The sequence below is a fragment of the Apium graveolens genome, unplaced genomic scaffold (assembly GCF_009905375.1).
Source record: "Apium graveolens cultivar Ventura unplaced genomic scaffold, ASM990537v1 ctg6390, whole genome shotgun sequence".
Lineage (NCBI taxonomy): Eukaryota > Viridiplantae > Streptophyta > Magnoliopsida > Apiales > Apiaceae > Apium > Apium graveolens.
Window position 1 is genome coordinate 1 of NW_027419434.1, and position 117,240 is coordinate 117,240.

The 117,240-nt window shown below is 35.4% G+C and overlaps 4 protein-coding genes and 1 non-coding gene across 6 annotated transcripts; 2 read left to right on the forward strand and 3 right to left on the reverse strand.

Annotated features, from left to right (window-relative positions):
• Positions 1-3,652: 3,652 nt before the first annotated feature.
• Positions 3,653-4,500, reverse strand: LOC141703255 (pentatricopeptide repeat-containing protein At2g03880, mitochondrial-like). The gene is made up of 2 exons (XM_074506824.1): positions 4,071-4,500; positions 3,653-3,969 (listed from the first exon to the last, which is right to left on the reverse strand). The coding sequence occupies exons 1-2, from the start codon at positions 4,498-4,500 to the stop codon at positions 3,653-3,655; spliced, it is 747 nt and encodes a 248-aa protein (XP_074362925.1).
• Positions 4,501-42,600: 38,100 nt separating this feature from the next.
• On the forward strand, positions 42,601-49,036 carry LOC141703252 (SKP1-like protein 21). 2 transcript variants are annotated; one of them, XM_074506819.1, is made up of 9 exons: positions 42,601-42,750; positions 43,036-43,269; positions 43,414-43,605; positions 43,694-43,798; positions 43,923-44,007; positions 44,827-44,966; positions 45,121-45,266; positions 47,662-47,738; positions 48,626-49,036. In XM_074506819.1, exons 2-9 carry the CDS (start codon positions 43,219-43,221, stop codon positions 48,643-48,645), a joined length of 816 nt encoding a protein of 271 aa, XP_074362920.1. In that variant the 5' UTR covers positions 42,601-42,750; positions 43,036-43,218; the 3' UTR covers positions 48,646-49,036. The 2 variants fall into 2 exon arrangements, with proteins under 2 accessions (XP_074362920.1, XP_074362919.1); XM_074506818.1 differs by having other exon boundaries at positions 42,608-43,269.
• A 953-nt stretch (positions 49,037-49,989) lies between these two features.
• LOC141703253 (pentatricopeptide repeat-containing protein At2g03880, mitochondrial-like) lies at positions 49,990-50,837 on the reverse strand. Its single transcript, XM_074506820.1, has 2 exons — positions 50,408-50,837; positions 49,990-50,306 (listed from the first exon to the last, which is right to left on the reverse strand). The coding sequence occupies exons 1-2, from the start codon at positions 50,835-50,837 to the stop codon at positions 49,990-49,992; spliced, it is 747 nt and encodes a 248-aa protein (XP_074362921.1).
• A 22,041-nt stretch (positions 50,838-72,878) lies between these two features.
• LOC141703254 (uncharacterized) lies at positions 72,879-80,895 on the forward strand. Its single transcript, XM_074506823.1, has 10 exons — positions 72,879-73,053; positions 73,111-73,313; positions 74,057-74,144; positions 77,221-77,290; positions 77,460-77,466; positions 78,783-79,016; positions 79,161-79,352; positions 79,441-79,545; positions 79,670-79,754; positions 80,574-80,895. Exons 1-10 carry the CDS (start codon positions 72,879-72,881, stop codon positions 80,663-80,665), a joined length of 1,251 nt encoding a protein of 416 aa, XP_074362924.1. The 3' UTR covers positions 80,666-80,895.
• A 21,629-nt stretch (positions 80,896-102,524) lies between these two features.
• Positions 102,525-102,631, reverse strand: LOC141703256 (small nucleolar RNA R71). The gene has a single exon (XR_012567422.1). It is a non-coding gene; the product is annotated as a small nucleolar RNA R71 (small nucleolar RNA).
• Between the last annotated feature and the right edge of the window lie 14,609 nt (positions 102,632-117,240).

Below are 117,240 nucleotides of genomic sequence, written 5' to 3' on the forward strand. Positions count from 1 at the left end.
CAAGATTGCAATACATTTTCTGTTGTTTGCTTCCTATATTTTGCTCGATGAAGCAATGTGAATCTTATTTTTATGCATAGGCTATGTTACAATTTTGTAAAATTACATATTTTTAGAAAAGAATTATATTAATTAAGCAAGCAACTACATTAGAAAAAGAAAAGGTAGGGTGGGGGTGGGGTGGGGTCGGGGTGGGGATAAAGATACTTGAACATGACACAAATTTGATCGACTGCTCTTGCAAACCGATGCTTCTGTTTTGAAAGAGGATCTATTTACTTGGTTTTAGTCTCGACTATCAACAATGTTGATTTCTCAGAGGTTAGTTTTCATTCTTTAATTTATTAGTGTATCTCATTATACAAGATATATCATATAGTAGGTGATAGTATCATGAAATTACATGAAAGTGTTGGATTGATTGCTACTTAATTGCATGTTGCTTTTTGTTGCCGATGGATATTAGTCACACCGGTGTTTAGTTTTTGTACAACGTTGTAACAATTAATTAGTCCGGTGGCACCTACGGAAGCTAGTTTTATTCATTTGATTATTCTTAGAACTTGAATATCTGTAATTGATTTTGACATTTTGTTAAGTTAGTTTTTTCGCCCTTGTACTATAATGGTACATGGGCGGGGATATATTGGCCGTGTAAGTTAAATTTATTAAATATAAATAAAAAATGATTTCAAAGGCGTGTGCAAATTTTTATTCAAAACTTGTAAGCATATAATTCTTGTATGGCTAGCTAGATTCTAATATGAAATTATTGACATGCATGCTAGAACGCTACTGCCTTAATATTTAATGTATTAAACTGTCCTCGATACATGTGTGACATGTATGCGCATTGCGCTGTAAACTTAAGTGTGGCCTTCACACAGCCGCAACTCATTATTACCCACTTCGTCGTTTTTCTATATGATTTTGATTGTATAATTTTTACATGCATATGGCTGATGTTGCACACATGGAAAACAAACTCACATCCACAAACTTATTTTTGTAAGAGTTTTCTTGGTTTAGTTCTTCAAATAAGGTATATACTATTATTTAGTGTATCTTCTCAGATAAGATGTCATATGCCATAACAAAAATCATTTTGAAATGTTTGCGGTGATGTTGCAGTCTTCTGCTTTTGTGTGTGAAATAAGTAACAGTACTAGAATACTACATTCGATGAGAAGTATGTTATTGTTACTATTTTGCTCTCTACAAAGATATATTCCTTTTACCTTCTTTTCCTTTTATTCGCGGTTCCTTATTTGTCCTCTTCGTGTGCAGGGAAGTAGAGGATTTTGAAATAAGGCTGATGACGAATGCATTGCGTTTAGAAAGGAATGAAATTTTTCAAAGACTTGGTACAAATTTTTATTCCTTCTTTAGATTGTGCAAAAATGTTTACTAAATTTATACATGTGTATATATGTATATAATGATGCAATATTTTCTAAATTTCAAAGAGAGCTACAAATTTAGAACTGATGCATCATGCATCGTATTCATATATACATGAATTTTTGTTTCGTTGAAGTTATTATATTTCGACATGTAATGAAGCTAAAATACTTTAAATTAAATAGCGTTTATATATATATATTGTATTATGACAAAGGATTAAAGACCTAAGAATATGGTGAACTACATGATTTGTGTTGTTCATAATCTGTTCTTGTTCATTCTATCATTATCACAACTAAATATTTCCATTTAACCCTATTTATCTCGTCTTTTATGCACCACGGTTTTTGGTCAAGTTTTGTTATGTCAATAGTGCCATTTTATAGTCTTTGGCTGTGCATAGAAATGATAATTGAATAGTACAAGTTATGCTAATAGAATTACACTGAACAGTTTTTTTTATCATCGTAGCATTAAATTATATAACAATGAATTTTCTGCTGTATATATGATGAGAGAACGTCTCTCTACCAATTGTACAAGACTTTTTTTTACCTACGTGTTTAATTTGTTTTTTATTATGACTAGTTTTAGGGTCTAGCAGGATGGATTTGTATTAGTTGCCATAATTAGTTATCCTCCTTTGTCATAGTTATCCTCCTTTGTCATAGTTATCCTCCTTTGTCAGTTGTAACCTTTTAGTGTCTAGCAGGATGCACAAGTCTACTTTATATTCCTTGCTAATTCCCCTGTTAATTTGCTGTAATGATTGTATCTTTACTTTGATTATATAATTATTGACTTACTTGCTCCCTAGTAACTCATGGATGCTTTCACCCTTTGCACATATTTCACTTATATATGTATATGCTTGGATGGACAGGAATAGACTATGTTGCTTGATCGCAGTAATCTGTATGGTTCAAGACCTGCAGAGAATGGCTGATGTACATTGAATGCATGTTTTAGACTGCAGAGTTAGTGTCAGGTTGGGAATGGCTTATGGTGAAAGCTTTTAACAATAAAATGATGGGGATTGGTTGTGATATAGTCGTATATTTTCTTCTTTTCATGCGCCAAGTTTTGGTTGCTCTTCTATCTAGAATGGATGAAGGTCAGCATTACTGTTGAGAAAGAACTCATTGTGTTCAAGCCCTTATTCACTTTAACGAATGGTGTTTTTAGGTGCAATTCAGATATGTGAGTTTTTTAGCTTTACAGTACATTTCTTAAATATCTTAGATAAATTTAGGGGATTGTTGTTTATCTTATGCTATAACCATCTACGGTGCTCTTATAAATCAAATGTGCATAATCCAATGTTTCTAGACTCTCCTTATCCAATTTATAAAGGCCCTACCTCGCGGTATTTTTCCGAAAAAACAGTTTTTCCCCAACTTATCTGGCCAAAACTTGCATATGGTAACTGGTGGAGAAGTTTTGCACAGAAAATAAAAGCAACTTTCACGACCTATTAAAAATTGATATTAAATTTCTTTATTGTCAATTATCAGCATAATTATAAACTATGCTATTGTTATTCACTCAATAATATTTGCTATTCTTTTTTGAGCTTGGGAACCATCTTTATTTTCCTTTAGGTTTGCTTTCTTCTTTTTTATGATTGGTTAATATTTCATTATATGCCTCTGTAATCTATATAGATCAAACTTAGAGCTGGACCAGCTATACCACTGCAATTTCAGATTATACTATGTGTACTGCATTACTTCTATTAAAATGTGTCAAAGGTTTGTTTCAATTGATTATGAAGATAATCAAGTGCAGTAGCCACATCAATCGCCATGTTTATTTTGGTAGCAAGGTTTGTTCAATTGATTATATTTGAAGAAGTTGCGTTGCATAGTTGCATGTGTAATGCAGTTAGACAGTCACCCATCTTTGTTGGAAATATACCAATACCAAATGGTTTCAAAAACCCAGATTATATAAACGCCAGTTGCCAGTTTTTTTTTCTTTTTGAATAATTAGGTCTGTTCTAACAAATTGCATTACTTATAGCACTACGCAACCATTGCAACAGCATTACCACTAACCTTGTAAGATGTACGAGTGACTACACAAATGACTTTTGATAGTGCCCTTTGGAACTACCATACCCTTCTCAAGTAGTAGTATACAAATTAATGTTACAAGGAAGATTCGATTCCCGGGATCAAACCCAAGCTGTTGCATTTTGTTTTTTTTAGTCTCCATTTAGCTAATCCAGCAAGAGCCCGATCTCTTCTTAACATCCCGCTTTCCCATTAGTTCTCAGTGTTCCAACAGCATCCCAATTGCTCGTATCAGCGAAGGTGTTACTTAACAATACATAAGTTGAAGGGGTATGTCTGTCTAAATTTAAAGCATGATCTGCTGCACGAGTTGCAGTATCAATATCCCCATGAAGTCGACAGGCACCAAGTGGAGTCTGCCGAACTAGAACTCCTGGTTTCGATGGCATATTTAGGATTAAGGCCTCGGCTTCTTTTGTACGCCCAGCTAGGCCAAAGAGATTTACCATACATGCATAGTGACCGTCTCCAGGTGAGATGCCGTAGCCATCTGTCATGGAAGATAGATGTGTCCAAGCTTCATCAATATATATCCTCCCAGGCTACATGCATAAAGTACACATATGAACGTAATATAATTAGGTTCTGGACCTTCCACCCTCATATCACCGAAGATATTTAAAGCTTTTCTTGGATCCCCATTTTGTGCATACCCCATTATCATTGTCGTCCACGAAACAACTGTCCTGTCCTTCATTGATTGAAAAACGCTTAATGCTCTATCCATCAATCCACATTTTGCATACATATCCAACAAAGCATTATCCACACACACATCAACTTCATTATCAAGCTTAATCATCAAAGCATGAAATCTTTTTCCTTCCTCTAAAGAAGCTAAATTAGCACATGCATTAAGAGCTGTAACAAGAGTAAACTTGTTTGGTTTTACTCCTATCTCCCTCATCTCTTCTACAATTTCTAATGCTTTTCTCGGTTCACCACAATTTAAACATCCCTGCCACTTGAGTCCAAGTGTGCACATCTCTACAAGGCATTTCTTTAAAAGCTTTCCAACCATCGTCCAGTTTTTGGTTTTTCACGTACATATCAACCAAAGAATTCCCTACACACATCTCACATAAGCCTCAGCATCTCCACCGGTAGACTTACGAGCAGTCTGCTTGAATCTAACCATACTTGCTAGCTGAAATGACATAATTGAAAAGCAAGAAGTGAGTCAAGCGCTCAGCAAAGTGTGTCATAAAACAGAATTTACAACATAGCAATATATATCTGGGAACTGAGGTGTATGGCATCATTATTCTATTCAAAACTTTTGTAACCAAACATTTGCTCAAAAATATTTTATGACACTACGGATTGCAGCCGGTGATCAGCCGCGAAGCAATCTCGAACCTCGCTGGGTTCTTAACAATTTATTAGGATCCCTAGGCATATTTTAAGCCTAACATAATAAGTGTGAAAGGGACTTGCGTCTTAGTCCAATTCACCAATCTCAAGAAAACATTCTTTTATTTAAAGAGAAATTATCTTTTATAAAACTGATGTCAAGGAGAACTTTACAAAGATCTATACAAAGGGAATTTAATCATCAATCAAGGATTTCGAGTTAAGAAACTTTTATCAGAATGATGTGACTAGGGTTTTCAAGGATAATCAGCAATGAGTTGACAACCAAGGAAGAAAGTATTGAAAAAGAGTCATAACTTTGTTCCACAAGATAGAGGTTTACTATTTGAGGGTTATGAAAGGGATGTATCTAGTGACAAAATTGGGTATGATTGTAAGGGTTTATGTAAAGAGTCGGTAAATCGAAGGTGTAAGAGTACAAAGAATAGCCGTTAATCAAGAGAGGATACGTTATCCAAGCATATGAGGTTTTATAGTTTATAGGGATGTGATTTTTATTAGGGTCTGCATAGCATTTGCAAAATCTCAATCTAAAATCAGAATATTCGCAACAACATATCAGGGCGACAACAATATTAAAAAGATCAACATACGAGCATGCTATCATATTTCAAAGAAGTGGTTCGGTACATTTGCAATATATCTTATATCTTAAGGAAAACATTACTAGAACGATAAGTGAGGGCAAAAACGCTTGCATAATATCTCAAGAAAGGTTTACGACACTTGCAATACATAGAATTGACTAAGGGGAAAACTATTTGCAATATATCAAGGAAGTCCGTGAACACTTGCCTTAAGAAGGCTGGACTAACTCTCGTCTTGATGTGGAAGCAACCGGGAGCACTACTCGACTTTGACGGCAAGTTTACTACCTTCTTCTGAACCTACACAAAATATAAGGCCTCATCAAGATACACTCTCACAGGGACTCCAACCTAGTTAAAGGTTTCAAAACATATTGGCACTTAGGCCTAACTACACATTTGACTCTTTACTCATCACTTATTATGCTCAATAATTTAGGATCACATAACACATTTAATCACATAATATACAACTTGGATATAATGGTGCGCTATTGAGTTTTGAATGATCTCACTCAACCAACACGATTGACTCGAAGTGCTACCTAGTCTAGTGCAACCCAACTAGCTCTCCAAACTCGAAGCGCCTTTCCTAGAAAAAATCCATTTCACTTAGCCACACCTATGGCCTAACCTTCTTCTTTCCTCTTACTAACCATTAGACTTAATGGTCAACTCAGGCCTCACCTCTAAGGATGAGAAATCTAAGTGCAAGGACAATGTGCTCCCATTTGCATAAGAGACTGTCCCATTTGTCTTAACAGTTAGAATATTATTTTATCTATCGAGCCATCAAATTTCACACTTCACAGTCTAGACCTTGTAAGTCGTTGATGCTCCACCTCCCGGTGCTAAACTTAAACTCAGTCGTAAAAATCAGTTTTTGAAAGATGAGGTTTAGAAACCTCTTGCAGGTGACAACTTATCATATATATTACCAAAAAGATGTTTGCCTGTGTGTTGATACTTGGTAGAGTGGTTTCGAGTTCTTGGCTTACTCTAGGCTAGGGGTGTGCATTTGTTGCAACTATTAAAAATTTCGATCACAAAATAGATTCGGCTTGAAATTGGCAAATTGGCTACTTATTAGGCTAGAAAGAGTATCTACTAAAATATTTTCAGGAAAATTAATTAAAAAAATACTGTCATAAATTATTCTCACAAAAATCCATAAATTTTATTTTATATTACAAATAATGAATTGATTGATACTGAATTGACAAAACACATTATCTAGTGTATGATTATTCATCATTCACGTGTATATTTCTTCATTTTCACATTTATTCGTTAACCAACACCACCTGTTCGGTAAAATTCTCAAAAGAGTTGGCATTGTCGTAAAATCCTGCATAATTATTTTATTTTTCTGTCTGCAGACTATATTTGCAATACAGGCATTTCCAGGTAAGATGTGTCTTTGCCTTTTTTTATAATGTCCATTTATATGGAGAATATACCGAATGTTTCAGTGATAACATAAAAATTTAGATGCAGAATTTTAGTATGCTTGCTGATGTAGCACTTAACATTGTTAGCTTATCATTACGGTATTATCATTACGGTTTAATATACATTAATAGGCAGTAGCAAGCTTTTCAGGTCCATAGAAACTACAGCTATAGAATTAGAAACTGCAGTTAGTCTTTTAATGAGATTATCATGTATAATGCAAATCATTATTGGTGACTAAAGTCTATAAGTTCATGTCATCCTCGTAATGGTGTGGTAGCACATAGTTATCTTACTTAGAAGCTGTTTCTAATGGATTTCCTGCTCACATAATACGTCATGCATGTCTGGGCGATCCTTTGGCGATGGCTTGGAGCATGCAAGACCAATATTGAACATTCTACTTAGGCGTTTTTCTACTCTTTTTCCCTCCCTTCCAGATGTCATTACCTTCATGAGTGGGTCAGTAATTTCAATTACGTTGTCAGGCAAGGCCATCCAAACAAAGTTATGAAGGTTAAGACCTCTCCGGAACATACGACTGGTGGGCTTTTTACTTGTCAGCATTTCCAGTAATAAAATCCCAAAGCTGTATATGTCTCCCTTGGTTGTCATCTTGCATCCTAGACCATACTCTAATAATCAAAAAAAATAAATAATCAAAAGCTTTAGCTATAAATTGCAATATAGAGTACAATATACCAAAGACAAAATGGTAGCTTTAGGGGAACTCCCGCAATCATGCAGTGACTCTCACTCTCCATGCTTACTGCCATACATTGACAAATGTGCATACTACTATATACATGTATTCACCATTATATATGATATTTATAATAAAACCAAAAAGAAATTCTGTACATCCATCTTGTGATAACTTCAAAAAAAATGGGGCTTCAGTCATAAGGGTAATTTGGACAATGATCCAGATGCATTAATACTACTTGGTGATGTGAGTTCATGGCAGTGTGAAGTTCACTCACTGTCCCTGAACCTGAGAACAAAAAATGGTGTGTGACAAAAGGATTAAATATTGGAGTAAGCATTAAATTATTATATATGAGTGCAGAATTCAGAGCAGAGTATGCAAAGGATAATTGGGTGACTGCAGAGAAGTTTGTATTATCAAATGTATTAGCTGTATGTTAGCTGTTGTCCCTAATTAGATTGAGATATATTAGCCGTATTAACAGAATTGGTTACCTTCTACATTTAGAGTATAAAACTGTTGTAAAGGCTGAACTCAGCAAGTTAGCTCATTCCAGGATAGAATTCAGCTTTTATTATTGTTATATAATGAGGACTCTCCAGCAATGGGAGAGATACTTTTCCCTACCAATATTCTTGTCATGGTATTGGAGCTACAATTCTGATTTCCTCTTGTTTCTGATCAATTCTTTTTCATCGTTCTTGTGTCTTGATAAAGTTCCTTGTTCCTAGTCACTCTTGATCGTTCTATCAGAATCATGTCTTTAGACAATAATGGCATTCTCTCGGTTCGCCTTAATGGCAAAAATTATTCAACATGGGTATTTCACTTTTAGATCTTTGTCAAAGGGAAGGATTTACGGGGTTATGTTAGTGGCACCACTCTTGCGCCTGACAAAGAAAAATACAAGGCTGGATATGCTAAGTGGGAAATTAAAGATGAACAGATCATGGGATGGCTGCTAGGATCTGTCGATCCCAACATAATATTGAACTTACGGCCTTTTAAAACTTCAGCTGAGATGTGGGCTTATCTGAAGAAGATATATAGTCAGTAGAACACTGCTCGTTGCTTTTAACTATAACATGGCATAGGCAAACTTTAACAAGATAGCCTTTCAATTTCTGATTTTTATTCTTCATTTATGAATCTATGGGTTGAATACACAGATATTGTCTGTACCTCTGTACCGGCTGAAGGTCTTAAGTTAGTTCAAGATGTACATGAATGATGAAACAACTAAAAGAGATCAGTTTCTTATGAAATTGCGGTCTGAGTTTGAAGCTACTAGGTCAAACCTTATGAATCGAGATCATTTGCTTCAGGAGGAACAACGTCTTCTCACTCAATACACCTTGAAAGAAAGAATTCTGAGTTGGTTCATCTGGCATATGCAACGCAAGGTAAATCAAGAGGCAGGGAAATGCGTAATGTTCAATGTTTCTCTTGCAAAGGTTTTGGACATTATGCTTCAAACTGTTCCTAAAAAAATTGCAATTATTGTAAGAAAGATGGACATATAATCAAGGAATGTCCTATTCGTCCACCAAAGAAATCTGAGACAGCCTACACAGCCATTGTTGGATCCTCAAGTACCGGAGGTATGATGAATACTAGACATACGACACGGAATGACATCGCTCCTGTTCAACCCGGACACCTGAAATGATTCAACAATTTATCATTTCAGCATTTTCCACTCTAGGAATTTCTGGTAAATCTACTCTCGAATTACCTACTTGGTACTTTGATTCTGCAGCTTCTAATCATATGATAAATAATGCTGATTTTCTTACAAATATAAGTAAATATTGCAGAAATCTTGAAATCGGTACTGCAGATGGAAATCAATTACCTATCACAGCAACCGATGATATTTCTTCCTCTTTAACCGATGTCTTTGTCTCTCCTGCCCTTACCACTAACCTTATTTCTATCGGTCAATTGCAAAATGATATTTTCAAAATCTGGTTGTATTGTGCAGGATCAGCAGTCAGGGAGGGTGATCACGAGGGGGCCTAAAGTTGAGCGTCTCTTTCCTATACAATTTCCTTTACCATGTCATTCATTTTCTATTGTTTCTTGTAATTCTGCCCGTATTGATTACCATGGCATAAGCGTCTAGGACACCCTAATAATAACGTTCTTCGTGGTTTGCTGAAATCTGGTGTACTTGGGAATAAAATAAATATCTTTTCTTAGTTTTGTCCAATTCGATTGCAATTCTTGTAAATTTGGAAAAAGCAAAACTTTATCATTTCCCATTCATACTTCTGATGTAACTTAATGTTTTAATTTAATACATAGTGATGTTTGGGTTATGTCACTGGTTGTTTCTCATGCTAAGTATAAGTACTTTGTCACATTTATTGACGATTATAGTCATTTTACTTGGATATATTTGATTTGTTCTAAATCTGAAGTGCTCTCAGCCTTCAAGATTTTTCATGCATATATTCAAACTCAACTCGATACAAAAATTAAAATTCTTCGCTCAGATAATGGGGTGAATATATGTCTCATTTGTTTCAAGAGTATTTACAAGCCAATGGTATAATTTCTCAAAGGTCTTGTCCTTCAACTCCCCAACAAAATGGGATAGCTGAAAGAAAAAATCGTCAACTTCTCGATGTTGTACGTGCCTTTTTGTTGGAATCATTTTGCCCTCTAGGTTCTGGTGTGAAGCTCTCTCTATTGCAGTGTAGCTCATATATAGATTACCCTCACCATCCTTCAATCACATTTCACCTTTCACTCGGTTATTTGGTCGCACTCCAGATTAGTCAGGTCTTCGTAATTTTGGATGTGTATGTTATGCTCACCTTCCTGCACATGAACGCACAAAACTCACAGACCAGTCAACAAAATGTGGTTTCTTAGGATATGCTCTATACCAGAAAGGATTTTTCCGTTATGATCCTAATTTATCACGTACTCGAGTTTCAAGTAATGTAGTTTTTCTGGAAAACCAACCTTTTTTCTACTTACAATGATCATCATTCTCCATTATCTTCAGTTATACCTCTATTTACTAACTCTTATGCAGATTCTTTATCCATTCCAGTGTCATTTGAATCTGAACATCCATCTCCTAAACCACTTTTGGTGTATCAACGATGCACTAAAGTCATGCCAAACTAGAATACTATACCAGAAACTCCAAGCTAATCCACCTCCTCAAACTGATTCCTTTGTTGCTGATCATGTTCAAGCTTCTCCACCCCCTCAAAAATGATTCCCTTGTTGCTGATCCCGTTCAAGCCGTTACACTTGCCACTCGTAGATATCGCACTTGAGTGAGTCAGCCTCCAGATTGGTATGTTTTACTAATCCTGTATCATTGACAGCTACTGTATCAACCATTCCTATTCCTAAATCATATAAACAGGCAATGAAGCATGAATGTTAGAGGAATCTATTGAAACTGAGCTTCTTGCACTTGAAGAAAACCAAACATGGGATGTTGTAGCACGTCCCAAATCTGTGAAACCTCTTGGCAGCGAGTTTGTGTTCTCAGTAAAACTTCATCCAGTTGGTTCCGTTGAGAGGTATAAGGCTCGACTAGTAGTTCTTGGAAATAGACAAGAGTACGGCATAGATTACGAAGAGACGTTTGCACTGGTAGCTAAAATGACCACCATGCAAACCATACTAGCCCTTGATGCGTCTCAATTATGGAAATTGTCTCAAATGGATATGAAGATCGCTTTCTTACACGGTGACCCCAAGGAAGAAGTTTATATAACACTTCCCAACGATATGCCTATCTCACCTAATCATGTTTGCAAACTGAAGCGCTCTTAATATGGTTTAAAACAGGCACCTAAAATCTGGTTTGAAAAGTTCAAATCTACTTTACTTAGTTTTTCATATACACAAAGTAAATATGACTCTGCACTTTTTTTGAAAAAGATAAGTGTGGGTATAGTTATGCTTCTTGTCTACGTGAATGATATTCTTGTTACTGGTTCTGATATACAAACCATTGATTGTCTTAAAAAATCTGTTACATTCCACTTTCCAAATAAAAGATCTCGATCAGCTCCATTATTTCTTGGGATTAGAGGTACATTATCGACCACGAGGTATCTTCTTGAATCAACACAAGTATGTTCAAGATTTGGTTGAGTTATCCAGACTCAAGGGCTCTAATTCTGTTGACCCCAATGGAAATTAATGTCAAATATAACAAACAAGAAGGAGAGCTACTTTCTGATCCTACTTTATACCGGAAGCTAGTTGGCAGCCTTATATATCTTACCATTACTCGACCAGATATCTCTTACGTTGTACATATAGTAAGTAAGTTTATGCAATATCCTCGGCACTTCCACCTATCAGCTATCAAACGAATCATCTGGTATATCCTTGGAACTCCTAGCCGTGGCCTATTCTTCCCCGCTGGTTCTTCACTCAAGCTTTAAGCGTACAGTGATGCGGATTGGGCTGGAAGCCCCGATACTAGAAAATATATTACTGGTTGGTGTATGTTTCTTGGAGATGCTCTTATTTCATGGAAATGCAAAAAGCAGAATCGTGTATCGAAGTCGTCTACAGAAGCAGAATATTATACCATGTCTGCCGCTTGTTCTGAAAGTATTTGGCTATGTCGGCTCCTTGCAGAACTTGGATTTCTCTCAAGCCCAACCAACTCCATTGCATGCTGATAACACTAGCGCCATTCAGATTGCAACCAACCCTGTTTACCACGAACGTACAAAACACATCGAGGTTGACTGTCATTCTATTCTTGAGGCTTATGACCACCTGGTTATTACTCTCCCACATATCTCCACCAGTCTACAGATTCTGATATTTTTACCAAATTGATGCCACGTCAGTGCCACAACTTTCTTGTTGGCAAATAGATGCTTGAAAATTTTCCAGCAGCATCAATTTGAGGGAGGGTGTCAAATGTATTAGCTGTATGTTAGCTGTATTAGTTGTCCCTAATTAGATCGGGATATATTAGTTGTATTAACAGATTTGGTTATAAAGGCTGAAATCTGCAAATTAGCTGTATTTCAGGATAGAATTCAGCTTGTATTATTGTTATATAATGAGGACTCTCCAGCAATGGGAGAGATACTTTTCTCTACCAATATTCTTGTCATATATATGTTAGTGATAATATAAACAATTTAGCCAAAGGATGTAAACAGTTGAAGTTATGAGAGCAGTCATGACGATAAAGATGTCCATACTCTAATGTAGCATATACCTGTTTTAGAGGGAAGGATTGAAAGGCTGATATTGCATATAGTGGACTGTCCTTGAGATTAACAAAAATTTCAAATTTTCTGGCTCTCTAATCTCATATTCTTTCTTCTTAGTTTTTGAACCTAGTATGCACATCCTATGCTAAACTAGATCATCTAAATTCTTAAATTAGCCCCAATAGAATTTATATATTACATTTCAATTCTAAGTTTTATAGTAACTTTACATGGAGATATATATCTTGTGGTTCCTCGTATACCAGTTGGGCTGCTACATTGGTTCATATTTGGGGATTCAGGAAGAGAAATTGCCAATCCAAAATCTGCAATTCGTGCGAACATATCTGTGTCTATCAAAATGTTGCCCGGTTTTAGATCACAATGAATAATGCAATGCTTGCATTGCCGATGAAGATAATCGAGTGCACATGCTACATCAATTGCTATATTTATTCTTGCAAGAAGGCTCAATATTCGAGGTGTCACAGGGCTATCATGTTATGTTTTATTTGTTGGATGAAGCCACATCTCTAAACTCCCATGATCCATGAGTTCATAAAAAATATCTCGAAAATCATGACCTTCCTGATCTATACTTGTGCATGTAGTTATGATCTTTACAATATATTTGTGGTCAATCATTTTTAATGTTTGATACTCAGTATTGAAACTTCTCACTGCTCCTCTTCGTTGTAGGTTGAATACTTTGATTGCAACAGCCGTTCCAGTCCTAGTTTTTATCCCACTATGTTTTACGAGATGAAATTTTTCTTGATGAAAAATTCCCTTATAAACTGAGCCAAAACCACCTGCACCGACTAGGTTGAGGAGAATCCATTAGTTGCTTTATGGAGATCCATGTATGACACTATGACTGAATTTTGAGTTATATCGGGGGAAGGATTGATAGACTGTCTTGCTGTATGTATAGTCCGGTTGGCTCTACCAAAATTTTCTTCTTCACGCCTTCCAGAGGGCACTTTTAGAACTTCTGTCCTACACCATTTGGTCAAAATAATTGAAGGTATGATCGATAAATAAATAAATGTGTATTTATTTATATATGCATCTTAACTACGGGAATTATACCTGTTCCATAGCAGAGATTTCTTGTACCTCCGAGCCATCAAAACTGCATATTGAAAACTTCTTTCATCAAACGGTTGGATACCATCTTTACTGGCCTCAAGAAAAATATTTAATAATTTTTTAATGTATAAAAGTCTTTTAATGATATTATAAACATTAATCTTCAAATAATGGAAATTAAGCAGTTTAACAACCTTGAAGGTGATAATGATTTTACATTCAGCCCAGTACTTGATGTTGCGGTGTAATGCTAAAAATTCAAGAATTTTAGAAAGAAAGAGAGAGAACGTAGGTTTACTGAAAATAAAAAGAACATAGTTAGTTGTTAGTAGTTTTGAGAGTCCCTTGTGTAAAAACTGCTCTCTTCTCTCTCCTCCTTTCTTTTTTCTTCTTTTCATTTTCCTCTTCTATCTTTCAAAAATCAAGATCTGTTCTTGATTTTCTTTTGATTCGTTGCTTACCCAGCAAAGTTCGAAGCATTTGCTTCTTGTGTCTTGAGTTTTTTCTCACGTTTTCTTCATTTCTTAGCCTTTCATGAATAGCCTAAATTTGTTCTTGAAGTTTTAGTCCCGAGCCATGGATTTTCGTGGTTCAGGTCATGTTTGCAGATTGAAGCTTTGTTCTTAGCTTCGTTGCTGAGTTCATGGGTTCATCTTCTTCATGGCCGGATTGATTCTCAAGCTCAGATCTGCTCTTTAAGCTCTTTCTCATTTTTTACCATAAATGGTAACCCGCCCATTTGAAAATTTTCAAATTTTAAATTTCTTTCCTTTTTTGGAACCCACCCAATGAAATTTCAAATTTCATTTCCCCCTCTTTCATTTTAAATCCCCCTTCCATTTCAAACTTTCCCCCTTCCATTCCCTTCTTATTCCAGCCTGCCTCCAAGTATTTTCTTGCTGTTTTCAAACTTCAAACATAATTTGCTATTATGCTAGCAAATTCTTGGAGACTAGAGTTAATGCTGTTGTTGGGTTTGGTTTGTTCATTTGGATTCCTCTGTCTTGGTCGCTGAATAGATTTTCTGTGCTTTTCACCACCTGGCTTCTATGCTTATTTCAGGCCACCCCGGTTAGAACCTCTTGGAGGCATGGAAGAGTGATTGAATGCCTAATACTACTGTACCACTAGGCTAAAACTTGGAGGGCCTGTTGTTCGCTGTTTGTGTTAAGGTGGTGACGTAGCTTGGGGATCCTGCTATAAGATAGTTAGCATCAATTTCGCAATTCTTGGGTTGCTTACTTTAACAAAATCAGCTGGTTCCTGGGCAAATGCAAGCTTGAACAACTTGATTTCTTGGGAGGGGCTTGTGATGTTGTTTGTTGAGCTCTCTCATTCGGCTGTTGGTTGTGTTGTGCTATTTAAACATCATTTCTGCTTGGTTCTTAGATTCCCACCCCTTACAGTCGCCATGCTAAACTTAGTTCAAGCCTTGTCACCTTGTTTGAGTTAGCATAGATTGTGGGGCTGATGTTTCATTTTCTGGACAGTCTAAACTACTTGGGCTTGGTTGTTTCCTTGTTAATCTTTGTTGATTTCCATTGAAGAGTGCTTGGAGGCTTAGTATGTGGAAAATAACTGGATTTGGCTTGGGTCGTTGTGTTCACTTGGTTTTGGTTACGGATTGGATGGTTGTCATGGTTCCCCCTTAAGATCAGTTTGGCTACTTTGAATTTGAAATCTTAATAGTTTTTTTTATTGTGGCTATTATTGATGTGATGCTAGCACGGATAAGCTGCATACTAGGGAGACGCTCTAGTCTATGTCAAACTACATGCTTTTATGTTGAGCTCATTTTGATTAGCTGTGATCATAGTTTGTTGGATGGTTCAGGGGTTCTCCTACCCTTAGTGATCTTGGGTATCGATTTGTGAAGTGACTTCTAGGACTCATAAATCTAGTGTTAAAAGAGGTAGAAAAAGAAAACATGGAATAAACAAGGCTAACCATTATAAGTACATTCATGATGCTCCCAGAAAAGGTTGTTTTAACTGTGGTAATACTAATCATATTGTTATTGATTTCCCGAGTTTGATATTAGTGGTAGATCAATATTTTACAAACCACATAACCCTTGTTTTCATTATGGTAGCATTTAGCATTCTATTTACATATGTAAAGATTATCATAGCTTGTATCACAACAATTATGATTCTTTACCTAAATTCAATAAAATTTCTATTTCAAATAGAACTGTTAAACTGAGTGTGCATACATCTTATAGAATTAAAACCGTCAGGATAAATCTTGATGGAGCAATTCTTGATAGGTCAATTCCCGACAGGAAGTCTTCTAATGCAAAATACATAAGATGTCAGAACGGATCCAACAAGCGTGGGTTCTTAAAAATGCTAACTGATTTCCATATTTCTGATTACAGGAAAACAAGAAGAATGTGCTAGTACTGGATAGTGGATGTTCTGCATATATGACTGGAAATAAATCCCGGTTGTCAGAATATGAGGAGAAAGTTGGCCTAATGGTTTCCTATGGTGATGGTAATGTAGGAAAAACACTAGGATATGTCAATATAATCATTGGAAATATCATCATCTCAAACGTAGCTCTCAGAGGACTAAAACACAACCTGTTGAGCATCAGTCAAATTACTGATAGAGTGTATTATGTTATATTTTATGATACTCACTGTGAAGTAGTTCAGAAAGTCAGAAAGAAAGTGTTTTCAAAGGATATAGGAATGAAATCAACTATGAATCCAAACTTCATGCAAATACTGATGGACCTGAAACTTGTTTGATAAACAAAGCATTAGTAGATGAAAGTTAAAACTGGTATAAGAAGCTTTCTTATCTCAACTTGAATAATCTTAATGAACTGGAGAAGAAAGATTTGGTGAGAGGTCTACCAAACATGTTTTACTCTCTTGATGGTTTATGGGATGCATGTCAACAAGCCAAACAAAGAAGGACCTCATTTAAAAGCAAGTCAGGATCATCCATCAAAAAGCTATATGAATTGCTACATCTAGATCTCTTTGTCCCTGCCAATGTGATGTCAATCAACAAGAAAAGGTACACTCTAGTTGTTGTTGATGAATATACTAGATTTACATGGATTTTTTCTTGCACAGTAAGGACGAAACAACAAATGTTCTCCTGGATAATTTGAGACTTATTGAAAATGGCACAAAGTATAAAGTACAAATTCTATTAAGTTACAATGGGATTGAGTTCACAAATACCAAGATAGATGAGTTATGCTGATACAAGGAAATTTCTCAACAGTTTTCAGCTCCTGGTACACCTCAACAAAATGGAGTTGTGGAAAGGAAGAATATAACATGTTAGATATATTTGATAATGTCATGACTAATGTGATTTATGTTTAGTTTTCAGATCTTACTTAAACAGGACAAATCAGTACTTAACTGAAATCAGCACTTATACCAAGTCAGAACTTAAGTCATCAGTACTTAAGGTTCAAGAGATATTTATCAGAAGATAATATCAGGACTTAAAGGAAACGTTCAGATAAGGAAGGCAGTTGATTTACAGGAAGAGAAGATCGAGACAAACATAAGAAGAGATATGCATGAAGAAGGAATTCTATGAAGAATAGAATACTTGGAAGAAAAGATATCTTATTGATATATTTTAGGAAGCAGAATTATATTCCATATCAATTAGCGATTATCTTGTAACTGTGTAGTATATAAACACAGACATAGGGTTTACACTATAAGTGTTATCGTTATCGAGAAGATTATTAATTGTAACCCTTGCAGCTCTCATGATATTTGTTCATCACTGAGAGAGGACAGTTTCATACTGTAACAGAGTTTATTGTTTTGAATAAAGTTTGTTTCCTGTTACTTGAGTTATTAAAGTTCAATTTAATTGTGCTATACACTGTATTCAACCCCCTCTACAGTGTGTGTGACCTAACAAGTGGTATCAGAGCCTATCTGTTAACACACAAACAGTTCAAGATCCAAAAACAATCATGTCTGAAGTAGAAACTCCAACTAAGCCCACCAAAACTGAAGAACCTCCAAAGACACAAATTCAAAGCCGATACGAGACTATTAGAGTTCCCATATTGAGACCATCTGAATATCCCATATGGAAGGTGAGGATGACCATGTTTCTGGAAGCTACAGATCCAGAATATCTTGATAGAATCAAGGAAGGGCCTCACAAACTAACCAAGCTTGCTATTGCAGTTGCAGGTGAAGCAGCAAAGTCAGTACCAAAGGAGAAGAGTGACTACACTGTTGAAGATATCGCATCAATTGCTAAGGATGCTAAGGTACGACACTTACTGTATAGTGCCATTGATAATGTAATGTCAAACAGGGTAATAAACTGCAAGACTGCAAAGGAGATATGGGATGCCTTGGAAATAAGATGTCAGGGAACTGATACGATTAAGAAGAACAGGAAGACAATACTCACTCAAGAGTATGAACACTTTGACTCAAAGGCTAATGAGTCATTGACTGATTTATATGATAGATTTGTCAAACTCTTGAACGATTTGTCACTGGTTGATAAGGAGTATGATCTTGAAGATTCAAACCTTAAATTCTTGTTGGCTCTTCCTGAAAGCTGGGATTTGAAGGCAACAACAATAAGAGACAACTATAATCTTGATGAAACAACTCTTGATGAAATTTATGGGATGCTCAAGACTTATGAACTTGAGATGGAACAAAGAAGCAAGAGGAAAGGAGGAAAGTCAAGGACAGTTGCTCTTAAGGCTGAAGAAGAATCCCCCAAGGCAGCTACCTCAAGGAAAGGCAAGGGTAAAGCTCTCTTCACAAAGTCTGATACTGAGTCATCAAGTTCTAATAGTGATGATGACTCAGAATCTGAAAGCTTGCCTGAGACGGATGTTGATGAAGAGATCATGAAGCTGTGTGCCCTTATGGTGAAAGGAATCACAAAGATTGCATACAGGAAGTTCAGGAAGGGAAAGAAGTTTTCCAGGAAAGGTGCAAGTTCTGATAAGAAGAATTTCAGAAAATCTGAGGGCAAAGGAGGAAAGTCTGACAGAGGAGATTATACAAATATCAAATGCTACAACTGTGGTGAGAAAGACCACATATCTCCTGATTGCAAGAAAGTGAAGAGTGACAAAGGCAAGGCTCTTGTCACAAAGAACAAAAGCTGGACAGACACCTCAGAGTCTGAAAGTGAGGAGAATTATGCCTTGATAGCAAATGCTGATATGGCAAGTGCTGAAAGCAGTTCCGAAGCTGCTGAGTTAAAGGTACCTCAAACTACTTATGCCTTTCATAATGATGATATTAATGAGTTGAGAAGATATCTTAAAACTATGTTCATTAGCTATATAGATCAAACTTTAACATGTGAAAGATTAACTTCTGAAAATCTTGCTTGCAAAAAGAGGAATGATTATTTAGAAAAAGAAAGAGAGATTATCAGGACTTGGACTAACTCTGGCAGAACAACTCAGAATTTGTTAAGTAGTGAAAACTGGAAAGAGGGCTTAGGTTATGGAGATGATAAGAATGATAAAAGAACTGTAGATATTAAGCCTATAGTTGTTAAACAAAAGCCAAAGTTAAAACATGTTAAGTTTGTAGCTGTAAAATCTGATACTGAGAGATCAGAAGTTAAAAAGGAATTAACTTCTGACAAACTAAAACAGGAAAAGACAACTGAAGTAAATGTAGGCTTAATGACAAAGAAGCAGCTTAAGCATAAGCTGAAAGATGTTAAGAATGCCAACAAGGTAAAATCACCTAGGAAAAATAGGAATGGAAAGGAAGGTGTGAATAAAAGCAATGATTATAAGTCTGTTCCTGATGCTCCTAGAAAAACATGTCATACTGTGGAAGTTCTAACCATCTGGCTTCTTTTTGCAGGAAAAATAAGAACATAAACTCCTTACCTTCAAAGTCAGGAGTTAAGAGTCAGTCTGTTAGATATAAGCCACAAAATCCTTGTTTTCATTGTGGTAGTTTATGGTATTCCATTTATACTTGTAAGGAATATTATAGTCTTTACTATGATTATTATCAAATAAAACCTTCTTTAAAGAAAGTTAGCATTGTTCCTTCTAGTGTAAGTTCTGATTCAAAGTCTGATAGTGTAAATTCTGATAAGAAAAATGTTAACATAAATCTGATGCTAAATCCGCTGCAAATGTTAACAAACTTAATAAGTCCAAAGGATCCAAGCAAGTCTGGGTCCTTAAAACTAATCATTAGTGGTCTTTGTGATTGCAGGGCAACAGGAAAAACATCCTAGTTCTGGATAGTGGATGTTCAGGACATATGAATGGAAATAAAGCCCTGCTATCAGACTTTGTGAAGAAGGCTGGCCCAAGTGTTTCTTATGGAGATGGCAACATTGGAAAAACATTGGGATATGGCAATATCAATCTTGGGAATGTCATCATTAAAGAAGTAGCTCTGGTCTCAGGACTTAAACACAATCTGCTGAGTGTCAGTAAAATCTGCGACAAAGGTTATCATATGGATTTCTTTGAAGAAAACTGTGAAGTTGTAAGTAAATCTACAGGCAAAGTTGTTCTGCAAGGATACAGGCGTGGTAATATTTATGAAGCCAAGATTTCAACAAGTACTGATGGTTCTGCAATCTGTCTGATGAGTAGAGCATCAATTGAAGAAAGCTGAATTTGGCACAAGAAACTCTCTCATTTAAATTTCAATAATATAAATGAACTAGTCAAGAAAGATCTTGTGAGAGGACTGCCAAAGTCAGTATTTGCTCCTGATGGTCTCTGTGATTCTTGTCAGAAGGCTAAACAAAGGAAATCTTCATTCAAGAGCAAGACTGAATCATCAATTCTTGAGCCTTATCACCTACTGCATGTTGATCTATTTGGTCCAGTAAATGTCATGTCTGTTGCAAAGAAGAAATATGCTATGGTCATAGTGGATGAGTTCACCAGATACACATGGGTGTATTTCTTGAACACAAAAAGTGAAACTGCATCTATCTTGATTGATCATGTCAGGCAACTAGATAAATTGGTCAAAGATTATGTGAAGATAATTAGAAGTGATAATGGTACTGAGTTCAAGAATTTGATAATGGAAGAGTTCTGCAAAAACCATGGAATCAAGCAGGAATTTTCTGCCCCTGGAACTCCACAGCAAAATGGAGTTGTTAAAAGAAAGAATAGAACTCGCATTGAAGCTGCACGTACAATGCTTGATGAAGCAAAGCTTCCAACCTATTTCTGGGCTGAAGCTGTGCAGACTGCTTATTTTACTCAGAATGCAACACTAATTAACAAGCATGGAAAAACACCATATGAAATGGTGAAGAAAAAGAAGCCAAATCTGAAGTACTTTCACGTATTTGGATGCAAGTATTTTGTTCTTAAGACTCATCCTGAACAGCTATCCAAATTTGATCTAAAAGCTGATGAAGGAATCTTTGTTGGATATCCACTTTCCACAAAAGCCTTCAGAGTCTATAACTTGAGAACAAGAGTGATCATGGAATCTATCAATGTCTCTTTTGATTATAAGAAGATTACAGGACTTGAAGATTTTAATGATCATGGTCAGCTGAGATTTGAAAATGAAGACTTAAATTCTGATCCTGACAGACTAAATCCTGATACTGCAAACTCTGATGGATTAAACTCTGATGTTATTGAAACTGTGGTGACTACGCCAAAGGAAGATGCAGCTATGCAGGGGGAGCATACTGAAGATATAACCACATCTCAAGAAACATCAGAACATATATCTGGCTCTTCAAGTTCTGATTCGTCAAGTTCTGATAAGCCAAGTTCTGATAATTCTGAAAACTTAAATTCTGAAGAATCCAACTCAGGGAGCATAGTTTCAGGGGGAGCATCAGAAAATATTGATGAAGATAGCACGGATCGTGGAGGAGCATCCAGTTCTAGAGAAAACCTTCCATCTGCAAGGAAGTGGACTAAATCACATACACCTGAGTTAATAATTGGAAATCCTGATACCGGTGTCAGAACTAGAACAACTACTTCAAGTGAATGTTTTTACAATTCTTTTCTTTCTCAGACTGAACCAAATAAAGTGGAAGAAGCTCTTCAAGATGCTGATTGGGTGCAAGCAATGCAGGAAGAGTTAAATGAATTTGAAAGAAACAAAGTCTGGACCCTAGTGCCAAGACCAAAGAACAGATCTGTTGTTGGTACAAAGTGGGTATTCAGAAACAAAACTGATAGTGATGGCATAATTACAAGAAATAAGGCAAGGTTGGTTGGAAAAGGATATTCTCAACAGGAGGGAATTGACTATGATGAAACATTTGCACCAGTTGCTAGATTGGAAGCCATAAGGATATTTTTGGATTATAATGCTCACAAAAAGTTTACTGTCTTTCAAATGGATGTGAAAAGTACTTTTCTCAATGGAGAATTGGAGGAGGAAGTATATGTTGAACAACCTCCAGGCTTTGTAGATCCCAAATATCCTAATCATGTCTACAGGCTTGATAAAGCACTTTATGGCCTTAAGCAAGCTCCAAGAGCATGGTATGAGACTTTAGCTCAGTTTCTTCTGGAAAGTGGATTTAACAGAGGAACTATAGACAAAACTCTGTTCTACCTCAACCATGGAAAGGACTTAATTGGTTCAAATATATGTTGATGATATCATCTTTGGTTCTACAAATGACAGACTTTGCAAGAAGTTTACCAAACTGATGCAGTCAAGATATCAAATGAGTATGATGGGGGAACTTGGCTATTTTCTGGGCCTTCAAGTCAAGCAGAATGAAGAAGGCACTTTTATTTGTCAAACCAAGTACACCAGAAATTTGCTGAAGAAATTTGGAATGCAAGATTGTTCAAGTGCATCCACTCCCATGGCCACTGCAACAAAACTAGATAATGATACTGGTAAATCAGTAGATATTACTGATTACAGAGGTATGATTGGCTCTCTACTCTATCTAACTGCTAGTAGACCTGATATCATGTATGCTACCTGTCTTTGTGCAAGATTTCAAGCAGATCCAAGAGAACCTCACCTAACAGCTGTGAAAAGAATTTTCAAGTATCTTAAGGGAACAGTTGATCTGGGATTGTGGTATCCCAGAGAATCAGATTTTAAACTAATAGGTTACTCAGATGCAGATTTTGCAGGTTGCAAAATTGACAGGAAAAGCACAAGTGGAAGCTGCCAATTTCTTGGAGGCAGATTGGTTTCTTGGTTTAGCAAGAAACAAAAGTCAATTTCCACATCAACTGCGGAAGCAGAATACATTGCTGCAGGAAGCTGTTGTGCACAGATTCTTTGGATGAAGAATTAGTTACTGGATTATGGGTTAACATATTTTAAAATCCCTATTTACTGTGATAATCAAAGTGCTATTGCTATGACAGGTAATCCAGTTCAACACTCAATGACAAAGCACATCAGCATTAGGTACCACTTCATAAGGGAACATGTGGATGAAGGTATAGTGGAATTGTATTTTGTTCCAACCGACCAACTAGCAGATATCTTCACAAAACCACTGTGTGAAGCTACTTTTACAAGATTGGTAAATGAACTTGGAATGGTTTCAGGTTCTTTCTCTAAATCTGCTTAGTTTTTGTTCTGATGTATCAGACTTTATGATCAGTATTTACAAAAGTTACTCTCTTTGTGTATTCTGTGCTTAATTGAAAATTGCTTAAGTACTGATTGTTGTCTGATGTGAATTTATAAACTCTGATAGTGATATGACTGTTTATGTGACTATTCAATCCTATGAAGATAACTGTGCTAGATACTAACCTAGTAGTCTTTAACATACCAGAGATCCCATGTTAGAAGTAATCATTTATATGGAAATCTATTGACACAAGCAAATTCTGATATTGAGCTTAGTCACGTTTACTTTGTCTATCTTATTACTAAGTCAAAAACTAGAATAATGCTTCTCATCTGTTAAGTTCTCATGTTAGTAAATCTGATGGATGTACTAAGTGCTGATAAACCTCACTCATCAAACGAAAAAGTAAAAGAAAAGAGAATAAAAAATCAGGTACTCCTTTGAGATATAGAGTAAAAATGTGGAAGGGACGACCCAAGTGCATTGCTGGTATTAAGTAATATGCATCAGAAAAGCAAATAATTATTTTTCTTGGTGACTTTTCACACTCTATGATTACTGGAGAAATACTCTGATAATAGCATAAATTCTGATAAGCAGTCGTGACTCACTTACACTGAGAAGCCACTGTAAAATAGAATTTCAAAATATGCATAAAATAAGCACAAAACAGTTGAGGTGGACTCGTGCATGAACTCATTCAAAAGTAAACTTCAGAATAATGACGGATTTTTAGTACAGTTCTTAGTTATGCCTTATTTCTAAGATATACTGAAGTGAATCAGACCTTACTCTTTGTCTGATATATTGCTTAATGCCCACACTTACATTCCATATGAATGATGAAAATTTCAGTGGCGATCAATGATGTTTTAGATGAACAGTGTTAGGTCCCAATTTGTTTGTAGAAGGGGGGGTTGAATACAAACAGTACCGAATAATCGAATTAAATGCGGAATAAAAAATGTGAAACAAAATTCAAGTTAAATAAAAATATTATTAAACTTGAAAGGTGTTGCAACAACTGTATCGATTACAAGGAATTAATCTCAAATTAATTATCACAAATTTAGAATAAATTCGACATGAACTTTTTCTCTTTTTGCAATAATTAGAATCAAATGCTAAACGCGATTTGAGATTAAGTTCTAGGGATTTTAATCCGCTAGATTGTTACACAAGAGCAAGATAAAGATTTCTAGTGGATTGGATTTAACTTTACAATCTAGAAATTTAATCTTGAAGTATGCAGATGAAAAGATGAAATATTTCTTCTTGTTTTTCTTTTCTGCTTTGTTCTTGACTTTTGTGTTCTGGATCATAAGTTGCTGCTTCTCTGCTTCTTTTTAAATCAACAAACGAATAGAATTGACTTGGCATGACAATCCTATAGCTGGCAAGACTTTCGGTGAGACAATTAAATGAACTAGCAAGACAATCTGAATGAACTAGCATGACAATCAGAATGAACTAGCATGACAATCAGAATGAACTAGCAAGACAATCATCCTCCTAGAGTAACTTTCGGTGTGACAATTGAATATGGCCTAGCATGACAATCGGTATGACAATCCTGATTGTCATGCTAGTTCATTTTCAATTGTCTTGCTGATTTAATGCTTGAATTTAATCCAATTAAACTTCTGAAAATTCCTAGAATTAATTCAGAATTAATTAATCAATTAATTCAATTAATAAATAAATTATTCTTCGCAGATATAATTTATTTTCTTAATTAAATTAGATGACTTAATTAATTAATAGAGAATTAATTCTAGTCTTGAGCAGCAACCATTCTTCTGCAAATCTTCTGAAAATCACTGAAAATTATGAATCAATTCCACCACTTCAACGTTGACACTCGATGTACTGTCTGGTTCATGAGTGACTAACTTCCGTGACGTTTCTTCATATCTTGACTTTGACACTTTGATTTTCTTCAGATTAAATCCTTGTAATTTATTGATACCCTGACGAGATCTCTGTCACTTGATTAAATCCACGATCTTGATTTATATCACTGAGGCATGATCAACTTCTTGAACTTCTTCCAGTGAATTAACTCCTTAAGTCTGTAGATGAACCTTGTCTCTGAATCCTTTGACAGATATTACTTTGCGAGATCTCTCTGACGGTAGATCCACTATTTACTTATTACATTCTTATTTGAGTTGAGTTGAATCCTCGTATATACAAATAGGCTATGACATATGACTTACAATCTCCCCCTATTTGTTTGTTAGACAATAACACATAAATACCTAGAGGATAACTCAACTAACAAATAAGAAAAAGATATAAACATACATGCAAAGTAAATAGCAGAACTGGATGAGATTTAACATTTTCCAGATTCCAAGTAGATGTTCCTCTAGACTGAACATATCTTCAAGTAGTTCCAGCTTCATTTGTACAACCACATTTCCTGTTGAGAAGCCCATATTTCTTGCTTCTCCCCCTATGAGAATCAACTGATTAAAGAAGATCACCTTCGTTTTACCACCTCTCCCGTACAATAGGATCCGCAGATAAAAACCAATGGTACTCCCCTAACAGCTTCTTCCCTTACTAGGAAATCACCTTGTGTTTACCACCTCTCCCGTACAATAGGATCCGTAGTTAGAAACAACAATGGTGTGGTGTAGTGTACATTTAGGATCTTTTTCTTCCTCCCTGCTATTTCTCCCCCTTAGTTGAGGAATCCTCCAACCTATTACTTAAGCTTTTATCTCCCCCTTAAAGAAGGAATGTATGCCGTCGTCTGAAGGAGTTCTCATATTTCACTTGGTTGGAAAAGAAATAACAAGTAGTTTCTCTTTCTTCCTCACTGTGAGTGTGTGATTGTGTTTTAGTGTACCTCACATGTGTTTCACTCTTCTCTCCACTCGTGTTTACACTCATTCTCACAAGTGTATCACTCTTCTCTCATAGCTCCATAATCCAGCTGTACCTGCAAGGAAAATCACCTTAGCCATCCTTTAAGGAGGTCACAGGTGGTGCAATGGGAGTTCATAAATCCCCATCCTTGTTAAACTCGTCAGATAAATCTGAGTCATAATCTACAAGTTGCTAGTTTCCCTTTTAGGGTTCCAGATTTGAATTCTGGGAAGGTAAACAATGATCCAACGATTTTAGCATAAAGATCAAAGTTCCCTTCTAATGTCTGTGAAGACACTTCCTTGTGACTCATCAGGTAATATCTGAATCATTGTCAACAAGTTGCCGATCTGCACCTATGTCAGATCCACTATCCGCAGATGCATCCAGGGGATTTAAGCCTGGGGAGGTAGACACTGACCACTGACATATGGCTTTTGGATCAGTATCCTCTCCTAACACCCGTAAAGGCAATTGGTCCACTAACGAACCTTGAACAATCGAATCTGACCTTAAAATGGTCGAAACTCTTGTTTCCGTCAACTCATCCTTTGTGTGTGAAACCTATCCTTGTGCATCAAGAATTGTTTATGTTTGAAGTGGTGACACTACATCGGATACCTTGGCCGACAGGCAAAATTCAATAGACTCACCCTGTTGAGAGAATGAATCTAGTAACTGTTTTTGTGCCTTTTCAGCCATTACATCTTTTTGAGAAGATGTATGGGGGCTAGCAGTTGTCTCGGTTTAAATACTACTCATCTATGTATGAGACAGAGCTACTGGGTTGACTACAGAACCTTCCTTATGTGGTGCACTAAGGCACTATCTCCCTCACGCTCATTCATACTACATTTAGTGGTAAGAGAGTGTTGGTTGGTTCTGTTTGTGTGTTTGTCTTTACAGTCTGGGATAGATGTTGTGGGTTTTCAACCTCATGACTGTCAATGAAAGAAAGTCATTGGAGACTGAACCTGTAACACAGAACATATGGTAATAGAGAGAAAATGATTTACAATAGTGATTTCAAAAGATTTTACATGAAATAAGAAATCACTAATGTAGGAAGAAGTTTGATTTTGTTTTTCAATATGAATGAGTTTTTGATAAAACATTGATCACTTAGGGTAAAGTCTAAGTAATTCTCATTCATATCAAAAGCTTACAAATATCTGCAACATAATGTTAACAACATATCATTGACCGATACTTGTCAAGTACTTTAGATACTAATTGTTATGTTGCATAAGCAATATACCACTGCACATATAAAACAATATGATTGTGCTTAGTGATAAGATAGTTATTAATATGACGACTCTACTTATTCATATAAAATTATAACTTCTGTTAGAGTGCCATACCATGTTCTTGACGATTGCTTGAGCAGTATACTAGTTCATACCAACCTGAAGTGAGATTGTGAAGAAGAAATTGCATAGTCCAATAGATCTGCAGCTGCAAAGTCCATGAACTGTGGTGCATTGACTTCCTCTTTTGACTTACCAACCAGGAGTACACTTGTACACATCTTACTAGAGTCCAATTCCAAGTGTAATGTGCAGCAGGTGCCTGATATGTCGTAATATTCTCAAGTCTCGTCACTGGTGCTATATGTTAGATACTGCTTCCTGATAATAACCTAGCACAATATACAAAATTACAATGATAACATTCCCAGCTTGCAAACAGCCATATCCCTCAGATAAACCTTTGCTGTTATCTCCAAAGGTAATCAGGGGGCCAGCTTTCTCAACCACATTTGATAGCAGGGCTCTATCTCCGATCATATGTCTTGATGATCCACTTGTCAAGAATCCACACTACCGGTTACACCTGTATACTGCCCTGCACTTCAAATGGATTAGACCTTCTTCGGAACCCAAACTTGGTTGGGCCCGGCATACTTGTAGAACTGTCCTTTGTCAGGCAAAACAACATTTTTAATTTTAATGGTATCAACATCCTCAATGACTGAACATTTGACCTTGTAAACAGCCTTAACAAATTTCTGTTTAAGCTTAGGCACAAATGTCTCCTTTCTAGCCTTAGAAGGACTAGCAGTCTTAGACCTATCATGCTTCTTGTTATTCACATGCTGACGAGGAGTAGTCTTATCATTAGACACATGCTTACCATTAAAATAAGCATACATCATATTAAAAGCACAAGACATACAATTAGCAACACCACATGCTTTATGAGAGTGATTAACAGCAGGCAATTTATGCATGGTAGACATGGCATTATTGTTATCCAACTCATGTGTGTCTGAGTTAGTCTCAGTTGTTTTCACAACTTTGACTGGAACTTTCGACTCACTTGACTTGGAAACAATCTTCTCATTAGCATGATCTTCAGCACGTATTTCTTCATGAATAACAGAAGAGGTCGCATCAAATGGTTCAGCAATTGATGCTTTATAGAGGGGTTCATCAACACCCTTAAGCACATGTGGTACTTCTCTCCCTTTAGCACAGACATGAGGAGGGGAGTTTATGCCTAATTCTCCAATAACAGCATTGTAATCATAACCTATTCCAGATGTTTGATTAACAGCTTGCTTACTGTAGAACTCTTTAGCCTTCGAACAAGAATTGAAGTAGGCTCTAACCTTAGTCTCAAGACCGGTGATCTTGTCTTTGAGAATAGTTTCGAGTTTTCTATAACAGTCAACTCTATTCTCTAGAAAAGATACCTGTTCTTTTAATTTGTCTTGATTAATATGCACAAGTCTTAATTCATTGACCTCTTTCTCAAGGTCTGTGATCTTTAAACTTAATAGTTCATTATCACGACGTGCACAATCTAAGTTACCTCTTAGATGATAAACCATTTCAGCGTCAGAAAGTTTTACCTCTATTCTTGATGATGAAGCTTTTCCATCAATAGCCATAAGAGCAAGATTTCCTTCATCTTCATCTTCACTGTCAGTATCATCCCAGCTTCTTCCCTTTGCCAGATAAGCCCTTTCAGAGTTCTTTCTTACTTGCTTTGGCTTCCTACATTCTGTGGCAAAGTGTCCCAACTCATTGCAGTTATAGCATCTAATGGTGCTTCGATCAACCATCCCTGTTTTGTACCCACCACTGCTGGTGTTAGAGGTTGAAGATCCACCTTTCTGGAATTTGTTGTAGTTGGACTTGTACTTAAGCTTGGGATTCCTCCTGAATCTGACATGGGAGAATCTCTTGACAATTTGGGCCATTGATTCATCTTCCAATTGCTCCAGCTCTTCCAAGGAATAAAAATCATCACTTGATTGATTTGTAGTAGGAGGATCATATTCTGCTACTAACTCATTTTCCTCACCCTTGGAAAACTGTACCATTCTTTCTAACTGTTGAGATTGTTGTTGTTGTTGACCTTCAGCTACAAGTGCAGTAGATGTGCTGACCATTCTATCCTTCCCGTAGACTTCCTTCTGTTGAATCTGCTCCAACTCATAGGTTTTTAACACTCCATAGAGCCTGTCCAAAGAAATCTCACTCAGATCTCTAGCTTCTCTAATGGCAGTGATTCTATGTTCAAGATGAGCTGGCAGTGTTAAAAGGAACTTTTTGTTGACCTCCCTGATTGAATAATACTTTCCATTGATGTTCAGGTTGTTGATCAACGCATTGTACCTCTCAAACACTTCAGTAATTCCTTCTCCTGGATTTGATTTGAAATGTTCATATTCAGAGGTTAGGATTTCCAACTTGTTCTCCCTAACTTCCTCCGTGCCTTCATTAATCACCTCAATAGTTTCCCACATGTGTTTGGAATTTTTACAGTTCATCACATGTCTGTTCATCAAGGGATCAAGGGAATCAATTAATATTAATTGAAGGCTGGCATCCAAGGAGGCTTCTTCCTTCTCAGCAGGAGTAAAATCTTCAGGCTCTTTTGGATAGGTTCTAGCTTCAGTAGTCACCACACCATCTATTATTACCTCCGGTTCAATAACCATCGGAGTTTTTATACCCTTCTTTAACAAGTTTGAATATTTGGGATTTGCAACTTGTAAAAATAATAGCATCTTCTTCTTCCACATGATATAATTCTCTTTATCAAATTGTGGAATTTTAACGGTTCCAACTTTATGTGAAGTCATTATGAATTTTTGAATAAATAAAAATTCAAGGAGTTGAAAAATCACAAAAGTCTAGGATCTTGATTTGTTCGTTAATCAGAAGGCTCTAATACCAATTGTTAGGTCCCAATTTGTTTGTAGAAGGGGGGGTTGAATACAAACAGTACCGAATAATCGAATTAAATGCGGAATAAAAAATGTGAAACAAAATTCAAGTTAAATAAAAATATTATTAAACTTGAAAGGTGTTGCAACAACTGTATCGATTACAAGGAATTAATCTCAAATTAATTATCACAAATTTAGAATAAATTCGACATGAACTTTTTCTATTTTGCAATAATTAGAATCAAATGCTAAACGCGATTTGAGATTAAGTTCTAGGGATTTTAATCCGCTAGATTGTTACACAAGAGCAAGATAAAGATTTCTAGTGGATTGGATTTAACTTTACAATCTAGAAATTTAATCTTGAAGTATGCAGATGAAAAGATGAAATATTTCTTCTTGTTTTTCTTTTCTGCTTTGTTCTTGACTTTTGTGTTCTGGATCATAAGTTGCTGCTTCTCTGCTTCTTTTTAAATCAACAAACGAATAGAATTGACTTGGCATGACAATCCTATAGCTGGCAAGACTTTCGGTGAGACAATTGAATGAACTAGCAAGACAATCTGAATGAACTAGCATGACAATCAGAATGAACTAGCATGACAATCAGAATGAACTAGCAAGACAATCATCCTCCTAGAGTAACTTTCGGTGTGACAATTGAATATGGCCTAGCATGACAATCGGTATGACAATCCTGATTGTCATGCTAGTTCATTTTCAATTGTCTTGCTGATTTAATGCTTGAATTTAATCCAATTAAACTTCTGAAAATTCCTAGAATTAATTCAGAATTAATTAATCAATTAATTCAATTAATAAATAAATTATTCTTCGCAGATATAATTTATTTTCTTAATTAAATTAGATGACTTAATTAATTAATAGAGAATTAATTCTAGTCTTGAGCAGCAACCATTCTTCTGCAAATCTTCTGAAAATCACTGAAAATTATGAATCAATTCCACCACTTCAACGTTGACACTCGATGTACTGTCTGGTTCATGAGTGACTAACTTCCGTGACGTTTCTTCATATCTTGACTTTGACACTTTGATTTTCTTCAGATTAAATCCTTGTAATTTATTGATACCCTGACGAGATCTCTGTCACTTGATTAAATCCACGATCTTGATTTATATCACTGAGGCATGATCAACTTCTTGAACTTCTTCCAGTGAATTAACTCCTCAAGTCTGTAGATGAACCTTGTCTCTGAATCCTTTGACAGATATTACTTTGCGAGATCTCTCTGACAGTAGATCCACTATTTACTTATTACATTCTTATTTGAGTTGAGTTGAATCCTCGTATATACAAATAGGCTATGACATATGACTTACAAACAGTTTATGTGTCAGATTACATAAATTCTGAGGACAAGTTCTGATGGAAGTTCTGATAAATAAGTTCTGAAGAACTGAAATCAGAATTTGTGTGAAGAATCACAGAGATGGCATTCATTTTTTGAGTTAAGAAATCATGTTCTGATGACTGTTAAGTTCTGATATAAGTCTAAGTGCTGATATTAAATTCTGATCCTCTATTTGACTTATTTGTGGTTAAAAGATGAAACATTCTTATTTTAAATCAGAATATGTACGGGTGAGATATTAACAGTCAATACAGTTAGGGTTAGTGGAACACGTAATGCACAGTAATATTTACTTGTTACTTGTGCGCATTAAACCCTGTTTTATACTTCCAATGACTGTTTTTCTTCTTCCCACTCTAGGGAGACGAGGTAGAATTATTTCTACATGTCCGCATTAAATTTCCTTGCGTCTCCTGGCATTCTATTGCCTATATAAACCAACACTTCCCTCCAGCCTGCACATCATTTCTTTTCTCACATACTCACTCTCTTTTCCTTCATACCAACACAAACATGGTCAACTACAATATGTTTTTGAACTATGAGACCTTCAACATGGAGCTGAGCTGTGAGGACTGGCAGCAGGAATGGCACGTAACTGTCATTTCTGATGAGATTTGGGACTCGGTTCCCCAGGAGGTTCTCACACACCTCCTGTTCTTTTACATGGACTACCATCGCCATCTGGAGCGATTGGAAGAAGAAAGGTTGGAAGCTCTCCGCCAACAAGAGCGAATCATACGACTCGCTATTCTTTTTGTAGAGAGTCGGAAGAAGAAATAATTTGTTTTCTTCTTCCTGTCTTTCTTCATCGTCAGTTTTGTCCGGCTTCTTAGCCAAGGACAAAAGCTGTTGATGTTATGTTTAGTAGCTTAGGACAGTCTTGTAATGTTCTGATGTAATTTTCAATTTCATGAATGTATTCTCTTAATATATTAATGGAATTTTATATTTTTACAAGATTTTGTCTCTGAGATGTTTTGCAATTCTACTGCATTGTTAAATTCTGATATATCCATATTCTGATGACCATTTTAATTATTGATTTAAATTAAGTTCTGATTTTAAAATATCAATACTTGTTTACTTGATTTTTTTTTGGTCATACTCACACTTGGCATTTTTTTTACAGAATATTGGTTTTGCAGTGAAAATGATTAAATAAGTAGGAACAGTTTAAATTTTGAATTAAAATTGACTTACCACAATTAATGGGATTACTTGGTAAGTGGAACGGTTTTTCCTTGAAAAACTGCATGTGATAAGTAATGATTACTGTTTTCCCGTGCCCATTAACTATTCATTATTACTGCATGTCTGACAGGTGTCCAACGGTTATTTTTTTAACCACGTATAAGTAAGAGAGAGAGAGAAGATAATACAATCTTTTATTTACTTTTACACTTTATCTCTCTTTCTTTGCTTTTACTCTCTCTCATCTCCTGACGATGGTTTTTCATACAGACATTTTATCAAACACCTTACAGGCAATCTTAATTTTCAATTTTTCTCATGGCACCTAAGGATTTGATCATCGATGGAGCTAAGTTCATTCCCAACAACTATGCTGCAATTCTAAATCATGATGAAGCTCCGTCTGAGTTGCATTTTGTGCAAGATCTTCTTGCACACAGTGAAATTGGGTATGCATTGACCCAGCCTTTAGTCTTTTCAAGCCAACAAGTTCTGACGTTTTGGCGGACTGGGCATTTTGATAATGGTGGTGCTAATGGTACTCCCAGCATTATTTTTCAAGTGGATGATTATGAACATGTGGTAACTCCTGGAACAGTTCGTCAAGCTCTACGTCTACCAGAAGGCTGCATTTTCTCAACTCCAGAGGAACCAGTTCTACAGCAGCTCATGGCCAATTTAGGGTATGAGAAGAGTTTGGCTAAGCTTGGACAGTTGAAACGAGCTCATATCAGGAAGGAATGGAGCTTTTTCTTCGACTGCATCACTAAAGGACTAAGGAATGGAACTCTGTTACCTTTGTTCCATCTGACAAGATTCTTGCTGAGCACTTGACAAAAGCTGATGAAATGTTAATTAATGATGATTTTAAGACGCAGCTTCGAGTCACTGCATTGAGTACTAGCCATCTGCAAGGTCTTCATTCAACAACTCATGTAGAGTTACATAAAATTCAGGAAGAATTGCTCAAGCAAGAAACGGTTAAGAAAATTGAAAAGAAAAAATTCTTTCAACCTACCTTTGACAGAGTTGCTTACATTGAGAAGACCCAAGAGAAGCAATAGTCTCAGATTAATGATATTTTGAAAAATCAAGCTTCTCAGCAATCTTAACTCGATGATATCCAAGCTTCAGTGGAATTGCTTGTCTCTCTTCTCTTACCTGCTGATGCCAAAAAGGGGGAGAAAGTAATTAAGTCCAAATGCAAAACTGATCAGATACTGAAGGGGAAGGATGATGAAAAAGATGACCAGGGAAACTCTAGAATGGGTGGAGGTCATGGTCAAGGTAGAAGTTTCTCATCAAGAAGAACTGAAATTACAAGTCACAGGATAAGTTCTGATGCTAGAAAAAGAATTACTTCTGCTACTGGTAAAAGGATAAGTTCTGATGAACTTTTGGATCTTGATGAAGAATTATCAAGACAATTATTTTTTAAGGAGAATCCAGGAATGGACTTTGAGAGTCTGATGGAAGAAGAAGCTAGACTTAAGTCAGAAAAGATCAAATCTAAATCTGAAGCTTCTGTTGGTAAAAAGAAACTTCCAAAGACCAAAGGCATTGTGATAAAGGAAAGAACAAATCCTGAGGCAACCAAGGCTAAATCACAATTGCAGATAGATCCAAGGTCCAAGGGCAAAGAGAAAGTTGGTGAACATATCAAGGTTTATGTGCCTCCTGTGGATGAAGAAATTACTATTGAAGATGCTGATCTTGCTCTGACTTCAAGAAAAATTTCTAAGACAACCTCTGACATGGCTCAAGTTGTTCAGAGTAAAGATATGGTTAGTTCTGATATCTCAAAGAAGCAAGTAACCTCTGACATAGCTCAAGTTAACTTGATATCAGAAGATAAATTAAAGGAAACCTCTGACATTGCTCATGTTAAACCTTCAAAGATACTCCTACCAGGATTCACCAAAGCCAAACAAACTCAACCTTTGAAGACTGATGTAAGTGGTTTTGAAGCAAGAGTGGTTACTGGAAAGGAAGCAAGAGATAAATCTGGATTGGGTAGTGCTGATGAAAGAAGAATACAGAACACAACCAATGATCCAACTTCCTTAAGTGAACCAGGTATTGGAGCTACTCCTGAAAGATTGAATCAACTAGAATCTGTACAGATGGTTTACCATACCTACTAGAAAGAACACATCTTGTTGTACTTCATGAAAGATGTTAGGGTTTATCATATAAGGGAAAATGCCATTCCACTGAAGTATTTTGAAGAATTGGAACATGTATTATTCTTACTTCAAGTGAATGACAAAATAACAGAAAGTGCTGCAAACTATTTGAAGAGTCAAATTCAAAGACAGAAAAGGCTTTATTCTGTTAAGTCTGACAGCACATATCTTCCAAAGTACAGAGATCACAAGGGTGATATTGTTGAGATGAAGCCTAACTCTGCTAATATTATAACTACCTTTCTGGGTTACAAGGCTGTGGAATTCAATCTTGAGTCTGACAAGGCGTATTTGATCAGACTGGATCAGGACATAAAGAAAGCTAAAATTAATGATCTCAGGGCTGCAATCTTTCAAACTGGTGAAGATTCTGCAGAACTTAAAGATGCTAAAAGGAGGATGATTGATGAACTCAGATATGCTGAGAGATGTTTGTTAAAGAATTATCTCAGAACAACTCCTGACATCAGAGAGATCAGAAGGTGAAGCCAAGTCAAGATCTACAACTGCTCAAATTCTGATATGAATACATACTAAAGTTGTTATCAGAATTTAAAGTTGGTAAAGCTTTAAGGACTGTAAGTTGTAGTTATCTAGTCAAATTCTAATCCATTTGTACTTAATGTTTTTGACATCATCAAATATCTGTTAAACTTGTATATTATGCTAATTTACAAGTTGGGGGAGATTGTTAGTTATATTTGATAATGTCATGACTAATGTGATTTATGTTTAGTTTTCAGATCTCACTTAAACAGGACAAATCAGTACTTAACTGAAATCAGCACTTATACTGAAGTCAGAACTTAAGTCATCAGTACTTAAGGTTCAAGAGATATTTATTAGAAGATAATATCAGGACTTAAAGGAAACGTTCAGATAAGGAAGGCAGCTGATTTACAGGAAGAGAAGATCGAGACAAACATAAGAAGAGATATGCATGAAGAAGGAATTCTATGAAGAATAGAATACTTGGAAGAAAAGATATCTGATTGATATATTTTAGGAAGCAGAATTATATTCCATATCAATTAGCGATTATCTTGTAACTGTGTAGTATATAAACACAGACATAGGGTTTACACTATAAGTGTTATCGTTATCGAGAAGATTATTAATTGTAACCCTAGCATCTCTCGTGATATTTGTTCATCACTGAGAGAGGACAGTTCCATACTGTAACAAAGTTTATTGTTTTGAATAAAGTTTGTTTCCTGTTACTTGAGTTATTAAAGTTCGATTTGATTGTGCTATACACTGTATTCACCCTCCTCTACAGTATGCGTGACCTAACATAACACTCCAGGACCATGCTTGTGGAAGCTAATCTACCTACATACTTTTGGTCTGAAGATGTCAACACTGCCTATTATAATCAGAATCTGACTCTGATTAACAGACAGGGACTAACTCCTCATCAAATGATCAAGGAAAAGAAACCAAGCTTGAAGCATCTTCATATCTTTGGATGCAAGTATTTTGTTCTTAGGACACATCCTGAAATGCTTGGCAAAAGTTGATGAGGGTATTTTTATTGGATATCCTTCATCAAATGCCTATAAGTTTTCAATCCGAGAACTAGAATAATTGTTGAATTAATCCATGTTTCTTTTGATGACAAAAAGATTCCTGGTATTGAAAAATATGCTCATGAAGAACTTGTATTTGCCAAAAAGAAGCTCAATTCAGGAAAAGATCTAAATCCTGATGACTTATCAAATCCTGACGATAAGTAAAATCCTGACAAAAAGACAAATCCCGACTCTGAGTCAGATCTTGATGATGATTCTGATCTTGATCTAGAGTTGATTATGAAAGATGTAAATGTTGAGGTGGAGCGGTCACAAGGTAGTCACAACTCTAGTGAATGAAATTCTGATGACACTGATGAATCAGGAAACACTGGATCAACTAGAAATTCTTCTAATACAACAGATGACAACTCATCAAGAAATGATCATTCAACTGAGAATCAAGATCAATTTGGTGAACAGTCCTCAAATAGAAGCTCTTCTCAAACATAAACTAATAGCACTGATACAGGGGGAGTTTCACATGAAAATGATGCATCCAATACAAGAGGAACATCAGTAAATGGGACTGAACTGCCAAAATTTATAAAATGGACAAAAGATCACAAACCTGATCTTATCATTGGAAATCCTGATATTGGTGTTCAAACAAGGAGTGCAACTGAATATGAATTTCTCTATCACAATTTTCTTTCTAAGGAGGAACCAAAGAAAGTAGATAACACTTAAGGACCCTGATTGGATTCAAGCTATGCAGGAAGAATTGAATAAGTTTGATACATATGAAGTTTGGAAATTAGTTCTAAGGCTAAAGAACAAGTCAGTAGTTGGCACAAAATGGGTTTTTAGAAACAAGACAGAAAGCTAGACTTGTTGCAAAGGGCTATTCACAACAAGAGGGCATTGACTATGATGAAATATTTTCTCTTGTGGTAAGACTGGAAGCTATGAGGATTTTCTTGGCATATGTTGCACACAAGAAATTCAAGGTCTTTCAGATGGATGTCAAGAGTGCTTTTCTGAATGGAGAGTTAGAAGAAGAAGTAAATGTTGAGCAACCACTAAACTTCATTGATCCAAAATTTCCAAACCATGTGTACAGACTTGACAAAGCTTTATATGGACTCAAACAAGCACCAAGGTGCTGGTATGAAACACTTGCCAAATTCCTGATTGAAAGTGGTTTCAAAAGAAGTACTATTGATAAAACCTTGTTTTACATAAATAAGGGTAGTGAGTTGCTTTGGGGTCAAATTTATATCGATGACATTATTTTTGGGTCTATTAACAACAAGATGTGCAAGAAATTTTCTGATCTAATGAAGTCAAGGTACCAAATGAGTATGATGGTAGAGTTGAGTAACTCTCTTGGACTGTAAGTTACACAAACTGATGAAGGAATTTTCACTAATCAGTCTAAGTATACAAAGAATCTGTTGACTAGATTCAATATGCAGGAAAGTACTACTAGTGAAACTCCAATGGCCACTGTTACAAAGTTAGATCCTGATAAAGGTAAAGAAATTGATGTCACTGCTTATAGAGGTATGATTGGTTCATTAATCTATCTAACTCCTAGTAGACCAGATATTATGTATGCAACCTGTTTGTGTGCAAGATTTCAGGCCAAACCTAGAGAACCTCATTTGGTTGCTGTGAAGAGAATTTTAAATATTTAAAAGGGACTCAATCACTTGGTTTGTGGTATACAAGAGAATCAGATTTTAGTCTAGTTGGCTATTCTGATGCAGATTTTGCTGAATGCATAAATTACAGGAAGAGTACCTCAGGTGGTTGTCAATATTTGGGTGGTAGATTAGTTATATAGAAAAGCAAATAACGGAAATCATTATCTACATCTACAGCTGAAGCTGAATATATTGCAGCTGGCAGTGTCTGTGCTCAGATTCTTTGGATGAGAAATCAGCTATTGGATTATGGATTGTCTTATTTTAAAATTTCTATCCATTATGACAATCATAGTGTCATTTCTATGTCAGGTAATTCCGTACAACACTCACTCATAAAATATATCAGTATTAGAAATCATTTTATCAGGGAGCATGTCATGGAAGGAACAATTGAGTTTCACTTTGTTCCAACTGATCAACAAGTAGCTAATATTTTCACCAAGCCATTACCAGAAATTGTCTATGTTAGAAATCAGGAATTTCCATGGAGTCAGGATCTGTCATGAGGAGTCAGGATGTGTAGTCGATCAGGATCTGTCTGACATTTAGGATTTGTTAAGCCGTCAGGATTTGAGGTGGTCAGGATATGCATCAGGATTTGAAAACTGTCAGGATATGATTCTATAAGTCACAACTACAGGATAAATCAGAATCTGCTGATTTATAGGATCGTAGTTGTTCATTTAAATATGTATAGAAACTAGATAAATCATATTGTAACATATCTTGTAATTAATAGGAATTGATTGTAGATGTGTGATATATAAACACTGATTAGGTTATCACTTTGTGGTGTGCACAACTCGAGTATTTTCATAACCTAGCAGCTCTTAAGAATATTATTCTTGACAGAGTTTTGTAACAGTTTATTAAAGATCGATATAAACTTTTATTTGATTAAACTGTTTATTGTTTTTCTTACTTTACTTCTTTAATCAATCGATTTGGTTGATAATTGTATCCAACCCCCTTAAACAATTATCATTACTGGGCAACATCACTAAAATAATCCAAATATCATTTTCAATAAGTTTTTTGGGTTATTATAGAGATAATAAAACATGCTTTATGAATCAATCAAACTTCTATGATTTTATAAAAATATTTAAAGGTCAAACAATCTCATTTTTTCACAAAAACAAATCATTCAAAAACATTTTAAAACACAATGACCATAAAATCGAACACGTACCGATCAAATAGCATATAATCATATATCTCAATCAAACAAATCTCGTACTTTACTAATTTTACTATTTAATCTTAATTATAACCATCTTTTTATATTTATTAATCGAATAAGGATCCAAATAACGATTTGACTCAAAAACAATATTTTCAAATAATCTTGTATCCAAATATCACTTATAATATCACATATTTTTACTTCATCTGAATCTAGTCACTTTTTTTTCTTTTTATCACCACTGAAATATTTTCTTGAATAAATCATATTCTCGAGACACGTATCCATTCACGTGTTCGCCTCCCTCATAATCAGTTATCATACCATACACCTTTTAGTAACTCATCAAACTATAATAACTTTTATATAATTATTTATTAAGTGATGCACATATATATCGCAAAATTTGAATAATTTCTCACTTTATGCATTTAACATTATTCGTGAAAATCTGAGATATTACATATTTTCCTATTTTTTTTAAATATAGTATTACAAAGAAGTTTTTTGGCCCGATTTGCATTTTAAACCAATAATTTTTTTAGCAAAAATTCATTTTTTTTCTTTAATTTAGTAGGATTTACTTTATTTACAAATAGACCAGAAGCGTTTTTTAGAAAAATTATTTTCAAATCTATATAAAAACTTACTTGCCTTTTCAAAATGCTGTAATTATTATTAGAAACAACCCCAAATAGAATGATATATTCTTTTTCAAAATCTGCATAAGTATAATTGATTCTTTTTGAATTTTATTAAAATGTAATCTTATTACTTTTTAAGTATCTATTGGACATTTTATTCACAAATAATATAGAAGATACTCATCTAATTCTTAGGAGAAGTATTGAGAATCATTTATTATCGTTATCATCTATTATATTTTATTATATGTATTGTATTTTTCAAAAATTAAATCAAGAGAGGACATTCTCGTACTCTTTAAATAAATTATAATATGTAGATACTCACCAAATATTTAAAAGTATCTTTAAAATTATTTTATTATTATTATTATTATTATTATTATTATTATTATTATTATTATTATCATTATCATTATTATTTGAATATATTGCTTCTTCTTAACATCTTTTTATTAAAAAAAAGACTAAATAGATACCCACATAATCTATTAAAGTATATGTAAATTTGTTTATTATTTTTAGTCATTTTTTGATATATGCATTATATCTTTTGGATATCATAATTGGAGGAAAAAGAATTTCATACATTACATTTCATTTTTATTGTCATCTCTCTCATTTCAACCGGTATCCCGTGTTTTTGTTTGAAGTTCTTGTTTTTGGTGCATCACTCTTTTGAAGGTAATGTTTTTACAGATTTTATATAGTTTATAGATTTTACTTTACAAATTTTTGTTATAGAATACTTGTTATTCTACTTCGTGGTTTAAAAACTATTTTTGATTTTGAATACACAAATAAATCCTTGTTAATTTACCTCTTGTTGTTTGGATAAACATTTTTCTTGGAGAATTACTAGAGTTTGATCCTCATTACTGAATGTTAAGTTGTTACAATTTTATTTGTTATTTGATCAATAAAAATCTGTCATTGAGAACATTTTTAGATCATTTTTGAGACATGCAGCGTTATGCTTCTATATGTAGTGAATATATTTTCACCCATTACCCATTATTCTAGGGGTACTACCAAGGTGAAAAAAGCTCTCTTATATATTCCATGACATATATTATTTTCATGTTGCATTTTGTTGCATTTTATTTTTTGCGCAGGTTATGAAATATGTCCAAGTCAAAAAGATCTTCTAAGTCAAATATCGAAAAGGAATTGGCAAATGTTCAGGTAACTAATTCGTAAATATATCAATTTTTGTTTTCTTCAAATTTTGAATTATTATTGTGTCTCTTGTTACATTTTTCTTCATCAAGTAAAATTTTTCGATTTTATCTATATCAATCAATTCAATTATTTGTTGTATATGATTTAATTATTTTTTTTATTAAAATTTCAGATTAAATGTAATGTTTTTGATTTAATCTAGAATTATAATATATTGCAGTACTCTAAACATGATTATACATTGAAAATTAAATTTTTAATCAAATTTTTTATTATAATTTTTTTTTATTTTTATAGTGGACTGTGATGAAAATTTAAAATAATGTTATATTTATATTGTATATATAGCATCATATATACTTTTATCAACTTGTTTTATAGAAAACATAATCAGAAAATTATTTCCATATATATATTTTAAAAAAATATATATTATTTTGTGATTTTTTCTTTGCACTTTGGAAATGATATTTTTATAAAGGAATTTTCTAGCGTGTGCTAATGGGCACATGTTAAGCGCGAAATCTAATGAATTTACTTCATTTTGATTGATTTATATTCATTAGTAATAGTAGAGCCCTGCATATAAAAAAATTGCATCAATCAAAATAAGCTAAACTCATGAGATTCCGCGCTTAGAATGTGCCCGTTTTTAAATATCATTAAAGTAAGATTAAATGAAATTATATATTAAAGTAGATTAAATATACTTTCCAAAGATGTAATTTTTTTATTTTGTTCAATTATAATAATCTCATGAGATTATTATAAGCGCTTAAAATTGCGCTTATAATAATCTCATGAGATTATTATAATTGAACAAAATAAAAAAATTACATCTTTGGAAAGTATATTTAATCTACTTTAATATATAATTTTTAGTTTTTTAAAATAATACAGAAGTAATTTTTAATCTTTGGTAAAAAATTGGTCAATTTGAGTTTTATAAAGAAAAATGTGACAATTAAAATGGAATTGAAGGAATTAGTTTGTAAAAAGAAAAGAGAAATTTTGTATAAAATCAAGTGGGTTATTTCAGACTCGTGTTCTCAACACGTTTTGTTTGGCTCTCACTCTGGTTGGGGTTGTGGGATGATTGAATTGGAAGCTAATAATCATAAGTTTATGAAATTTAATTATAAATCATAATTAATAATAAGGAGATTAACATTAATCATTATTAATTTCAACCAAATGGAAGGAAAGAGGGCTTTTCATCTCTCAACTGTGTACATACTCTGTAAGTGATGATCAGTTATTTTTGTATTCGAGTTATTCGTCTTGTTTCTTGTCACGTTATTTTACATTTTTCATGTATATTTAAGCTATTGGTGTAGTTTCTTGTCGTTATTTTACCTTTTTCATGTATATTGTAGCTATTCGTGTCATTTTTTATCACGTGCTTTATTAAATTATAGTGCCACGCTATTTGGATTATGATGAATGTCTAGCATTCCTGAGCTACTTGTATAATGTATTGTTTCCGAAGCTGCATTTAACAATGAATATTTTATCGGCAATATAGTATACTTTGAATGACCAGCAGATATGGTATTATTTTCGAACCGCTGTGGGTGAGATTACACAATTAGAAGGGGAGCATGCCTGGTTGTCCCAGTATATATGCGATGCATTGGACAGAGGATTTGGGTTTAATTGGCGCACACCGATTTGTCTACCTCCAGACGTTGAGAAAGAGGGACTGGAAATGGTATTTGATTATTTTCGTTTTGCTGTAGCGTTGGGTCGGGATTGCGAGGTTAGATTCGTGTTTGCTTAATTCTTGTTGTTAGTTTGTGCTTCCTGACACTTGTTTTGATTTAGAGTTATTAATTGCAGATTTTTTTCTATTTTATAAAGGATATCATAAATTTTGAATTTATATTTGTTTTTCTTTGAGCAGGAGCGCAAGTTGTATATTGATGAACTTCTTCAAAGGGATGAACACTCTCTTTGGTCGTTGCTTCGTGCTGCAAACTGTCTACAAGTTAGTGGGCTATATGAAATGATCCGCGACACTCTTGCTCAAAACACTGAGAAGAGTGTCTCGGAAATAGAGCACGATTTATCTAGATCTTTCAAGCAGTGTGCGAAGGTTATTTTTCTTGCAGCTACCATGTTTACTGCCAGTGACATGTTCCTTACCTTCAATTTTTTTATGTTAATTTTTTCAATTGATGCAGGGAGAAGAGCTGGAACCTCACAAGAATGTCAACATACGTGCCAGGCTTTCAAATAAGCTGTTTGTGAAACAGACGAAAAAGCTCGACGAGGTACCGAATATAAAGGTAAAATTCAAGTCTTCTTCAATATGATTACCATAATTGGTACTATAACAACTTGAATCTATCTTCTAATATTTTTCTTTGTTTCATACTTAACTTGTTATTGGTTGATGTTCTTCCTTGATAGAATGTGGAGGCAGCAGAACTGGAGGCTCCGGAGCCTGAAGCTCGTTCAATTGATGACCTCCTTTCTTTTATCAATGGCGATGGAGGTATCATTATCTTTTTGCTCACTATTTTTTTATATGTGTGCTCCATACTTGCTTAAATATGTGTATTATAAGAACTGATCATATATTCTAAATTAGCTATACCCGTGGTCCTTTTTCTTTTGTAAATACTCAAAGTCCTCTATAAATGTTATTTTTTCAGCTTGTTCTTCTTGCCATATAACAACACGAAAATAATGGCATGTAAGAATGTGTAGAAACTGAAGGATATTAGGTGTATCAAAACAATTTTAAAGGGAAACCCATATATGCCTATAAAATTGTTTTACAGAGTGAGACATGACATCCTATTATTTCAAAAAGGAATACACCACCACTAGCCTAACTAATTATCTCAATTTTGATATACTAGTCATGTCTCTTCTAATTACATACTATATAATGAGTTTGGGGCAGATTTGATATATCAACTACGTCTCTTCTTCTATAGTCTTTAAATAAAAACCCTTATTGTCTTAGTTCTACTCTCTAGAAGAGGTGTATTGGGATGTATTTAAGTTTTAGGGTACATGTCCTAACTTGAAGGAAAAGTGTCCACCTTGTCAAAATGATCTGCTCATCCTCAAATGATAAACAATTTGTACAAGCATATTTCTTCTTTTCTAGTAAAAAGTGATGAAATTTTATCCTTTTAATGGTTTCTTTGGTGTGGTTATCTAATGGTATCTTTATAATTATACTTGTGGAACTTAGATGTTAGTTTTTCGTTGTTTCATACCTTACAGTGTAGTTTGAAGTAGGCAAGGCGATTTTTTTTAATGATGCAAACATTAATATTAATTAAGTACATTATATTTGCAGATACCAGAGGGGGTCAAACCTCAAAGAAGAAGAAAAAGAATCGTAACAAAGGGAAAGAGAAGAAGAAAACTTCTTCTATCAATGTTTTTGCTTCAACTGAGGCCTCTGCTTTAGAGAAAATCACCGAGAACAGTGAGCAGGTCAGGCACATGATTTTCATTATTATATTATTCATTTTTTCTTGCCGCGAGGCACATGATTTCCATTATTATATTATTTGTTATTTCTTGCCGTAATTCCCCACAATATGCCGTGTTGTTTGTTACCTAAGAAGATGTATATTAAAATTTTTAGGACTTGAATGCTTCTAATTCTGCATACGATAGAGGTTCCGCTGCTGATAGATTACAACTACTGGGCACTGAACATGAGAGCTTCAATGCTGACGGAGACATTGTTGATAATGATCTGGATCCCGCTTTGTGGGAAGAGATTAATAGGTTAGCGTGTTTTAATTTTATCATTTATAATATATCCGAACCTCAATATTTTGGAAATTCTTTTGTATGACAATTATCTCAGTACGGGGTATTTTTAAGTGTGTGAGTGTCATAAGTATCTCTTTCCTTTGTGGGAACAGAATTATATATATATGTGTGTGTGTGAATGTAAGTATGTATTTGTGTGTGTGTGAATGTAAGTATGTATTTGTGTGCGTCTTAACTTCAATTATCTAGATGTGACATCAAAAAAAAAAGAAACAACAAAACCTTTAGGAAATAACGTTTTTTGGGAGTGTTCGACAAATTCACTTTTTCAAAATATGATGAGGTATAAAACAACTTTTGCTTGCAAGTAAAAGATAAATACAGCATGCCAACAAAAATTCAATTTAAGGACCAGTGTTACCAAAAGCACAGATGAGGCAATGTCTACTGCTTTTTGATAAGCGATTTTAATAAGGCAATTGCTTCGTCCCATGTCCTTGATTAGGCGATATTGAGGCAATAGATTACCTGTGGCCTTAACATTTTTTGTCAAAATGTTATAAAAATTGATAAATATGTATTTATTATATGTAACTGAAACATAAAACTGTGTTTTTATGTCATTATTACTAAAATGGATAAAACATCACTAAAAAATGTATTTGTAAATTACAAAAAAACTATAGTATTTTACATTAAATTTTCAATTACAATTTCTTAGTCTAAATGTGTTTTGTAGTATGTGACCCAAACTTTTAAGTTAAAATGTAGGCTATACTTTAAAACTTAATATTGTATCTATTCATTTTCTATAGCTCTTGTAATTTTTATTAATAATATCATATTGTCATCATATTAATGTCAAATATTATGTAGATACCCATTCACTAGTTTCTATCTATACTATATTATTTTACTATAATAAGCAAAACTAGTATATTTGGTTGGTTGTCAGTTTGGCACTTCGTCAAATTCTACACCATACTATTATAAGCGGAACATTGTATATTTGATTGGTTGTCAATTAAACACATGTAATTATAAAATCATTGTTAGCTTTGTCTCGCCTAGGTAAATAACACATGTAAGGTCATGACTAGTATTGAGCACATTAAGTAGGTTTGCCACAAGATTGCAATACATTTATCTGGTGTTTGTTTCCTATATTTTGCTCGATGAAGCAATGTGAATCTTATTTTTATGCATAGGCTATGTTACAATTTTGTAAAATTACATATTTTTTAGAAAAGAATTATATTAATTAAGCAAGCAACTACATTAGAAAAAGAAAAGGTAGGGGTGGGGGTGGGGATAAAGATACGTGAACATGACACAAATTTGATCGACTGCTCTTGCAAACCGATGCTTCTGTTTTGAAAGAGGATCTATTTACTTGGTTTTAGTCTCGACTATCAACAATGTTGATTTCTCAGAGGTTAGTTTTCATTCTTTAATTTATTAGTGTATCTCATTATACAAGATATATCATATAGTAGGTAATAGTATCATGAAATTACATGAAAGTGTTGGATTGATTGCTACTTAATTGCATGTTTGCTTTTTGTTGCCGATGGATATTAGTCACACCGGTGTTTAGTCTTTATACAACGTTGTAACAATTAATTAGTCCGGTGGCACCTACGGAAGCTAGTTTTATTCATTTGATTATACTTAGAACTTGAATATCTGTAATTGATTTTGACATTTTGTTAAGTTAGTTTTTTCGCCCTTGTACTATATATGGTACATGGGCGGGGATATATTGGCCGTGTAAGTTAAATTTATTAAATATAAATAAAAAAATGATTTCAAAGGCGTGTGAAAATTTTTATTCAAAGCTTGTAAGCATATAATTCTTGTATGGCTAGCTAGATTCTAATATGAAATTATTGACATGCATGCTAGAACGCTACTGGCTTGATATGTATAATGTATTAAACTGCCCTCGATACATGTGTGACATGTATGCGCATTGCGCTGTAAACTTAAGTGTGGCCTTCACACAGCCGCAACTCATTATTACCCACTTCGCTCGTTTTTCTATATGATTTGATTGTATAATTTTTACATGCATATGGCTGATGTTTGCACACATGGAAAACAAACTCACATCCACAAACTTATTTTTGTAAGAGTTTTCTTGGTTTAGTTCTTCAAATAAGGTATATACTATTATTTAGTGTATCTTCTCAGATAAGATGTCATATGCCATAACAAAAATCATTTTGAAATGTTTGCGGTGATGTTGCAGTCTTCTGCTTTTGTGTGTGAAATAAGTAACAGTACTAGAATACTACATTCGATGAGAAGTATGTTATTGTTACTATTTTGCTCTCTACAAAGATATATTCCTTTTACCTTCTTTTCCTTTTATTCGCGGTTCCTTATTTGTCCTCTTCGTGTGCAGGGAAGTAGAGGATTTTGAAATAAGGCTGATGACGAATGCATTGCGTTTAGAAAGGAATGAAATTTTTCAAAGACTTGGTACAAATTTTTATTCCTTCTTTAGATTGTGCAAAAATGTTTACTAAATTTATACATGTGTATATATGTATATAATGATGCAATATTTTCTAAATTTCAAAGAGAGCTACAAATTTAGAACTGATGCATCATGCATCGTATTCATATATACATGAATTTTTGTTTCGTTGAAGTTATTATATTTCGACATGTAATGAAGCTAAAATACTTTAAATTAAATAGCGTTTATATATATATATTGTATTATGACAAAGGATTAAAGACCTAAGAATATGGTGAACTACATGATTTGTGTTGTTCATAATCTGTTCTTGTTCATTCTATCATTATCACAACTAAATATTTCCATTTAACCCTATTTATCTCGTCTTTTATGCACCACGGTTTTTGGTCAAGTTTTGTTATGTCAATAGTGCCATTTTATAGTCTTTGGCTGTGCATAGAAATGATAATTGAATAGTACAAGTTATGCTAATAGAATTACACTGAACAGTTTTTTTTATCATCGTAGCATTAAATTATATAACAATGAATTTTCTGCTGTATATATGATGAGAGAACGTCTCTCTACCAATTGTACAAGACTTTTTTTTTACCTACGTGTTTAATTTGTTTTTTTATTATGACTAGTTTTAGGGTCTAGCAGGATGGATTTGTATTAGTTGCCATAATTAGTTATCCTCCTTTGTCAGTTGTAACCTTTTAGTGTCTAGCAGGATGCACAAGTCTCCTTTATATTCCTTGCTAATTCCCCTGTTAATTCGCTGTAATGATTGTATCTTTACTTTGATTATATAATTATTGACTTACTTGCTCCCTAGTAACTCATGGATGTTTTCACCCTTTGCACATATTTCACTTATATATGTATATGCTTGGATGGACAGGAATAGACTATGTTGCTTGATCGCAGTAATCTGTATGGTTCAAGACCTGCAGAGAATGGCTGATGTACATTGAATGCATGTTTTAGACTGCAGAGTTAGTGTCAGGTTGGGAATGGCTTATGGTGAAAGCTTTTAACAATAAAATGATGAGGATTGGTTGTGATATAGTCGTATATTTTCTTCTTTTCATGCGCCAAGTTTTGGTTGCTCTTCTATCTAGAATGGATGAAGGTCAGCATTACTGTTGAGAAAGAACTCATTGTGTTCAAGCCCTTATTCACTTTAACGAATGGTGTTTTTAGGTGCAATTCAGATATGTGAGTTTTTTAGCTTTACAGTACATTTCTTAAATATCTTAGATAAATTTAGGGGATTGTTGTTTATCTTATGCTATAACCATCTACGGTGCTCTTATAAATCAAATGTGCATAATCCAATGTTTCTAGACTCTCCTTATCCAATTTATAAAGGCCCTACCTCGCGGTATTTTTCCGAAAAAACAGTTTTCCCAACTTATCTGGCCAAAACTTGCATATGGTAACTGGTGGAGAAGTTTTGCACAGAAAATAAAAGCAACTTTCACGACCTATTAAAAATTGATATTAAATTTCTTTATTGTCAATTATCAGCATAATTATAAACTATGCTATTGTTATTCACTCAATAATATTTGCTATTCTTTTTTGAGCTTGGGAACCATCTTTATTTTCCTTTAGGTTTGCTTTCTTCTTTTTTTATGATTGGTTAATATTTCATTATATGCCTCTGTAATCTATATAGATCAAACTTAGAGCTGGACCAGCTATACCACTGCAATTTCAGATTATACTATGTGTACTGCATTACTTCTATTAAAATGTGTCAAAGGTTTGTTCAATTGATTATGAAGATAATCAAGTGCAGTAGCCACATCAATCGCCATGTTTATTTTGGTAGCAAGGTTTGTTCAATTGATTATATTTGAAGAAGTTGCGTTGCATAGTTGCATGTGTAATGCAGTTAGACAGTCACCCATCTTTGTTGGAAATATACCAATACCAAATGGTTTCAAAAACCCAGATTATATAAACGCCAGTTGCCAGTTTTTTTTTCTTTTTGAATAATTAGGTCTGTTCTAACAAATTGCATTACTTATAGCACTACGCAACCATTGCAACAGCATTACCACTAACCTTGTAAGATGTACGAGTGACTACACAAATGACTTTTGATAGTGCCCTTTGGAACTACCATACCCTTCTCAAGTAGTAGTATACAAATTAATGTTACAAGGAAGATTCGATTCCCGGGATCAAACCCAAGCTGTTGCATTTTGTTTTTTTTTAGTCTCCATTTAGCTAATCCAGCAAGAGCCCGATCTCTTCTTAACATCCCGCTTTCCCATTAGTTCTCAGTGTTCCAACAGCATCCCAATTGCTCGTATCAGCGAAGGTGTTACTTAACAATACATAAGTTGAAGGGGTATGTCTGTCTAAATTTAAAGCATGATCTGCTGCACGAGTTGCAGTATCAATATCCCCATGAAGTCGACAGGCACCAAGTGGAGTCTGCCGAACTAGAACTCCTGGTTTCGATGGCATATTTAGGATTAAGGCCTCGGCTTCTTTTGTACGCCCAGCTAGGCCAAAGAGATTTACCATACATGCATAGTGACCGTCTCCAGGTGAGATGCCGTAGCCATCTGTCATGGAAGATAGATGTGTCCAAGCTTCATCAATATATATCCTCCCAGGCTACATGCATAAAGTACACATATGAACGTAATATAATTAGGTTCTGGACCTTCCACCCTCATATCACCGAAGATATTTAAAGCTTTTCTTGGATCCCCATTTTGTGCATACCCCATTATCATTGTCGTCCACGAAACAACTGTCCTGTCCTTCATTGATTGAAAAACGCTTAATGCTCTATCCATCAATCCACATTTTGCATACATATCCAACAAAGCATTATCCACACACACATCAACTTCATTATCAAGCTTAATCATCAAAGCATGAAATCTTTTTCCTTCCTCTAAAGAAGCTAAATTAGCACATGCATTAAGAGCTGTAACAAGAGTAAACTTGTTTGGTTTTACTCCTATCTCCCTCATCTCTTCTACAATTTCTAATGCTTTTCTCGGTTCACCACAATTTAAACATCCCTGCCACTTGAGTCCAAGTGTGCACATCTCTACAAGGCATTTCTTTAAAAGCTTTCCAACCATCGTGCAGTTTTTGGTTTTTCAAGTACATATCAACCAAAGAATTCCCTACACACATCTCACATAAGCCTCAGCATCTCCACCGGTAGACTTACGAGCAGTCTGCTTGAATCTAACCATACTTGCTAGCTGAAATGACATAATTGAAAAGCAAGAAGTGAGTCAAGCGCTCAGCAAAGTGTGTCATAAAACAGAATTTACAACATAGCAATATATATCTGGGAACTGAGGTGTATGGCATCATTATTCTATTCAAAACTTTTGTAACCAAACATTTGCTCAAAAATATTTTATGACACTACGGATTGCAGCCGGTGATCAGCCGCGAAGCAATCTCGAACCTCGCTGGGTTCTTAACAATTTATTAGGATCCCTAGGCATATTTTAAGCCTAACATAATAAGTGTGAAAGGGACTTGCGTCTTAGTCCAATTCACCAATCTCAAGAAAACATTCTTTTATTTAAAGAGAAATTATCTTTTATAAAACTGATGCCAAGGAGAACTTTACAAAGATCTATACAAAGGGAATTTAATCATCAATCAAGGATTTCGAGTTAAGAAACTTTTATCAGAATGATGTGACTAGGGTTTTCAAGGATAATCAGCAATGAGTTGACAACCAAGGAAGAAAGTATTGAAAAAGAGTCATAACTTTGTTCCACAAGATAGAGGTTTACTATTTGAGGGTTATGAAAGGGATGTATCTAGTGACAAAATTGGGTATGATTGTAAGGGTTTATGTAAAGAGTCGATAAATCGAAGGTGTAAGAGTACAAAGAATAGCCATTAATCAAGAGAGGATACGTTATCCAAGCATATGAGGTTTTATAGTTTATAGGGATGTGATTTTTATTAGGGTCTGCATAGCATTTGCAAAATCTCAATCTAAAATCAGAATATTCGCAACAACATATCAGGGCGACAACAATATTAAAAAGATCAACATACGAGCATGCTATCATATTTCAAAGAAGTGGTTCGGTACATTTGCAATATATCTTATATCTTAAGGAAAACATTACTAGAACGATAAGTGAGGGCAAAAACGCTTGCATAATATCTCAAGAAAGGTTTACGACACTTGCAATACATAGAATTGACTAAGGGGAAAACATTTGCAATATATCAAGGAAGTCCGGGAACACTTGCCTTAAGAAGGCTGGACTAACTCTCGTCTTGATGTGGAAGCAACCGGGAGCACTACTCGACTTTGACGGCAAGTTTACTACCTTCTTCTGAACCTACACAAAATATAAGGCCTCATCAAGATACACTCTCACAGGGACTCCAACCTAGTTAAAGGTTTCAAAACATATTGGCACTTAGGCCTAACTACACATTTGACTCTTTACTCATCACTTATTATGCTCAATAATTTAGGATCACATAACACATTTAATCACATAATATACAACTTGGATATAATGGTGCGCTATTGAGTTTTGAATGATCTCACTCAACCAACACGATTGACTCGAAGTGCTACCTAGTCTAGTGCAACCCAACTAGCTCTCCAAACTCGAAGCGCCTTTCCTAGCAAAAATCCATTTCACTTAGCCACACCTATGGCCTAACCTTCTTCTTTCCTCTTACTAACCATTAGACTTAATGGTCAACTCAGGCCTCACCTCTAAGGATGAGAAATCTAAGTGCAAGGACAATGTGCACCCATTTGCATAAGAGACTGTCCCATTTGTCTTAACAGTTAGAATATTATTTTATCTATCGAGCCATCAAATTTCACACTTCACAGTCTAGACCTTGTAAGTCGTTGATGCTCCACCTCCCGGTGCTAAACTTAAACTCAGTCGTAAAAATCAGTTTTTGAAAGATGAGGTTTAGAAACCTCTTGCAGGTGACAACTTATCATATATATTACCAAAAGATGTTTGCCTGTGTGTTGATACTTGGTAGAGTGGTTTCGAGTTCTTGGCTTACTCTAGGCTAGGGGTGTGCATTTGTTGCAACTATTAAAAATTTCGATCACAAAATAGATTCGGCTTGAAATTGGCAAATTGGCTACTTATTAGGCTAGAAAGAGTATCTACTAAAATATTTTCAGGAAAATTAATTAAAAAAATACTGTCATAAATTATTCTCACAAAAATCCATAAATTTTATTTTTTATTACAAATAATGAATTGATTGATACTGAATTGACAAAACACATTATCTAGTGTATGATTATTCATCATTCACGTGTATATTTCTTCATTTTCACATTTATTCGTTAACCAACACCACCTGTTCGGTAAAATTCTCAAAAGAGTTGGCATTGTCGTAAAATCCTGCATAATTATTTTATTTTTCTGTCTGCAGACTATATTTGCAATACAGGCATTTCCAGGTAAGATGTGTTTTTGCCTTTTTTTATAATGTCCATTTATATGGAGAATATACCGAATGTTTCAGTGATAACATAAAAATTTAGATGCGGAATTTTAGTATGCTTGCTGATGTAGCACTTAACATTGTTAGCTTATCATTACGGTATTATCATTACGGTTTAATATACATTAATAGGCAGTAGCAAGCTTTTCAGGTCCATAGAAACTACAGCTATAGAATTAGAAACTGCAGTTAGTCTTTTAATGAGATTATCATGTATAATGCAAATCATTATTGGTGACTAAAGTCTATAAGTTCATGTCATCCTCGTAATGGTGTGGTAGCACATAGTTATCTTACTTAGAAGCTGTTTCTAATGGATTCCAGCTCACATAATACGTCATGCATGTCTGGTCGATCCTTTGGCGATGGCTTGGAGCATGCAAGACCAATATTGAACATTCTACTTAGGCGTTTTTCTACTATTTTTCCCTCCCTTCCAGATGTCATTACCTTCATGAGTGGGTCAATAATGTCAATTACGTTGTCAACACAAGTATGTTACATTCCACTTTCCAAATAAAAGATCTCGGTCAGCTCCATTATTTCTTGGGATTAGAGGTACATTATCGACCACGAGGTATCTTCTTGAATCAACACAAGTATGTTCAAGATTTGGTTGAGTTATCCAGACTCAAGGGCTCTAATTCTGTTGACCCCAATGGAAATTAATGTCAAATATAATAAACAAGAAGGAGAGCTACTTTCTGATCCTACTTTATACCGGAAGCTAGTTGGCAGCCTTATATATCTTACCATTACTCGACCGGATATCTCTTATGTTGTACATATAGTACGTAAGTTTATGCAATGTCCTCGGCACTTCCACCTATCAGCTATCAAACGAATCATCTGGTATATTCTTGGAACTCCTAGCCGTGGCCTATTCTTCCCCGCTGGTTCTTCACTCAAGCTTTAAGCGTACAGTGATGCGGATTGGGCTGGAAGCCCCGATACTAGAAAATATATTACTGGTTGGTGTATGTTTCTTGGAGATGCTCTTATTTCATGGAAATGCAAAAAGCAGAATAGTGTATCGAAGTCGTCTACAGAAGTAGAATATTATGCCATGTCTGCCGCTTGTTCTGAAAGTATTTGGCTATGTCGGCTCCTTGCAGAACTTGGATTTCTCTCAAGCCCAACCAACTCCATTGCATGCTGATAACACTAGCGCCATTCAAATTGCAACCAACCCTGTTTACCACGAACGTACAAAATACATCGAGGTTGACTGTCATTCTATTCTTGAGGCTTATGACCACCTGGTTATTACTCTCCCACATATCTCCACCATTCTACAGATTGCTGATATTTTTACCAAATTGATGCCACGTCAGTGCCATAACTTTCTTGTTGGCAAATAGATGCTTGAAAATTTTCCGGCAGCATCAATTTGAGGGAGGGTGTCAAATGTATTAGCTGTATGTTAGTTGTATTAGTTGTCCCTAATTAGATCGGGATATATTATTTGTATTAACAGATTTGGTTATAAAGGCTGAAATCTGCAAATTAGCTGTATTTCAGGATAGAATTCAGCTTGTATTATTGTTATATAATGAGGACTCTCCAGCAATGGGAGAGATACTTTTCTCTACCAATATTCTTGTCATATATATGTTAGTGATAATATAAACAATTTAGCCAAAGAATGTAAACAGTTGAAGTTATGAGAGCAGTCATGACGATAAAGATGTCCATACTCTAATGTAGCATATACCTGTTTTAGAGGGAAGGATTGAAAGGCTGATATTGCATATAGTGGACTGTCCTTGAGATTAACAAAAATTTCAAATTTTCTGGCTCTCTAATCTCATATTCTTTCTTCTTAGTTTTTGAACCTAGTATGCACATCCTATGATAAACTAGATCATCTAAATTCTTAAATTAGCCCCAATAGAATTTATATATTACATTTCAATTCTAAGTTTTATAGTAACTTTACCTGGAGATATATATCTTGTGGTTCCTCGTATACCAGTTGGGCTGCTACATTGGTTCATATTTGGGGATTCAGGAAGAGAAATTGCCAATCCAAAATCTGCAATTTGTGCGAACATATCTTTGTCTATCAAAATGTTGCCCGGTTTTAGATCACAATGAATAATGCAATGCTTGCATTGATGATGAAGATAATCGAGTGCACATGCTACATCAATTGCTATATTTATTCTTGCAAGAAGGCTCAATATTCGAGGTGTCACAGGGCCATCATGTTATGTTTTATTTGTTGGATGAAGCCACATCTCTAAACTCCCATGATCCATGAGCTCATAAACAATAGCTCGAAAATCATGACCTTCCTGATTTATACTTGTGCATGTAGTTATGATCTTTACAATATATTTGTGGTCAATCATTTTTAATGTTTGATACTCAGTATTGAAACTTCTCACTGCTCCTCTTCGTTGTAGGTTGAATACTTTGATTGCAACAGCCGTTCCAGTCCTAGTTTTTATTCCACTATATTTTACGAGACAAAATTTTTCTTGATGAAAAATTTCCTTATAAACTGAGCCAAAACTACCTGCACCGACTAGGTTGAGGAGAATCCATTAGTTTCTTTATGGAGATCCATGTATGACACTATGACTGAATTTTAAGTTATATCGGGGGAAGGATTGATAGACTGTCTTGCTGTATGTATAGTCCGGTTGGCTCTACCAAAATTTTCTTCACGCCTTCCAGAGGGCACTTTTAGAACTTCTGTCCTACACCATTTGGTCAAAATAATTGAAGGTATGATCGATAAATAAATAAATGTGTATTTATTTATATATGCATCTTAACTACGGGAATTATACCTGTTCCATAGCAGAGATTTCTTGGACCTCCGAGCCATCAAAACTGCATATTGAAAACTTCTTTCATCAAACGGTTGGATACCATCTTTACTGGCCTCAAGAAAAATATTTAATAATTTTTTAATGCATAAAAGTCTTTTAATGATATTATAAACATTAATCTTCAAATAATGGAAATTAAGCAGTTTAACAACCTTGAAGGTGCTAATGATTTTACATTCAGCCCAGTACTTGATGTTGCGGTGTAATGCTAAAAATTCAAGAATTTTAGAAAGAAAGAGAGAGAACGTAGGTTTACTGAAAATAAAAAGAACATGGTTAGTTGTTAGTAGTTTTGAGAGTCCCTTGTGTAAAAACGCTCTCTTCTCTCTCCTCCTTTCTTTTTTCTTCTTTTCATTTTCCTCTTCTATCTTTCAAAAATCAAGATCTGTTCTTGATTTTCTTTTGATTCGTTGCTTACCCAGCAAAGTTCGAAGCATTTGCTTCTTGTGTCTTGAGTTTTTTCTCACGTTTTCTTCATTTCTTAGCCTTTCATGAATAGCCTAAATTTGTTCTTGAAGTTTTAGTCCCGAGCCATGGATTTTCGTGGTTCAGGTCATGTTTGCAGATTGAAGCTTTGTTCTTAGCTTCGTTGCTGAGTTCATGGGTTCATCTTCTTCATGGACGGATTGATTCTCAAGCTCAGATCGGCTCTTTAAGCTCTTTCTCATTTTTTACCATAAATGGTAACCCGCCCATTTGAAAATTTTCAAATTTTAAATTTTTTTCCTTTTTTGGAACCCGCCCAATGAAATTTCAAATTTCATTTCCCCCTCTTTCATTTTAAATTCCTCCTTCCATTTCAAACTTTCCCCCTTCCATTCCCTTCTTATTCCAGCCTGCCTCCAAGTATTTTCTTGCTGTTTTCAAACTTCAAACATAATTCGCTATTATGCTAGCAAATTCTTGGAGACTAGAGTTAATGCTGCTGTTGGGTTTGGTTTGTTCATTTGGATTCCTCTTTCTTGGTCGCTGAATAGATTTTCTGTGCTTTTCACCACCTGGCCTCTATGCTTATTTCAGGCCACCCCGGTTAGAACCTCTTGGAGGCATGGAAGAGTGCTTGAATGCCTAATACTGCTGTACCACTAGGCTAAAACTTGGAGGGCCTGTTGTTCGCTGTTTGTGTTAAGGTGGTGACGTAGCTTGGGGCTCCTGCTATAAGATAGTTAGCATCACTTTCGCAATTCTTGGGTTGCTTACTTTAACAAAATCAGCTGGTTCCTGGGCAAATACAAGCTTGAGCAACTTGATTTCTTGGGAGGGGCTTGTGATGTTGTTTGTTGAGCTCTCTCATTCGGCTGTTGGTTGTGTTGTGCTGTTTAAACATCATTTCTGCTTGGTTCTTAGATTCCCACCCCTTACAGTCGCCATGCTAAACTTAGTTCAAGCCTTGTCACCTTGTTTGAGTTAGCATAGATTGTTGGGCTGCTGTTTCATTTTCTGGACAGTCTAAACTACTTGGGCTTGGTTGTTTCCTTGTTAATCTTTGTTGATTTCCATTGAAGAGTGCTTGGAGGCTTAGTATGTGGAAAATAACTGGATTTGGCTTGGGTCGCTGTGTTCACTTGGTTTTGGTTCCAGATTGGATGGTTGTCATGGTTCCCCCTTAAGATCAGTTTGGCTACTTTGAATTTGAAATCTTAATAGTTTTTTTATTGTGGCTATTATTGATGTGATGCTAGCACGGATAAGCTGCATACTAGGGAGACGCTCTAGTCTATGTCAAACTACATGCTTTTATGTTGAGCTCATTTTGATTAGCTGTTATCATAGTTTGTTGGATGGTTCAGGGGTTCTCCTACCCTTAGTGATCTTGGGTATCGATTTGTGAAGTGACTTCTAGGACTCACAAATCTAGCGTTAAAAGAGGTAGAAAAAGAAAACATGGAATCAACAAGGCTAACCATTATAAGTACATTCATGATGCTCCTAGAAAAGCTTGTTTTAACTGTGGTAATACTAATCATATTGTTATTGATTTCCCGAGTTTGATATTAGTGGTAGATCAATATTTTACAAACCATATAACCCTTGTTTTCATTGTGGTAGCATTTAGCATTCTATTTACATATGTAAAGATTATCATAGCTTGTATCGCAACAATTATGATTCTTTACCTAAATTCAATAAAATTTCTATTTCAAATAGAATTGTTAAACTGAGTGTGCATACATCTTATAGAATTAAAACCGTCAGGATAAATCTTGATGGGGCAATTCTTGATGGGTCAATTCCCGACAGGAAGTCTTCTAATGCAAAGCATAAGATGTCAAAACGGATCCAACAAGCATGGGTTCTTAAAAATGCTAACTGATTTCCATATTTCTGATTACAGGAAAACAAGAAGAATGTGCTAGTACTGGATAGTGGATGTTCTGCATATATGACTGGAAATAAATCCCGGTTGTCAGAATATGAGGAGAAAGTTGGCCTAATGGTTTCCTATGGTGATGGTAATGTAGGAAAAACACTAGGATATGTCAATATAATCATTGGAAATATCATCATCTCAAACGTAGCTCTCAGAGGACTAAAACACAACCTGTTGAGCATCAGTCAAATTACTGATAGAGTGTATTATGTTATATTTTATGATACTCACTGTGAAGTAGTTCAGAAAGTCAGAAAGAAAGTGTTTTCAAAGGATATAGGAATGAAATCAACTATGAATCCAAACTTCATGCAAATACTGATGGACCTGAAACTTGTTTGATAAACAAAGCATTAGTAGATGAAAGTTAAAACTGGTATAAGAAGCTTTCTTATCTCAACTTGAATAATCTTAATGAACTGGAGAAGAAAGATTTGGTGAGAGGTCTACCAAACATGTTTTACTCTCTTGATGGTTTATGGGATGCATGTCAACAAGCCAAACAAAGAAGGACCTCATTCAAAAGCAAGTCAGGATCATCCATCAAAAAGCCATATCAATTGCTACATCTAGATCTCTTTGTCCCTGCCAATATGATGTCAATCAACAAGAAAAGGTACACTCTAGTTGTTGTTGATGAATATACTAGATTTACATGGATTTTTTCTTGCACAGTAAGGACGAAACAACAAATGTTCTCCTGGATAATTTGAGACTTATTGAAAATGGCACAAAGTATAAAGTACAAATTCTATGAAGTTACAATGGGATTGAGTTCACAAATACCAAGATAGATGAGTTATGTTGATACAAGGAAATTTCTCAACAGTTTTCAGCTCCTGGTACACCTCAACAAAATAGAGTTGTGGAAAGGAAGAATATAACATGTTAGTTATATTTGATAATGTCATGACTAATGTGATTTATGTTTAGTTTTCAGATCTCACTTAAACAGGACAAATCAGTACTTAACTGAAATCAGCACTTATACTGAAGTCAGAACTTAAGTCATCAGTACTTAAGGTTCAAGAGATATTTATCAGAAGATAATATCAGGACTTAAAGGAAACGTTCGGATAAGGAAGGCAACTGATTTACAGGAAGAGAAGATCGAGACAAACATAAGAAGAGATATGCATGAAGAAGGAATTCTATGAAGAATAGAATACTTGGAAGAAAAGATATCTGATTGATATATTTTAGGAAGCAGAATTATATTCCATATCAATTAGCGATTATCTTGTAACTGTGTAGTATATAAACACAGACATAGGGTTTACACTATAAGTGTTATCGTTATCGAGAAGATTATTAATTGTAACCCTAGCAGCTCTCATGATATTTGTTCATCACTGAGAGAGGACAGTTCCATACTATAACAGAGTTTATTATTTTAAATAAAGTTTGTTTCCTGTTACTTGAGTAATTAAAGTTCGATTTAATTATGCTATACACTGTATTCAACCCCCCTCTACAGTGTGTGACCTAACAAGTGGTATCAGAGCCTATCTGTTAACACACAAACAGTTCAAGATCCAAAAACAATCATGTCTGAAGTAGAAACTCCAACTAAGCCCACCAAAACTGAAGAACCTCCAAAGACACAGATTCAAAGCCGATATGAGACTATTAGAGTTCCCATATTGAGACCATCTGAATATCCCAAATGGAAGGTGAGGATGACCATGTTTCTGGAAGCTACAGATCCAGAATATCTTGATAGAATCAAGGAAGTGCCTCACAAACCAACCAAGCTTGCTGTTGCAGTTGCAGGTGAAGCAGCAAAGTCAGTACCAAAGGAGAAGAGTGACTACACTGTTGAAGATATCGCATCAATTGCTAAGGATGCTAAGGTACGACACTTACTGCATAGTGCCATTGATAATGTAATGTCAAACAGGGTAATAAACTGCAAGACTGTAAAGGAGATATGGGATGCCTTGGAAATAAGATGTCAGGGAACTGATACGATTAAGAAGAACAGGAAGACAATACTCACTCAAGAGTATGAACACTTTGACTCAAAGGCTAATGAGTCATTGACTGATTTATATGATAGATTTGTCAAACTCTTGAACGATTTGTCACTGGTTGATAAGGAGTATGATCTTGAAGATTCAAACCTTAAATTCTTGTTGGCTCTTCCTGAAAGCTGGGATTTGAAGGCAACAACAATAAGAGACAATTATAATCTGGATGAAACAACTCTTGATGAAATTTATGGGATGCTCAAGACTTATGAACTTGAGATGGAACAAAGAAGCAAGAGGAAAGGAGGAAAGTCAAGGACAGTTGCTCTTAAGGCTGAAGAAGAATCCCCCAAGGCAGCTACCTCAAGGAAAGGCAAGGGTAAAGATCTCTTCACAAAGTCTGATACTGAGTCATCAAGTTCTGATAGTGATGATGACTCAGAATCTGAAAGCTTGCCTGAGACGGATGCTGATGAAGAGATGATGAAGCTGTGTGCCCTTATGATGAAAGGAATCACAAAGATTGCATACAGGAAGTTCAGGAAGGGAAAGAAGTTTTCCAGGAAAGGTGCAAGTTCTGATAAGAAGAATTTAAGAAAATCTGAGGGCAAAGGAGGAAAGTCTGACAGAGGAGATTATACAAATGTCAAATGCTACAACTGTGGTGAGAAAGGCCACATATCTCCTGATTGCAAGAAAGTGAAGAGTGACAAAGGCAAGGCTCTTGTCACAAAGAACAAAAGCTGGACAGACACCTCAGAGTCTGAAAGTGAGGAGAATTACTCCTTGATAGCAAATGCTGATATGGCAAGTGCTGAAAGCAGTTCTGAAGCTGCTGAGTTAAAGGTACCTCAAACTACCTATGCCTTTCATACTGATGATATTAATGAGTTGAGAAGATATCTTAAAACCCTGTTCATTAGCTATAGAGATCAAACTTTAACATGTGAAAGATTAACTTCTGAAAATCTTGCTTGCAAAAAGAGGAATGATTATTTAGAAAAAGAGTTAGTCATGTTCCATCAAACTCAGAAAGATAGAGATGATGCTTTCTATGTTAGGGATGAAATACTTAAAATGAATGAATCTCTAAAAGCTGAGTTAGAAAAAGAAAGAGAGATTATCAGGACTTGGACTAACTCTTGCAGAACAACTCAGAATTTGTTAAGTAGTGAAAACTGGAAAGAGGGCTTAGGTTATGGAGATGATAAGAATGATAAAAGAACTGTATATATTAAGCCTATAGTTGTTAAATAAAAGCCAAAGTTAAAACATGTTAAGTTTGTAGCTGTAAAATCTGATACTGAGAGATCAGAAGTTAAAAAGGAATTAACTTCTGACAAACTAAAACAGGAAAAGACAACTGAAGTAAACGTAGGCTTAATGACAAAGAAGCAGCTTAAGCATAAGCTGAAAGATGTTAAGAATGCCAACAAGGTAAAATCACCTAGGAAAAATAGGAATGGAAAGGAAGGTGTGAATAAAAGCAATGATTATAAGTCTGTTCCTGATGCTCCTAAAAAAACATGTCATACTGTGGAAGTTCTAACCATCTGGCTTCTTTTTGCAGGAAAAATAAGAACATAAACTCCTTACCTTCAAAGTCAGGAGTTAAGAGTCAGTCTGTTAGATATAAGCCACAAAATCCTTGTTTTCATTGTGGTAGTTTATGGTATTCCATTTATACTTGTAAGGAATATTATAGTCTTTACTATGATTATTATCAAATAAAACCTTCTTTAAAGAAAGTTAGCATTGTTCCTTCTAGTGTAAGTTCTGATTCAAAGTCTGATAGTGTAAATTCTGATAAGAAAAATGTTAACATAAATCTGATGCTAAATCCGCTGCAAATGTTAACAAACTTAATAAGTCCAAAGGATCCAAGCAAGTCTGGGTCCTTAAAACTAATCATTAGTGGTCTTTGTGATTGCAGGGCAACAGGAAAAACATCCTAGTTCTGGACAGTGGATGTTCAGGACATATGAATGGAAATAAAGCCCTGCTATCAGACTTTGTGAAGAAGGCTGGCCCAAGTGTTTCTTATGGAGATGGCAACATTGGAAAAACATTGGGATATGGCAATATCAATCTTGGGAATGTCATCATTAAAGAAGTAGCTCTGGTCTCAGGACTTAAACACAATCTGCTGAGTGTCAGTCAAATCTGCGACAAAGGTTATTATATGGATTTCTTTGAAGAAAACTGTGAAGTTGTAAGTAAATCTACATGCAAAGTTGTTCTGTAAGGATACAGGCATGGTAATATTTATGAAGCCAAGCTTTCAACAAGTACTGATGGTTCTGCAATCTGTCTGATGAGTAGAGCATCAATTGAAGAAAGCTGAAATTGGCACAAGAAACTCTCTCATTTAAATTTCAATAATATAAATGAACTAGTCAAGAAAGATCTTGTGAGAGGACTGCCAAAGTCAGTATTTGCTCCTGATGGTCTCTGTGATTCTTGTCAGAAGGCTAAACAAAGGAAATCTTCATTCAAGAGCAAGACTGAATCATCAATTCTTGAGCCTTATCACCTACTGCATGTTGATCTATTTGGTCCAGTAAATGTCATGTCTATTGCAAAGAAGAAATATGTTATGGTCATAGTGGATGAGTTCACCAGATACACATGGGTGTATTTCTTGAACACAAAAAGTGAAACTGCATCTATCTTGATTGATCATGTCAGGCAACTAGATAAATTGGTCAAAGATTATGTGAAGATAATTAGAAGTGATAATGGTACTGAGTTCAAGAATTTGATAATGGAAGAGTTCTGCAAAAACCATGGAATCAAGTAGGAATTTTCTGCCCCTGGAACTCCACAGCAAAATGGAGTTGTTGAAAGAAAGAATAGAACTCTCATTGAAGCTGCACGTACAATGCTTGATGAAGCAAAGCTTCCAACCTATTTCTGGGCTGAAGCTGTGCAGACTACTTATTTTACTCAGAATGCAATACTAATTAACAAGCATGGAAAAACACCATATGAAATGGTGAAGAAAAAGAAGCCAAATCTGAAGTACTTTCACGTATTTGGATGCAAGTCCGAGGACGAAAGAAAAAATGCTCCGCGGGGTTTTGTTCTTAAGACTCATCCTGAACAGCTATTCAAATTTGATCTAAAAGCTGATGAAGGAATCTTTGTTGGATATCCACTTTCCACAAAAGCCTTCAGAGTCTATAACTTGAGAACGAGAGTGATCATGAAATCTATCAATGTCTCTTTTGATGATAAGAAGATTACAGGACTTGAACATTTCAATGATCATGGTCAGCTGAGATTTGAAAATAAAGACTTAAATTCTGATCCTGACAGACTAAATCCTGATACTGCAAACTCTGATGGATTAAACTCTGATGTTATTGAAACTGTGGTGACTACACCAAAGGAAGATGCACCTATGCAGGGGGAGCATACTGAAGATACAACCACATCTCAAGAAATATCAGAACATACATCTGGCTCTTCAAGTTCTGATTCGTCAAGTTCTGATAAGCCAAGTTCTGATAATTCTGAAAACTTAAATTCTGAAGAATCCAACTCAGGGAGCATAGTTTCAGGGGTAGCATCAGAAAATATTGATGAAGATAGCACAGATCGTGGAGGAGCATCCAGTTCTAGAGAAAACCTTCCATCTGCAAGGAAGTGGACTAAATCACATACACCTGACTTAATAATTGGAAATCCTGATGCAGGTGTCAGAACTAGAACAGCTACTTCAAGTGAATGTCTTTACAATTCTTTTCTTTCTCAGACTGAACCAAAGAAAGTGGAAGAAGCTCTTCAAGATGCTGATTGGGTGCAAGCAATGCAGGAAGAGTTAAATGAATTTGAAAGAAACAAAGTCTGGACCCTAGTGCCAAGACCAAAGAACAGATCTGTTGTTGGTACAAAGTGGGTATTCAGAAATAAAACTGATAGTGTTGGCATAATTACAAGAAATAAGGCAAGGTTGGTTGCAAAAGGATATTCTCAACATGAGGGAATTGACTATGATGAAACATTTGCACCGGTTGCTAGACTGGAAGCCATAAGGATATTTTTGGATTATGTTGCTCACAAAAAGTTTACTGTCTTTCAAATGGATGTGAAAAGTACTTTTCTCAATGGAGAATTGGAGGAGGAAGTATATGTTGAACAACCTCCAGGCTTTGTAGATCCCAAATATCCTAATCATGTCTACAGGCTTGATAAAGCACTTTATGGCCTTAAACAAGCTCCAAGAGCATGGTATGAGACTTTAGCTCAGTTTCTTCTGGAAAGTGGATTTAACAGAGGAACTATAGACAAAACTCTGTTCTACCTCAACCATGGAAAGGACTTACTTCTGGTTCAAATATATGTTGATGATATCATCTTTGGTTCTACAAATGACAGACTTTGCAAGAAGTTTACCAAACTGATGCAGTCAAGATATCAAATGAGTATGATGGGGGAACTTAGCTATTTTCTGGGCCTTCAAGTCAAGCAGAATGAAGAAGGCACTTTTATTTGTCAAACCAAGTACACCAGAAATTTGCTGAAGAAATTTGGAATGCAAGATTGTTCAAGTGCATCCACTCCCATGGCCACTGCAACAAAACTAGATAATGTCACTGGTAAATCAGTAGATATTACTGATTACAGAGGTATGATTGGCTCTCTACTCTATCTAACTGCTAGTAGACCTGATATCATGTATGCTACCTGTCTTTATGCAAGATTTCAAGCAGATCCAAGAGAACCTCACCTAACAGCTGTGAAAAGAATTTTCAAGTATCTTAAGGGAACAGTTGATCTGGGATTGTGGTATCCCAGAGAATCAGATTTTAAACTAATAGGTTACTCAGATGCAGATTTTGCAGGTTGCAAAATTGACAGGAAAAGCACAAGTGGAAGCTGCCAATTTCTTGGAGGCAGATTGGTTTCTTGGTTTAGCAAGAAACAAAAGTCAATTTCCACATCAACTGTAGAAGCAGAATACATTGCTGCAGGAAGCTGTTGTGCACAGATTCTTTGGATGAAGAATTAGTTACTGGATTATGGGTTAACATATTTTAAAATCCCTATTTACTGTGATAATCAAAGTGCTATTGCTATGACAGGTAATCCAGTTCAACACTCAATGACAAAGCACATCAGCATTAGGTACCATTTCATAAGGGAACATGTGGATGAAGGTATAGTGGAATTGTATTTTGTTCCAACCGACCAACTAGCAGATATCTTCACAAAACCACTGTGTGAAGCTACTTTTACAAGATTGGTAAATGAACTTGGAATGGTTTCAGGTTCTTTCTCTAAATCTGCTTAGTTTTTGTTCTGATGCATCAGACTTTATGATCAGTATTTACAGAAATTACTCTCTTTGTGTATTCTGTGCTTAATTGAAAATTGCTTAAGTACTGATTGTTGTCTGATGTGAATTTCTAAACTCTGATAGTGATATGACTGTTTATGTGACTATTCAATCCTATGAGGATAACTGTGCTAGATACTAACCTAGTAGTCTTTAACATACCAGAGATCCCATGTTAGAAGTAATCATTTATATGGAAATCTATTGACACGAGCAAATTCTTATATTGAGCTTAGTCACGTTTACTTTGTCTATCTTATTACTAAGTCAAAAACTAGAATAATGCTTCTCATCTGTTAAGTTCTGATGTTAGTAAATCTGATGGATGTACTAAGTGCTGATAAACCTCACTCATCAAACGAAAAAGTTAAAGAAAAGAGAATAAAAAATCAGGTACTCCTTTGAGATCTAGAGTAAAAATGTGGAAGGGACGACCCAAGTGCATTGCTGGTATTAAGTAATATGCATCAGAAAAGCAAATAATTATTTTTCTTGGTGACTTTTCACACTCTATGATTACTGGAGAAATACTCTGATAATAGCATAAATTCTGATAAGCAGTCGTGACTCACTTACACTGAGAAGCCACTGTAAAATAGAATTTCAAAATATGCATAAAATAAGCACAAAACAGTTGAGGTGGACTCGTGCATGAACTCATTCAAAAGTAAACTTCAGAATAATGACAGATTTTTAGTACAGTTCTTAGTTATGCCTTATTTCTAAGATATACTGAAGTGAATCAAACCTTACTCTTTGTCTGATATTTTTCTTAATGCCCACACTTACATTCCATATGAATGATGAAAATTTCAGTGGCGATCAATGATGTTTTAGATGAACAGTTTATGTGTCAGATTACATAAATTCTGAGGACAAGTTCTGATGGAAGTTCTGATAAATAAGTTCTGAAGAACTGAAATCAGAATTTGTGTGAAGAATCACAGAGATGGCATTCATTTTTCGAGTTAAGAAATCATGTTCTGATGACTGTTAAGTTCTGATATAAGTCTAAGTGCTGATATTAAATTCTGATCCTCTATTTGACTTATTTGTGGTTAAAAGATGAAACATTCTTATTTTAAATCAGAATATGTACGGGTGAGATATTAACAGTCAATACAGTTAGGGTTAGTGGAACACGTAATGCACAGTAATATTTACTTGTTACTTGTGCGCATTAAACCCTGTTTTACACTTCCAATGACTGTTTTTCTTCTTCCCACTCTAGGGAGACGAGGTAGAATTATTTCTACCTGTCCGCATTAAATTTCCTTGCGTCTCCTGGCATTCTATTGCCTATATAAACCAACACTTCCCTCCAGCCTGCACATCATTTCTTTTCTCGCATACTCACTCTCTTTTCCTTCATACCAACACAAACATGGTCAACTACAATATGTTTTTGAACTATGAGACCTTCAACATGGAGCTGAGCTGTGAGAACTGGCAGCAGGAATGGCACGTAACTGTCATTTCTGATGAGATTTGGGACTCGGTTCCCCAGGAGGTTCTCACACACCTCATGTTCTTTTACATGGACTACCATCGCCATCTGGAGCGATTGGAAGAAGAAAGGTTGGAAGCTCTCCGCCAACAAGAGCGAATCATACAACTCGCTATTCTTTTTATAGAGAGTCGGAAGAAGAAATAATTTGTTTTCTTCTTCCTGTCTTTCTTCATCGTCAGTTTTGTCCGGCTTCTTAGCCAAGGACAAAAGCTGTTGATGTTAGGTTTAGTAGCTTAGGACAGTCTTGTAATGTTCTGATGGAATTTTCAATTTCATGAATGTATTCTCTTAATATATTAATGGAATTTTATATTTTTACAAGATTTTGTCTCTGAGATGTTTTGCAATTCTACTGCATTGTTAAATCCTGATATATCCATATTCTGATGACCATTTTAATTATTGATTTAAATTAAGTTCTGATTTTAAAATATCAGTACTTGTTTACTTAATTTTTTTTTTGGTCATACTCACACTTGACATTTTTTGTATAGAATATTGGTTTTGCATTGAAAATGATTAAATAAGTGGGAACAGTTTAAATTTTGAATTAAAACTGACTTACCACAATTAATGGGATTACTTGGTAAGTGGAACGGTTTTTGTTAGGAATATGTGTATTAGTTTGATGATAAGTTCAGCAAAACACTTAAGTAGAAATCTAGTATTTGTAGCCTCAACGGATAAGACCATCTTGGCTATCCGTTGAAGGAGTAGCCTTACTTAGCAATAAGTTTGGTATAGTAGCACATCTCACTCTCTGGTTTCAAGCTGTAATTCTTAGATGTTGTTAGGAGATAATCAGTCATGTTGACTACTAATGGATGTACAAGTAGGAGGGCTAATTGTAAATATTTCATGCTTTGTAATTTTGTATAAGTGAAGAAGTATCAACTGATATTGAAGATCTTCAACGGATAAGAAACTAAGCTTCAACGGATGTCTCTAACGCTTCAACGGATAAGCGCTTCAACGAATAAGTGCTTCAACGGATAAAGCTTCAACTGCTAGAGCATCAACGGATAAAGCCATCAACGGATGAAAGCTTCAACGGATGCACTGCTAGAGCATCAACGGATAAAGCCATCAACGGATGTAAGCTTCAACGGATGCTCAGTCTCATAGTAGTTGATAGTGACAGTTAACAAAGCTGACAGAGGCACATGGATTGACAGAGATGTGGTAGCCTATTTCAGGAACAGCAGAAAAAGCAGCCGTTTTTAGTCTGGTTCAAAATGGAAAGTCAACAGATAATTCCATATTACACTGGATAAAAATGGAACAGAAACAAGTGAAGAACTATTGTCTTATTGTACTTTATCTTTGTCTTCACTTGTAAACTTGGTGTTATATAAACCAAGTAGAAGCTAGTAATTAGATATGAATTTTCCCTGAGCTATTTAGAAATATCAAGAGAGAAAATCATCTAGTTTGTACTAGGAAGCAGCTGTGATTTAATTTTGAATCACAGATTTTCTGAAATAACACATCTCTGGTGGAACAACAAATCCACCAGAAAAGTTTTTAAGTTCTTTGTGCTCATTTCATTTGTGTTTAAATATATATCTGTCTGCATCAGCTCTAAGCAATTTACACACATTTGATCACTCAAACACTTAGTCTTACAAACTGCTCAAAACTTGAAAAAGTTTTGAGATTTACATTCAACCCCCCTTCTGTAAATCTCATTGTTAGTCCACTGGGAATAACAGTTTTTCCTTGAAAAACTGCATGTGATAAGTAATGATTACTATTTTCCCGTGCCCATTAACTATTCATTATTACTGCATGTCTGACAGGTGTCCAACGGTTATTTTTTTAACCACGTATAAGTAAGAGAGAGAGAAGATTATACAATCTTTTATTTACTTTTACACTTTATCTCTCTTTCTTTGCTTTTACTCTCTCTCATCTCCTGGCGATTGTTTTTCATATAGACATTTTATCAAACACCTTACAGGCAATCTTAATTTTCAATTTCTCTCATGGCACCTAAGTATTTGATCATCGATGGAGCTAAGTTCGTTCCCAACAACTATGCTGCAATTCTAAATCATGATGAAGCTCCGTCTGAGTTGCATTTTGTGCAAGATCTTCTTGCACACAGTGAAATTGGGTATGCATTGACCCAGCCTTTAGTCTTTTTAAGCCAACAAGTTCTGACGTTTTGGCGGACTGAGCATTTTGATAATGGTGGTGCTAATGGTACTCCCAGCATTATTTTTCAAGTGGATGATTCTGAACATGTGGTAACTCCTGGAACAGTTCGTCAAGCTCTACGTCTACCAGAAGGCTGCATTTTCTCAACTCCGGAGGAACCAGTTCTACAGCAGCTCATGGCCAATTTAGGGTATGAGAAGAGTTTGGCTAAGTTTGGACAGTTGAAACGAGCTCATATCAGGAAGGAATGGAGCTTTTTCTTCGACTGCATCACTAAATGACTAAGGAATGGAACTCTGTTACCTTTGTTCCATCTGACAAGATTCTTGCTGAGCACTTGACAAAAGCTGATGAAATGTTAATTAATGATGATTTCAAGACGCTGCTTCGAGTCACTGCATTGAGTACTAGCCATCTGCAAGGTCTTCATTCAACAACTCATGCAGAGTTACATAAAATTCAGGAAGAATTGCTCAAGCAAGAAACGGTTAAGAAAATTGAAAAGAAAAAATTCTTCCAACCTACCTTTGACAGAGTTGCTTACATTGAGAAGACCCAAGAGAAGCAACAGTCTCAGATTAATGATATTTTGAAAAATCAAGCTTCTCAGCAATCTCAACTCGATAAAATCCAAGCTTCAGTGGAATTGCTTGTCTCTCTTCTCTTACCTGCTGATGCCAAAAAGGGGGAGAAAGTAATTAAGTCCAAATGCAAAACTGATCAGACACTTAAGGGGAAGGATGATGAAAAAGATGACCAGGGAAACTCTAGAATGGGTGGAGGTCATGGTCAAGGTAGAAGTTTCTCATCAAGAAGAACTGAAATTACAAGTCACAGGATAAGTTCTGATGCTAGAAAAAGAATTACTTCTTCTACTGGTAAAAGGATAAGTTCTAATGAACTTTTGGATCTTGATGAAGAATTATCAAGACAGTTATTTCTTAAGGAGAATCCCGGAATGGACTTTGAGAGTCTGATGGAAGAAGAAGCTAGACTTAAGTCAGAAAAGATCAAATCTAAATCTGAAGCTTCTGTTGGTAAAAAGAAACTTCCAAAGACCAAAGGCATTGTGATAAAGGAAAGAACAAATCCTGAGGCAACCAAGGCTAAATCACAATTGCAGATAGATCCAAGGTCCAAGGGCAAAGAGAAAGTTGGTGAACCTATCAAGGTTTATGTGCCTCCTGTGGATGAAGAAATTACTGTTGAAGATGCTGATCTTGCTCTGACTTCAAGAAAAATTTCTAAGACAACCTCTGACATGGCTCAAGTTGTTCAGAGTAAAGATATGGTTAGTTCTGATATCTCAAAGAAGAAAGTAACCTCTGACATAGCTCAAGTTAACTTGATATCAGAAGATAAATTAAAGGAAACCTCTGACATTGCTCATGTTAAACCTTCAAAGATACTCCTACCAGGATTCACCAAAGCCAAACAAACTCAACCTTTGAAGACTGATGTAAGTGGTTTTGAAGCAAGAGTGGTTACTGGAAAGGAAGCAAGAGATAAATCTGGATTGGGTAGTGCTGATGAAAGAAGAATACAGAACATAACCAATGATCCAACTTCCTTAAGTGAACCAGGTATTGGAGCTACTCCTGAAAGATTGAATCAACTAGAATCTGTACAGATGGTTTACCATACCTACTTGAAAGAACACATCTTGTTGTACTTCATGAAAAATGTTAGGGTTTATCATATAAGGGAAAATGCCATTCCACTGAAGTATTTTGAAGAATTGGAACATGTATTATTCTTACTTCAAGTGAATGACAAAATAACAGAAAGTGCTGCAAACTATTTGAAGATTCAAATTCAAAGACAGAAAAGGCTTTATTCTGTTAAGTTTGACAGCACATATCTTCCAAAGTACAGAGATCACAAGGGTGATATTGTTGAGATGAATCCTAACTCTGCTAATATTATAACTACCTTTCTGGGTTACAAGACTGGATCAGGACATAAAGAAAGCTAAAATTAATGATCTCAGGGCTGCAATCTTTCAAACTGGTGAAGATTCTGCAGAACTTAAAGATGCTAAAAGGAGGATGATTGATGAACTCAGATATGCTGAGAGATGTTTGTTAAAGAACTATCTCAGAACAACTCCTGACATCAGAGAGATCAGAAGGTGAAGCCAAGTCAAGATCTACAACTGCTCAAATTCTGATATGAATACATACTAAAGTTGTTATCAGAAGTTAAAGTTGATAAAGCTTTAAGGACTGTAAGTTGTAGTTATCTAGTCAAATTCTCATGCATTTGTACTTAATATTTTTGACATCATCAAATATCTGTTGAACTTGTATATTATGCTAATTTATAAGTTGGGGGAGATTGTTAGTTATATTTGATAATGTCATGACTAATGTGATTTATGTTTAGTTTTCAGATCTCACTTAAACAGGACAAATCAGTACTTAACTGAAATCAGCACTTATACTGAAGTCAGAACTTAAGTCATCAGTACTTAAGGTTCAAGAGATATTTATCAGAAGATAATATCAGGACTTAAAGGAAACGTTCAGATAAGGAAGACAGCTGATTTACAGGAAGAGAAGATCGAGACAAACATAAGAAGAGATATGCATGAAGAAGGAATTTTATGAAGAATAGAATACTTGGAAGAAAAGATATCTGATTGATATATTTTAGGAAGCAGAATTATATTCCATATCAATTAGCGATTATCTTGTAACTGTGTAGTATATAAACACAGACATAGGGTTTACACTATAAGTGTTATCGTTATCGAGAAGATTATTAATTGTAACCCTAGCAGCTCTCGTGATATTTGTTCATCACTGAGAGAGGACAGTTCCATACTGTAACAGAGTTTATTGTTTTGAATAAAGTTTGTTTCCTGTTACTTGAGTTATTAAAGTTCGATTTGATTGTGCTATACACTGTATCCACCCTCCTCTACAGTGTGTGTGACCTAACATAACACTCCAGGATCATGCTTGTGGAAGTTAATCTACCTACATACTTTTGGGCTGAAGATGTCAACACTGCCTGTTATAATCAGAATCTGACTTTGATTAACAGACAGGGACTAACTCCTCATCAAATGATCAAGGAAAAGAAACCAAGCTTGAAGCATCTTCATATCTTTGGATGCAAGTATTTTGTTCTTAGGACACATCCTGAAATGCTTGGCAAAAGTTGATGAGGGTATTTTTATTGGATATCCTTCATCAAAAGCCTATAAGTTTTCAATCCGAGAACTAGAATAATTGTTGAATTAATCCATGTTTCTTTTGATGACAAAAAGATTCCTGGTATTGAAAAAGATACTCATGAAGAACTTGTATTTGCCAAAAAGAAGCTCAATTCAGGAAAAGATCTAAATCCTGATGACTTATCAAATCCTGACGATAAGTAAAATCCTGACAAAAAGACAAATCCCGACTCTGAGTCAGATCTTGATGATGATTCTGATCTTGATCTAGAGTTGATTATGAAAGATGTAAATGTTGAGGTGGAGCTGTCACAAGGTAGTCACAACTCTAGTGAATCAAATTCTGATGACACTGATGAATCAGGAAACACTGGATCAACTAGAAATTCTTCTAATACAACAGATGACAACTCATCAAGAAATGATCATTCAACTGAGAATCAAGATCAATTTGGTGAACAGTCCTCAAATAGAAGCTCTTCTCAAACATGAACTAATAGCACTGATACAGGGGGAGTTTCACATGAAAATGATGCATCCAATACAAGAGGAACATCAGTAAATGGGACTAAACTGCCAAAATTTGTAAAATGGACAAAAGATCACACACCTGATCTTATCATTGGAAATCCTGATGTTGGTGTTCAAACAAGGAGTGCAACTGAATATGAATTTCTCTATCACAATTTTCTTTCTAAGGAGGAACCAAAGAAAGTAGATAACATTTAAGGACCCTGATTGGATTCAAGCTATGCAGGAAGAATTGAATAAGTTTGATACATATGAAGTTTGGAAATTAGTTCTAAGGCCAAAGAACAAGTCAGTAGTTGGCACAAAATGGGTTTTTAGAAACAAGACAGAAAGCTAGACTTGTTGCAAAGGGCTATTCACAACAAGAGGGCATTGACTATGATGAAACATTTTCTCTTGTGGTAAGACTGGAAGCTATGAGGATTTTCTTGGCATATGTTGCACACAAGAAATTCAAGGTCTTTCAGATGGATGTCAAGAGTGCTTTTCTGAATGGAGAGTTAGAAGAAGAAGTAAATGTTGAGCAACCACTAAACTTCATTGATCCAAAATTTCCAAACCATATGTACAGACTTGACAAAGCTTTATATGGACTCAAACAAGCACCAAGGTCCTGGTATGAAACACTTGCCAAATTCCTGATTGAAAGTGGTTTCAAAAGAAGTACTATTGATAAAACCTTGTTTTACATAAATAAGGGTAGTGAGTTGCTTTGGGGGCAAATTTATATCGATGACATTATTTTTGGGTCTATTAACAACAAGATGTGCAAGAAATTTTCTGATCTAATGAAGTAAAGGCACCAAATGAGTATGATGGGAGAGTTGAGTAACTCTCTTGGACTGTAAGTTACACAAACTGATGAAGGAATTTTCACTAATCAGTCTAAGTATACAAAGAATCTGTTGACTAGATTCAATATGCAGGAAAGTACTACTAGTGAAACTCCAATGGCCACTGCTAAAAAGTTAGATCCTGATAAGGGTAAAGAAATTGATGTCACTGCTTATAGAGGTATGATTGGTTCATTAATCTATCTAACTCCTAGTAGACCAGATATTATGTATGCAACCTGTTTGTGTGCAAGATTTCAGGCCAAACCTAGAGAACCTCATTTGGTTGCTGTGAAGAGAATTTTAAATATTTAAAAGGGACTCAATCTCTTGGTTTGTGGTATACAAGAGAATCAGATTTTAGTCTAGTTGGCTATTCTGATGCATATTTTGCTGAATGCATAAATTACAGGAAGAGTACCTCAGGTGGTTGTCAATATTTGAGTGGTAGATTAGTTATATGGAAAAGCAAATAACGGAAATTATTATCTACATCTACAGCTGAAGCTGAATATATTGCAGCTGGCAGTGTCTGTGCTCAGATTCTTTGGATGAGAAATCAACTATTGGATTATGGATTGTCTTATTTTAAAATTTCTATCCATTGTGACAATCATAGTGTCATTTCTATGTCAGGTAATTCCGTACAACACTCACTCATAAAATATATCAGTATTAGAAATCATTTTATCAGGGAGCATGTCATGGAAGGAACAATTGAGTTTCACTTTGTTCCAACTGATCAACAAGTAGCTGATATCTTCACCAAGCCATTACCAGAAATTGTCTATGTTAGAAATCAGGAATTTCCATGGAGTCAGGATCTGTCATGAGGAGTCAAGATGTGTAGTCGATCAGGATCTGTCTGACATTCAGGATTTGTTAAGCCGTCAGGATTTGAGACGGTCAGGATATGCATCAGGATTTGAAAACTGTCAGGATATGATTCGATAAGTCACAACTACATGATAAATCAGAATCTGCTGATTTATAGGATTGTAGTTGTTCATTTAAATATGTATAGAAACTAGATAAATCATATTGTAACATATCTTGTAATTAATAGGAATTGATTGTAGATGTGTGATATATAAACACTGATTAGGTTATCACTTTGTGGTGTGCACAACTCGAGTATTTTCATAACCTAGCAGCTCTTAAGAATATTGTTCTTGACAGAGTTTTGTAACAGTTTATTAAAGATCGATATAAACTTTATTTGATTAAACTGTTTATTGTTTTTCTTACTTTACTTCTTTAATCAATCGATTTGGTTGATAATTGTATCCAACCCCCTTAAACAATTATCATTACTGGGCAGCATCACTAAAATAATCCAAATATCATTTTCAATAAGTTTTTTGGGTTATTATAGAGATAATAAAACATGCTTTATGAATCAATCAAACTTCTATGATTTTATAAAAATATTTAAAGGTCAAACAATCTCATTTTTTCGCAAAAACAAATCATTCAAAAACATTTTAAAACACAATGACCGTAAAATCGAACACATACCGATCAAATAGCATATAATCATATATCTCAATCAAACAAATCTCGTACTTTACTAATTTTACTATTTAATCTTAATTATAACCATCTTTTTATATTTATTAATCGAATAAGGATCCAAATAACGATTTGACTCAAAAACAATATTTTCAAATAATCTTGTATCCAAATATCACTTATAATATCACATATTTTTACTTCATCTGAATCTAGTCACTTTTTTTTCTTTTTATCACCACTGAAATATTTTCTTGAATAAATCATATTCTCGAGACACGTATCCATTCACGTGTTCGCCTCCCTCATAATTAGTTATCATACCATACACTTTTTAGTAACTCATCAAACTATAATAACTTTTATATAATTATTTATTCAGTGATGCACATATATATCGCAAAATTTGAATAATTTCTCACTTTATGCATTTAACATTATTCGTGCAAATCTTAGATATTACATATTTTCCTATTTTTTTTAAATATAGTATTACAAAGAAGTTTTTTGGCCCGATTTGCATTTTAAACCAATAATTTTTTAGCAAAAATTCATTTTTTTTCTTTAATTTAGTAGGATTTACTTTATTTACAAATAGACCAGAAGCGTTTTTTAGAAAAATTGTTTTCAAATCTATATAAAAACTTACTTGCCTTTTCAAAATGCTGTAATTATTATTAGAAACAACCCCAAATAGAATGATATATTCTTTTTCAAAATCTGCATAAGTATAATTGATTCTTTTTGAATTTTATTAAAATGTAATCTTATTACTTTTTAAGTATCTATTGGACATTTTATTCACAAATAATATAGAAGATACTCATCTAATTCTTAGGAGAAGTATTGAGAATCATTTATTATCGTTATCATCTATTATATTTTATTATATGTATTGTATTTTTCAAAAATTAAATCAAGAGAGGACATTCTCGTACTCTTTAAATAAATTATAATATGTAGATACTCACCAAATATTTAAAAGTATCTTTAAAATTATTTTATTATTATTATTATTATTATTATTATTATTATTATTATTATCATTATCATTATTATTTGAATATATTGCTTCTTCTTAACATCTTTTTATTAAAAAAAAGACTAAATAGATACCCACATAATCTATTAAAGTATATGTAAATTTGGTTATTATTTTTAGTCATTTTTTGATATATGCATTATATCTTTTGGATATCATAATTGGAGGAAAAAGAATTTCATACATTATATTTCATTTTTATTGTCATCTCTCTCATTTCAACCGGTATCCCGTGTTTTTGTTTGAAGTTCTTATTTTTGGTGCATCACTCTTTTGAAGGTAATGTTTTTACAGATTTTATATAGTTTATAGATTTTACTTTACAAATTTTTGTTATAGAATACTTGTTATTCTACTTCGTGGTTTAAAAACTATTTTTGATTTTGAATACACAAATAAATCCTGGTTAATTTACCTCTTGTTGTTTGGATAAACATTTTTCTTGGAGAATTACTAGAGTTTGATCCTCATTACCGAATGTTAAGTTGTTACAATTTTATTTGTTATTTGATCAATAAAAATCTGTCATTGAGAACATTTTTAGATCATTTTTGAGACATGCAGCGTTATGCTTTTATATGTAGTGAATATATTTTCACCCATTAATCTAGGGGTACTACCATGGTGAAAAAAGCTCTCTTATATATTCCATGACATATATTATTTTCATGTTGCATTTTGTTGCATTTTATTTTTTGCGTAGGTTATGAAATATGTCCAAGTCAAAAAGATCTTCTAAGTCAAATATCGAAAAGGAATTGTCAAATGTTCAGGTAACTAATTTGTAAATATATCAATTTTTGTTTTCTTCAAATTTTGAATTATAATTGTGTCTCTTGTTACATTTTTCTTCATCAAGTAAAATTTTTCGATTTTATCTATATCAATCAATTCAATTATTTGTTGTATATGATTTAATTATTTTTTTTATTAAAATTTCAGATTAAATGTAATGTTTTTGATTTAATCTAGAATTATAATATATTGCAGTACTCTAAACATGATTATACATTGAAAATTAAATTTTTAATCAAATTTTTTATTATAATTTTTTTTTATTTTTATAGTGAACTGTGATGAAAATTTAAAATAATGTTATATTTATATTGTATATATAGCATCATATATACTTTTATCAACTTGTTTTATAGAAAACATAATCAGAAAATTATTTCCGTATATATATTTTAAAAAAATATATATTATTTTGTGATTTTTTCTTTGCACTTTGGAAATGATATTTTTATAAAGGAATTTTCTAGCGTGTGCTAATGGGCACATGTTAAGCGCGAAATCTAATGAATTTACTTCATTTTGATTGATTTATATTCATTAGTAATAGTAGAGCCCTGCATATAAAAAAATTGCATCAATCAAAATAAGCTAAACTCATGAGATTCCGCGCTTAGAATGTGCCCGTGAACACACACTAGAAAACGTTTATAAAAAGTTTTATGAAAAATGGTACTCGCTCCATCCCATTTTAGTTGTCACATTTGGATTTGTGTAGGTCAAATTGATTTAGGTTTGACCGAAATTTATTAATAATTTATAATTGAACAAAATAAAAAAATTACATCTTTGGAAAGTATATTTAATCTACTTTAATATATAATTTTTAGTTTTTTAAAATAATACAGAAGTAATTTTTAATTTTTAGTAAAAAATTGGTCAATTTGAGTTTTATAAAGAAAAATGTGACAATTAAAATGGAATTGAAGGAATTAGTTTGTAAAAAGAAAAGAGAAATTTTGTATAAAATCAAGTGGGTTAGTTCAGACTCGTGTTCTCAACACGTTTTGTTTGGCTCTCACTCTGGTTGGGGTTGTGGGATGATTGAATTGGAAGCTAATAATCATAAGTTTATGAAATTTAATTATAAATCATAATTAATAATAAGGAGATTATCATTAATCATTATTAATTTCAACCAAATGGAAGGAAAGAGGGCTTTTCATCTCTCAACTGTGTACATACTCTGTAAGTGATGATCAGTTATTTTTGTATTCGAGTTATTCGTCTTGTTTCTTGTCACGTTATTTTACATTTTTCATGTATATTTAAGCTATTGGTGTAGTTTCTTGTCGTTATTTTACCTTTTTCATGTATATTGTAGCTATTCGTGTCATTTTTTATCACGTGCTTTATTAAATTATAGTGCCACGCTATTTGGATTATGATGAATGTCTAGCATTCCTGAGCTACTTGTATAATGTATTGTTTCCGAAGCTGCATTTAACAATGAATATTTTATCGGCAATATAGTATACTTTGAATGACCAGCAGATATGGTATTATTTTCGAACTGCTGTGGGTGAGATTACACAATTAGAAGGGGAGCATGCCTGGTTGTCCCAGTATATATGCGATGCATTGGACAGAGGATTTGGGTTTAATTGGCGCACACCGATTTGTCTACCTCCAGACGTTGAGAAAGAGGGACTGGAAATGGTATTTGATTATTTTCGTTTTGCTGTAGCGTTGGGTCGGGATTGCGAGGTTAGATTCGTGTTTGCTTAATTCTTGTTGTTAGTTTGTGCTTCCTGACACTTGTTTTGATTTAGAGTTATTAATTGCAGATTTTTTTCTATTTTATAAAGGATATCATAAATTTTGAATTTATATTTGTTTTTCTTTGAGCAGGAGCGCAAGTTGTATATTGATGAACTTCTTCAAAGGGACGAACACTCTCTTTGGTCGTTGCTTCGTGCTGCAAACTGTCTACAAGTTAGTGGGCTATATGAAATGATCCGCGACACTCTTGCTCAAAACACTGAGAAGAGTGTCTCGGAAATAGAGCACGATTTATCTAGATCTTTCAAGCAGTGTGCGAAGGTTATTTTTCTTGCAGCTACCATGTTTACTGCCAGTGACATGTTCCTTACCTTCAATTTTTTTATGTTAATTTTTTCAATTGATGCAGGGAGAAGAGCTGGAACCTCACAAGAATGTCAACATACGTGCCAGGCTTTCAAATAAGCTGTTTGTGAAACAGACGAAAAAGCTCGACGAGGTACCGAATATAAAGGTAAAATTCAAGTCTTCTTCAATATGATTACCATAATTGGTACTATAACAACTTGAATCTATCTTCTAATATTTTTCTTTGTTTCATACTTAACTTGTTATTGGTTGATGTTCTTCCTTGATAGAATGTGGAGGCAGCAGAACTGGAGGCTCCGGAGCCTGAAGCTCGTTCAATTGATGACCTCCTTTCTTTTATCAATGGCGATGGAGGTATCATTATCTTTTTGCTCACTATTTTTTTATATGTGTGCTCCATACTTGCTTAAATATGTGTATTATAAGAACTGATCATATATTCTAAATTAGCTATACCCGTGGTCCTTTTTCTTTTGTAAATACTCAAAGTCCTCTATAAATGTTATTTTTTCAGCTTGTTCTTCTTGCCATATAACAACACGAAAATAATGGCATGTAAGAATGTGTAGAAACTGAAGGATATTAGGTGTATCAAAACAATTTTAAAGGGAAACCCATATATGCCTATAAAATTGTTTTACACAGTGAGACATGACATCCTATTATTTCAAAAAGGAATACACCACCACTAGCCTAACTAATTATCTCAATTTTGATATACTAGTCATGTCTCTTCTAATTACATACTATATAATGAGTTTGGGGCAGTTTTGATATATCAACTACGTCTCTTCTTCTATAGTCTTTAAATAAAAACCCTTATTGTCTTAGTTCTACTCTCTAGAAGAGGTGTATTGGGATGTATTTAAGTTTTAGGGTACATGTCCTAACTTGAAGGAAAAGTGTCCACCTTGTCAAAATGATCTGCTCATCCTCAAATGATAAACAATTTGTACAAGCATATTTCTTCTTTTCTAGTAAAAAGTGATGAAATTTTATCCTTTTAATGGTTTCTTTGGTATGGTTATCTAATGGTATCTTTATAATTATACTTGTGGAACTTAGATGTTAGTTTTTCGTTGTTTCATACCTTACAGTGTAGTTTGAAGTAGGCAAGGCGATTTTTTTTAATGATGCAAACATTAATATTAATTAAGTACATTATATTTGCAGATACCAGAGGGGGTCAAACCTCAAAGAAGAAGAAAAAGAATCGTAACAAAGGGAAAGAGAAGAAGATGTATATTAAAATTTTTAGGACTTGAATGCTTCTAATTCTGCATACGATAGAGGTTCCGCTGCTGATAGATTACACCTACTGGGCACTCAACATGAGAGCTTCAATGCTGACGGAGACATTGTTGATAATGATCTGGATCCCGCTTTGTTGGAAGAGATTAATAGGTTAGCGTGTTAATTTTATCATTTATAATATATCCGAACCTCAATATTTTGGAAATTCTTTTGTATGACAATTATCTCAGTACGGGGTATTTTTAAGTGTGTGAGTGTCATAAGTATCTCTTTCCTTTGTGGGAACATAATTATATATATATATATGTGTGTGTGAATGTAAGTATGTATTTGTGTGTGTGTGAATGTAAGTATGTATTTGTGTGTGTCTTAACTTCAATTATCTAGATGTGACATCAAAAAAAAAAAGAAACAACAAAACCTTTAGGAAATAACGTTTTTTGGGAGTGTTCGACAAATTCACTTTTTCAAAATATGATGAGGTATAAAACAACTTTTGCTTGCAAGTAAAAGATAAATACAGCATGCCAACAAAGATTCAATTTAAGGACCAGTGTTACCAAAAGCACAGATGAGGCAATGTCTACTGCTTTTTGATAAGCGATTTTAATAAGGCAATTGCTTCGTCCCATGTCCTTGATTAGGCGATATTGAGGCAATAGATTACCTGTGGCCTTAACATTTTTTGTCAAAATGTTATAAAAATTGATAAATATGTATTTATTATATGTAACTGAAACATAAAACTGTGTTTTTATGTCATTATTACTAAAATGGATAAAACATCACTAAAAAATGTATTTGTAAATTACAAAAAAACTATAGTATTTTACATTAAATTTTCAATTACATTTTCTTAGTCTAAATGTGTTTTGTAGTATGTGACCCAAACTTTTAAGTTAAAATGTAGGCTATACTTTAAAACTTAATATTGTATCTATTCATTTTCTATAGCTCTTGTAATTTTTATTAATAATATCATATTGTCATCATATTAATGTCAAATATTATGTAGATACCAATTCACTAGTTTCTATCTATATTATATTATTTTACTATAATAAGCAAAACTAGTATATTTGGTTGGTTGTCAGTTTGGCACTTCGTCAAATTCTACACCATACTATTATAAGCGGAACATTGTATATTTGATTGGTTGTCAATTAAACACATGTAATTATAAAATCATTGTTAGCTTTGTCTCGCCTAGGTAAATAACACATGTAAGGTCATGACTAGTATTGAGCACATTAAGTAGGTTTGCCACAAGATTGCAATACATTTATCTGGTGTTTGTTTCCTATATTTTGCTCGATGAAGCAATGTGAATCTTATTTTTATGCATAGGCTATGTTACAATTTTGTAAAATTACATATTTTTTAGAAAAGAATTATATTAATTAAGCAAGCAACTACATTAGAAAAAGAAAAGGTAGGGGTGGGGGTGGGGATAAAGATACGTGAACATGACACAAATTTGATCGACTGCTCTTGCAAACCGATGCTTCTGTTTTGAAAGAGGATCTATTTACTTGGTTTTAGTCTCGACTATCAACAATGTTGATTTCTCAGAGGTTAGTTTTCATTCTTTAATTTATTAGTGTATCTCATTATACAAGATATATCATATAGTAGGTAATAGTATCATGAAATTACATGAAAGTGTTGGATTGATTGCTACTTAATTGTATGTTTGCTTTTTGTTGCCGATGGATATTAGTCACACCGGTGTTTAGTCTTTATACAATGTTGTAACAATTAATTAGTCCGGTGGCACCTACGGAAGCTAGTTTTATTCATTTGATTATACTTAGAACTTGAATATCTGTAATTGATTTTGACATTTTGTTAAGTTAGTTTTTTCGCCCTTGTACTATATATGGTACATGGGCGGGGATATATTGGCCGTGTAAGTTAAATTTATTAAATATAAATAAAAAAATGATTTCAAAGGCGTGTGCAAATTTTTATTCAAAGCTTGTAAGCATATAATTCTTGTATGGCTAGCTAGATTCTAATATGAAATTATTGACATGCATGCTAGAACGCTACTGGCTTGATATGTATAATGTATTAAACTGCCCTCGATACATGTGTGACATGTATGCGCATTGCACTGTAAACTTAAGTGTGGCCTTCACACAGCCGCAACTCATTATTACCCACTTCGCTCATTTTTCTATATGATTTTGATTGTATAATTTTTACACACATATGGCTGATGTTTGCACACATGGAAAACAAACTCACATCCACAAGTTAGATAAGTGAGGGCAAAAATGCTTGCATAATATCTCAAGAAAGGTTTACGACACTTGCAATACATAGAATTGACTAAGGGGAAAACATTTGCAATATATCAAGGAAGTCCGGGAACACTTGCCTTAAGAAGGCTGGACTAACTCTCGTCTTGATGTGGAAGCAACCGGGAGCACTACTCGACTTTGACGGCAAGTTTACTACCTTCTTCTGAACCTACACAAAATATAAGGCCTCATCAAGATACACTCTCACAGGGACAACAACCTAGTTAAAGGTTTCAAAACATATTGGCACTTAGGCCTAACTACACATTTGACTCTTTACTCATCACTTATTATGCTCAATAATTTAGGATCACATAACACATTTAATCACATAATATACAACTTGGATATAATGGTGTGCTATTGAGTTTTGAATGATCTCACTCAACCAACACGATTGACTCGAAGTGCTACCTAGTCTAGTGCAACCCAACTAGCTCTCCAAACTCGAAGCGCCTTTCCTAGCAAAAATCCATTTCACTTAGCCACACCTATGGCCTAACCTTCTTCTTTCCTCTTACTAATCATTAGACTTAATGGTCAACTCAGGCCTCACCTCTAAGGATGAGAAATCTAAGTACAAGGACAATGTGCTCCCATTTGCATAAGAGACTGTCCCATTTGTCTTAACAGTTAGAATATTATTTTATCTATCGAGCCATCAAATTTCACACTCAAGGTTTGACACTCAAATTTCTACAGTGGAATCTCAGGTCCTAAATCTAACTTGTGCATTTGTAATTACACCAAGGCTCAATTTAGGCCTCCTTGGGCCTACTCTCAAAGATAGCTCTCCCCTATCCTAGTGACACTCAAACTGCCCTGTTTTGAACTCACTTAATACCCTTGGTTTTAACTCTAAAACCTCGAAAAATGGCTTGTAAAAACTCCCACAAACTCCCTAGTATCAATGCTAAGCAAGGCCTAATGAGGGCCTACCAATGACACCTCTTTCTAAGCTTAAAAGTGCTCCTCACTCAAACTGCCTCTGTTCTGACCAGATGTCATGATTCGACTTGTGCACCTAACTAAATGGGTTCGTTTCTTACATTTAAAGCTTCTGGGATCAACTATAGGTCAAGTCCTAACTTCTGGTGACTTGGGCCTCCAAATGCCCAACGAATGCCCATTCAAAACTCTCCTACAAACTAGTGCAACATTCTGGAAAAACACAAACCTTACACTATCCCTTCCACTTTAACTCCCACTTATAAACCATGAACCTAATCTTTAACCAAGCACAAATACTAACCTAATACTCTCATCTATCCCACTATCGCATGGTGGAGATCATTCATACTCCAAGGCACCATGACCAAATTATATAAATAAAGTAGTAAGACTAACACTTAAATCACGTTTTTGAGTACTCAAGCACAAAGCGAATATCCATATTAACATGCAAACACAATACCATTTAAATATACTCATTATGTGGCGCCCTCCAAACCCGGATCAGAAGTCTGGGGTCCACAACACAAATACAATATCTCAACCTGTATATGAAATATTAATTGCAATGACCCTGCTCTATATAACCACGGATCGCAACAGGTTAAAGTATGAAAACAAGCCACAACCTTAACTTTTATTACAACGTACAAAATTTCCCTTTAATTTAACTTACATCTGATAATAAAAGTATTCGTACAATTTGACTATCTTTCTACCCCATGAAGCTTCTGCTAGCTCGATCCAACTCAACTGGAACCTTAGCCCACACTTTGGACTGAGGAACTTCACTATCATCCATATCCTTTTCAACTGTAACATATATAAAAAGATTTGCAAGAGTGAGCTAACTAGCTCAGCAAGTCATGATAACGATAACTGAGGTTCAAAAATGATCAAATGAGATGATTCAAAGGAATCAAGTTTCTTTTTAACTAATTATTAGAACTGGATATTCATTTTAAGTTATAAAACCAAGGTTAGGATGCTGATCAGTCACGCACTAACCCCGAGCAAAGCACACAGCACTGCTCTAATTACTGGATCGAAGGCACACATTGGCCTAATTCGACCACGAATCTGTTCTGACCACGAATCTGGTCCACATAAGAAAACTATCCAATTTTAAAACAATTCAGTGTTAAAAAAACAATGTAATTCAATAAGCAAGATCATAATCCATATTGATAAAGCATTTGTACAAAAGCGTAATGCGTTTTATGAGTATCATAAGGGTATATCAAGGCATGTACGAGAAACGGTTTTCAACCTGTAAAAGGATCAGGTATTAGACAAATAATGATTTTTCAAGGTATAGTTCTTTGAGGTTTTTAATAATGGTTGAAGTATAAAAATTTCTGTATTTTCAAACAATTTTATTTCAGTGTTTGGCGTTTGGTAGTTATACATTTGGGAAGTAGTATCATATTTGTGTGATTTGTATCTGAGGATCAACAAAGGATGGTTTACAAAGAATAAGGCTTACGGCTCAAGATCAAGAAAATCAGGGTTCAAGGTTTAATAGTTTAAAGCACTTGCAATGTAAAACAGGAGTTATTTTGATTAATAGCGACATGTTATGAAATAGTTCGAAAACATTGGTAATATATCTTGAAGAAAAGTTCAGAAAAACTTGCCTTACAAGGCTTTATAACTATTACTGATCAACTCTGAGCCGACTCTGTCGCTCAGGCTTTAACGTCCAACCAGTAGATCCCATTGGATTCAACTTCGACACTCAGGTCTTTCTGTTGAAACTCTACTGAGTTCGTCGACTGACCACTAGGTTATCTTTAGTCCATCGTCCACTTTCAGGTTCCCGACTATAACCTACAGGGTCCAAATACCCTACGTTAGACGTCTAGGTATGCTTGACATATCCTCGATACTAATTCTCACCCAACAATATTCAAACCCGACTCGTAATTATTCATATTAGAATAAAACAGACAACAATTAGGGTTCACATTCTCGAAATCGATCCAGTGTTCGTTTTTACAAAATTCGTATATTCGTTATTTACGAAAGTAGGGTTATTGAGTTTTGGCAAAATGTTTCACTATAACATACAATCAGGTTTTATATAAAACATACGTATATGTATTTACTTATACTCTTTTAACGTCCCTATAATCCTCGGATACGCTTCCCGTATTCCGTAGTCCGATTTCCCGGAAATCGGACAGCGTCCCCTTTGTTTATCGGACAACCCGTCGAAATATCATCGACGTCTATCACAACAATCAACCACTCAAACAATCCAATCATTACAGTTCATAATTCACAATTCGCAATTCACGGCTCAATAGGACTTTTAAAACCAAATAGTAGTTTTCGTTCCGAAAATAATCATACGAACTATTTTATTTATTCTGTAAGTTTAGGACTCATAACGTATCATCACAGTCCACCGTCGGCTCGCCGAGGCTCATCGCCGACGGCGGTAAAATTCGCGGGTGCCCGATTATTCTGGGTTTCCGTCACGAATTCCACCGATTAAATATCGAGTATCTGTACAAAGTGAATTTATTTCATTAAAATAATCAATGAATTTTCCTACAGAAAATTAAAAACTAAATCAATACTCGCACAACAACCAAAATAAGCGAACGGGGAAAAACAGAGTAACAGCTGAGCAGAAACATCACAACCAAAACAGCACACGCCACACACCGAATACACACACATCCGGTCGCCTGGTCAGAATCCAAACGACGGCAACCGGAAACCAAAACAATCAGGAAGACAGAAGCAACCCAATAGCATGTAACAGAATAGCAGGCGACACAACAATAACACACCCAACTGAACACACATACATACATATGTATGTATATATTTACAGATACAATTAGGCAAAACAGAGCTAAGCAACCTAACCAACCGGAGATGGGCGGTGGTGGCAGCAAAGTCTAAGCAGGGATAGCCGGAAAAATAGCGGCCGGAACTCACCCGAACAGAGAGGAATGGGGAAGAGGAAATAGGGAGAAGAAAAAGATTAGAGAGAGTTCGAGAATGAACGAAACAAAAGAAAAGGGGGTATTGTTATTTTATTTTTATTTTACTGACAGATGCTGCAAGAAGGATATAACACGTGTCCCCCTGCTTATTAAACCGACATGTTTTTGAAAAGATAATTACAAGCTTTTAAGACCCGGTTGTTTCGAATCTCACAAATTTACGAACCGAATTGCACTTTAAACAATGCCAGAAAATTACGAAAGTAGTCTTAAAAAGTTATAAATATCCTGAAGTTTATAAAACATAAATTCCGTAATTTTAAAACAATTTCTAAAACGCAATTTATACCCGCTTTTCTCAAATAAACGAAACAACGTGCGGGTAAAATTAATCCCGAAAATTTCAAAAATAATTTTAAAATTCTCAGAATATTCCAAACTTAGATAAATATGAATTTCATAATTTTTGAAGAATTCTTGAATTAATTATGGATTTTACAAATAAAAGCATTCAGAAAATCATTTGAAGATAAATAATTAATAAAATATTGATTTCTCAATTTTATAAAATCCTAAAAATAATTATTGAAATTATAAAATCATAAAAACAATTTTAGAGACATTTCAAATATTTATACAAATAAAGTTGCATTAAATCCACTTTAAAAGTGGAACAATTCAATACAATTCCTAAATTAATCACGCGAACAACCCGATACATCATAAATCACACCTAGATAATAATCAAACAACACATGACGGTCAAAACCAATACAGATATTTTATTTAATAATTTCCATAATAATCACATATTTAAATAATTCGAAAATACACGGGTCGTTATATCCTTCCCCCCTTAAAAAGATTCTGACCTCAGAATCTGGTCTAGTTACACAAGTGAGGATATTTGTCAAGCATATCTGACTCTAGTTTCAAGTAGACTCTTCTACTCGAGGATTTTAAACGTACTTACTATAGATATACACTCATTTCCAATGACTTGCCTTTAATGATCAAGAATTTGGATCGATCACTATATGCAAAACAAACTTGGACAAGAGCCCATTGGCTCCTGATCAATCACTTGATTCGAATCAGATACTTATCGTCTTAACATTGACACGCAGAACACATTATGTGTACATACTGCTATAACTGTAATATCAACTTGAACAACTTTATCTATATTTATCAATACCTCGAATGGTTTACTAAATTTAGGACTTAACTTGTCCCTTCTACTCAACTTATCCAATCTCTTTCAAGACAACATTTTTACTAATACTACTAGTCCTATTTCTATATTCATACTCTCCCTCGATACAATTCCGCTTCTTTCTTTGTTTACTCTGAGCTACTTCAATCAATATCATTACGCTCTTGGTGTGCTGGATTAACTTAGAATTTAACCATTTTATTTCTCCCACTTTATCTCGATAAAAATGGGGACCTACACTTGCGTTCACATAAAGCTTGGTAAAGTGGCATTCCAAAGTTGACATTGCTGATAAATTATCGTTCCAGTGTTTCCTTAAAACTTCACCTCTCAACATATCTTACACTTCCTAAATTATTTCCGTACTTTGACTCTCCGCATAAGGATGTTAGACGGTGCTCGTTTTCCACTTGGTTTCTAAACAATTAAGCATCTCTTATCATTTTTTATCAGTTAAGGCTGAAAAGTAGTCTTATATATTCACGTATTATCACCTTTAAGTATTTAAACTTCAGATTCCACTCTTTCCCATTCGTCTATTAATTTCTCGGTGGTCTTAATTACATCCAATCTTCTCTGTCGGCATAATGCATCTGTTACCATACAGCTTTGCTTAGGTAGTTGTTAATGGATTAATTCAGAATTTTTGTTAACCCTAGTCAAAATTTCATTCTTGAAGACTCAACGTATAGTTGTTTTCCTTCTGATTTTTAGAGAAAAATCCTTGGGCATCCCACGCAGACTCTCTTATTCCTTGAGTAACTGAGGATGTTATCAATAAATACAGTTTACTTATCCAAATACTCCTTATACACCACATTCCTTAATTCCTTAGAGCCGCTTGATACACTTGTCATTTCACATAATATCATCAGAGCTTGCAATGCTCTAACTCACTTTAATCGTAATCTCTGATATTTTCTCAGGTCATATCTTAAGTTAATTCTCAATACATAACACACTTCTTAAATTAGGTCTTATAAGTAATCAATTCTTTATAGGGTCTCACTTCTTCTTATTCATTGTTTTATTAAACTCCCGATAATCAGTACATACTCTTATAATTTCATTCCTTTTCTCCATGAACATCACTGGTACCTTTCACGATTCACTTCTTGTAAAACCATTCCCTGGGTCTGCTTTATCCGTTAGGCCTCCAATAGTTCACCTTAATTCTTTGACGTGTCCAACACTTTCTAATCCATTTTGAAATATCCTTCTTATACCTGGTTATCGTTGTTTTTCTTTTATTTCCATATATTTTGGCATCTCTTCAATAGAGTATATACTTTATACTATGAATTCCCTATGGCATCTCATTTCTTAATTCTTCTACTTGTAACTTCCAAGTGCTGGAAGAGAACCTGGGGATATCGTGATCATTCTCCTGGGTGCATAAATATCCTCTCACTACTGCTAACATCGTGATCCATTATCTTCTTTTGACATCTCCTTATCTTTCTCTTAACAACTTCGACTGAAAGGTCATACTATCCATCCTTGCTCCTGTTTGGATTATAAACTCTGACTCCCAATTCCAACTTCTAAAATTCCATAGAAAATTCTTCCGGTATAGTTTCTATGTCCGTTATTGCTTTCCTCTATCTTTGCTTTTCCTCGTGAATACATACTTGAACCTCTTATGGCCCGTATAGATCTTACACCTTTCTCCATACATATCATGTTTCCCAAATATTTCAAAACGAATATTATTACTGTTAATCCCAAATTATGGGTAGGATACTTCTGCTCATAAGGTTTCGGTTGTCTGGATGCATATACAATAACTCTATTGTGCTGCATCAACACACATCCTATTCCCTAATGAGAAGCATCACTATAAACTACCAAACCTCCTTGATACTTTTAAATTGATAAAACAGGTGCTGAAACCATTCTTTCATTTAACTCTGCAAAACTTTCCCTTCATCCTTCTCTATTTCATAAAACTTCTTGCTTTTCCTGGTTAGCTTCATCTAAGATATTGCAACTTTCACGAAATCTTGCACAAATTTCCAATAGTAACCGACCCATGATAAAACTTCTTACTTTTGTTGGTGTTTCTGGTCTCTTTTCATTCATAGTAATTTTAACTTCTGCTGAATCTCTTTTGATCTTCTCTACATTGACTATTTTTTCTAAGAACTATATTTCATACAACTTCTTTCTTCTCCAACTTCCCAGTCATCATTAAATGCTTTGCATGGTCCTCCGTTGACTTTAAGTATCACAACTATAGCTTACTCGGATATTCCTTAAAGGTGTTGTCCATCCAGTTCAAATATTACTAGCATATTGGTTAATCCAATTGATGATACGAGAACAGTACTTAGTTCTGAAAATTATCTTTGATATATCCATTGGTTTAATCTTTAGTTGGTGAAATACCAAGTCTTAAATCAATCTCATAAAAGTACTTTGCTTCTTTCGTTTGATCAAACAAATCATTGGGTCGAGGTAACAGATACTTGCTTTTGACAGTAAACTTGTTGAGCTCTTGCTACTCGACGCATAATCATATACTTCCATCTTTCTTATTAACATTTAATACCGGTGCACCTTATGGGGTACACTAGGTCTAATCGCTTCTTCTTCTAGCATTTCTTACATTTACTTTGCTAACTCCTTCACTTTAACTGGCGCCATTCTGTGCGGGGCCTTGGACACTGGCTTCATTTCAAGTGCTAAGTCAGTCACGAACTAAATTTCTATATCCGAAGGAAATGTTGATAACTCATCCAAAAACATATCTTGAAACTCCTTAATTACTATAAAATCTTCAAACTTTGTTTGCTTCCGACTTTTATGTATTCCATAATCACCATAATACTCATATCTTGATCACCGTAATCATCATTAACAAATTCGTTACCTTCTTTCATCTTCTGAACCTCCTCACCTTCTCATTTGGCATCCTCAGAATTATCTTTTCGTCACGACGGTCTGTTTGGACATCACGCTTTAGTAGTCAATCCATTCCTTAGAATAATATCAAATCCTCTTATCTTCCAGGATATCAATTCTACACAACTTATTGCCAGGATTCTCAATTTCACCATTGGTACTCACTTATTTAAAAACTACACGTTCTTGACTTGCTAGTCCTTTAATCACAATCTTATCAATTCAACAGGGTAATTCATCTTATCAACAAAACTTTGAGAGATAAACAATTGAGTTTCTCCCACATCTTTTAATACTTTAACGCATAAGGTATTCACCCTGATCATCCATATCATCACATCCGTATTCTGAATAACATATTTCACAGGAAAATCGCATATTCTCGTTCTCGAAAACGTATTCCTTGTTGGAGTAGATTCCCTTGATTCTTAGTGGATTCTTCACTGGGACTAGTGATTTGCAATCCTCGCCAGGTGCCCTTATTTCCTTCCCATACTTAAGATGTAGATGGAACTTCGTCCACTTGATTCAGGATACGTTGATTTCTGTTTGAAAACTTCTTGCAAAGAACGACAGTACAACGAAACGACTAGTAGGATTCGAAATTCCACAAAATTAGAATTGAAAAGAAAGAAGAAACAAGGATTTGAATATGAATGAGACAACCACATTGGTACTTAAGATGGCCAGTCTCTCATACCATATGGCATACAGCACATGATTAGGTGGCGTCCCACCTGACTCTTCGTCATTCTGACAAAGTGTCTCACCATAACACTGTTTGTCCCAATCAGAAAGCAAGACTTGAGGGAATCAAATAAATTTGAAAGGAATGGAATATCTTCCTTTTTGATATCATCATAAAGAATTAAGAAAAGAAGTTCATACATTTTTAGGAATTAAAAAGGGATATACGCGGTAATATTAAAGACAAGAACGATACCACTGGTTACCATCCACATTTCATTTGTATTCATCTTTCGAGCTCGTTCGATCATATCCCAATTACGTCATATAACAACTTTAGAAGGTACACTGAAATGCCTTCGCAAATTAAGCATTATGGTAGATTCTTATTTGTTACGTCTTGCATCTCTAACATCGTACCTACACATATAATACCTTAAAAATTCGATTATAATGGCGTTCCTACCTGATAACTTCGAGATTCCTCTTTTAATTTAGAATAACCACGTACCATTTGACATAACGATCCTTTTGTTAATAATACTCTGCTTTTAGAGAGATCTGGAAATTTTTCCAATATTCTTCGATCACGCTTCGGCTTCTGTTGAATCAATGAATTTTTCGAACTCTGATAGTCCTAGTAATTGAATGTATAGTTACTCTGTACGCTAATTATGTTGTAAATTTTATCAAACAATATTTGCACTTTATTGTTAGGAATAATCAACTCCTTCATAATCATAGGTTACTTCGTTCTCGGAATTAGCAATACTAAGTCTGAAACAGCATCCTTCCAGGTAATCCGGGCTTTTTAACAAACAAGAAACTCAAGTAGTAACTTGACAACCAATGTTTAAAAATCATTTTATTCGAAAAGGCTTTTAGAAATTTGTAAAGGAAAATCATTTTCGAAAACTTGTTTAAAAAGTTTGGAAAATCACAAACCTGGTTGTCCTTACTATATGAGTTGGTTGTTGTCCTTCCGACCTATAACAAAGTACCATATTAAAAAAACAATTTCATAAAAGTTCGTTCACTCCAATCTACCTTTTCTCCTTTATCGGGTCCATTTGCCTTCCTTAATCGACGAAAACTTCAATTGTCGTTGCATGTTATCTTATTCGTAGCTTCACGTCAAAGCTTCCATACTGGTAATACTCCCGACATTACCGCTGCAGTAGTTAAGTAAAACAGGCTATCCAATAGTCAATAAGTCTATTTCATAGAACAAAGTTTGCTCGTATCACATCACATTACTACTTTATATATCACATTTATCATATCATCATCATTTAATTTCACAAAAATCCCAGGTTTATACTTTTCTCTCTTACTCTTTCAAAATTCTTCTAGTTCATCCCATACTTATTCACAGGTGGCTTAGTCACTAAGGGCTTCTTTTAACGCGATATCAGCTATCCTCTGAAACACTTAAATCTCCTCTCTAAACTTCGTCTCACCTTTATTTATAACTCAAGCGCTCACCATTTACTGTAGCTCTCGAATCCATCCTCGTAGGTACAATCGCTTCATAGGACAAGTTCTAAACTTGGGGTATAGAATAGGATGTAGGGTAAACTAGAGAGATACGCTCACAGCCTAATGTCCAGTGAAACAAGAATAAACAGATGGAGGTTCTTGAGTAGGTAATCTCATATCAAAAGGTGGAAAAGTAGCGTAGAATAGCTTGAAGAAGTGCAACCGTCATAACAGAAGGTAGTGCCATTAATACTGGTGGAGGAACAAGGTGCAATTCCAATCTGAGAGAAGATGATGATCCTCGAACGGAAAGCTCCAAATGATCAAATGACACCGGGAAATCAAGATCTGCCATTGCCGTTGTCTGGAAATCACGTCGCAAGCTGAGAATCCCGAATCGCAACACGAACCGTGTCGAAGACTTACTATATAGTCGCACTCATCCTAACAACGTCTTATCTTTCTGTTTCCTATTCCTAATCCTAACCCTCTACCCAATCCCGACAATCTAGGCTTGTTTCAGTGACTTATAACATGTAGCTCTGATACCAACCTGTGGCGCCCTCCAAACCCGGGTCAGAAGTCTGGGGTCCACAACACAAATACAATATCTCAACCTGTATATGAAATATTAATTGCAATGACCCTGCTCTATATACCCACGGATCGCAACAGGTTAAAGTATGAAAACAAGCCACAACCTTAACTTTTATTACAATGTACAAAATTTCCCTTTAATTTAACTTATATCTGATAATAAAAGTATTCGTACAATTTGACTATCTTTCTACCCCATGAAGCTTCTGCTAGCTCGATCCAACTCAACTGGAACCTTAGCCCACACTTTGGACTGAGGAACTTCACTATCATCCATATCCTTTTCAACTGTAACATATATAAAAAGATTCGCAAGAGTGAGCTAACTAGCTCAGCAAGTCATGATAACGATAACTGAGGTTCAAAAATGATCAAATGAGATGATTCAAAGGAATCAAGTTTCTTTTTAACTAATTATTAGAACTGGATATTCATTTTAAGTTATAAAACCAAGGTTAGGATGCTGATCAGTCACGCACTAACCCCGAGCAAAGCACACATCACTGCTCTAATTACTGGATCCAAGGCACACATTGGCCTAATTCGACCACGAATCTGTTCTGACCACGAATCTGGTCCACATAAGAAAACTATCCAATTCTAAAATAATTCAGTGTTAAAAAAACAATGTAATTCAATAAGCAAGATCATAATCCATATTGATAAAGCATTTATACAAAAGCGTAATGCGTTTTATGAGTATCATAAGGGTATATCAAAGCATGTACGAGAAACGGTTTTCAACCTGTAAAAGGATCAGGTATTAGACAAATAATGGTTTTTTAAGGTATAGTTCTTTGAGGTTTTTAATAATGGTTGAAGTATAAAAATTTCTGTATTTTCAAACAATTTTATTTCAGTGTTTGGTGTTTGGTAGTTATACATTTGGGAAGTAGTATCATATTTGTGTGATTTGTATCTGAGGATCAACAAAGGATGGTTTACAAAGAATAAGGTTTACGGCTCAAGATCAAGAAAATCAGGGTTCAAGGTTTAATAGTTTAAAGCACTTGCAATGTAAAACAGGAGTTATTTTGATTAATAGCGACATGTTATGAAATAGTTCGAAAACATTGGTAATATATCTTGAAGAAAAGTTCAGAAAAACTTGCCTTACAAGGCTTTATAACTATTACTGATCAACTCTGAGCCGACTCTATCGCTCAGGCTTTAACGTCCAACCAGTAGATCCCATTGGATTCGACTTCGACACTCAGGTCTTTCTGTTGAAACTCTACTGAGTTCGTCGACTGACCACTAGGTTATTTTAGTCCATCGTCCACTTTCAAGTTCCCGACTATAACCTACAGGGTCCAAATACCCTACGTTAGACGTCTAGGTATGTTTGACATATCCTCGATACTAATTCTCACCCAACAATATTAAACCCGACTCGTAATTATTCATATTAGAATAAAACAGACAACAATTAGGGTTCACATTCTCGAAATCGATCCCGTGTTCGTTTTTACAAAATTCGTATATTCGTTATTTAAGAAATTAGGGTTATTGAGTTTTGGCAAAATGTTTCACTATAACATACAATCAGGTTTTATATAAAACATACATATATGTATTTACTTATACTCTTTTGACGTCCCGATAATCCTCGGATACGCTTCCCGTATTCCGTAGTCCGATTTCCCGGAAATCGGACAGCGTCCCCTTTGTTTATCGGACAACCCGTCGAAACATCATCGATGTCTATCACAACAATCAACCACTCAAACAATCCAATCATTACAGTTCATAATTCACAATTCGCAATTCACGGCTCAATAGGACTTTTAAAACCAAATAGTAGTTTTCGTTCCGAAAATAATCATACGAACTATTTTATTTATTCTGTAAGTTTAGGACTCAGAACGTATCATCACGGTACACCGTCGGCTCGCCGAGGCTCATCGCCGACGGCGGTAAAATTCACGGGTGACCGATTATTCCGGGTTTCCGTCACTAATTCCACCGATTAAATATCGAGTATCTGTACAAAGTGAATTTATTTCATTAAAATAATCAATAAATTTTCCTACAGAAAATTAAAAACTAAATCAATACTCGCACAACAACCAAAATAAGCGAACGAGGAAAAACAGAGTAACAGCTGAGCAGAAACATCACAACCAAAACAGCACACGCCACGCACCGAATACACACACATCCGGTCGCCTGATCAGAATCCAAATGGCGGCAACCGGAAACCAAAACAATCAGGAAGACAGAAGCAACCCAATAGCATGTAACAGAATAGCAGGCGACACAACAATAACACACCCAACTGAACACACATACATACATATGTATGTATATATTTACGGATATAATTAGGCAAAACAGAGCTAAGCAACCTAACCAACCGGAGATGGGCGGTGGTGGCAGCAAAGTCAAAGCAGGGATAGCCGAAAAAATAGCGGCTGGAACTCACCCGAACAGAGAGGAACGGGGAAGAGGAAATAGGGAGAAGAAAAAGATTAGAGAGAGTTCGAGAATGAACGAAATAAAAGAAAAGGGGGTGTTGTTATTTTATTTTTATTTTGCTGACAGATGCTGCAAGAAGGATATAACATGTGTCCCCCTGCTTATTAAACCGACATGTTTTTGAAAAGATAATTACGAGCTTTTAAGACCCGGTTGTTTCGAATCTCACAAATTTACGAACCGAATTGCACTTTAAACAATGCCAGAAAATTACGAAAGTAGTCTTAAAAAGTTATAAATATCCCGAAGTTTATAAAACATAAATTCTGTAATTTTAAAATAATTTCTAAAACGCAATTTATACCCGTTTTTCTCAAATAAATGAAACAACGCGCGGGTAAAATTAATCCCGAAAATTTCAAAAATAATTTTAAAATTCTCAGAATATTCCAAACTTAAATAAATATGAGTTTCATAATTTTTGAAGAATTCTTGAATTAATTATGGATTTTACAAATAAAAGCATTCAGAAAATCATTTAAAGATAAATAATTAATAAAATATTGATTTCTCAATTTTATAAAATCCTAAAAATAATTATTGAAATTATAAAATCATAAAAACAATTTTAGAGACATTTCAAATATTTATACAAATAAAGTTGCATTAAATCCACTTTAAAAGTGGAACAATTCAATACAATTCCTTAATTAATCACGCGAACAACCCGATACATCATAAATCACACCTAGATAATAATCAAACAACACATGGCAGTCAAAACCAATACAGATATTTTATTTAATAATTTCCATAATAATCACATATTTACATAATTCGAAAATACACGAGTCGTTATACATTAACCCACTGTAAATACTATATTTTGACATAGTAGAACATTTGTCAATAAAAGTATTCTCATTTTTATCAAATTAAATTGTAATCAAGGCATATAATCGAATTTAAAGCCAAAATCATGTATATAGTCTAGTTTTTAACATGCACTCCTAGTACTCTAAAATTTTGAATGTAAAATCCACATGCAATCATTTAACACGCAATATCACAAGTATTTCATGACATGCAAGGGTTTTAAAGATCACGATCCATCAAAATTTAGTTTTAAAGCAACATGCAAGCAAGACTTCTTCACATAGCATTTAATCACAAATAAAGATCACAAAACTCTACTCCATTTGGCTCTTAAAGAGTCATTGCCGAATGGAAATGAGTGAATTGATAATATAAAATGGCAAGGAAGTCCTTCAACCATTGATCATTTCCACTCTTGATGTTTTGCCTTTATTTTGAACCTTAAACTCATAAGAATCAAGGTTTTTAACATTAGGCTTACTCAAAACTCAACATGCAAGCTTTAACCAAGTAGTACAATTAGTATTTAACTTACTAAACAAGTGATCAAGGATTAAAGAAGGGTTTCTTGCAAGAATTTTGGAAGAAAAGATGAAAGAAAAATGAGCGGGGGGGGCTTGGCTTCGTCCGAGAGAGAGAAATGAGGAGGGAGAAGAGTGAGTTGGAGTGTATAAGTGGAGAAAATGATTCAATATGTTGATATGGTGGTGTTGATGTTATTGGAATTATCAATTTACCTCTTTATCCCTCTCCTAAAACTAACAAGGTTTGCATGCAAGGGCAACTTAGGAAATTGACTAGTTAAAGTGAAGTTAGTGGGGTTGGATTTGACAACAATACCCCTCCCTTCAATTTAGTTGATCTTTGCATGCAAGGGTATCATGGTAAATGAAAAATTATTAATCTAATTAATCAAATATCACTTTAGAAAAAGAATTTTTATAATTAAAAAATATAAATCTATAAATCACAAAAATAATACCATAAAATAGTTTAGAATTTTAGAAACTTTTTGAGATCACTTCTAAAAATTTAAAGGAAACAAATTTTATATAAAGAATTTTCCATAAGATGAGTCCTAGTGGAGAAATAAATCCTTGTAGATTGGCCTCCAAGGAACCTCGTGGGATAAGGAATCAGCTTCCTACCTCTTAGGACTCCAAAGTCCATTCTAATTCTGAGACTTGACCACCAAGTCTCCTAACCCAAGTCCAATTCAAGGACTCCCAACATCTATATAAGGGGCCTCACCCCACAGATCAGAACTACATTTTTGACTTGATCTTTGGCATACAGCAAGGTACGTAGGCATCTTGTTAAGGCAGATCGAGTCACGAAACACAAGAGCAGTCAAATCGAGCCTCGAAGTTCACGTTCACTAGTAGTAAATACAACAATTATTATACCTTAGTTTTTGATCCATAACATTTGGCGCCGTCTGTGGAAATCGAACAACAACCGTGGCGAGAACACGGAGAGGAAGCAGCGCCCTTTAAGGGGGAACACCAGCAGGGACAACCCAAACGATTTCGTCAACCGTAGAGGTACCTCCGCATTCAACCTATTCCGCCACCCAAGGAGGAACCCAGTTAGGGACAACTGAACCTCAACCTCAAGGGACGATTCCCCCAGCTCCTCAAGGGACGAATCCTCAACTTCAACAGCTACATACACCTGTGAATTCTCGACCCGTTGGGTATGAGTATTCAACTATTGTGACCACTAACCCCCCTTATGGGATGCCCCTTTACCCCGAGACTGGAGGAAGTGGACATGCTGGACGGAGTGAAGCACGGGGATAAACACCCCCTTACATACAAGGTTTGGCTCCTATCCCGGAGGATCAGGAATTTTCTGGTCCTTATACTGAGAGAGACCCCGAATCTTCGGATGATGAAGTGGCCCCAAGAAGGAGACATACTGGAAAAGAGCCGATGCTTGATGGTAACCAACGTCCTAGGAGCACCCGAGGGACGAATTCCCAAGAAGTGCAGGAGAGAATCAGGGCTCACGAGGCTGAGATTCTAAGGCTGAGGCGCGACTTGGAGGCGCACCAGGCTCCTAGACCCCCACTACCACCTAGGGGGAGAAATCCTCCTCCAATCAAAGACCTGGATGGTTTATCACAAAGAAGGACTGTAGTCCCAAGGGCTGATCCGAGCAACCTTCTCCCCCTTGGAGATCCCGATGATCCTACTCCACCATTCACTAAAGAGATAATGAATGCCCATATCTCAAGGAAGTTCAAGATGCCCACTATCAAAGCTTATGATGGCATTGGAGATCCCGCTAATCATGTTAGGACATTCTCTAATGCACTGTTGTTGCAGACCGTGTGTAACACCACAACGCGAATTACTTAACAAAAGAAAATATACTACGATAACATTTCGATTTCATCATATAAGCTTCAACATTTTTTTTCCAACAAAACCCCATTACACACAAATAAAGTCTACTTTTATTCTTTAATACAAACCATACTTAAAAACGTACTATAAAACGTGTCATTACTAGGTGACATATAGAAAAACATATAGATAGGCCATCCCCAGGTCAAAGTAGCCATATGTACATCATCTAGGCAAGGTTCTGCTTCAGCTCGGTCCCATATCTACTTATTTTTATCTTTACCCTTGCCTGCAACACAAGAAAAACTATGAGCTACTTCGCTCAATAAGTAAAGTAACTAAAGATAAATAACACACATAAGTAACTCATCATGTATAAATGCATTTTCTCTTATATTAATTCTTTATGATCCCAATGCATTTATTTAGTGCACACTGTTTGATTCGACATGTTCCTGCAAGGCTTTCTTATCACATAATATACCATGGGAAACCTCCTCTGGCGCCATTACCAACAGAGTGGCTCGTTGTATACCTTATTCCATCGTTGCCCCGTCGAGCTCAAGACCTAAGGCGGCCTTGCTCTGTGGTATCTGATCACATAGATCTTAGATCACATAGATCTTAGATCACATAGATCTTAACATGAAGGAGGTAAGATCAACTCATATTCGATAATCGAACCTAGCCTGCCCGTAACGGGCTACCCTCACGAGCCTACAAAAGGCTTAATATAAACTCATCTTCTCGTAACAATGGCACAATTCAATATACATTTACCTTTTCCAATTAATCATATGCATAATCTCATAACTAATTAGCAACATATGCTATCACAATTTCACAATATCAACTTACACAAAGCCACAAAACTATAAACCATTCCCATAATCACAAAGTAATAGAAAATCGACAATCACAAAATACTGGTTCAAATAATAAATCTTGTGTTGCAGTTAAGTACTTTACTTACCTCGTGTCCAAACTTTCCAACTCTATCCTCAAAATACTTGATAAGTGGCATTTTATACCACTTAGAACGTCTTATAATGGCTTGAATTGATGTCTTGAAATCAAGTATTTTGCGTATTTGATGCATTTTTCTAGTGTTTGTGCATTTCAGGATATTACTTGCATTTGTGGGGAGATTTCATCAAGAATAAGCCTTAGTATGTGTTTGGCATTGCGAGTGGGAAGATAGGAGTGGAATGCAGCAAAGAACGGGAGCAAAATAACAAATTTTCCAGAAAGGTGTCGGGCGCCCGCTCAGCCTGGCGGGGCGGCCGCTCAGGAAGCCGGGCGCCCGCTCAGGATTGCTGGGCGGCCGCTCAGGGGCGCAAATTAAAAATCTTATTTTTTAGAGTTCTTGTTCTGCTGGACTTTTGACTTCCGAGATGGATGGGTTTTGTGGGGCTCTTATATACCTAGTTTTCAGAGATGTTTCACGTGTGTGAAGTGGTGGTATTAATCGAGGAGCAAGGAGATAAGGAAGAAGACCCGTTTAGAACATCGCAATAAAGAGGAAGCATAGTTTTCTTGTGATTCTTTTATTCGTTGTATCAGTGGATGCTAGTTTTCTTTACTTTGAACCTATTTACTCTTGTGACGTACTCTGGTTTAATATAAGTAGTTTTATTAATTATTCTCATGTGTTATTTTCATGTTTTCATATGAACCCATGGTGACGATGAGTTCAATCATGGGCTAATCGTGATCATGGGGTTGTAACGGATTTACTATGGAATTCTTTAGTTAGTTGTTTAATACCTTAGTGTGTGATGATTGTATGATATCTAGTATTGGTTGTGCTTATTCGTCTTATGTGTGTCGCGAACATATAAGATAGGGTGTTAATCTCTTGTGAAACGACTGTGGATCTTGAGGTTTAGAACTTGCCATGCTAGCATAGGTTCATGTATGTGTATGCATGATTAGTGGGTAACTCTAACCGTTTTACTTACCCTGTGTAATCATAAGGAATAACTTGTGCTTAAATCGTTATGTTGTCAAATTCTGTATACATATAGGGTCTCAACATAATTGATGCCTATTCAACTTCTATCGTAATTATGGATGTTTGGTAGAATGGTATTAGTACAACGAAAGTTGGCTTTTATCAGTTTCGTGTTATTCGATTAATATCATCACCGTTACATGCTAAGGGTAATAACAATAACTATTGAAGAAAGTAGTAATGAAGTTATGATCTCATATGTGTGGTAATATTATTAATTCAAGTATCAAGTAAGTGTTTAATTCTCGTAGTTAATTATAATTAATAATTAGTTAATCAAATCTATGTGTTATTATCTTGACATTGAGAAGTAATCATACATTGGTGAGTAAGTGTTAATTGAACATAATTAATCTGAGTCTCTGTGGGAACAAACTAGAAATTATTCTATATTACTTGCGAACGTGTATACTTGCGTGAATTATTAGCGCGTGTTTTCCGCCCTAACAAGTTTTTGGCACCGCTGCCGGGGACTCGGCGTATTTGTTTAGTTTATGTACTTACCATCAGTGGTCATTAGGACTCATTGATTAAGACGTGTTACTTATTGTTTCTGGTTGTGTTTCAGGTACTTTAGCGAGCGTTTATGCAAACACGTTCTCGTACTCGCAAGAGGACTTTAGATACGGTTGAGGAGACAGACGAAGTTCTTGATATTCCGGAGAAGATAGATTTTGAAGATTCGGATAAAGAAAGTGAGCAGAAAGAACCATTAATCATGGGTGATCGTATAGTTCAGGTAGATCCAGCTCGTATGGACTTTTCTCGGCCTAAAATTGATGATATTCAGTCAAGCATCCTTCATCCGGCTATTCAGGCCAACACTTTTAAAATCAAGTCGGGCACTATTCAGATGGTGCAGAATTCTGTTTCTTTTGGAGGTGCTACGACTGAAGACCCCAACATGCACATCCGGAATTTTGTCGAGATCTGCAGTACTTTCAAATATAATGGTGTGACTGATGAGGCTATCAAGCTGAGGCTTTTCCCATTCTCTCTGAGGGATAAAGCTAAGGACTGGTTATATTCTGAACCAGCTGGGTCCATCACTACTTGGCAAGATCTTGCGTAAAAGTTACTAGTGAAGTTCTATCCAATGGCGAAGACTGCAACTATGAGGAGTGCTCTTACTCAGTTTGCGCAGCAACCAACAGAATCTATGTGCGAAGCTTGGGAGCGCTACAAGGAGATGTTGAGAAAGTGTCCACATCATGGTATGCCTGACTGGATGGTGATCACTGGTTTCTATAATGGTTTGGGGGCCCAATCTCGGCCAATGCTCGATGCAGCAGCTGGAGGCGCCTTGTGGGCCAAAAGCTATACCGAGGCTTATAATCTTATTGAGACTATGGCTGTAAATGAGCATCAAAACCCAACTCAAAGGATGATGTCTGGAAAGGTAGCATGTTTTCTGGAAGTTGATGCAGCTACAGCTATTGCAGCGCAACTCCAAGCGTTGTCTATGAAGGTCGATTCTTTAGCCACCTATGGAGTCAATCAGATAGCTATGATCTGTGAGCTTTGTGCAGGTTCTCATGCTACGGATCAGTGTTCTCTTGTTAATGAATCTGTTCAGTATGTGAACAATTATCAGTGACCGCAGCAGCCTGTGCCAGCTACTTATCATCCTAACAACAGAGATCACCCCAATTTCAGCTGGAGCAATAATCAGAATGCTATTCAGCAACCATATCAGCAAGGAGTAAGTAAACAGTTTAATCCACCTGGATTCCAGCAACCACAACATTATGCTCAAAGGCAATAATTTTTTCAACAAGGAGGTGCTGCTCCACCTTCTAGTGCTGATTTCGAGGAACTCAAGCTGTTGTGCAAAAGTCAGGCTGTTTCCATCAAGACCTTGGAAAATCAAATCGGTTGAAGGAAGCTAAGGAGCAAGTCAAAGCTATTACCTTAAGATCTGGAAAAGTTGCTGATGCTGAAAAAGCGAAAGACGGAGAAGCTGAAGTTGTGGATGAAGAAGAGAAGCAAAAGGAGGAAAGCGAAAGAACCAAGGAAGACACTGTTAGGTCCCAATTTGTTTGTAGAAGGGGGGGGGGTTGAATACAAACAGTACCAAATAATCGAAATAAATGGGATAAAAAAATGTGAACAAAATTCAAGTTAAATAAAAATATTATTAAACTTGAAAGGTGTTACAACAACTGTATCGATTACAAGGTATTAATCTCAAATCAATTATCACAATCTAGAATAAATTCGACATGAACTTTTCTATTTTGTAATAATTAGAATCAAATGCTAAACGCGATTTGAGATTAAGTTCTAGGGATTTGATCCGCTAGATTGTTACACAAGAGCAAGATAAAGATTTCTAGTGGATTGGATTTACTTACAATCTAGAAATTTAATCTTGAAGTATGCAGATGAAACAGATGAAATATTTCTTCTTATTTTTCTTTTCTGCTTTTTTCTTGACTTCTTTTTTTCTGGATTGTTGAGTTGCTGCTTCTCTGCTTCTTTTTAATCAACAGCTGAATAGAATTGAATTGGCATGACAATCCTATAGCTGGCAAGACTTTCGGTAGGACAATGAGTTGAGCTAGTATGACTATCAAATGAACTAGCAAGACTATCTCATTGAACTAGCAAGACAATCTGAATGAACTAGCATGACAATCAGAAGAACTAGCAAGACAATCATTCCTCCTAGTGTAACTTTCGGTGGAGACTATTGAAAATGGCCTAGCATGACAATCGGTATGACAATCCTGATTGTCATGCTAGTTCATTTTCAATTGTCTTGCTGATTTAATGCAGATTTTAATTCCAATTTAAATTCTGAAAATTCCGAAAATTCATTCAGAATTAATTAATCAATTAATTCAATTAATAAATAAATTATTCTTCACAAATATAATTTATTTTCTTAATTAAATTAGATGACCTTAATTTAATTAATAGAGAATTAATTCTAGTCTTGAGCAGCACCCATCCTTCTGCAGATCTTCTTGAAAATCACTGAAAATAATGAATCAATTCCACCACTTCAACGTTGACACTCGATGTACTGTCTGGTTCATGAGTGACTAACTTTCCGTGACGTTTCTTCATGTCTTGACTTTGACGCTTGATTTTCTTCAGATTAAATCCTTGTAATTAATGATACTCTGACGAGATCTCTGTCACTTGATTAAATCCACGATCTTGATTTATATCACTGAGGCATGATCAACTTCTTGAACTTCTTCCAGTGAATAACTCCATCAAGTCTGTAGATGAACCTTGTTTCTGAATCCTTTGACATATATTACTTTGCGAGATCTCTCTGACGGTCGATCCACTATTTACTTATTACATTCTTATTTGAGTTGAGTTGAATCCTGAATATACAAATAGGCTATGACATATGACTTACAATCTCCCCCTATTTGTTTGTTAGACAATAACACACAAATACCTAGAGGATAACTCAACTAACAAATAAGAAAAAGATATAAACATACATGCAAAGTAAATAGCAGAAAAGTTCGGGATGAGATTTAACATTTCCAGATTCCAAGTAGATGTTCCTCTAGACTGAACATATCTTCAAGTAGTTTTCCATCTTCATTTGTACAACCACATTTCCTGTTGAGAAGCCCATATCTCTTGCTTCTCCCCCTATGAGAATCAACTGATTAAAGAAGATCACCTTCGTTTTTACCACCTCTCCCGTACAATAGGATCCGCAGATAAAAACCAATAGTACTCCCCTAACAGCTTCTTCCCTTACTAGAAAATCACCTTGTGTTTACCCACCTCTCCCGTACAATAGGATCCGTAGTTACAAACAACAATGGTGTGGTGTAGTGTACATATTTTTAGGATCTTTTTCTTACTCTCTGCTATTTCTCCCCCTTAGTTGAGGAATCCTCCAAACTTTTACTTAAGCTTTATCTCCCCCTTAAAGAAGGAATGTATGCCGTCGTCTGAAGGAGTTCTCATATTTCACTTGGTTGGAAAAGAAATAACAAGTAGTTTCTCTTTCTTCCTCACTGTGAGTGTGTGATTCTGTTAGTGTACCTCACATGTGTTTCACCTCTTCTCTCCACTCGTGTTTACACTCTTTCTCACAAGTGTATCACTCCTCTCATAGCTCCATATTCCAGCTGTACCTGCAAGGAAATCACCTTAGCCATCCTTAAGGAGGTCACAGGTGGTGCAATAGGAGTTCGCAAATCCCCATCCTTGTTAAACTCGTCAGATGAATCTGAGTCATAATTTACAAGTTGCTAGTTTCCCTTTTAGGGTTCCAGATTTGAATTCTGGGAAGGTAAACAATGATCCAACGATTTTAGCATAAAGATCAAAGTTCCCTTCTAATGTCTGTGAAGACACTTCCTTGTGACTTATCAGGTAATATCTGAATCATTATCAACAAGTTGCCGATCTGCACCTATGTCAGATCCACTATCCGCAGATGCATCCAGGGGATTTAAGCCTGGGGAGGTAGACACTGACCACTAGCAATATGGCTTTTTGGATCAGTATCCTCTCCTAACACCTTAAGGCAATTGGTCCACTAACGAACCCTTGAAACAATCGAATCTGACCTTAAAATGGTCGAAACTCTTGTTTCCGTCAACTCATCCTTGTGTGTGTAACCTCTCCTTGTGCATCAAGAATTGTTTATGTTTGAAGTGGTGACACTACATCGGATACCTTGGCCGATAGGCAAAATTCAATAGACTCACCCTGTTGAGAGAATGAATCTAGTAACTGTTTTTTGTGCCTTTTCAGCCATTACATCTTTTGGAGAAGATGTATGGGGGGCTAGCAGTTGTCTCGGTTTAAATACTACTCATCTATGTAGGAGACAAAGCTACTGGGTTGACTACAGAACTTCCTTATATGGTGCACTAGGCACTCTCCCTCACGCCTCATTCATACTACATTTAGTGGTAAGAGAGTGTTGGTTGGTTCTGTTTTTGTGTTTGTCTTTACAGTCTGGGATAGACGTTGTGGGTTTTCAACCTCATGACTGTCAATGAAAGAAAGCCATTGGAGACTGAACCTGTAACACAGAATATATGGTAATAGAGAGAAAATGATTTACAATAGTGATTTAAAAGATTTTACATGACATAAGAAATCACTAATGTAGAAAGAAGTTTGATTTTGTTTTTCAATATGAATGGGTTTTGATAAAACATGATCACTTAGGGTAAAGTCTAAGTAATTCTCATTCATGTCAAAAACTTACAAATATCTGCAACATAATGTTAACAAGATATCATTGACCGATACTTGTCAAGTACTTTAGATACTAATTGTTATGTTGCATAATCAATATATCACTGCACATATAAAACAATATGATTGTGCCTAGTGATAAGATAGTTATTAATATGACGACTCTACTTATTCATATAAAATTATAACTTCTGTTAGAGTGCCATACCAGTCCTTGACGATTGCTTGAGCAGTATACTAGTTCATACCAACCTGAAGTGAGATTGTGAAGAAGAAATTGCATAGTCCAATAGATCTGCAGCTGCAAAGTCCATGAACTGTGGTGCATTGACTTCCTCTTTTGACTTACCAACCAGGAGTACACTTGTACACATCTTACTAGAGTACAATTCCAAGTGTAATGTGCAGCAGGTGTCTGATATGTCGTAATATTCTCAAGTCTCGTCACTGGTGCTATATGTTAGATACTGCTTCCTGATAATAACCTAGCACAATATACAAAATTACAATGATAACATTCCCAGCTTGCAAACAGCCATATCCCTCAGATAAACCTTTGCTGTTATCTCCAAAGGTAACCAGGGGGCCAGCTTTCTCAATCCTCATTTGATAGCAGGGCTCTATCTCCGGTCATATGTCTTGATGATCCACTGTCAAGAATCCACACTACGGTTACACCTGTTAATGCCCTGCACTTCAGATGGATTAGACCTTCTTCGGAACCCAAACTTGGTTGGCCCGGCATACTTGTAGAATTGTCCTTTGTCAGGCAAAACAACATTTTAATTTTAACGATCTCAACATCCTCAATGACTGAACATTGACCTTGTAAACAGCCTTAACAAATTTCTATTTAAGCTTAGGCACAAATGTCTCCTTTCTAGCCTTAGAAGGACTAGCAGTCTTAGACCTATCATGCTTCTTGTTATTCACATGCTGACGAGTAGTACTCTTATCATTAGACACATGCTTACCATTAAAATAAGCATACATCACATTAAAAGCACAAGACATACAATTAGCAACACTACATGCTTTATCAGAGTGATTAACAGCAGGTAATTTATGCATGGTAGACATGGCATTATTGTTATCCAACTCATGTGTGTCTGAGTTAGTCTCAGTTGCTTTCACAACTTTGACTGGAACTTTCGACTCACTTGACTTGGAAACAATCTTCTCATAAGCATGATCCTCAGCACGTATTTCTTCTTGAATAACAGAAGAGGTCGCATCAAATGGTTCAGCAATTGATGCTTTATAGAGGGGTTCATCAACACCCTTAAGCACATGTGGTACTTCCCTCCCTTTAGCACAGACATGAGGAGGGGAGTTTATGCCCTAATTCTCCAATAGCAGCATTGTAATCATAACCTATTCCAGATGTTTGATTAACAGCTTGCTTACTGTAGAACGTCTTTAGCCTTCGAACAAGAATTGAAGTAGGCTCTAACCTTAGTCTCAAGACCGGTGATCTTGTCTTTGAGAATAGTTTCGAGTTTTCTATAACAGTCCAACTCTATTCTCTAGAAAAAGATACATGTTCTTTAATTTGCCTTGATTAATGTGCACAAGTCTTAATTCATTGAACCTCTTTCTCAAGGTCTGTGATCTGTAACTTAACATTCATTATCACGATTGCACAATCTAAGTTACCTCTTAGATGATAAACCATTTCAGCATCAGAAAGTTTTACCTCTATTCTTGACGATGAAGCTTTTTCCATCAATAGCCATAAGAGCAAGATTTCCTTCATCTTCATCTTCACTGTCAGTATCATCCCAGCTTCTTTCTCTTGCCAGATAAGCCCTTTCAGAGTTCTTTCTTACTTGCTTTGGCTTCCTACATTCTGTGGCAAAGTGTCCCAACATCATTGCAGTTATAGCATCTAATGGTGCTTCGATCACCATCCCTGTTTTGTACCCACCACTGCTGGTGTTAGAGGATGAAGATCCACCTTTTCTGAGAATTTGTTGTAGTTGGACTTGTACTTAAGCTTGGGATTCCTCCTGAATCTGACATGGGGAGAATCTCTTGACAATTTGGGCCATTGATTCCATCTTCCAATTGCTCCAGCTCTTCCAAGGAATAAAAATCATCACTTGATTGATTTGTAGTAGGAGGATCATATTCTGCTACTAACGTCATTTTCCTCACCCTTGGAAAACTGTACCATTCTTCTAACTTTTGAGATTGTTGTTGTTGTTGCCTTCAGCTACAAGTGCAGTAGATGGGTGCTGACCATTCTATCCTTCCCGTAGACTCCTTCTTGTTGAATCTGCTTCCAACTCATAGGTTTTAAACACTCCATAGAGCCTGTCCAAAGAAAATCTCACTCAGATCTCTAGCTTCTCTAATGGCAGTGATTCTATGGTTCAAGATGAGCTGGCAGTGTTAAAAGGAACTTTTTGTTGACCTCCCTGATTGAATAATACTTTCCATTGATGTTCAGGTTGTTGATCAACGCATTTGTACCTCTCCAAACACTTCAGTATTCCTTCTCCTGGATTTGATTTGAAATGTTCATATTCAGAGGTTAGATTTCCAACTTGTTCTCCCTAACTTCCTCTGTGCCTTCATTAATCACCATCAATAGTTTCCCACATGTGTTTGGAATTTTTACAGTTCATCACATGTCTGTTCATCAAGGGATCAAGGGAATCAGATTAATTTAATTGAAGGCTGGCATCCAAGGAGGCTTCTTCCTTCTCAGCAGGAGTAAAAATCTTCAGGCTCTTTTGGATAGGTTCTAGCTTCAGTTAGTCACCACACCATCTATTATTACCTCCGGTTCAATAACCATCGGAGTTTTTATACCCTTCTTTAACAAGTTTGAATATTTGGGATTTGGCAACTTGTAAAAATAATATAGCATCTTCTTCTTCCACATGATATAATTCTCTTTATCAAATTGTGGAATTTTAACGGTTCCAACTTTATGTGAAGTCATTATGAATTTTTGAATAAATAAAAATTCAAGGAGTTGAAAAATCACAAAAGTCTAGGATCTTGATTTGTTTCGTTAATCAGAAGGCTCTGATACCAATTGTTAGGTCCCAATTTGTTTGTAGAAGGGGGGGTTTGAATACAAACAGTACCAAATAATCGAATAAATGCGGAATAAAAAATGTGAAACAAAATTCAAGTTAAATAAGAAATATTATTAAACTTGAAAGGTGTTACAACAACTGTATCGATTACAAGGTATTAATCTCAAATCAATTATCACCAAATCTAGAATAAATTCGACATGAACTTTTTCTATTTTTGTAATAATTAGAATCAAATGCTAAACGCGATTTGAGATTAAGTTCTAGGGATTTTGATCCGCTAGATTGTTACACAAGAGCAAGATAAAGATTTCTAGTGGATTGGATTTAACTTTACAATCTAGAAATTAATCTTGAAGTAGTGCAGATGAAAAGATGAAATATTTCTTCTTGTTTTTCTTTTCTTGCTTTTTTCTTGACTTTTTTTTCTGGATTGTTGAGTTGCTGCTTCTCTGCTTCTTTTTAATCAACAGCCGAATAGAATTGAATTGGCATGACAATCCTATAGCTGGCAAGACTTTCGGTAGGACAATGAGTTGAGCTAGTATGACTATCAAATGAACTAGCAAGACTATCTCATTGAACTAGCAAGACAATCTGAATGAACTAGCATGACAATCAGAATGAACTAGCAAGACAATCATCTCCTAGTGTAACTTTCGGTGAGACTATTGAAAATGGCCTAGCATGACAATCGGTAGGACAATCCTGATTGTCATGCTAGTTCATTTTCAATTGTCTTGCTGATTTAATGCAGATTTTAATCCAATTTAAATTCTGAAAATTCCTAAAATTAATTCAGAATTAATTAATCAATTAATTCATTAATAATAAATTATTCTTCACAGATATAATTAGTTTCTTAATTAAATTAGATGACTTAATTAATTAATAGAGAATTAATTCTAGTCTTGAGCAGCACCCATCCTTCTGCAGATCTTCTGAAAATCACTTGAAAATAATGAATCAATTCCACCACTCTTCAACGTTACACTCGATGTACGGTCTGGTTCATGAGTGACTAACTTCCGTGACATTTCTTCATGTCTTGACTTTGACGCTTTGATTTTCTTCAGATTAAATCCTTGTAATTAATGATACTCTGACGAGATCTCTGTCACTTGATTAAATCCCGATCTTGATTTATATCACTGAGGCATGATCAACTTCTTGAACTTCTTCCAGTGAATAACTCCTCAAGTCTGTAGATGAACCTTGTTTCTGAATCCTTTGACATATATTACTTTGCGAGATCTCTCTGACGGTCGATCCACTATTTACTTATTACATTCTTATTTTGAGTTGAGTTGAATCCTCGAATATACAAATAGGCTATGACATATAGACTTACAACTACTGTTGAACACACTCTGCCTGAGGGTAATACAAGGGAGAAACAACTCTATCCTCCATCATCCTTTCCCTAAGAGATTGCAGCAACAAAAGCTGGATAAGCAGTTTTGGTAAGTTTTTGGAGGTGTTCAAGAAACTTCACATCAACATACCTTTCGCTGAGGCTCTGGAGAAAATGCCTAGTTTATGCGAAATTCATGAAGAGTATTCTTTCAAGGAAGGTGAAACTTGATGAATTTGAGACCATTGCTCTAACTGGAAGAGTGCAGTGCTGTGCTACAACAAAAATTACCTCCAAAGCTTAAAGATCTAGGTAGTTTCACCATTCCTTGCACCATTGGCAAGTTGTCTTTTGATAAATGCCTGTGCGATTTGGGAGCAAGCATCAATCTGATGCCATTGTCTATCTTCAAAAAGTTGAATTTGCCTGATCCAAAGCCCACCTACATGTCTCTACAATTGGCTGATCAGTTCTATTACATATCCACGAGGCATAATGGAGGACGTGTTAGTAAAGGTGGATAAGCTCTTCTTCCCTGCAGACTTTAGTCATTTTGGATTTCGAGGAAGATAAGAAGATTCCCATAATCTTGGGAAGACCTTTCTTGCTACAGGTCGTACCTTGATAGATGTGCAGAAAGGTGAACTTACTATGAGGGTGCAGGATCAGGATATAATATTCAATGTATTCAAAGCGATGAAATTTCCTACAGAAGACGAGGAGTGCTTAAAGGTAGATTTGATTGACTCTACGGTAACGTCAGAACTTGATCATATGCTAATGTCTGATGAATTAGAGAAAGCCTTAGTGGGGGAGTTTGACAGTGATGATGAGGATGGCAATGAGCAACTACAATATCTAAATGCTTCTCCCTGGAGGCAAAAGCTAGACATGCCATTTGAATTCCTTGGTACTTCTGATCTCAAGAATGCTGAAGGAAAGCTCAAACCATCTATTGAGGAAGTACCTACTTTGGAGCTTAAACCATTGCCTAAACACTTGAGGTATGTGTTTTAGGTGATGCATCTACTTTACCTGTGATTATTGCATCTGACCTTTCAAGTAGTGAGGAGGACAAGCTCTTGAGGATCTTACGAGAATTCAAATCGGCTATCGGATGGACTATAGCAGATATCAAAGGGATCAGCCCTTCGTACTGTATGCATAATATTCTGCTAGAGGAAGGTAGTAAGCCGACTGTTGAGCAACATCGATGACTGAATCCTATCATGAAAGAAGTGGTGAAGAAAGAAATTCTAAAGTGGCTAGATGCAGGAATCATATATCCTATTTCTGATAGTTCTTGGGTGAGCCTCGTGTAATGTGTACCTAAGAAAAGAGGTATCACTGTGGTAGCAAATGAGAAGAACGAGCTCATCCCCACTCGAACAGTCACAGGATGGAGGGTATGCATGGATTACAGAAAGTTGAACAAAGCCACGAGAAAGGATCACTTCCCTCTTCCATTTATTGATCAGATGCTTGACATGTTGGCTGGTCATGAGTATTATTGTCTTCTGGATGGCTATTCGGGGTATAATCAGATTTGCATTGCACCAGAGGATCAAGAAAAGACTACCTTCACTTATCCATTTGGCACGTTTGCTTTTCACAGAGTTTCGTTTGGCTTATGTGGTGCACCTGCCACTTTTCAGAGATGTATGATGGCTATATTCTCTGATATGATTGGAAACAATATCGAAGTGTTCATGGACAACTTCTCCGTCTTTGGACATTTGTATGATGAATGTTTGAATAATCTTCGTTAAGTGCTCAAAAGGTGTGTGGAAACTAATTTGGTGCTCAATTGGGAAAAATGTCACTTTATGGTGCGTGAAAGCATTATTCTTGGGCATAAGGTCTCTAGCAAGGGTCTTGAGGTGGACAAAGGCAAGGTGGGAGTCATTGAAAATCTTCACCACCTGTTTCTGTGAAAGGAATTCGTAGCTTTTTTGGCCATGCGTGTTTTATCGGCATTTCATCAAGGACTTCTCGAAGATATCGAAGCCATTGTGCAACTGCTCGAGAAGGATGTGCCTTTAAAAATTTGATGATGAATGTTTGGCGGCATTCGAGACTCTCAAGAAGAGTTTAATAACTACACCAGTTATTACAGCACCTGATTGGACAGAACCTTTTGAGATGATGTGTGATGCGAGTGATTATGCGGTGGGAGCAGTTCTTGGGCAGCGCAAGAATAATCTTTTTCATGTGGTCTACTATGCTAGTAAGACTCTAAATGGAGCTCAATTGAACTACACCACTATTGATAAGGAGCTCTTGGCTATAGTCTTTGGTTTCAAAAATTTTTGATCTTATCTGTTTGGGACAAAGGTGACAGTATTCACTGATCATGCTGCCATTCGCTATCTAGTCTCAAAGAAGGATTCGAAGCCTAGACTTATTCGTTGGGTGCTCTTACTACAGGAATTTGAGTTGGAAATCAAGGATCGAAAAGGTACTGAGAATCAAGTAGCTGGCCATCTCTCTAGGTTGGAGAATCCCGATTCTACTTCACACGATAAGACTTTGATCAACGAATCTTTTCCGGATGAGCAGTTGTTCGCAGTTCAGGAGGAAGAGCCATGGTTCGCAGATATTGTGAACTATCTTGTCAGCAATATAATGCCTCCTAATATGACTACAGCTCATAAGAAGAAGTTTCTGTATGAGGTGAAGTGGTACATGTGGGATGAACCGTATTTATTTAGACAAGGAGCTGACCAGATCATCAGAAGATGTATCCCATTATGTGAGACGGAGGGGTTATTACGAGACTGCCATTCCACAGTTTATGGTGGACATTATGGTGGTGAGAAGACATCAGCTTGTATTTTGCAAGCAGGTTTTTTCTGGCCTACTTTGTTTAAGGATGCACATCCGTTCGTCTTAAGGTGTGATCAGTTTCCAAAGAGTGGGGAATCTTACGAGGAAGGATGAGATGCCTTTAAATGTGATGCTTGAAGTCGAGGTCTTTGATGTTTGGGGAATCGATTTCATGGGACCATTTGTCTCATCCTGTAATAATCAATACATCTTGCTGGTAGTCGATTATGTCTTGAAATGGGTAGAAGTCAAGGCTCTACCGACGAATGATGCTAAGGTAGTGTTGAATTTTCTTCATAAGTAGATTTTCACAAGGTTTGGAACGCCACGAGTAATCATAAGTGATGAGGGGTCGCATTTCTGCAACCGTAAGTTCACTTCTATGATGCAACGCCAATATGTGAATCATCGTGTTGCTACTTCCTATCATCCGCAAATGAAATGGTCAAGCGGAAAGTGTCTAATAGAGAGATCAAGCGCATTCTAGAGAAAGTTGTTTGTCCGTCAAGGAAGGATTGGTCTTTAAATCTCGATGAAGCTGTTTGGGGTTATAAAATAGCATACAAGACTCCACTTGGGATGTCCCCCGTTTCAACTTGTTTATGGTAAGGGATGTCATTTACCTGCGGAGCTTGAGCATAAGGCTTATTGGGCTGTTGAAGAAGTTGAACCTTGATCTAGATGCATCTGGGAAGAAGCGAATGCTTCAGTTAAATGAACTTGATGAATTTCGACTCCAAGTGTATGAGAATAACAAATGTACAAGGAAAAAGTAAAAAGGTGGCACGACAGGAAGCTATATCCTAAGTCATTGTGTCGGGGCAACAAGTTCTTTTATTCAACTCTTGTCTCCGACTTTTTCCTGGAAAGTTGAAATCAAGGTGGTCTGGACCTTTTATTGTCAAAAACTGTGTTTCCACATGGAGCGGTGGAGATTTTTGAGACTGATCTGGGCCAAGCATTCAAGGTTAATGGTCAGCGTTTGAAGCATTACTATGGGGACAGGCAAACCGGGAAGGTGGTTAGTGACGTTTTATTGTCAACTTGAGCAAGGTACGCTATGTCAAGCTAATGACATAAAAAGAAGCGCTTCTTGGGAGGCAAACCCAAGATTTTTACTATAAGAACCACTTAGAAGTTGATAACCTATCCAAAACCACAAAAAAATCAGAAAAAAAATGGGGCAGGAAATTTTTTTTTCCAGAGACCACCTGGGCGCCGCATCAGGATGTTGGGCGCCGCCTTAGGACCTGTCTGCCAGAAAATTTTTTGTCTTAATAAAAATCCAAAAAAAATCAGAAAACACATAAAAAAATAAAACACAAACCCACAACCCACGAATTATTATCCCATAAACCCACGTTTTCTCTCCCTCAATCCCACTCCTAATCAAATTTTAACCCTAATTCCTAACCTATATATACATACAACTATTCCATACACTCTCCCATACACTTTCAAACCTTAAAACTCTCTCCCATATTCAAAAATACAAATCGTAAACACTTTTTTCTCAGTTTCAATTGGCACCCAAGAGATCCAGGACTATCGATAGCAGAACACTGTTCCTTACTGCTGATTCTTCGAGGGGTACTGCTGCGAGACCTCGTTTGTTTGATAGGGCTGCTAAGGAGGAGTATACTAGGCTTCTGGGTAAGCCAATTTTGAAGGAGAGGGGATTCTTACCATCGGGGAGGATGGTGAGGTTGTTGCCGATGATTGCTGAAAAGGGTTGGATTTTTTTTTGTGAGTCGCCGGAGGCGGTTCCGATGAGCGTGGTTCGCGAGTTTTATGCTAATGCAAAGGCTGAAAAGAATGGGTATTCTGTTGTGCGTGGGCTAACGGTGGATTATCATCCTGAGGCGATTCGCCGTGTGATTGGGCAATGACAGCGGAAGCCCACGGAGGAGAATTGGGATGAGAAGCCCTCCGAGGAGTTTGATTTGGATTTGATTTGTGCTACTCTCTGTCAACCGGGCACGGTTTGGAAGTTCAAGACTGGGACTAATGAGTATCGTTCTTTTCCGGCGATTGCGATGAACATGTATGCCCGTGCATGGAATGCCTTTATTTGTGCTAATATTCTGCCTACTTCACATGCACATGAGGTTACAGTTGAGCGAGCAAGGTTGTTATGGGGTATTTTGAATGAGGAGTATTATGTGGACCTTGGTGAGTTCATCTACCAAGGAATTCTGAAGTTTTTGAGGGGAGCGAAGCACATGAACATCCCTTATGCATCTACTGTCATGAAGCTATGCCGAGCAGTGGGAGTTTATTGGCCTTCTCACGAGCAGTTGCAGATGTCGGCCGCTCCTATTGATTCAACGACTATGAATACGATGCAGGAGTGGACGGGTGGAGAGCTCGAGGAGCATGGGTTGGGTTATCGTCTTCCAGGAGGACGTCCAGCAGCTGGTGCTACCATGGCTAGGTCCAGTCAGGTTCGTGATGAGGCAGGTACTTCTAGAGTTCAGGAGGGTGCTGGGGGCTGATGCCCAGTATAGGAGGCTGTCGAGGAGGATGTACTCTATGTACGAGACGCAGAGTAGGTTTGCTCAGGAGCTCACCCTTGCACTTGGGACTGCTTTCAGAGGCCTTGGAGCTGACATCCAGTGTCCCGTTTTTGGTAATTTCACTAAGTCTTAGAGTATGCTTAAGGACTAGATTGTTGTCATGGTTTGATGGTTTTTGAGGTTAATCTATTGATTATGCTTAGAATTTATAATAGGTTCTTAATGATAAAAGGAATGAAAAGAAAACATTGGAGTAAAAATTGGAACTCATTGCTAATTGTGGCTAGGCATCAAATGGCTAGTAGCCGGGTCGTATTTTATGCGAGTAGTTTAGGGTTGAGCAAGATGGAGTGAAACACACTTGATCAGAAATTTGAAAAATATAGAAAAAAGAGAAAAAAAAGAAGAAAATAAAAAGAGAGTGTTTCTGCATAATTGATCACGAGTGGGCTCTTTGGTATTCGAGTTATTAAGTTCTTAGGGGACTTTGTGCCTAGTGACCTAAGGCTTTTATAGTCTGGGATCCGCTAACCTAACGCTCGCTAAATGGATGCCATTGCATAAGTCTTTTGTGGACCTCACTCATTGTACGGTCAATAAGCATTTGTTGTTGTGTAAATAAAAGCATGATTCCGCAATAAGCTCCAGTAATCTTGAAGTGTTTAAGTCATTTATGCCTAGAATTTATTCTTCATATAATCATGTGATTACCTTGAGGATAATCGAGTTATGATAATTGATCTAGTTTCGAAGCATATCTGTTAAGCATCTGTACACACCACGTTTCTGGTTGTATGTTAGTTTGCATGATTCACTTGATCTTTATTCGCCTAATTGCATTTGTTGAGATGTCATAAGTTGGTTGGTTTAGTCGTGTAAGTGCGATCG

Excerpts from the sequence above, each read along its gene's own strand:
- LOC141703255 (XM_074506824.1), bottom strand. The coding sequence starts at position 4,500 with ATGGTTGGAAAGCTTTTAAAGAAATGCCTTGTAGAGATGTGCACACTT. Across the intron at positions 3,970-4,070 it reads CGGTGATATGAGGGTGGAAG|ATGGCTACGGCATCTCACCT; the intron begins GTCCAGAACCTA and ends CTTCCATGACAG.
- LOC141703252 (XM_074506819.1), top strand. The coding sequence starts at position 43,219 with ATGGTATTTGATTATTTTCGTTTTGCTGTAGCGTTGGGTCGGGATTGC. Across the intron at positions 44,008-44,826 it reads TTTTATCAATGGCGATGGAG|ATACCAGAGGGGGTCAAACC; the intron begins GTATCATTATCT and ends TTATATTTGCAG. Across the intron at positions 44,967-45,120 it reads TCACCGAGAACAGTGAGCAG|GACTTGAATGCTTCTAATTC; the intron begins GTCAGGCACATG and ends TAAAATTTTTAG.
- LOC141703253 (XM_074506820.1), bottom strand. The coding sequence starts at position 50,837 with ATGGTTGGAAAGCTTTTAAAGAAATGCCTTGTAGAGATGTGCACACTT. Across the intron at positions 50,307-50,407 it reads CGGTGATATGAGGGTGGAAG|ATGGCTACGGCATCTCACCT; the intron begins GTCCAGAACCTA and ends CTTCCATGACAG.
- LOC141703254 (XM_074506823.1), top strand. The coding sequence starts at position 72,879 with ATGAAAGATGTAAATGTTGAGGTGGAGCTGTCACAAGGTAGTCACAAC. Across the intron at positions 73,054-73,110 it reads TGAGAATCAAGATCAATTTG|GGGGAGTTTCACATGAAAAT; the intron begins GTGAACAGTCCT and ends GCACTGATACAG. Across the intron at positions 79,017-79,160 it reads CGTTGGGTCGGGATTGCGAG|GAGCGCAAGTTGTATATTGA; the intron begins GTTAGATTCGTG and ends TTCTTTGAGCAG.